Raw genomic sequence first — 144,179 nt, 5'->3', positions numbered from 1 at the left:
ACGGTAGAGAGAGCTGATAGCGTTTTGTCCTACCCTCTGTTTGCCGCAACCCCCCCGAGTGCAGCCCACTGACCCGTCTCCCTTTTTTTTTTTTGCTCCGTCACCTGGAGACCAAGGGGGGGAGGGGCGGGGGGGGGGGCTCTGACGTGACATCACTCAGCCCGAGCCACTGAAATACCACACGTCTTCTCCGGAGGACGAAGGAACATCAACTCAGGCGTAAAAGCACGCGATACATGTTCATTTAGGATTGTGGTCCTTATGAGGCAGAACGTGGTTGTACACTTTGAACGCGCCGTGGCAGGAAAGTGAGTGAATAGAGGGATGTATCAACGATGTGTGTAGACCTTTTCTGCAGTTGGTTTGTTCTAAAGTTCCACTTTCAGAAGGATGGGCAGCAAATAGTAGTTTATGAAAATGGCGGATCCCCTTCGGTGGGCTTTAGTAACCTTATTTCAAGCCACTCGCACAATGGAGGTGTTTGACAGTATTAAAATCAGTTCATTCCCATCAAGTGGTTGTAGTTGTTTGTTCAGTGAGCTATCTTGTCTTCCACTTCAACCTAAAATAGGAAATCTTTAAATATAATTAAAAGAAATAATATTACCCTACACACGTTTTATTTTTTGCTATTTCACATCCAAATATCAGGATATCAGTAATTTACTCAGTAGAGCTTACAAATCAGAAAGTTATACAAATGTTCACCTTTTGTTTGGACATTTTGAAGCCTTCCAAATGGAACCCTTCATGAAAAGGACTTCAGCATTTCATCATTCTTCCTGCCCGCCTCCTCCTTTTCCCCCGTCCCCTCCATCTCCACGGCTATATCCACACCTCCCCACTCCACCGCACCCCACCCACTGCTTCCTCTTTCTTATCTCCCCTCTCGCCTCTCCTGACTACAGTAGCGCCGTGACCCGGCCTGTCATTGGTGTCAGCTGTAGCTCTCAAAAATCTCAAAGTGCTCGTCTAGCTGCACACAGTGACAGGATGATTACCCTTTTCATCATAACTGTGAGGTCTTAACATGAGCTGATTCCTCGCCCCTGAAAGAACTGCATGGAGCCGCAGAGAGTGAGAGGCGGGAGAGAGGCAGCCAGGGAGAGAAAGACCAAAAGAGGCACGATGCCAGGATGCAGACAGACTGTAGACAAAAAGGAGAACAATGGTCTTGACCTAAGTAGTGTTTGACCATGCGTGCGTTGTAATTCATATATAAAATTATATCAACAGCTCTTTTCAGCACATTCCAGTTTGTGTAATGCCGCCAAAGGTCCAAACGTGAAGGATATTTGACGTAGCCACTTCCTCTCACGTGAGGACGGGAGTGTCCTCTCCTTTGTTTCCACTGCCGTGGGGGGATCGGGAGCATCATTAACAGAGACACCATCAGTGTCACCACGTATTGTCGGCCGCCATCTGCTCGGCTCGGTCACAGTTAAGATTAACGGCCAGGAGTGCGGTCCAAACCTAATCTACAGCCTCCTCCCAATCCCGACCCACCCCGCCGCATCCCTACAATCTGATTAGTCTGTTAATGCATATTTGTTTGTAACATTCCAGGAAAACACAAAGTCACGACTCAATTAGGGTAGCGTCGGTTTCCGACACATTGAGCTCAGGATGTGACAAGAATTGGATTTTTCTTCTCGCAAGATAAGCTTGTCAAAGGGAGGAGGAGGAAACAAGGGTCCACATTATTCTTGATTCCACTCACATTTCATCAACCGAGCATTACAGAAATAACCGCTCAAATAATGTGCAAAGAATAGCTTCCAGCTCTGAAAGAACATTTCCGGTCTATAATGAGCAACACACTTTAATGTACATAGGGACGTCTGTTTGGTAAAGTGTAATAAATGTAGTGCATGAAGCAGCTGACACTGAACCCAATAGTGCTTCGTAGCCACACTGATAATTAAAAGACACATTGATCTCTTCTTCCCATTGCATCGGACCCTCCCATCCAAGATCCAGTTTCTATTTCCTGCGAGATTTATTCATCACCCACAAAGCCACTCGGGTGCGATCATTCACGGCGTAAAGAGGGGATGGAACTCTGGAAACAAGTAGATGGAACCGGGGGGGAACGGTGCTCTTTGTGCTCCTGCGTCAGCACACAGACGGATGGCCCATTAGTCGACATGGGAGCATGGTTCAGACCGGGTTATTAACACAGGTGAGAGAGAGAGGGGGAGAGAGAGAGAGCGGCTCTTGAATGCCGGATGAGGTTTAATTTTCCCAAAAACGGGGGGGGAAGAAAATGCTCTGTAATAAAATTGCGCTCTGTGTTTTTAGTATAGGTAATTATTGAGAGAATATCATCAGTAACGTGTGCACAGGTGGAAATTCTTCAGGATAAGCTGGACGGGAATTACCGTCCCTTCTCATAAATGACTTAATGGCTTAGAGCTAGAGCTATTATACTTTTAGAAAATGCTTAATTTCCTTCAGCCAGTGTTATTGGATTAGTCAATTAGCATGTGGAGACATTTCGCTGTCGGATGGGCTTGTGGCGGCTCCCACCAAGGACAGAAGTCAGTGTTGGGTAAACCCTCAATGTCCTCTACAATAATTATAATTGGATTGTGTTGTCTTGTTTTGCGGCGCATTACTCACATGACAGAAATCTTGGCTCATTGCTTTAAGATCCATCAACCGGTCCGTGTTCCGCTCTCACTCAAGCTGCCCAGGGTTGCTGACCGTCATTCCAGAATCGAAGGCGAGTTGGGTGCAAATTATTTTGTTTTCCCAATTGTCCTGGAAGAACAACGGCTCATCATCCCTGGCTGGGACCGATTATTAGTTGTCACAGGCTTAAACAAATACAAACAGCTGCCACAACAAAAAAATTGGTTCATAATAAATATAAAAAGGAAGGTCAATAAAATATATTTGCTGAAATATTCATTTATTTTGTGTTCTGCGAAAACAGCTTGAAATAATGTTGCATTGCCATGGCAACAGGTAAGACTAATTGATTTTGAATTCAATGATTAAAACTAAAAAGAAAAGCTGTTGACTTTCGACCAATAGCAACTATGCACTATAGTACCCTTGGAATAACTCTAATCAGCGTAATAACCTTAATATTACACTAGGATGTTTTCCTTCTACATTTAAATTATGTTTGTACTCATTTGTTTTCTCTTTTGACAGCTTTTACAAATATGTTTAATAAATTACAATATGTATGTCATGGAAACTGTGAACTTCTCATTTGTTTCAAGTTCATTCTTGATTTGTGCTCTGAAACACAATGGTTATTAAGGGCATTTCTCAAAGTGGCCTTGCTGCTAGGTGTAAAAAGGAAAAAACATGCCATGCAAGGGCATTTCTTCTGATTAATGTCTTTTCATCTCCCCTTTTTGCTCAGATGTTGTGAGAACAATGTTCACATTGTGTTAAACTTGCCCTTTGATCGCGTGGAATTGATTTGGTGAAATTTTAACAAACTAAGGTTCATAATATTGTCATTTTTAGACCATTTACAAATCCAATTTTATTCCCTCTATACATTTTTGAGGAAAGGATTTTTCAAAAAAAGAGCAACAGGTCTAAAAATATGCTGAGTTATTCATTAGGGCATTAACTTAGTAGAAGGCTGCTTAACCCTGAATGTAACTTCAGGCTTTATATTAACAAAGTGATGCGTCCACTTAAAATCAGGCAAAAAAAGAGCCTTTTCATTGGGTTCACTCTAAAAAAATAAATAATTCAAGCTCCAAAAACTAGGCCAACACGCACTAAACATCATTTGTAACACTGTTTTTTGTCTTCTGTCACCAACCAGACAAAACATATTTTTTACAAACCATACATTATATCTTATTAAAGCAAACACCATTTTTTGTCTTGTTTTAATATGTTCTGTTACCCTGAATGTTAACTAAAGCATATTTATATTGCAGTATGTATTATTATTATTATTATTATTAAAGCACATTCTTATTTGACAGGGCTCCATAAAGTCTTTTAAGATCAGTGGGTCTTTTAAACGTCACAGGGTGCAGTTGAACAAACATATTATTGAAATGACTCAAATGAAAAAATGTACCTTATTAATTCCATTAACGTTTTCATATTCCCACAACTACTGTGACTAGATTGGAGGTTTGAACAATGCATTTAGTTTAACAGTGAAGAGGCACCTGGACCCTCCAACAATGATTTCTTGCCAATCAAAGCTTAATCCAAACTGCAACGGGCAGTACGACGACAGTTTGGGGAGAACGGCGAGGTGGAATATCCGTGTCACTGAGCAACGGCTTCTGGACATAAACGGTAACAATTACCAAACCGAGAAAGGTGAGTTCACGAACCGAGGGTCCGCCTCACCCTGCAATCAACGCCCAGGATGCTCTCGCCGGATTCCCGGTGTCAGCACGACCGAAAAGGTCATCCGCACAGTTAGGCCCGGTGCCCGTGCCGTACGTGGTGCTTTACTGCCACTTTCAGAGCCCACTCGTCCGCCGACGCGGAAACGGAACCGCGGCGCGAGCCAGATGAAACGCGCGTTATGCAGAGAGAGCTGTTTCTAAATGGCGATTGAATTACCCAGGAGCCCTCGTAGGAGGTTCATTACGGTCAGGGTCTCCGAGGTTTTTCCTGATTCATGGCTCTCATTCTTTTCCTATTGCGTGTGTGTGTGTGTGTGTGTGCGTGTGTGTGTGTGTGCGCCGACTGATGCGGTAAACACTCCTGATGGGCAGCAATGAGTGTAATCAGGTGTAGACACCCTCATGAGCCTTGCTGAATTTAATGTGATTATTTCAGTTTAAAACACATTGCGGTAAGATCTGACTGAAGCGCCGCCCTTCACCAGATATCCACTTGCTGTGAATAATGGCAGACATTTAAAAGATGTGTTACATTCTGCTGTTCTCTCTATTGTAATTGATGGAACTGCGTCCATGTATGATTTCCTTTTCTGCCCTTTTGCTTTAATGTACAGTAACAACAGAGACACCGTGAATAGTAACACTGCGTCTGTTTCCATTCTGAGAGATGTACAAAGGGTGTTCATTTATCTGCAATGTAATGGTTTATTCTTTCATTTTGCTCAATGGATTGGAAGAGGAAGGAAAAAGTTGGATGCTTTGACATTGAATGCATTGTTTTGCTATATTCATCTGTACATAAATATTCAGTATGAGATACTTCAGACTGCAACTCGCATATGTGCATTTCATTGAGGGCCACTTGTCAACCCTTTACCCACTAGAGAAGACAGGCGTAGTGCTTGAGGACTCTGAGTGCCACAGACAGAGCCTGATACGCGTTAATGTAATCCTTTGTCTTCCTAACTTCTGTATTAGCTGTGTCGTTGACTTTCAGAAACCTACATCCAAGGTATTCATTCAAGCTTCATTTTTCACATTGAAGCCAAGCGCCGAGCAGCAATTTCTACCAGCACAAAGACGGACAATTACACCTAATGGCAAATCGGTAAGACACTAGGATACGGGAGGCGAGAGGTGGCTGGTGCAGACTCTCGAAGGTGCCGAGTGCAGCGCGATCGGAGCACTCCTTGACTCAACATCACTACAAACTAGCCTCCTCCAACCGTTCCTGCCATTACCGCTTGCGCTATTGGGGCTATTTATAGGGGTCTAACCTTTTGTTCCTGGGCCCCCATCCAAGCACTCTCTCCGGCTCTGTCACTGAGTGGCTACCAGATCTTGACATTGCTTCTCGTTTGGCATTGGAAATTACAATTATTATGGCTCCCCATCTTCAGAATACACCATTTTTTAACCCTCCAGATGCAGCATCCTCATTTCATTTCAGTGACCAAAGTCAAGCAGGTTTGGCTCACGTTCAAACGGCATGGGGTAACTGGAGGGAATATTAACATTATTCTTATTTTAGGATTATTTATTAGAGTTTTAGCTTTCTACAGATATCTGAAGTCAACAGTCAACACAGGAAATCGCAGCAGCCATTTCTAACGTAGGGATCACAAAACCGTGAGGTAGACATTCACGCTGAAAAGTCCCGGTGATGCAGCAATTTTGCCTTGGCTCGCTCCCAGTCCAGATGCCTTTTGCCTCGTGACAGCTGCACCCGTGGATGATCCATTTAACTAATAGACCAGTATACAAATGCATCTGTTCAGAGGAGGCAGTTGTGTTCCAAACAGGCACATTGTGAACTGCTGACAATTTTTCTGGAAGAGAAAGCAGCTAATGTAAAAATAGCTGCTTGACGTTCATTGAACCACCTCGCCGAGGCAGATGCAAACTCGAGAATGGATGACATTTGTTTCATCCTGATCTTTTATCAGTGAAAATAAAACTTATTTCACCATACTGCAAAAACTGTTGTTGTTGCATGTACATTTATTTTTCATGTCACTGTGTTACGCAGCGATGGAGTGAGAGGTCCCATTCCTCTCCCATCTGTGTCTTAAGGCCGAGGAGTCCTTTTAGAAGTGCAAGGTATTCCGACCTTAGGCCTGTGAGCGCAAGCGAGTACATGCCAATTTCAGGGCCGTCAAATTTCGAGAGCATATTAAAGGGTTCAGTCCGTCCTCATAAGAATCCAATTTCCTTTCATAACGTCCATTTAGCTTGAAGTAATATCATCTCATCCTTGGCCATTGGTTATGATAAAATACCTGATTCCTGACAAAGGTGATTCCTAAAAAATAGGTTCAACATAGCAACAAGCAAGCAGTCAGATGGTGAGAATTTGTCAACCGGACCGTCTGTTGAAAACTCCAGTTTCAGTTTAGAGTTCTGATTGGTTCAACTCTGACCTACTGTACTTAAATTGTGCCTGCACATTTTTTATTTGCAAAGGTGGATTGTGATCACTTCAGCAGCACACAATTGCAAATTGCATGAAAAGCATCCATTATATTTTCCCTCAGCTGTACGCACACCCTAAAAGGAAACCACCTCATGGTTTCTCCACTGGAAAGACGCCCTGAAGGAAACTACATAATGATTTCTCCACTGGATTGGCATCGAGGGTATATATTTTTTCCTCTAGGCAAGAAGGGCAAGCCGAAATGGCACCTCATCACATTTTCTGCACTGGAAGGGGATCAATGTGGGCACTTTATCATGTTTCAGCAACTGCGGCTTCATAAGGGAAGGCCACGCCCATTTCAAACACACTTCTTTCCATTGCTTATTTTGCAAGGAGCAAGAGAATTTACCCCAGTAACACAACATTTGGTGATAATGACATTGTGTTTACAAAATATATATATATATGTATTCACGCCAGACACACATGCATACATGAATTACATGTAACGCCCATACTTACTCAGCATTGGCTAAATTGCATTTACTGTGACTAGATTTTCTCTTTTCCTCAAGTACAACTGCTGTGATGTGTTTATGCTATTTTGGGTAAATTTCCACCCATCATCCACTTCATAACCTCTCAGCCACTTCCAGTGCTGTGTTGTGCCACACTTGTATCCATTTAGGGAGCGGACGAAGCGATGCAGGGAAAGCAAAAACAGTAGCACAGTGAGAGGCGTTGGCCAGCACAACAAATCAGTATTACTTGTCATGCATGGAGCAGCCGGAGCTGTGGTGTCATAAAGTGGCATGTGGAAGCAAGCCAGCAGCGCATTACATTAGTCAAATGCCTTCAATGAAGAGAAAAATCCTGTGGAAGGAAATTGATTAAGATCTTAAAAAGAGGAGCTGCCGAACAATATATTCCAGGCAGAAGCTCCGACCAGCAGAGAAGATCCTATCGCATACGTTGGACTTAATGAGATGACATTCATTTTGACAAATCATTTCCTCCTGTTGTGTGCATATAAAAGTGAGGAATTATTTCAAACCCGCACATGCACATTTGCAGGAGACGATTTAAAGCCAATGTACGATCCCTCACAGCTGTGCGGAGATGAATCCTTTATTTGTACTGCGTTCGGGCTTTGTCATCTTATTCCATTGCATTGGCGAAGAGGTCTGATATGTCATTTGTGCGAGAGGAAATAAGGGATGCACCGGTCGTTGTTGTTGTTGGAGGTTGCCGTTGGACCAAAAACGATGCATCTGGGGTTCGCCTTGCAGTAGAGCAGATGGCTTTGAAGGTCGGCCAGTGCCATGTGTCGCTACACTTTGTCCACTCATCCTTTTTTTTTTTTTTTTAAATGTTCTTCAATGCTACCATCCTAGTCATTTGGCATAATGGCTCAATAGATCAAGAGTCCATCCACTGGTGGCAAAAAAATCTAAGTGATCTCACGCTTTGCATTCCCATCTCTACATAACCAAACACCACTCTAACAAATGATGAGTTATACCCTACCCCGACCCGCCTATGCTCATGCAGATGGCAGCACAGAAGAGTCCGGAAAAAAAAGACTGATCTCACGCATGATGGTTTTGTATGAATAAGGCCATGTGACATATGATAATGTAAAGCAATGGTCCCCAACCTTTCTTACCTCACGGACCGTTTTCATGTCAGACAATATTTCGCGGACCGGTCGAGAAGGTCCGACGGGGGGGGTGGTGTCGTTGCGGGCGGAACGAACAACGGGGGGGGCTGGGGTTATTGGTCGCGCGCTCTGTGTTCGCTGGTCGGCGAAACCGCTGTGCACGGTAAAAGGACAAGAAAAACGCCTGGTGACGCGTGGGGAATATGTCAGAGGGACGAGCGCACATAATTAGGAGAAAATCCGGTTTTCCATTTTCAAAATAAAACATTTTTCAGAAAAAAAAATATATATAAGCTTTCTGTGGTGCGGCCCGGTACCAAACAGCCCACGGACCGGTACCGGTCCGCGGCCCGGTGGTAGGGGACCACTGATGTAAAGGACACAGTCGGGTGTGAAAGTTCACAATAATGTTGTAAATGTGTTATCTCCTATTAATAATCATCACTAGAGCAGCTACCGGCCGTAAATCAGCTAGAAATCATTGAGACATGTGCTTCCTGGAATCTGGCTTTAAGGATACTCATAAATAACTGACTACAGGACGTAATTAGCCCATTAAAATGATCATATTCAGATTTAATGCTGGTGGAATTCCCCTGATTATGCGGAGGCCATGTGTGTGTGGGTGTGTCTGTGTGTGTGTGAGAGAGAGACACAGCCGATGCTTGTTCAGCATGAAATACTAGGCACTTAACTTTGTGTCTAAAGTTAGCATTTTGTCTTTTTTTTTTTACATTTTCTTCATGATATTAATACCTTTACCTATATCTTTATCATTCTACAAGTTGTGGATAAGACAATACAAATATCTGGGTGTGTCCTTGTTTTTGCCCGATAGAGCTATGTTAACACATTGTATGCTGTAATTTAATTAAAAGTGCCTTATAGGCATCCATTGTGCACACAGTACAAAGCAACTTTTTGAGCTATTTCAATATCTGCATGTAATCGTCATGGGAAGGTCCGCTGTTGAGCATTTCATTAATAAATCCACTCTCTGGTCGTAAATGATTTATTTTCTTCATATTCGGTGTATACTAAATGTGATGTATGCTGAAGGAGTTGATTAGAAACATCTGAGGGAGAAAAAAAAAGAACTGCATCAATTTCATAGTTGCTGAAGGCATTTTTCCTGTGCTATCTGTTCAATGAGAAATTAAAGCATCATACACTTAAAATTGTGTTTTTGATTGTTTTGAAAAGCAATTCACTTGTTTCACTCATTTTTAATTATTTTCTGGCATTTTTATTTTTCTTATTTTTTATTGCACACGGAAAATATATACATCTCTTGAGCAGTGGTGAATTATAAAAGTAATGACTTCAGTGCTCGAAGAAAACAATACATCTGTAGGAAGCATTGCAATCAATATAAGCAAGCATTCTCATGAATGACTAACATCAATATTACATATAGTGCACAATGTGATCCGGCTCATCTTACAGCAGCTGATGAAAACCTTTGCTGCTGTTGAATTGTATTTTTTTAATTCTCTGGGCAGTTTTGATCAATGTTTTGTGTGAGCGCTCAATCAATAATTGGCATGAAACGGGTTTATTTTTTGACCCGACTGTTGGAATTAAACAATGAAATTCAATATAATATATTGTCATTAAGAGCTTCCAACTAATGAGTTAAACTAATCTTCTTAACCTGATGCTCCCTGACCCTTCACTGTAAATTTGTGTGGTGTTTGGGAAATATAGCTAATGACGCAATTTGTTTTTCTTCATTTTTGCCTGCTTTGAAAACGCTGGAATAACTGTTGCAGGTCAACAGCAATTAGTTATTACATATCACCCAGCATGTGTGAAAACCTTACAGGTTTGTTTCTAATGAAGCATTTTTACACCATCCCCATGGATTTGAAATTCTTTATTTTACATGAGAATTAAAATTCAAGTTCAAGACTGCACAATTTGAGGATGATGTTTGAAATGTACAGCAACAACAACAACACTGGTGTTGTAGTTGTTCAACAACGTCGCCTCTGGGGTCATTTGGTTCAAGCCCTTTTAAAATGTTTAACTGGTTAACCTGTAAACCGTTTTCGCTCAACAATTGCATTACAAAAACTCATTCTAAAGTGTAACTGTCCCATTCTGGTACTGTACAGCTCTGTTTTGTAGGGTTAGTCCAAATATTCGAAGACATTTTCTTTTGGTTGCTGTAGGCAGAGATTGCTTTGAGAGACCAAACAGTGCAATGCACAAATAAGGCTCAAGACGAAAGGTTTACAACCTTAAATTTGTCTCTAAATAAATGCAAGCTTCACTTGTATGCTGTATTTTGTCCAGCACTTTGTTGACAACTAAATGTTGTATCACAAAGTTGGTGGATTTGCAATGCATTCCATAATGTGTTAATATTCATTGGATTCATGTAATATGGACTTTTTCTTATTTTAGCAAATTTTTGCTCAAAATTGCCTACTCTAAAACTCTAAAAAGCTTTCCCTTTAGTCCCACCTCACTTCGGTGATTGCACAGCTCCGGAAGTACCTGCATATTGTGCAAGCTAAGCAGGCTCCACAAACTGTTGACTCTCCTGAGAAATTAGCGTGAACTCAAGTTAATTCTGATACATGGCTGTCACTTTGTATTTCGGATTTGCGCCCCCATCACCTGGAATGGATTCATTTAATAAACAAGGAAATGCCGTTGCTGAGGCGGACCTTCAGCTCTTGGCCTGGTGGGAGTGCTGGCCTTGCAACTTGTCTGCATTGATTTAGGAACTTGGCAAAGGCTTTGCTGTCAGAAAACTGGATATTATTATTGTACCATAAAAAATGCAATGAATTATGGGGAGGGATCTGGTTTTAAAAATCAAGAGCTTGTGATTCCCCAAGAGATATTTAGCATTAGTTGTGAAATATCTGTATAGTTACTCTTCCTAATGTCATTATGGGAACCACAACTAATGCACTTCCAATGTAAGGCATTGGTTTCAAAGTTAACAGTCCATGACTTTAAAAAACTATTAGTTTGAATGTCCACCTGAAGCTGATGTGAGGCTTCAAGACTGAGTCAAATCACTTGTAAAAAGCACTTTTTACAAACAAATCTCCCCGTTTAGTTTGCATCACTACACTGCGAACCTGAGCCAACGGCTGGTTTGCTCCACAGAGCGCTCTGAGAGGTTGTTATTGGAAACTGTTTGGAAGATGGCAGACACTTTTAAAAAGTACTTGGCAGGTAAATGCTTGAATCCTCCGTCAAGCAAACTCTCACCTGAGCCGTTCGTGAGGAACACAAATATTTTCCGCCTAAAAAAAAAAGCCTTCAGTCTGTGCAAATGTTTCCACATTCTTATGAAACTGATGCCATTGCCTAAACATCGGGTCCAACCTCGCCGCCGCACAAATAACCTTTTCTGTGAAGCCTCGGACATCTAAGCCCCACCCATTACCCACAATGCACCCCTTGAATGCAGATAGCCTTAATGTACATTTGCATAGAACAATATACAAACACATTATTTGAAAAGCATGCATTGACTTGAAATACTCATGTAAAGCCCACGTTTACACACACACACACACACACAGAGGCACACAAACCGGCCGAAACACAATCACTTGCTTACCAGATGAGCAACATTGCAGATGCATTGGATTGGTTGTGCCGTCTGCCCCACCGTTATGGATTTATGCTTCATCACTGCGGCATCTCTTTTAGCTTTGATTATAATTCCCAGAAGGCCTTAATTAAACCGCGTGCGCCGAAGCCCTGTTGTTTTTTTCTCATTATTTATCTCCGAACGAGTGCATGGACCCTCAGATTTACTGACCAAGTCTCCCGGTGCAGGAGAGAGCACAAACAGGCCAAGTACCTCATAAATTGCCCGGGCTCAAACTGAAGTCTCCTTATGAGGCCCAATGTTTTCTGTTTTGTTTTTATTTAATCAGCTCCCCCTGTTTAATCGCTGAGTGAGGGGTGTGTATTCACATGATCGTCGGCTTTGATTGCTTTCTTTGGCCTTTTAGTGAGGCCGAAGCTATGTTTAGCCTTTTCAAGGGGAGATGTGAGATTCCCCTCTGCAGTGTCGCAGCCCGGGTGACATTCAGATGTAATTTGGCTTTTAAAATATTGACGAAGCTCGTTGTTTTAATTACACTTCATTTTGGCGTTCAAATGGTCACATAATAACAAGGCAAATGAGTTGTTGGTAGAAACAATTTTTTTATTTTTTTAAATAACTATAATGACATTAAAGGCCCATATGCAAATCTATTTCATAATTAGGTTTACTTAATGATTAATAATTAAATTAGGAATTCATCAATGTAGCTTGGAGCTTTGGCAAAAATTGCAAATACACAGTTTAGATGTTGAGCTTGTTGAATTTACAGTCACCCGAAATCTTTTTGAAGGTTGATATTCACATAATCGGGTTTCTATTGATTCAGCAAATAATGCGTGGAGTGCTGCTCCACTACGCCGCTGTATGCTCTGACCACACTGTCTTGCTTGCTGGAAGAGTGTGCACTTTTCTTTTTCCAGTATGTATTTAATATTATCCCACAGGTGCACTAATGCGACTGCTAATTTGGTGCCTCGGGTGCATGATCTTAAAGCGAGTCATTTTATGGCAAGCTGTTGCACGTCAGAGATTGGCTGGTTTTCCTTTTCACTCTGAAAGAAGACGTAAAACTGAAAGTTTAATGTGATAAAGCGGAAGCATCAGCCAAAGTGCAGCCGACAGTGAAACTGAATTTAGAATCTTATTCAACTTAAATCAGCCCGGTTCTTATTTATAGCGCTGCCTTAATTGTTTTACTAGCCTGCTAACAGCACTGCATCAGTGCCTGCTAGCCTTTTAGTATTTTACTGATAATGCTTTTAACATTTGATGCATAATGCTGTTTGAGAGCAAGGAGTGTGCCGGAAAAATACTGCCTAACCTTTCCATTAAATTACTTAGGAAGTTTGGAGTGATTGAAACGCATTAACCGCCGACATGCTGCAATAGATCGAAGCAGAGCCACTGGTATGAGCACACGGTGGTCCTCTGTGAAGACTGCATGTACTCCTTTCTATTGCTTATCGATTGGATTTCTCGTAGACGGCTGGGTTTCCGATTTGCAAATGCACAGTTTTCCTTCAGATCTCCTGATCTGCATTTTGATGGCATAGTCAAAAACCAGGCAGCAGCCTCTTGTTGTATTAATGCAGATTGTCTACCACTTTATTTTTTTTTAAACGGAACTTTACAGTCAGTCCCTAGTTTCAAGTCTTTTTTATTAAATACCGCATGACGTTCATTAGGAAAGAAGTGGCTGGATGGCGACTGCCAAAAAACAAGATGGCGTTGGGAAAAAGGTTTTTTTCCCGACGCCATCTTGTCAAATTCATGTTTTTAAAAGCGCAGCCTACAGAATAATGGGTGGTCACAGTGACTATGTCCACTTCTTACAGACAATCAACGTCAAATACACCACGTATTGTTCAAAATTGCACCCAATGGGGGATGACTAAAATTATCTTTAAAAAAAAAAAAATCATTCCGATTGGATCCAACGCTTTGTACATGCACTGGATACATTTCATGAATACTAAATCAACATTAAGTTAAATCCTTGTATTAAGTGCAGCTATATTCAATTAGCAACTGCCCACTGAGTCAACTCAAAAACTACAGCTGCATCAAAAACGACGCTGAACTAGCGTTCTGTTAAAAATGTACCAGTCTACGTAATCAATTGTCACATATTTTAAATACAATTTCCCACCATCTGAACATCACATCTCAGCTGTTGCAGTCAGTTTTGAAAGATTCTTCTCCATCCTTATTTGCCCCACATGCAAAGTGATATAAACCACGACGTGTGAACACACGGATAATTATAACATTTGCAGCTTCTGCAAGACTGAAATGATAGATTACGTTCTTTTTGGTATTGTGCAGTCAACAGAACAAAATCACACAGGTGCAGTATCAGATGGAAGGCTTGTATTATGTTTGAATCAATAGAAAGTGTAATGAGTAATTTAAGCCCTGATCAAATGGCACAAATTTATACTGGCAGTGTAAATGTTTAGGCAACCCATGTGTAAACACAGAAAGTGATTATGGGCATCATCCACAGCAGCAAACAAACACGTTTACGTTAACAGAATCAGAATGCGATCAATCCCAAAGGGGATTCAGCACTAATCCAAAAAGAAGGTCTTTCCTTCTTGAAGGGGGTTTGGCCACCATGTGTTTCCTACTGACGTCATGAGTCTTTATCAAACGCAACACACAGGCTGCAGTCGTGTGTTACATCCATGCGAGATGAATTGTACGAGTGGAGCTGCTTCGTGGCCTTATAGATCATTTTTATACAACCCCCCCCCCCCCAACCATCTTGATGAAAAATGTACAACTGGGCTGTTTCCACGACACGGAGAGCAAGCATTGTATCCGCCACTCATGTCATGTGGCTGCTGAAAATGTTTGCTGCACTGGGAGCCAAAAAACTACAATTTCATTTTATTTGGACTTAAGTGAAAATTGAAATATCCTCTTGGATTCTTCTCTCCAAATGAATAGGCTGCACCCTCGAGGTTCAGTGCTTTCACTCCATTATTTGAAAAGAGCAGATCTCCAGCCTAGTTAGGTTAAGAAAAAAATAGTGCACTATTCCCATTTGTTCATCTTGTACAAAAACAGCAAATAACCTGTCACTTACAATCCACGGAACTTGTTAAACAGACAGATTTAATACATCGGGGGTTATCTTCTGATGGTTCTGAGTGACTCTGCGAGCGATCGGAGTCCCACTGAACGGTGATCGTTCTCTAAAATTGAATAGTCCAAAAGGGAAATGTAATTTGAGATGGAAATCTTCCTCAACTGGGGCAATCTGGAAGGTAATCTGATTGAAAGTGGATGCAGTAACACTCCGCGTAGACACAGGAGGGTGGATGCAGCATTATGAGTTGTGACCACTTTGCGATACTTTTGCTTTTCAGCAAGCATCCAAACCGGTCGACATTTGGATTTGCACACGGAATAATTGCATTCGCGATTTAATACTTGATAAGTGAATAACATTCCTCAACCTCCCTTTGTGTCAAAGCATGCTGATTTGAAAAAGTAAGATGTTGGACATGGCAAAAAAATAACTGCTTAGCATGGCAGCATTGCCCCTGTGTACTTGTTAGCATCAAAGCCTGACGGAGCCAATTCTTGTTTTCAGGGATCGTACAGTGTGAAGATAAAATGTCCAACTTTCCAAAAGGTAGGCACCTGTTATTGGTGAGACTACCAATTGTTTGTAAAGCATCAACAATGACCAGTCTGACGGCCCGTGCCATGTGCACCGTATAAGCACTTTTTCTTGGTTTAAAATGCTGAAAAATATCAGTCCTTACATTGCCGTTTTCTCTTACTCTGAAAAAGTCAATCTGTAAAGGTATGATGTTAGGATCTGCTGTTTTCCCCTGTTATCTATGAAAAAAGTTTGGAGAAAGAAGGTCGTATGGGAAGAGCCATCTTTTTTCATTCACCCCGTCACACTCTTTGCCATTTTGCCATCATTTGTGAAATCAACTGTAGCAGCCGGAGGAGCGTTTTCACAAAATGTACTTCCCGGAGTGTCTATCTCATGCCGAAAGCGAAGGCGGCGGCAGAGGCAGTGGCGGCGGCAGCGGTGGCGGCAGCGGCAGGGGCAGCTGAGCGGAATAAGTGAGAGAGGTAACGGTAATGAATAGAACAGTCGGAAAGCTAGCTAGAGAGATGGCCCCTGAACATTTGTCACTCCAATAGGAGTTGTCTCTGTTGTGAGATTGGATTTCGGTTCATCACCGTTGTTTTGCAAAAGAGCGCCGCCGCCGTGGGCCCCCGTGTGCCGGTGGAGCTACGTGCGGGAAAGAGGCTCTAGTTCTCGCCGTGATTCACAGCTCTTCAATACATTGCGACGGGCCCAAAAACCACAATGGCATTAAATGCTCTTGAAACATAATGTTCCTTCATTTAATTCTGAATGAATATTTTGTTAATGCGTATTAAATAGGGCTACTAGTTCTGTATATCCGTTCAATTCCTATTCCTCCCTTCAGCTCTATTTTAATCACTCTATATTTCTCCCTTTGCCATCGCTATATAACTTCCCCTGTTTCCTCTTGCCCTCCTCTCTCTTGAGAAGCCCCTTGGCTTGAAGCACTCTTGAGAAAATGAAAGGGGCAAATATACATGTGTGATGTTCAGAACTGGATAATGGTGCACTTGTTCAATGTAATTGGGCTGGAAAAGCACTGTAATTTGTGACTGGAGAACCCTGACTTGTCTTGAGAAAAATGTAAATGTGCAGTAGAGGAGCCCCTTGGTTAATCAGTTCTCACAAAGAGAATACTTTAAGTTCATTAGTGGTCCATTTGCATATTCACCCTCATAAAAGCGTTAATCCCAAATGAAATTGCATGTTTCTATGTTTCTAAAAACGGGGATTATTTCACATATCTTCCCCCTGTTGATCCAACTGAAATGCGTTACATGATCATAGTGGTACATGATCTATCCCTATTAACATTCAATCAGCTTACTTTAATGTTATGTATTTTATGCAGCTGTAATATCACTCCAATTGATACAGTTATACATACGTTAATAGGCCGACTATAGGATATTTCACCAAATATCAAGGCTTCCTTCAAATATTTATAAACGTATTTTGAGTTGTTGGCAATGATTCTGCAGCAAAAAAATTAAATGGCAGACAAAGAATCTCCCCAGCGAACAAAAGGCGCTTGTCTGTGAGGATTAACGGTGAACAAAAAAGGCTAATTTGCCAGCTGATTGAGACCATCAACTTGCTAGATTAAAGGTCTTGAAGGCGATGGGCAGAAAAGCTTTGTAAAATGGGGTTGGAAATAATAATAAAGAAAATGTGTTGAGCGATGCACCTGTCCTGCTGGCTGCACATGGGAGGATCAAATGGGACAAATGAATGACTTATTTAATTATGGACTCATCTGATTGGGGAATTTCCAAGTTCCCAAGTCAAAAGTTGGGACACCACTGGGTTAAACAAAGGTTCATGAGCTCATGTGTGCCGGTTTTTAAAGTGAGATTTCTCACTGAGAAAGGAGTGACTTCACAGAGCTGAAGGTAATAGAAAGTTTATAGACCTAAATAATCTCACCTCAGTGTATTGACTCGGTAAAAGGATGAAGATCTCCGATGACTCATACATCCATTCCATAAACCTGCAATAACTGAGTTTATGGCCACTTGGGGCAGCAGAAGCAAACACAAAATTGAAATGTTATTACCGTATAAAGTTTGATTGAACTTGTTATCAAATTGTTATCTTGACTCATCCAGCTGATACATTAGCATTCATTGGAAGTCGTATTGTGGTCGAATCGATGGACATTCTTTGCGCTTCTTTTAAATCCACGTGGGACATTCAGATAGCACTATTCTATCAATCTTTTTCAATGCAAACAGATGGTCGCTTCACCATTCACTTGCTGGCCATGAAGTCAATGCAATAAGCTGAAAGATGTGGACATTGACTGTAATTGTATAACTACACACCTTCATGTTTGAATAGACTGTTTTACAGTTGAATCATTTGGATGAAAACCTTCTTCAAACCATCTTGTATCTCCAGTGACAGCAACATCCACTCAAAGTTTTTCTCCCCTGATTGAAGGCCAGTGTGAGGTTGGTCTCAATTTGGCTGAGCAGCGCTGGCCGTTTCCCAAAACATCTCTTTGGGCCCGTCGGCCCGGGATTCCTGGATGTTACCCACTCTGCAGGAGGAAGCGGAGCGACGGGTGGAGGGAAGGGGTTTGAGACAGTCGAAAACAAAGCCATCAATATGATTGGTTGTCTGGGCCGAGGCCAAAGCGAGGACAGGAGGAGGCAGAGAGAGGTGGAGACAGAGGGAAGCGGGATGTTGTCTTCGAGCCTTTTAAGTGCCCTCTGGTGGGGTCAAGAGGATGCCAAATCTGCCGGCGAGCAGAATCTCCGTTTCCTGCCCGTGCCGATCTGTCCGCTTGTCCTTTGTTTGCACCCGCACTGTACAGGAGTGCATGAATGCCAATACCCTTCTTCATGTCATGTGTGAAATGTGTTATCTACAGTACGTGTGTTTGTTTTAAGGGCATGTCCACCACTCAATCTTTCTAGTTGAAGATTCAATTATGCCATTGAGCGTACATGAAGAGCTCTATCCAATCAGATTTGGAGAGGGCCCGACAAGCCGGTCCGTAAATGACCTTGAGTGCCCCAATTATTATATTTTTTCTAACATTTTACTTTAAATTTAAGTGGACCAATTGACATGCAAGCGGCCATGAAGAAAAAGCATATGATAAACCACTTCCGCGGCTACCAAAACAAGTGGAGACTCAACATTAGGGGAAGGGTTAGTTCCTGCAATCAAATTAAAGAAAATCATTTTATTTTCATTAGTAACGGATGGCACATTGACCTCAAGAGAACACAATTTTCACAAAGCAATTGTAAAATGAATTGTTTCATTTGGTGTCAAATGAGTATGTCACCTTATGTTTCTCTTTCCAACAGAGATTGCTTTTCCCGTAATGGACTTACTTTTGTACAGACTCCATTCGCTAAAATATACTGATATGGAATTAAATGGATGAGGGCAATGATTGTAACATCACATTCACCATGTAATCAAAATATGCTGATATTTGCTTATTGACAAGACCTTGAATAATATATCCCAATAGTAATACATTGCTGAGGGTGTTTTCTAGATATTAGTCATTTTCAGATGAGGAATACCTTTAAATGCATGTAGAGATAAAAAAAATAATACAATTAATGATTTAAAAGTAAATTAGCGCACAAATGGACTTTAAAAGATGCACAAATACATCCAAAGTATCTTGGTCCTCCATTGCTTTTGTCTCATATCACACGTTTACTCATTGACATCAGAACTTGGCTCTCTCTAGCCACCAGCCCATATGTGGTGTTTCACCACAGAGCTCTGACATCTCCTGTCACAAGGTTTGTCACCATAAACCCCTCATGCTACACTCTGCGTGATGCCCTGACAAACAAAAGGGGCGATTCACGGCCCAAAATGGGCTTTCTCACACTACGCGTGTCCTTTCCGCTATTTCCGCCACTCTCGTTCCTTCTGTTTGTCCTTCTGCTAGTCCCCCTCAATTTATTTTATCTAGTCCATTTTAATACAGACTTCCTCTCCATGCTGTTTCTCAGTTCCTACAACTTGATTTTCATTCACCCCGGATACTCCCAGGATGATGTGAACGGTTGAATCCGAATTTCCTTACATCGGACAACAACATCCGTTCAGCCGTCCCCCTTTTTCGTCTTCTGAGAAATGGCTACAATAAGCGCAAAAATGCCAATGCAGTGAATAGGGGCTAGAGATGTCCGTGACGTGGCAATAAGAGTGGTTGGAATAGGGGAGGTAGAAAAAAACCGAAAGAAAGAAAAGAATTGCACAGAGAAACATGAGTGAGACAGATGTGGCCTCCAACTGTTCATAATGAAGGGCATTCACCGGTCTGTTCCGGCTCTCCCACTGTCAACACAATTCTTTCACACTGGGCCTCCTTCCCTCCCCCTTGTGCCCTCGTGTCTACTCGTCCCCCGTTTCTCTCCCTCTCTCACACATTTCTTTCCAGCGTGGGGGCAAAGGGAGGACAGGGTGTGCAGAAGCGAGAGCCAGCGAGTGCAGATCTGCAGGACAGCTTGGAGACCAGCGTGGGGCCGCGCTCGTCGCTTCTGCCTCCACCCGTCCCCTTCCATCGGCGGGGGCTTGCGTGCACGCTAGAGCCGCTGACTGTACCTGCATGGGCATCTATGCGGGGCTCGAGCGGGTGGGTGGGGAGGGAGGGTTGGAGCACCCCAGGCCTCAGCACCTCTTTAGCAGCCAGGCAATCTGCTCAGTCAGCCTGGGTCTGCCTGTTGGACTGCGGAGCGGACACACGGAACGCGCCCGCCCCCACCCGCGGAGGAGCGTGGTCGGATTTGAAGGCAAGATGGTAGATGAGGCATAACAAACACATTTGCTCATTATACTCAGTGATCAGTGATTCCCAACGGGGGTTATTGGAAGGATCGTGGAGTGGCTCAAGTTAAGATGAAAAAATTAGAAATAATAACTTGATAGGAAATTATGTTGTAGAGATGGAGAAAGAATAAATCCCAAATTAGTTCTAGTCATTTTAGTGCTTCGAGCTGCAGTGGGCAACATTCCACCCAGAAACCTGAGGTAGATATTCCACCTTTAGTTACTCTTTTGCTAATAGTAATAGTAATCGAAAAGTAATGGATAGCATTTAAAGTAGTTTATTCAAAACAATGTATACAATTTTAACAACAAACTATTTGAACAAACATCAGGAGCATAGGAAGGGAAAAGTAACTTATAAAATAGTCGATAACGTTCGCTCAAACTAATGCAGAAACATCTGAAATAATTGGTGGAAAGTAAAGGATAAAAAAAACTACCCTTTTAATGAATCATGTTTTTACATTCAACTGACCTTTTTTAAATTTGGAAAATGACGTGTGGTGGTGTTGAATCGGGACGTGAACCAAGCAGACTGGGCTATTAAGGGAACATCAGACAAAAACGCTTGTGAGCCGCTCCAGTTTTTTTCCACATCTTCCAGAAAAAAGACCATCTTGCGCGCTAACAATTCTGTGTTGGAGCAACGTGGGTAGCCTTTTTTTTTTTTTCCCCCGTGACGACAGCTGCTCAGGTCATGGCAATTTGTACGTCAGTCAGAAACCAAACGGCCCAAAATGTGTAGTTAACTAGCTGTTGACATCCTCACATCCCTCGGGGTCACTTCCAATCGAGCCTCCAGAATGTCTTCTCCAGATAGGCAAGAGAAGCCCCAAACCGTATCCCAAATCCCCCCCCCCCACACATCCCTTCCCTCAGTGGAAGTGCTCAGGGCGTCTGGAGTAAGGAGCGAACAGCTGTTTGAATTAAATCTGCAAGAGTGAGTCTAGACGGGGGCCAGGTTTATTGAAGCGATGTCGACTGTCAGATTGATGGAAGACAAGGGGGAAGACGGCCCGTCTTGTTACAGGCGAAGCCAAACCGGGTTCTCTGGCTGTAAGCTCGCTGTAAATCTCGTCTGTTTGATGGGGAGATTAGTTGCAATTCCGGGGACATAAATACAGCGTTAGCGTGGAAGTGAAGCCGGCCAGAAAACGGGAACATAAGGACGGACTGAAGCGAGACGGCCCGCACATACTCCAGCTAGTTGGTTTGCCTAAGCACACGGGGAGATCCACCAATCAAAAATCTGCTAGCCCCGAATGAAGCAAACACACTCAATACAATTCTACAACTTCAAGAGGAACAATACTTCATTTTCATTCCGGCCGTTGTAGCTGTAAACTGGTCCAAAGCCGTCCACTATCTGAAATTTGGACTGTCTATTGACAGAAGTTAGATGTTCGGCAGAGTGCATCAACTCCTTACTGATACTGAATTTTTTGTGATACATTTTCATTTATCACCAGAAAGGAAGTTCAATCAAAGTAGGTAGCCATGTATAAAATGATTTATATTCTTAGGATATTAAAATGTGAGGATTAGTTTTCATAAGTGCTCTCAGTTAATTCGTAATACATTTGTTCAATCAAGTAAAGCATCAGAATTAGATGTGATCTGGTCAATCTAACGGTATGTCCTTGAGGATGCAATACAATTAAATCGTATTAATTCGATTTAGAATACAGAATACAACAACTAGACCTAGATCTACTTCTGATTTCCCGAAAAGTTTCTCAATTGTATTCATAAAACAATTTCTTGGCACGCTCTTACTGGCTTGAAAGACATTTTATGATGTAAAAGAACAAACTAAAACCTGAACAGAGCAAAGTTGCATCTCATCACCACAGCGTACTATTGTCTGTTTGTGTGCTGGTTCCAACCGAATTAGTGAGGTGGAATCTGCAGTGCGCGCGTGCGTGACGAAGGCGTGCGCACACCGGTTGGATCACACCGAAACTCTTTTTGAAAGTGACTCTGACAGTTTGGATAACAGTTTACGCTGCATCCTCTCTGCCCACACACATAAAGACACACGTACACACCGTCGCAGTCACGTCGCCTTCAGATGGCAGAGTGGAAGAGGCCAGCTTATAATTAACACGCCTGCCAAGCGGTATTATATATCATCAAGGGCTCGACATTGGCCTAGAGGAAGTCCAAAAAAGTGCCATTGTTCGCCGCCTAATAAGGTCAACGCGGTGGCTGGTAAATTACTGTTATTTCTAAGCATTCAGACAACAGATGTCGTTAGACGTCAACTCTCGCGGACCTTCCTGGGCCTGAAGGGGGAGGCAAACGGGTCCCTGCTGCTGATCAGAGTCGGCAAGGGTAGATTGCGCGTTTCACGGCAAAAATGCTGTTCAACTGTGATTCCCTCACGGAGGAGACAGAAATACGGGGCGGTAAGAGAGAGGAGGAGAAGTAGTGACTTTCAAGCCGAATGATGGCGATTAATGTTGTTGTTTATCAGCTCGGAGCAAATTTTGTTCTCTTCTTCAATTAACTCAGTGTGAGCGCACTCATGTGGTTTGATGAACGCTTTATCCATCTAAGTGGACATACTTACACATGAACTGCACCGTTCCTGTCTGCCCCAACTTATGTCTAACCCTCCCTGTAGTGTGTCCCAAATCAACACTGCACACTCTTACTATGAAGTGCACTGTAAACTATACTGAACACATGTGACTTGTTGTCAGTTACTATACAAGTTGTAGTTGGCAATTTTGTACAAACACCGAATGACATGAAGACATAAACCGTGAATATGATGACATAATATTGTTTGATGCTAAAAATGTGCAGAAAGTCCGGAGGAAACAATGCATATCGTTGACCCTTTTTCAATTTTGATCACATGGCATGCTGAGATTCCTCTCAGAATCAGGGTGGAGTTTACATTTGTCACTGCACTCACTGCAATTCACTGCAATTCAACTCTAAAGCAAGAGAGCCTTTACATATATTGGTACAGGCAATGCTCTCAGACCATCACTGAAAGGTAGCTGTGGTAGAATGTGTTGCCAGGCAACCAACTGAGACACAAAGAAGTTACAGGAAAAGAAGTCTATTTTCAAACTTTGGATATTGGATTTTGGTTTTACTTTCATCAAAGTTTCAACTAAGAAGAAAAAAGCCATCATTCCAGAAGTTTGAGCTATTTCCTTTATAAAAGGGATTTAGTTAGTCGTGTGTCATTTCCTCATGAATCAAAGACACGGTGTTACGTGGCAAAACGAGGTACTAAGAGGCACTAACCAAGTAAAGTTGGTCAGGAGGAGGCTACAGTTGTCCTCCCTTCTGCCCCCCCCTCCCAGATTAAATTGGGCGTCCCAATAGGGTTGAGGCGATTGATTGATTCCCAGGCCCAGATGGGATGTACCCGAGACGGGCATGTCTGCCTTTTCCAATAAAGTGGTGGGTTTCCCTGCTCTACGCATCATATTACATTTTTAAGTGACTTTCCCCTGTCGAGGATGAAGCTGTTTGTCTTTCAGCAACAAATAAAATGTGAGTTCCCTGCGGCCGCCGACCGTCTGCCTTTTCTGTCCAGGTGATTTCCATATCCCACCTGGAGTCCTAAACTCTTTACATTAAGGATAATTGATATCCAAATTGCATTCGTCCGATATTACCTTTGCCACCCGTAACTACACACCGAGGATCAAACATATAAGTTGGCGGAGCCGTCCAAGTTGAATGTCACCTCCGCAGGAGTCCCTGCCATTAAGTCCACCATTGATATGAAACGTTACGTTATCTGAGGCGGTTGCGTGGCCCCACTGTGTCTTCACCCGCACCTTTTTTGTGACGCACGCCGCTACTTGTGTTGTAAAGATCTTTTTAAATGGGTTGAGAGTTGGAACACAATGAGCACGAGGGGGCATTTCAGAATCTAACCTCGCTGCTACTCAATTAGGGGTATGCACACGCAGTTCCTTCGTCTCAGGCCGTTGTTTTGTCCTCTCGCAGCTTGCCCCCCCCCCGCCCCCACCGCCCATTTCTCTGGTCTAGAATTACAATAAACTAATTCCTGCCGTTTCCAGACTATGAATAATGGGAGTGACAAAAAGGGTCTCGCAGCAGCAATAGTCATACAGGCTCTGAGCACTGTTTTGTTAGGCTTGACTAGCTTTTGTAATTATGTCCCCCCACCCCCCCAACATCCCAACCCCAACGTCCCCTGACCATGTAGAGCCGAAAACTGCAGAATTCAAATTACCGAAGAATAAAAACACATTCCGCTTTGCAATTTAAGCAAAACCGAATCTATTTAAACAATAGGCGACTTTGTTTCATGTGTTGCATCGACCATTTAAGTGAAAATGTTTTTTGTTTTTTTTATCAAGCATGTTTTACTCAATTACAAGGCTGACTTCAAATCCCAATGACTTGCTGAATGTGAACCGATGTGAAAAAAGAAAATGGTAAAGACTAATCACAACGTATGCTATATCATTCTCCAGTCCTGGTTTTAGCCTTGTCCCGCTTGAAAAGACTCCATTTACAAATCCATACATTGTCCAACTATATTGGCATCTCACTCCATGCTATTGAAAGTGGATTTAGCTCAGAGGTCTCTAAGCTAGTTGGGTAACATCTTCTCCCCGTGGGCCTTTGTGCTCTGCACTGCGGGGTAATTACTGTTAACGGGTATCTTCACAAACCACAATGTGAGAAAGATGCCACCAAATCCCAATAAAAGTATGTACCAGGCCCCTAATTATCTCAGCGTAATGACTTACAATCAACCGATCGCGCCAGTTTGCTCCCAGCAGCATCCCGGAACAACGTTCGGTTCAGAGGGTGGAGGTGGTGGAGCTCGGTTCCTTAATGAAACCCAGCGTGGAGCCCCACAAAAAACACAGTGATTACAAGCTTACACAAACGGAGAAAAGGCCGCAAACAATGATTAGTATATCATTGTAATCCTGTTAAGGAGAAGGGGATCGCCATTGCTGAATCAGAAGACGAAGCACACGGAGGGCTACGCAATGGTCACGAAAGTACAAGAAAATGTGTAATACTCATTGATACTCATGTCGGTTGCCGCGGATAATTGCCACATTTTGACTTTAAAGATTACGCTTTGAAATTGACTGACGCTAAACAAATGGAATGTTTTTCTGTTCACAAAGGCTCGGCTAACTGCCGGCTGTTTGCAGACACTTTTCCCTGCCTGAATATCAATGGAGGACATGCTGGAGGACAAATGAAAGCCGGTTTTAAAAAAAGGAAAGCTTTCATCAATTGTTTCATTCAGATTCTCTTTCTCCTTTCTCTCTCCTCTCCTCTTTGTCATCGTTCTGTGGTTCTGGGGTCAACAGACTCTCTCTGCATGTGGTCAATTAGGCTCGGCCACTACTGACGGGGTCAACGGCGGGGTCTCTCGACCTCAGACAGGCCGAGCCGCCCGCAGAGCGGACAGAGAGCATCCGCTCTGTCCGTCGAACTAGGCAGGGCGGTGAGTCGAGTCGGAGGCGATCCGGGGCAGCTTCCTCCCACCCCCCTCCCCCCGTGAAACATCTTAACGACGACAAGGGCTTCCGCCGAGGCTCATTTAGGAATATCATCCCTTAAAAAAGCACATAAAAGCAGCCGAGGCGCCTCCTCGCCGGGATTACGGCCCAATTTAACAAGCGTGAACTAGAGCAGCTCGCGCACTCGCTTCAAGAACTAACGGGCTCCAACGTACGGCGGAACAAAGCCGTGACTTTGGCGTTCCTGTCACGATGACAAGCCCGTTGCCCGCTGACCCCCAAACATGGCCGCTAGCTTCCTCTGTGACCCCCCTCCTCCTCCTCCTCCTGCTCCTTCTGCTCTTGTCGGGCTCAGAAGTTCTCCCTTAATCAGCACAATGCTCTCGGTGGCAGGTGTTAGTGAGCCTTTTTTTTTTTCTTCCTCTGGTCGTCTTGATCACCCCTCGGGGAGCGCAACGGCCTCCGACGCTGGGCGCACAGCGGGAGATGTCATTGGGAGGAGAGCCACCCACGGCGGCGACAGAATCCGGCAAATTGCTCTCTCTCCGCTGCGAGAGGGAAAGGTTAGGGCTGCGAGATTAATCCGAGCGGCGATCCGGCTCCCGGCTGCAGTTGGGGGGAGGGCGCATGTTAGCTCACCGATAGCATCTTGCGTGAATATGAGTGAGCAGGAACCATCGCGGCTCGTAATAAACGTGATGGGGGGGAAATGGGAAAGAAAGTTTACGCTTCAATCGCTCAGTACTCGTCTGTATTTAGACTGAAGAAACTAATGTTCATTGTATTATGGGAATCTGCCCTCATTGGTTGGAATCTTGCCCAACATATTGGCTAATGGCGCATATTCTTTTTTTGGCTGCATGACCATGACCTAACTTATAAATAAATAACAAGTATTCTTGTTAGGAATATTTCTCTCCCTGTTTTAATCATCAACGCTTTTGCTCGGGAAACCAATTGTCAAAACTGGCAGACTGTGTATCATTAGTGAATCTGGGTTACATGCTTGCATTAGTATTCACACTCTATGAATGTCGTCCAATCACGCGCCATGTTTCTTTCCAAATTAACCGTCCTTTTTGCAAACGGTTTTCAATGACACCTTCTTGGATGGTTGAATGTGACAAACAAGGTAAAGGTAAAATCCAGCCTTCAGTACCCCAGTAACTCTACTACAGCCTAATGTCGAATGAATGAATGTCTAAAAATCTTTAACACGCTAAATATAGCGGCAGACACAGTGTGCTTTCTCACCTCATTTCCCGCATCCACATCTGCTTTCATCACTCCCGGTTTTCTTCCCAGTGTTGACGTATGTACACGCACCCCTGCATTCGGCATCACGTTCTGCCTCGACTCGGCTTCGGATGGTGTTGCTAATTGGATGGCTGCTTCATAAATATTGTACGTATCAAGCAGTAAAAGCTTTAAAAGCGTCTTCACCTGAGCAGTTTTCTTAATGACTATTTCCATAAATTAAAGTTGGAAAATTACATTAAGCAAGTGATGTTAATTCACCAAATATAGTCTTGGGTTCTTTTTTTTTTTTGCAGTTAATTTCACAGTGCTGACCACCAGTGATTGTCAAATTACAATGTCCCCAAAGTCAGATGTCACAACCGATCCATTTGCATTACTTTTCAGAATAATCACCCTTTTTTGTCTAACATTGCAACATTGTACTGACTCTAGTACTACATTGTACTACCATGTAAAATCTACTCAACAGAATGCCGACAGTGGTTGCCATGTCTACCATTTGTTGAAGCGATTGAGCCCCGGGAGGGAGTCTCTAATACTTTAGGACTCATGCGCGGCGCTCTCTTCAGCTTACCAGGTAAATTGTTGCGCTTTCAAAACGGGTGGCAGGAGAGATTCGGTTGAGCTGCTCACTTTTCCCTCAGCTCCCCGCTGGAGAGGGCTCGTGTCGCAACTCAGCTACCAAAGCGCCATCGCTCTCTGCTCGCCGTGATGGCTTTTTTGGGGCGAGATTGGTTTCTAATATCCAGCCCTAAAGAACCTCCAGCAAAGGCAACAATGTGTGACTCGTGCGCTCCTCCGCCGCTTTGTAAAAAAAGGGGTCTTTCCGAGCCCCCCCACGGTCAGATCCCCCTCTCGGGGGTTGATGTCAATTAAGGAAGCTTTGCTCTTTGAACGTTTGGAATGTGTGAACTTTTAGCGCGTGACAACCTTTCCTTCAGCCCTGATCCCTCAGGGGGGAGAGAGGGGGGGTGGGGAGGGAGCATCCGTCGTTTATCCTCGGTTTGTTGACATGCTTTGACGTGTTGCTGTGAAAGCTGGTGGCTAAATTACACACGCGCAGCCGCCCGTGGTCTGTAATGTGCTCTGCCACCCCTCAGTTATAGCATGTGACAATAGTTTATGTTGGCAGGGAGGGACCCGGCCCTTGCTGCTCGCGATCAGTCTCAGGAAGTGTGTGTGTGTGTTTGTATGAAAGGTGACATGGTGTCTTTTAACAGGTTTTTCTCTCACCTCCGCCATAGCAGAGGGTTACTGTGTGTGATGAGTGGTAACTGATGCCTAGACGACTTTTTTCTTTTTTTTTTTGTCGCTTCCTCTGAGTTGATGATTACAAAGGCAACATAGAACTGAGTGCATTCACCACCTGATACAGACACATACGAACCCTCGGGCGAAGTTTCTTGGTGTCAAACCTGTCTGGTGACATACCTGGGTCTAGTTTTATTGAGCACTTGACATGTGGGCGTGAGAAACCCATCACTCAGTTATGTCGTGTGCATGAGACAGGAAAGGGTGTTTACCATGACGTGCTGCCAAAGGCCCAAAGACTTCCTTCCCAGGTTAAAGCTTTGGTCTAGTCCAGTGATTGTTATGTATTGTGACTCTAGCTCGGGTTTCTAAGGCGGACGTTCCTCCTGTTAAAGTTTTCCCACTTGTTTCTGAAGACCGACCATTGAATACCAAGGTTTACTGCAACTGGCTGAGCAGGTAGAGTACATAACAAGTGCACGCTGCCATGCTTGTAGCTGCAGGGCGAGTGGTGAAGTATTTCACGCTGTGTGTCAGCATTGCAAACCGCTAACAATGACTATGACACTCGCTCATTGATCAACACCTTTTCTCAAAGGTTTCAGCATCATACCGCTAAATGTCCACGGGGGAGCTTTTGGAGACGAGAGGTCACATCTCTTCCCTGCATTTGGACCGTCGATGAGCAGTAGTCCACTGATGCACACTTTCACGTGTGGGCAGTCTGCTTCTGGATTTCTAAGCGAACTGACCTAGTGGTTTATTGAGTACTCTTTTTAATACAAAAGCAGTTCCCCAAAAATGTGTTTCTGAAAATATTTTTCGAGAGCTATGTTATACCTAAAACCCTTTGGAGACTAGCAGATCCCAATTGGGGGCCCAGTAACGCCAGAACGTCATATATTTCAACAGTAACATATACACTTATCCCCTTTACCCCCCCCCCCACCAAAAATTTTTTTGTACAAATAGACAAAGTAGTTCCAGAGTTAATAACGCTTTTTATCATGGAGGGTGGCATTTTCGGAGCAGCGGCCAAAAAAGAGGCTAGTCAGCAAAAGGTTAAACGAAAAAGCTAGAGTCACCCTTGGCACCCTTTATTTGGGTAGCCGAGACCTCCACCTAATGCGGCGGCCAACACGACACGACTCAAACGGCAGCGGGGCGCTACCAGAATGCATTGCACTGCTGCTTCCGTAGCCAATTATTGGGAGTGCGACTTGCCCGTGGATATGAACCATTACCATTTGCAAATTGGCACTTGACACAATTGAGACGTTAGTGCAATCCAATTCACACCGAATTGTAATTTTAGATCTGATGACATCATCTAAAGTTTAATAAGGAATAAACACATTTTTTGAGAATCCCCAAATGTAAATCTCACGGAGCTGCTTGATGTAGTCAGGTGATTATCGACCCACTAGTCAAATCCAGTCATTTTTAATCATACAGCTAAAATCCTGATTTAGGATTTTTTTCTGAAAAAGGCCCACAATACACAAAGCAAGTTGTGGTCGGTGGTTGTACTCGTCTATCTGTTGTACGCAGCGCCACCGGCATTAATTATTCGACTTTCGGGTTTTGAAAGAGTGGACAGTTTAGAATTGGGGGGGCTGACGGAATCCCTGATCAAAGCGCGAGACATGAGCAGACCCGCGCTCTTTGCTTGCCCGTCTCTCATCTGTTGCCTCGTGGCTCGTGTGAAGCCTTAGAGATGTCTCTGAGTGGATTTTAAGAAAATGTGGGCCGTGCATTACTTGCCAGAAAGAATCTGGAGCTCTAATCTCGGGTCTTCCTGCCTCCTGCCCTTGCTCCTTCCCCTCATCTGCTCTTTCCTTCTAATTAGCCCCTACAGTGCATGCTGACTGGACAGCGGCTTATAATGGAGCCAGATGTTTGAGGCGATTTCACCCCGCGGGGGAATGTTTTGTTTACTACAAGATGAAAACAGCCCACTTGCGCTCACTTTTCCTTTTGGGGTTGTTTATGAGCAAAACCACATTTCCCCTTCCTGCTCTGCTCTGAGTTTCAGAGGCCAACCACCAGTTTCATTTATTTAGTTAGTTGAAAGACCTGTCTGACTAAAGTTCAATTTTATAACTTGAAAGCATCAAAATATTGTCTTTAACGTAAACAACACAGTGCGCAATCCATACCAGGGAAATCCATTTTGGTTGCATCAGCAGAAAGTGCATCCTTCGCCTTCTGAATCCCTCCCGCCATCAAGCATAGCTTGACAACCATTATCCAGCTCAACACTTATCACCACAAAATTGACATGTAACCCATTTATGGGATGATTAATTTAGCTTTGTCGTGTGCTGCCGGAAGATCCGTCTTCATCAGCAGAGAGAGATCGAGAGGGAAAGAGGACAGAGCGGCCTGCGATGCGAATCCGCCACTGCAGAAAAACAAATGAAGACACTTGGAATCAACTCCTGCCGCATCTCCGACTGACTCTCGGAGAAGGATTAGGAGGCCGGGTCGATGCGGAGTGTCAGTGGCGGGTGTTTGATTGGACAGTAATACCCTCACGCTCGTCAGCACCTCCAGATCCATGGAGGTTGTAATTGGGGTGTGCTTGCAAAGACTCACACGACTGATAAGGTTGATTAGTCAAATAGCATTGGACGCGTGGAGGGCTTCACAGGGATCTCGCAGAAATGAGGTGAACTGCAAAAGGGAAACCTGAATTTAGCAAACTGCTGCTACAAAAGTTCAGTTGTGAGTGGGAATGTTAAATAAATGTCACTCCAGGTTTTCTTTTAAGCTGGAAAATCTTGTCCAATGCCTTTGTCCCGCCCGAAAAACTGCAACTGTTGCAGGGATTTTGTTGACAGCACATGGAATTAATTTGTATCAACATAAAAACAACATCTTGCATAGATTTACTTTGAGGAGGAGGAAGTAGGTGAGTCAGCAGTGGAGGGTACATGAAACTGTATTTTTCTTTTTATCTTATCCTCAAAAGCTAAAACTCTTAAACTCTCCTCACCAAATGCCTCCACTTTGTTGCGAACCTCAACCACCTCATTCGGGTCTCCGTGCGTAAAGAGAGAAGAAGCACAATCGCATTAGCATGAAGTCAAATCTGCCTTTTGTGAAATGCCAATCCAATTAGCACGTTGTCGTTTAGCTCTCTCTTCCTGAAGGGAGGCTTTTGCGTCTGGCTGATGTGCAGTAAAAGGCACATTTAGTAAACAGTGTGGCCCTCAGGGTTTCCTTTGGGACAATTCAAGCTAGGTGGCTAATGAAACACATCCATAAAAAACTGTGGGGTGCCAGAGAAAGGGGGGGGGGGGGGGGGGGGGGCGGGCATGTGGAAGGCAAGAGCACAATGGCATGAAACAAAGGACGTTCCCTGTCAATGGGCGTTGGCGTTGCTTTTAAGGCCCCAATAAACAGTATTGATTGTTGATAATTGTGGAGAAACCCCAAGTAAAGAAACGGCTAGTAGATTTACTAAAACAAAGACCCACTCTGCAAAAAAAAGAAAACGGCTCGGTTGCTAACAAGCTAATCGGGTTAGCCGAATGATCTCATGCACTTTATAGTGTGGTAGAGTCCAAAAAGCTGCAATACATGCGCATATTTTTGATTGCACACAAAACGACACTAAACGCGAGACATCAATCCAGGAAGCCGGCCCGTGAATGATGAGAGCTCCTTCAGCCATCTCTTCAAAGTGGTTTGATTAAAACCCGCTGGAACACCCGGTGGTTCGTGTTTCTTGCAGCGTCCCAGCAATTAAAAAGCTCAGCAATTAAAGGGAGACCCCACTGATTTTTTTTTATTGGCCTTCTATAAAGTCAATATGACTTGCGGCAGATTGGTCGAAAATCAAAGCAGTAGAGGTCAGGATACTCCTATTTTTATTTCCCCTTCAAGCTCAAAACACACAATTAAATGATAAAAAGGTTATTTTTCAGACTTGATCAAGCACTGGACACATAAAACCGTTTCCCCCTGAGGTGCACTCCTCCTGGAGAGAGAATAGTGTTTGACACCAGCTTACAGATACAAATGACGACCATCCACGGAAAAGTGTTATCAACCAAATACGTAATTAGTTGGAGCACGATGGAAGAACTGTGGTTAAAGGTGTTATTATTGAGCGCAACCTTACAAAAGGCTGCGTGCCACACGATTGATGCGATCCACTAATGAGTGTACCGTGTCTGACTCTTGCTTAAGGCTCCTGGCCGTTTGTGTTGAACTTTGAGTTTTTTTTACCTCTAAAGTTTCTGGAGTGTATATGGCTTGGAGGAAACCCAGCAGACCTCAAATTATCCTCCTCTTCTTTCAGGGTCTTTTCATCATTTCAGCTCGCTTGCACACCATTCCTTTACTCTTGGACATTTTACCCACAGTTATATCTGTTCTGGCTTGCACATTTTTTTTTTTTTCTTGCTTTCTTCTCCCCCCCTCCTCCTCCCTTCCCTTCCCCCCCCTCCTCGCTCCGGTTCCCGCTCCCGCCAATTTCATGCCAGGCCAGTCCTTGGAGTATCACCAAGGGCATTGGAAACAATCAGGCGACTCTTCCCCCTCTCCCCCCACCCAAAAAAAATCCCCGGACTTCTTCATTATCAACCATTTACTTCCGTCTCTGTCACAATTAAACAGCTAGATGGAAATTATTTTTAGACACGGCTCTCGTTTCCTATCTCGCGTTTCACAGTTCGAGATTATTCATCTAAACGCAGCGCTGTGCGAGTGGGCATCCTGCGGCCCGCGGCTATTTTCCACATGGGCAACCGTGAAGTCATATTGACACTAAACATATGGTCGGCCCTGTTTCGAGATACACTTGCAGACTCCCAACGTTTCACTTGTCTTAATGAATAATACCATGGTGGATTCCGGCGTCTGGAATCAGTGGAATTTTTCAACAGCACCAACAGTGCTTTCATGCATGAATTAACGCTGTGCATTTCCATTTTTACATGGTGCTTGGGAACACAACGGTTTGTAATTTCATTTGCAATCTTATGAGGGAGGAATAAGTGGGCCATTTTATGTTCATTTTCATTTCAGTCCATCCTGACCGGCAGAGTTAAAAGATTGAAGCATTTGAGCAAAATCAATGATATTTTACGGTACTAAACAGCCAATCCTTAGTGGTTTATCCCTTTGTTATTGAAAAGCTTCTCTTTTAGGGGCCTGCTTCGTATCAAGACTGGAGCTATTCCTGTGCGCGCTGAACGAAGGAAACCTAATACTAAGTGACAGGATAGGAAATGAAAATAATGAGATCTCACTAACATAGTTGGGAAGACTAACCGCAAAAATATATATTTCCGTCCACGGACGTATTTTCAGTGATCTCTGAGGTGCGGTGGAAGCAAGAGACCGACGGCAAGTAGATGTGTGCGTTTGTACATGACAGAAAATAGTTTATGGGCATTGTTGTTTATGATTTCTAAGGTCATGGCCGTATCAAGCTGTGGCTCTCAAAAACAGGCCAACAGGAAATATGGTACAGAGATGAGCTAATGGCCAAAGGGCCTTCAACAAATTCGGACTGGGCTGGAAAACAAGACTGCGGCATGTCGGAAGGAAACCTTTATATATATATATATATATATATAATATATATATATATATTTATATATATATATATATATATATTTATATATATATGTATATGTATATGTATATATATATATATATATATTTATATATATATATATATATATGTATATATATATGTATATGTATATGTATATGTATATGTATATGTATATGTATATATATATATATATATATATATATATATATATAAAATGTGTGTATGTATGCAGCTGCCCTTGTGGTGATTTTCAGTGTGCAATGATTGTTAAGGAAAGTTTATTTCCGTCAGCCGCGCCAATGAAATTTGATGATGTCAGTGGATTGTGTGTTTTCCTTGATCTTGACAACTCATAACCCCGAAACTGTATTATGGCTGATTAGAGATTTGTTGAGCGTGTGCTTTTGTGTGCATTTCCGTCACGCGCACATCTCGCCCGCCCCAACACGCATGATGTAGTAAGCTACACGCGCATATTGCACTGCTCTGACTTTGGTAAACTCTGATGTTGTCTGACTTGTAGAAAAGCCAACTGGAGATACTTGGAAAGGAAAACAACTGCGGCAGCTGCTCGTTAGAAATAATGTAATTGCACCTGCTTTTATAAGCTATCACCTCTGCTCATATGCATATACAACAAATTGCCTCTGTTTGTGCTGAATCCAATCACCAAAACCAATTGGTTATAAATACCTCGCTATCCCTATTCCCAGATCATCACAACTGCTAACACGGTGCAAAATCCTGTGCATGCAGCTGCCATGCTGAGTTTAATTCCACTCCTACAAATGACTTGTCCAATGGGACGGAATAAAACGAACACGAGGGACATAGCAGAACAAACTACTAGGCATGACGTAATGCATGGTTTGGTGCATGCATTAATCCAATGCATGATCCCCTCGAGTCACTTTGCCCTCTATAAGCTCCAAGACCCTAGAACGGCATCGGCCTTGCTCGCCATATGCTTCTGAAAGGTTCCCAGTCAGTCGTACCTGCCACAATTACAAGAGTGCCAACAGTAAGTCCATCTTTTAAATCCACCAGTCCCTCTGCTAATTAGGAGAGGACGACAGTGGTACAGTAAAGGCCAGTGGGACAAGGAGCAACCGGGAAGGTGCAGGTTAAGTGACAGGCCAGATGGTCTGTTTCGAACCAAAGTCATTTTCGCTGGTTGGACTCCTTTAACCTTCCTCTCCTTCTAGTGCTCTGCCGTTGCTGAATGGGCACTTTTTAAAGTTAGTTTTGGTCGAACTTGATATGAAAATGACATTTTTTGTTAAGTTAACAGGCAGGGAAAGCCTGTTCTAAGACTTTACTACATCCTTAAGTAAATACCCCATTTCGGCTCAAAGCCCTCCAAGTAAACAACCAGCAGAATCTACATAATGTACTGACCGGATCAGTCAAGCGCTTGGACACACTTTCTCGTTGAATTGAATGAGAAAATGTGTCCAAACTTTAAACTGGTACTGTCATTGTCCAAAAGTAGGTAGACGTTGTTACTGATGTATACGTTTATACTAAAAGCTGGTTGAGGTGTAGCAGCAATCAAGTAAAAATAACTACTTTGTATTCTTAGTGTATTGCAGCATTTGACAAACAAGGAGTCAGGTCCTTTCTAAACGGTCACCGAAATAAGTAGACTGATGATTCCTCTATTTGATTTTTAAGTGAAGTAATGGATAGTTTGATCACGTTGGCGAAAGTAGCAGAAAATGGAAATTACAATCATACCTATACACAGTGAAACGTTTCACTGCAGTAGCTAATAAGACGATACAGGGAATGAGGGTTGAGCAACGCCACATTATTCTGAGCTATTTTCCAGCATGTCTTCTCAATTTGTTGCCATTTATTCAATTGACCGAGATTTAGACGGGAATGTCAGGGTAATAACCAAAGCCTAAACCCCCTGCAGGTTTAGCAGTGAAGACGCTGATTATGAATCATGGTTTCTTAGAACATCACACCTTCCTGTCTTCCAGGAATAATTTACTTCCGATGTATTACCGTTGTTTCTCTCCTCTGACATGTTTTGATTGACGGCTTAGAATGCAAAGTAACAGACAAAAATAATCGCGGTCTCGCAGTGATGGTTACCTAAACTTAAAACATTTCAGTTTTCAAAGGTTCCACGTCGGTACATTGTGTCAAGAAACGAAATACCTCGAAAAACCGAGTAAATAAACACACACCCACGGGCGATAATGCAGGGAGGGACAGTCTAGACAAGCTGCCGGAACCCATAATCATGTTGGGAAGGCGCTTAAGACGCAGTAAATGGGAGGGCCGCGTCTTTAAAGCGAAAACTCACCACCTTTCCAACGAGCTGAGTGCATTTTATTGGCAAAGTTTGCTCTGAAGATGAAATCATTGCGCCGCGTCCCTGTGCCGTACCTCCGTATCTGCCTGATGGGAGCGCCGCACACACATACATACACACTCGCAAGCGTGTAGGCTGCCGCACAGATGGATATTGATGACGGTGCAATACCAATTGGTGTAATTAATGCCCAGGTTATATTGGAAGGACATGGACAGCGATGTGGGCCATTTATCACCAGTGGGCTTGCTTGCTTATTCTCGCCCCAGTGAGCCATCGGAGCAGGCTGGCTGAGCAGAATCTTAATTGCAGGCTTGATTCCCCTCCACCCACCCACCACCCCTGTCCCAAAGCCAGGAGACAGTGGGGACAAGAAGGGAAAGTCAAACAGCCATCCCACAGCCAACCCCCTCCTCCTTTTATCCCCCTTCCACTTGTCATCACTTTGCCTGCACAGCGTGCGGCGAGGGCGGGAGGGAGGAATATACACGTGTGGCGGTGAGAAAAGCGCACATGTACACGCGTCTCGTCTGTCGGATATCTGAGGGGGAAACGGGGGGGGAGTCCATCACACTCGCCGCAGGACTTGGAGTAGATTACAGAACTCCTGAGGAAAAATGTCTTAGGCCTGGAACCGACAGCGGAAGTGGATTGACTACTGTCAACTCCCCGAACCGACATTTACACACCTCCTGCGACTCGCAAGCGTATTTAGAAGAAACAAAATAAAATAAAAGATAAAAATAAAAGAAAATTGTGCCAAAAAAAACATCGACAGGGAGCTTGCGGATGCCAAGAGTCATTGTAGAAGATGCGCCCTTTTTGAAATACTTCTCAGCAGGAGAGAGCCACTGTGTTTTAGGGTCTCTCTTAAGACATTTTGGGAAAAAAATCACCAGCAAAAAATCACCACCACCAGTTTTTTTGTTTAAATTGTTTTTTTGAACGCCCACGGAGAGTTTAAAGTGCCCGTCGGACGAATGCCAAACCGAAAAACGAGGCAGAGGATTCGACTCCTGCAGCATTGTAGATCAGTCGACACATTGGGATTACACAGGAGGGCTTGATATCACTGCAGGGCAAGAGGCAAAACAGAGTTGACAGGTGGACTCAAAGGGACACGGGAAAAAAAAGTCCTTCCTCAGATCCTCCTTTTTTGGCTGAATGCACTCAAGCACAGACCCCGTTGATGTTGGTTTGTGGACTGGCGCTCTGAAGTCACCGTCCTTTTTTGCAACCAAAAGTGGCAGGAAAGGGTGGAGCTAAGTACATCTGAAATCTGAATAGGACATTATTAGTTGAGCAAAATGTTTTTTTGTTTACATTTATTTATTTATTTATTTTTTATTTTTTATTTATTTATTTTTTTGAACAATAAATAAAAGGGAAAACAAAGTTACTATTTGTACACACAAAGAAAAAATAAATGTTTTGTACAACATTTTGTACAACAAAAACAAAACTGTTAGAAGAAAAGGAGTGCAGGAGTTACATTTCATGAACTGAAAACAGTGAGAAAGGGGCTGAAGTCCTGAGACAAAATCCTTGTCCCAGATTGGACAATGTCCCGGAAGACACCTGTCAATCACAAATGAGCCACGCCCTAAGGCAGAACCTGCCCAATCCTCCCTTTTATTTGAAATGGCGCATCATCAGCTAATGTCTCCGGTGACCAGCTGTCTGCACAGCCAGCGCTCGGTGAAAAATGTTAATATTTCAACTGCACTCCATTACGATGTGCACTGCAAACAAGACCCCCCCCCCCCCCTTCATCTTCCCCCGACCCCCGCCCTTTCTGCAAACCACTTGTGTCAATACAGGGGAGGGGAGAGATATAATGTGATATGATAGACTGCTGACCTTTTCTCTGTAATCAGAGGTGTCAATGGGATGAAAAATAAGCTGTTAAGTCAGGCGAGAACGCTGACGGCGAGCAATACAGAAGCCCAAGAGCTGGGTACACATGAACGCACACGTAGAGGAGAAGTTTCCAGAGGGCCACATTCTTGGAATGGTAGTTTGGGAAGTGTCGAGTCAGCACTCTGGTGTCTCCCGCCGACCACTTTAGACGGAACCACCGGAGGAAGGTCAGTTGCTCTGCCGCGACGGTTCGCAATTCAGGCCAGACCGGTCTGGGCCCAAGGGTCTCCGGGTTGTGTCCGTCGCATGAAGGCTAAAAAGGCATCCATTCGAATGGACTTTCACTCACCACGTTGTAGAATACCACCGCTTTGTCGTCCCACTCGGTGTCTGACGCCCGAACACAAGGCCACCTTAAGTGTCACCATGAGCCGGCTTTCTATTAACTCTCAGATCCATCCACGACAACATCGCAGTAGAGATTAGGTTTAAATTCACATGTAATAAACATACCCGTTTGATTCCAAGGAGCTTTTTTACAGAGAAGTAACATAAGCCAGGTCGCTTATGGAGCTTTGGGGGAGCTGATAGGGAAATCTTTCTTCTCACAAGAAATGAGCCATAATACTTCTGATATCAGTATTAAGGCAAAATTACACTAATTCCCTTCTGGGTGTTATGTTCATATCTAATGGGCAGACACGAGTCGTCTCTGTCGTCTTCTGTTTCAAATCTCAAAAGGAAAGTATGTTTTAAAAACGTATTTAACCCCAAAAAACGCAGTATTCCCTTTTTTTAAAAAGTACAGCTCAAAATGTCAAAAATAGTTGCCCTCTATTTAAATTCCATGTTTTTTTTTTTACTTCAAACAAATACAATCTTCTAAAATCTAAAACACTTGCATCTGTTTGATGGGAACTCTGCTCAAGACCATTATATGATAATTCACCATAAGGACCATTATGTTGTGTCTAAATTGCCCTGAAAAAACACTTTATGGCTCATTTCTTGTGCTGGAAGGTGCTGTTGCTTCAGATATTGTTTACCCTTTATAAGGATAAATGTATCATTTACACTCAAGTATAACTATTAATGGCCCACATTAAGAACATCAAATGCATATGAAACGTACTGTACATTACAGCGTGCATGCAACTGCAGACGGCTCTAATGCGAAATGACGGAGTTCTTCTTTTACAGCAGAGTAGATGCGTAGAGATCAGCCTACAATGCAACCTGCTACGTCTCACTACCTTTTACCCCCCCCTCCCCTCCTTCCCTCCCCTCCCTCTGTCTCCTCAACCCTCAGGCCAAACACACTCCGATGTGTTCCTCTTCTTGACTCGCAAGAAAAAGAACCTGTCACGGGAGCTCCGGCCCTGTGCCATCATCTGGCTCCTCCGGGTGGGGAGTGGGGGTGGGGGGGAGCGGCGGCGTGGCTCCGTGCGTGCCTCTGCATGCCGTTTGCACGTGTGTTGTCGGTGGGTAGGTGGGCTGCCATCCCTCTCCGTCGCCGTTGAACTGATTGGCGTGGCAGCAGCGGGGGCAGACACTAATCCCATGTGCCAGGTCGGAGGCACCGCACGCGCCGCCATCACTTCGGCGGCGTAAACAAGTCACCCGCAGCAGGAGTAATGGTGCCCGCAGTAAGCCGGAGGACTGGATACATGACAGCGAGAGGTTCATGCGCACAGGGAGCATGAGGGTGTCCAAAAGGTTCACGAGTTGGGAGCCAAGTGGAGGTGCTCGTGTTTGGCTCCGGCGGGAACGGGACAGCGTCTCTCTGGGAATTACATCCGTAGTGTACTATTCTGCAGGATGAACATTCACAACTCTGTTCCAAACAAAGTTATGCGCATGCATAAGTAAATCTTTTCTGCGAGCAGGTTTTAGAAGAAAAAAAAATATCCTGCTGAATTGTTGACAGATTTATTTCTTTTTCCAAAGCATGAAAGGTCTGCATCCCAAATCATGCGTAGGTGAGAGGCGAGTTTGGGATGAAGCATTTGGTGGAGCCACAAAATATTCAAGGAGAAAAATTGAGGATGAAGGCCAAATAAACAATATATATTTCCCATTAAAACAGACTCCCACAACCAATAAAGAGTGTGAGAGAGGGTTAGGGTTAACTCCTAACCAACCGCAGAGATGACAACAAAGATGTCAACAAAATAATCCCTTCTGTAGGATATGAAAAGATCTTACCAACTCAAAATATAGATCCCAAGAACAATGATCCAACTCATAAACATTGGTCATCTTTTGATGACTTTATCCTTTTAAACATAGAACTAAATGTATCCTTCAATGGACCTAAAATTGTATGAAATCCCCTGATTTGGGGGCACTAACCAAGCGTCAGTATTTAAAATGTTTAACGATTCATGTGTCGGTCCCCGCCCCAATGTTGAATCAAATCTTAGGCGCTTGAGCAATCGGCCTTGGCAACATGCACAGACACACACATACTGGGTCCCCCCCTCTGTGAAGTGAACTCAGAGTGCGCTAGCAGTGTCTAGCATTAAGGGAACCGTACTTTGAACCTCTGGATTTTCTGAGCTGCGAAATTGGCGCGTGAATTGAACATTTTCCCGAGCTACTTTCAGTGTTTGCGCTTCGGCATCACTTGCCACAGTGAAGTCAACGCAGTCTCACTCACCCCAATGACGCATGCCAACCGCAACCCATCCTTCCTCCAGATCCTTTAGAAAGCGCCGCGTTGTTCATTCAGGAAATCGTTGAGTTATTTATTCTTTTCTTCTTTTTGTTTTTCTCCGTCACTGCTGTGTTTCAAATTCATCCAGTGCAATGCACTCACTCAAACTCAAAGACAGGCTTATGCTCCTGGTAATCATGCAGCAGGGGGGTGGGGGGGGTAAACGCTCTTGCCCAAGGACACATTGGCAGCAGTTGTCAATGGAGTAGCAGATCTACCTCCCCCCTGGCTATTTGAGCAGGCATTTGAAATAGATGATGAAACCTGACCGCATGAATTGTGAACGTCCCCAGCGGCGGGGACATAGGTGCTTTCATCACACATGCCCCCGATGGTCCATCGCTAGAAGGATTAAATCAAAACAGAAATTGAAGCCCGCACAGCAGAACCGCCTCGACTTGATGAAGAAGATAGGAGCACGGCTGCTGACATCAGGGTGACGATGTGCACATCGACATCTGTTTTGTTTTGTCAAGACAGACTGCTCCCTCGGGTTGCTGCTGCCTTGGCATCGTCAAATCCATGTGGATATATCGCGTGTACGTGTTTGTGTGTGTGTGTGTGTGCCCTATCACACATGCGAGAATGAATTTGTGACTGACTTTGCGCATATTTGTTTGTGTGTGTGCATGTATGCCACGTTCTAATTAACTGTAGCCCCCCGAACAACGTACATATGTTTTCTCCTTGAGGGCCGGAAGACAGCCGGCAGAGGTTTAAGGGACACATGGCTTCTCGTGGGATGGACGCTCTACTCTTTTCTTGCTTCCCTCATCCCATTGGGTATAGCAGGAGGGTTGAGGCAGGAAGCAAACAAGGTGGCCACGGGGAACACATGGCTCACACTTGGATTGTGTTTGTGAGGAAGACAGGATGCAGAGTCGTGTCTGGAGAGAGGACGGCGCTTGCTGTTTCAAAATCGGACCTCCCGCACCCGGCACTGAATGAGCCCCTGCGCCATGAGAGTTGAGCGTCCGTGTAGCATCAGCATCGGTTATAGTCCTGGGGAGAAATGTAGGGCTCAGCTGTATGTGGAAAATGGGCAAGAGCAGCCTCAGTCTGGCTATGCATTGAAGTTCTGCAAACCCCAATGCATCACTCAAAAAAAGGGCCGACCGGGCTGTGATCGTCACATACGAACATCCTTTGATGTAGCACATGTAAATACCCGATACTCGTCTCATGCTCTTCTCACACAGAGCTTCTAACCCAGATACTTCAACAAGCAAGCCGCCCTTTTCAATGGGCCATCAGCTCTATGCAAATATGTAAATAAAACATGCATGCAAACATGCTTGACTGATTGCCTTCAAAAATACACACACAGAGACAACTTTGCAGTGTCTCTCCACAATGTGGCAAAAACGATGCATGCAGATTGTGCATACAAGGAACCGTATTTACCAGAAAACATGTCCTTGCCTTGTCACAATATCGCATGTGTAAACAACAGTTATTTCATACACAACAGTATGGGGTTTGGTGTTGGTTACGTAGCGGGGGGCACATTCAGCAGCCGGCGAGAGGCGACTCGCCACGGAGAATTCGCCGACAGATCTCAGCCTCTTCCCACGAAACCCTCATCCGGTGAATTGTATTAGCCCTTCGGGGAGAGAACCGTCCATTGATCTCAGCTGAGGCTGAAGTTAGCTAATTAATTAGTGCGGGGAGGGTGGGTGGGGGGCGGCGGTCGAGCAGACAGATTGCATGATCCAAAAGTCTTTGACAAAACAAAGTCCCAATCCCGAAGTCGCTCCCAGGCCCTGGGAGACTAACAGGTTGAGGCTCGGCTTTGTACCTTTATGTAAATACACCTGTGATGAATAATTCATCCGCGTGTGTCGCGGCCAGTGTTGCTTTGGTATGCAAATGAGACGTGTAAACAGACAGCGGCGTGTCGGACCAGCGGTTGGTTTAAGAGATCACGGAGGGATCAATAGTCGAATGGTTTAGCGGGGGAGTGCATGAGTTTATGGGTGTACACATGTTCACGTCGGTCGCCGCAGAGGCGAGCGCGAGTTGAGTGATTTGGACTTGGTGTTGATGAAAATCCGGATTGTTGGGGGGGAAATGAACACAGGTGGAATGGATGTGTAATTAAGAATAATTGGATTCCCTCCTGAGGCCATTACGGAATAATTTCTGCACAACAAAGTTATTGTTCATTGTCCGTTGTTCTGGCGGTGTTCTTTCAGTTGTTGATTTCTAAAGGCTGAATGATGCACAAAGACTCCACGGTTCCTGCTAGCGGAACCACCACAAATTAAAAAATATAAATGGTACCCCTAATCAACTTTCATTTCCAGACTGAAGAAAAATGATATTTGCTGCTTTATTTTTGACTCAACCACAGGTGGGTCCTGGAGTACATAGTATGTGTGTCACTGCGGCAAGCTGAGAAGTAAATTTGCCCGTCACCTGCAGAAATATGGGAACATGACTCTATGTAGTAATAATACCTTGTTGCAAAATCCGATTGTGGATCTTCTACTATTTGATGCATAATATACAATGAAGCTCCTTTTAGACTTCATTTTGCACCAGACAATCGTCCTCAGCAATTTCATTTGCCCATTTGTCATTCTGTGGATTGAAATTTCGAGTTTGTCTCATCGTGTAATGAAATGTCTGCTAATTGGGCCTCGTGGGGAGATGGTTTTTCTCAACTGTGATGCGTTTTGTGTGACTTTGTACATGCGTTGCTGCCAGATATCTCCGTGCACGCTTGGCTGTTTGACTTTGAGTGTCATGGGATCTGATACCGAACATGATTGCAGGTTCACCTCCCCGCCTGCTGCACATTTAGTCTGTTTTGCTGTTTACTTGTTGAGTTGCAGGTGATTAGACAGAGGGCCGATTAGGTCTGTTTTAACTAAGTGCGATCGTAAGTGCTGCTAAAGTGCTACTTCGTCCAGGTATATAGTCGCTGGAGGTTTGTTTTTCAGCTGCATTGGCTCTACGCTGTCCAGATGTCATTGGGTGGCTCATTCCACCATTTAGGAGCCGGGGCAGCAAGCGGTCGGGTCGGGATGGTGTCGAGTGTTTAGGAGCAACAGGCAGATTGGCAGATGCAGGGCGGAGCGCGCTGGCAGGGAGTTAAGAAGGAACCTGTGGAGGCCGGCTCGCTCTCTCCTCTTTCCTCCGGCTCCCGAACCAGGCAGTGCTGCCCTGCCGCAGGGGTCGCCTAAAGGCAGTCTGGGTAGTTGCAGGCTTGAGGAGCCCTTTTGGTTAATTTAGTTGTTTTTTTTCTCCTGCTTTTCTGTTATAGAGGTGGGTAAGCCGCCCGTGTTTGTCTTTTATTTGGTTTGTTTATTGTTTGGAATCCAGACTCACCCTGAAGCTTAGTTTTACCACAACTGTTTATACAAATAAGTATCACGGACTACACGGCTACAGTACTGGTCATGTTCCGCGGCGGGTGGACAGTCGGAGACCCGTTGATATGCTGCACTCAGGTTCCCCCCGAGAGCAACAGCAGACCAAAAAAAATGCTGCGTATTGTGTTGCTTTTGGGGCAAAGCACGGCTCCTGTACGCGCCGACAGTGCGTGCTGATTTCCTTTGGTGCAACAGTAATGAGAAGTGCAGCCGAGTGGCAGAGCCGGCTGCGCCCAGTGGGATGGAAATGGCTCCGGCTGCCAATCAAAGTGTCAAAAAACGGAATATAGCTGTGGCGCACTCTGGCCTTGAGCCACGGGGTGGAGTCAGGGATTCGGCACGCACACACACGCACACGCACACCTACTCTGTTAGGGCAATACAATCACTGGTGAGTCAAACCCCCGAGTTCACGATCTGGCATGCGAGCGTCTTTCGAGAAAAGCAACGGACGGAATGGCAACGAGCTCCTTGAGAGCGAGTTCATTCTTTAGCTGGAGGGCCTCTGAAGGCACACGTGGAGGTGTTTCTTCTCACCACCGCATACAGCTGCGTCGTGCATTATACATCCAGCCGCATGGGAAACGTTGAGGATCGCTGAGATCATTCTCTCAGAAGAAGAAATCCGTTGCGTTTTCATGGCTGTGTTCGCAGCATGAGGCGAAGAGCAAAGCCAACCTCTGAGCGCCTCCCTCTCCTTTTCTTCTCCACGTTTCTCTCTCTTATTTTTTTTTTTTGTCTGCCTGTAGCTTAATGCAACAAATGTCAGCTAGTGTTAAGGAATCAACGATGATCCGATGGACATAGCGTGCGAAAATGGAAGGGGGGGAAAAAAGGAGGAGTTAAATCAACCAGATGTGTGTTTTGACTCGACAGCTGGGTCGGCAGCACTTAAACCAGCGTTTTGGCTATAGGCTTGATGCACAGTAGTCAAATGCAGCTGTTGTTAATGGAAACCTTTTGCATTCGGTACACAATGGCGCGTGGGGCCGCGGATGTGGAAAAGAGCAAACGAGACGAGATATGACTCCCGCTGCCAAAGTGTAAGCAGCGGAACATCACCAACCAGGCCACCGCTCGATGACGTCGGCCTCATGATTCACACGTCAAACAGCATCTTCCTCACCGCGTCCTCCGTAAGCGAGAAATCCCCCGCGCCGTCTGTAAATGACAATACGTGGTTACGCAAACACGGGTCGCCTGCGGAGATTTGCTTTTCCAAAAAAAACAACTTTGAGACAGACTATAATCCTCAAAAGATTATTTTTTTTTGCCACTTTGAACTGATTTAAATTCACATAATTACACTCGAGCATTTGCAAAGTCACAATCTTTTTACATTGTTTTCTGGCTTTATTTGGGTGGTGATTTTTCTTTTTTTTTTAATGATGAATTCTTCTAGTAAATGCATTTCAAAGTTAAAGTTTGGCTGCAAAGAAATAAATGATGTTGTCATGATTGCTTTTGTTTACTTTTTAGAAAAATAGTGTGTATGTGAGCTATCAGGGGGACTGGAAGGGGGTAATGGGAGGTGGGGGGGGGGCACTCAGATAGTCAATCAAGCGGTCACCTTTTTCTCAATCCCTTTCCCGAAGTCTACCTCCATCTATTTGTCATTTCTTTACCTCCTGCAGCTCTGCCTCCCCCCACCCCCCCACCCCCCTTTTTTCTTCTCACCCGCTCACTTTCTCTTATGTAAGTAGTTCTCATTAATCACGGCTCCGGCTCCAAACCACTAAGGCTCGTACAGATTTTGTTCAAATTGCTTCTGCCACATAAACGGAGCACATATGAATTTGGGTGCGTTCGATTCGCCGCTGATGCGTGATTAATGGGAGCGCGTTTTGGCTTCGCCCCCTGAACCAGGCCGCTCTCAGGCCTCGGCTCTGGTCGGAGATCCGGTGAGTCGCTGCGGGTCGTTTCTGGGGAATCCATCATGTGGCAGCAGGGGGTCACGGAGAGTCGTGTGGGTAAAAACTACTGACCCGCACGCGACGGATGGATATCAGTCACCCCCCCCCACACTCTCTCTCTCGGTGAAGCCTTGTCCTTGTTTGCAGGTAGAATCTGTTTGTCATGTACACAAGTGAAGGGGTGAGAGCAGAAACAATGAATGATGGATCTATGAACACATGCTGACATGTGCTTCTGCTGCACTCTCTCTTCCACAGTGCATATATATAATATATATATATATATATATATATATATATATATATAATATATATATATTTAAATCTGCACAAGCCGATCCGTATTTGACGTGCTGTGAAATAGGAAAAGGGCGTCACCTGACTAAAATGAAAAGAGGGGGGTTAAATCCTTGTATTACATAGGCATTGATTTTTAAATCCATGTTGATTCAGAGAAATTTAGTGGGGGGCCTAATAGTATAATAATAGTCTTACTTTGCAGTATTGTGAAGGTTCTATTGCAAACTATTTTTTGTTGTTGTTAAATGGTTGATAATCACCCATAAAATCTGCACACTTTAAAAACATTTTTTTAAACTTGTTCTTCCCCAAACTGCCTTTGCAGGGCAGAATTGTTTAAAAAAAAGGAAAAAGAAAAAGCAATAAAACTCCAGCCAGCAAATTCCAAATCACATCAATATAAAGCTCCTGCACCAAATTCACTCAAATCAATGAACTTTCCATCAGAAAACACTGACTTTGGCGGATCAGGTGTGATCCCAGTAGGTGGAAGTGACTGGATCGTCTGTGTGTGTGTGTGTGTGTGTGTGTGTGTGTGTGTGTGTGTGTGTGTGTGTGTGTGTGTGTGTGTGTGTGTGTGTGTGTGTGTGTGTGTGTGTGTGTGTGTGTGTGTGTGTGTGTCCATCTCCAATGTGAGAGCAATAAAATTAACTGTAAAGACATCTTCCTCTGGGTTGTGATAAACGCTCATGGAATTTATGTGATCACAATTAAATCAAAGTTATTGCAGGAGCTTCCTTATGAACTTGTTTATCTTTTCCATCCCCGATGCATAAAAAAGTGAGCCCTCGATCCCTCGGCGCATCCGTGAAATGAATATGAAACAGAAATCAATTCAACAAAACCGTAACTGCTGCTCCTCGGATACCGTTTCCCTGGGAAAATAAAATCTAAAGACAATAAAAAAAGTCATAAATTGTGGAATATCAAATAGCTTCCTTTAAGGTTTACGGTCATACCCCCCCCCCCCTCAGTCGATGTGGTATGGAGTCGTTATCTCGCACCAGTGAGCACAAACGGGGAATGGAAATTCGCATTGAAAACGGCGTTTGATGTCGGAGAAGTGATCAATGATTCCATTAATTAGCTTTACACATTTGAGCTTTGGAGAGAGGGGGGAGAAAGTAACTTTGATATCACTCTCAGAACCAAGGCTGACCCCCCCCTACCTCCCCCACCACCACTTCTCTTTTACCCCCCCCCCCGTCTGCTCCTCACAGCCTGGTTTGAACACAACAAGAACGCACCTTTTGATTCAGGCGCCATGATGGTCCGCCGGCCTCACCTCCTGCGTCTGATGGGGCTTTGTGTTCCTCCGTCAGAGGGGGGGTCAGCACCATCTCTTGTGCGTGGGTGGATAACAAGGGGGGGTGCCGGTGATGGTTGCCGGGGGCGATGAGCTGGCAGAGGGGGGGGGGGGGGGTTGTCGCTGCCAGTGGAGAAGTACCACCTGCCCATGAAGCTCTGAAGGAGCACTTTGCCGTGATAAAAATCCGCAAAAATAAAAAAGAATTCACAATAACAGCAGCTTTGACCGGCAAATATGGATGGATGGATGTACCTTCAAAGAGGTACTTATTCGCACATCTACTGTATTATTGAATGACGCCTTTGACTTTCCAGCGATATAAATGCATCTTATGCATCTCTTATTCTTTTTACGGCATTCAGTCACTGTTTTATTCATTTTTTTAAAAACGCAACTCATTAGTATGCATGGCCAAACCCTTAATTACACTCAAATTCATTCTATTTTGTCTTAATCCCCCCTCCCCCCCCCTCCTCCTCCTTCACAGAAAAAAAAATGAATACTTCCCGCTGCTTATTCCATGCCAGGCAATTCAAAATGCTTCATGGACGACAGGAAAATGAGCCAGACTATTTGCATATCAACGTGATTCAAACCTCGAATTCCTTGGAACCGGCGTCTTTTGAAGGCAAACACGCAGAAACAGAAACGGTCACACATTTGAGTTCTCAATTGCAATCGTACATAAACAAAAACGTCCCTGCCTCGTCTATCACTCCAGCTGTGTCCAATCCCCCCCCCCCCCCCCCCTCCCCCAACCCTTCCTTCAATAACCTCTAGTTGTTCAGCAAAAAAAAAAAAAACTTGTCCAACTTCCTGAACTTTTGCAGATTGCAGCGCTCTGAAGGTGCTGGACATCCTGCGGCGTTCCGTTAATCAGAGCGTATGCGGGAATGGATCTCTAATCACCGGGGCCCGTAATCGCCTCATGCATCACCCAGACGTGCAGACAGGAAAAGGAAACGCACGCTCCAGAATGATGTGAGTGCACGCGGTGCAGTTTGTATACAGCAACACGCGGCCGCCACGCGGGCCGCAGGTCTTGGCTTGACGTGGCTGTTTAAAACGGAGGTGGACTTTGATGAATTATCTTTATAGCAGTTGGGAGTGAGGACATATTGAGAAAAATGACTCCAAAGGATGTTAATGTTGAAAAGAATATACTTACGTACAATACTTGAGAATGCAGATGTACACAGTAGAGTATAATAATTAGACCTGATGTTAGATTTGGGTAATATCCTGCATGTTGGCTGGATTACATATACACACTTGTTTACATACTGTTATTGCATTGTGGTTATGCTCACCGGGCTCCCGAATAAATATCATCAATTTGAAAGAGAAAACAAACACCAGATAAGCTCGTTTTACCATGTTGTATTTTAATTTCTGCAGAGACAAAACTGACAAGCAATATATTTACACAAACCTGTACAAATGCAAATTAAATTATGTAAAATATCTCATAAATAGAAGTGGACTTGCGTTCAATACACTTTGCCATGTTCAGCTAAGCTGCGTGCATAGTGACTCATATTAAACGATGATAAATTTGTTCCTCAATTTCTATATCAACATCCAAGTCGCAGGACAAATAGTAATGGTTAATATTACAGATCTCATTACACACTGTGAAGGCTATACGAATACAGGAGAGCACGGACGTAACACACACCTCAGCCGGCCAGATACAAACATGCCGGTGGCGGGAAACCTCCTTGTTTTCTGTCAAATGTGAAAAAGGAAAATGAACAGAAAAAAAGTAATCCAGCTTCCTGTAGCACTGAAGTGGATATCAGAGAAGAAAAGAAGCACACGTGTGTGCGCTTTTAGCTTTCATGTCTTCCTCCGTTCTATCAGAGATTCCCACTGTAGAGCCTTTCCTTTCCACCTGATGTAGAGCGGCATGTGGAGTGGTCCCGGGGCTTTCATCACCCACCCATGTGCACCCTGCGGGGGCCGAGGTGTGTGTGTGTCCCGTCAGCTGCTCTCCCCTGCAGCTTTTTTTTTTCTCCGTTTAAAAAAAAAGTTTTTTTCCTCTTCTCCCCCCTCACTTCCACTCCTCGTCGTAAACCGTCACATTAGCATTTTCGTCTCGAGGCTCCTTTATCTCAGAGCGGTCCAAATGCGTCCCCCCTGCCCCCCCCCCCCACACCTTTCCTACCTTTCAATGCTTCTATATTCAGTCCTAGAGCTTGTTACATGCACAAAGAAGTTTACTTGACCTCAGGTGTCGTACATGAGTGGAACACGACGGGAAAAAAACAAACAAAAGAACCCATTATATCATTATTAATACTACCAACACGCAAGTGTTGAATGTACCTGAACTCTTTCGGTCGTGAACTACGCTAGGAAACGGATATTTTAAACAAGTTAATTGAACCCAGCGAATAGTCTTTAGTGTATTACTGACATTTGACTGGCTGTCCTCCGAGTAGCCTTTGACATCACGGGATTTCGTCTAAGATATGCAAATGTATTCAGTCCATTCTTAAATGTCACCCCCATCTATTTTTGTAAGCATCTCAACGTAATTGTTTATGCACCATTCCAAACCAACGTTTAATCATACCGGTCAGTATAAAAGGCACAATTGCATATTTGCATTCACTCTAGTGTTTTTTTTTTTTGTGTTGGTTTTCTTGTTTTTGTTTTTTTCTTCAGAAGCACTCTAAATATACAAAGTGGCACCAGATAAAGAAAAGAAAAAAGTAAAATACTCAGTACATTGTCATGAATATTTTCACGGTCTCGACTTGTAACAGACACATGAATGGGATTAAAAAGTAAAATACAAGAAGATAAAAAAAAAAAAAGCAAATCTCATGATATAAAGTTGAAAGGGTGAAAGATTTGAGTCTGTGTGGTGATACAAGAGACACAGATTTGATTGTGTATGAAAAATAAAACTGGACTGAACTGATATACTAAGTTGTACTACACTTCAGGTACTTCAGGTATAACAAAAGCAAGCAACCAGGTGGAGTTCCGTGTTTACAGGGAAAACATTTCTTTTTGTACATTTTGTTATACAGTTTTTTTTGTCTTCTTCCTTCTCAATAAGTGAAGTAAGTTCCCATTAAACGTGCAGTAAAAAGTAAATATTTATGTATACAGTTGATAAGTATAGGAGCACTTCCTTTCGAACGAGTAGTACTTACAGACTATAGATTGCCGGAATGCGGAAAAAGCCGCGCCGGTCAAACCAAAGGGGGGTTTTTGCCAACAAACAAAGAAAACCCAGTTCCATTGCATCTGATATTCCTTTGCTGTGTTAGAGTCGTGAGATTTTGCACCTCTGCAGCTGCGTAAAACAAACATCACTTCAGAGAGGGAGGCCCAACATCTCGACGTTGTCACGTGTCCGCGTGTCAGCTGTGAAGATGTCGTGGACGGTTCGGTTGGGACATCACATTCGTATCTCAGTGAGAAAATCGGGAATGTAATTTAAAACAAAAGGAAAACGAAAGGATTTTCTTCTGTGTGTAATGAGGGAACGCTTCATCCTGTTTGCGAAGCTTTGGTTTCACTTTGACACTGTGTTGTTGTTGTTGTTGTTTTTTTTCGCTCAGCCTCTAATCCATAAACCTCTTGGTGTCCTCGCGTTTCGATTGTTTTCCCATTGAGCTGATTCTTACATTCTTGCTCAAAGATGCCATTACCTTTTAACATGGAAAGCACAATCTATTAGCGCGAAAAGGGAACTCTTGTACAGCCGCGCGTGGGTCAATGTAACCTTGAGGGCTCGAGTAGACGTGAAACAGAAGTTAATGCTTGTTGGTCGTGTACATTATGATATTTATTGCTCAGTCTATCACACAGCAAGAAAGGACAAAAAAAAGTCTCGCAGCTCTTTTAGGATCAGCCCTAAGCCTGTTATCGGTGTGCATCTACAGTATACACTAAATACAGCCTACAAACGCACACTGTACACTGCATATCGGGCCCGTACACACATACAATTGCACCGTCATAGTTTTGATCTCGGCATGACGCACTGTGCTTAACCAGGACTAATCAGTCCAGCAGTGTCCTTGGCTTCAGTTAAATGAATCTGATTTTCTGCTTGTGTGTGTGTGTGTGTGTCTCTGCATACACCATTGCAAAGAAAAGAAAAAGTACTACAACTTGACGTAGACAACAGCATCCAACCGAGGCGATCTGAGTATCCACGACTACGTGCGCGCATGCTGTTCCAGCCAACGCGACAATTTTGCATTTAGTAAGGGGAGGGCTTTGGTCTCAACCTCGCCAATCGCACACAAAGAATGAGAGACTGAGGAAAAGGTAGCGAGACAAAGGGGACTGAGAGCAGTTAGCGCTGTGGTCCGATGTGTATGTACAAAGAGGGGCTTTTCAGCCCGGCGAGGGTCAGAATTAGTCTTGATTAATTCTTCATAGCAGTCGTGTTGTAGTCTTTAACGGGGCGTTGCAGCAAATTCCATTGGCTCCCGAGTCTGTCCAAGAATGTCTCCATCTCAAGAGGAGACTGACACGAGTCCGGTTTTCTGGGCAGAGTTTTTAAAGCTTCCCGTCCTTTATAAGATTTGAAGGAAGTTTTGGTAGTGGCATTGAGCAACTTATATCACAAGTGGTCTAGGTGACGGAATCCGTAGCCGACTCCGTAGGACGGACCGTTGCGTCCAATATGTCGTTGCAGCCACTGAACATCACGGCGAGAGCAGTGTTCTGGAACTTAAAAAAAGGGTCCACGTGTACAGATTTGTTTCTAGAAAAAAAACAAAAAACTCGAACGGAAAAAAAGAAATAGCGTCTTTTGTACAGTGTCATCTTCAGGTGATGAGACCTTCATTGGGAATGTAGGGTGATGTGATGCATGCATGTACTGTTCATGTAAAATGGATGGATTATTGTACAGATTGACTGTCAAGCAGCAGATGGTTGTCCAGAAGAGCCCGACTCGCCAGTAGCCTCCTCCCAAGTCCATTCAATGCCCATCAAAAGTTCCTCCTCCTCTTCCTCCTCCTTCCTCTCTCCCGGGTCATGGCCGGAAATATTAAAAAATGGTGTTCATGTACCCACTTGGATTTGTCATTTAGGAGCTGTCGTAAAAGTCTTTTTGGAGAATGTTTAGTCCTACCTTGCAGAACAAGGGTGGCTAAAAGCCGCTACAGCTTAAACAACTATGCCTAGTGTTGAATCTTCAATGCCATGTGTTGTGGCGCAGCCCGTGCGTCTCGCGCTCACAGGTACACCTCCCGTCGCGTCAGTGTACCGCAGGATGTAGGCTTGTACTCCCCGGTGGGCGCCAGAGGGATCTCCTCCGTGGGGTGGTGCAGCGTCTCCTCCCCAGTTCCCGGAGAGCCGTAGGAGGGCGAGCCGAAGGCCTCGTAGGAGGAGGAGGAGGAAGCCATCTTCTTGTTGAGCAGGTTGCGGTTGCGGTCGCCCATCACGTGAGCGGCGGTGGGGTCTCCATTGGCCATGGCGGCCATGGCGAGGGTCTCTTGGCTGCCGGGCTCGGCGCTGCCGCTGCTGCTGCTGCCGCTACTGCCGCTGCTGCCGCTGCTGCCGTGGCCGCTTATGAAAGTGGAAAGCTTTGGTTGTTGAGGGGTGGTGGTTGACTTTGATGGCCGTCGCTCTGGCGACGTGCGCACAGGCATCCAGCAGGAGTCCGAGTGGCCGTACTCGTCGCATTCCCGGGTGCACTTGCCAGTCATGGCTACGTCAGGCAAGGGCCGAGAGTCTGAGGGAGGAAGAAAACGCAGTTAAAGATACTGCTTGTTCCATTACAGTGGGAAATGCAATAATGAACTGACATGAACAGATCTCCTAGCACTTAGTGTTTGGTGTGGTATGTGTCACATGGTTTGGCTCTCATGATTTCCTTCATTAGATGCGTGGACATGTATTTTCTCCCTAATGAGGTCATCACAGCATCTAACTGTTAATGGAGAAGGTGCAAAAGAATAAAAACTGTCCACGATGGGTACCAAGCGCCAGCCAATGCAACTCCTGACTTTGAGCGCTCGTGGTGAGACTTTTGCATTTGCTTTCATGCAGAAACCCATACGACATGACAGAAACGGAAAACACCAATGACAAGGAGACTCCACTGGCTACGACAACAGCCTCAAACTAAAAAACTGTGGCGTCGAAATAATGTCATGCTTGTGCAACGTGTTTGTGCTGAGAGGAGGAGGAGGGGCGAGGGCGGCGGGGTCAGATTGTGTTTTTCACTTGCGATGATCTCCAATTTAAGACACAAAACCGGGGGCCAGCTTTGTTTGTGTGTGTGCGTTTGTTTGTGAGATGAGAGCACCGACAAGTCCTTATCTGGTGATTGACAGACGGCAATCACATTCTGATCTAAGTAGCTTAATAGCTTTGTGTGGCTAAAGCGCCGCTATATCCTCTTAAATCCACTAATAGGGTGCTTAACCAATTACCTGCTGCATTATTGGGGAAAGCAAATTATGTGCTTACAATGTTACACCACGAAAACAGGTTTGAGAGTTAACCTGCTTTTCTCTACCACTGTTGGACGGTGCAAGAATCTGTCGCCGTGTGGAAGATAATCATCCCGAATACAGCTCAATAAAGGACCCAAACTGTAAGAAAAGGAGGGAGTCGGCTCTAAAGGTCTAACAGAATGACATTTCAAAGAGTTAAATAGATTGCCAATGTTATAGAGATGCTATGTTAGATCTAGTTTATTCATGACCTGATGCAAAGTATGGAAAACCAAAAATAAAGCAAAAGCAGCAGTGAGTGCAAACCAAGCCAAGCATGCCTTTGCTCACATGAAATAAAAGATAGTTTGGATCATGGCTTACTTTTAATGCTCTTTTTCTCCTGTAAAAGACAAAATAGAACAGAAATCACTCTTTACGTTTTGCACTTGAAATACTTTCAAACTGTATGAGAGGCCCTTAAGCATCATTGGAACTACCGCTAATGCAGAGAAGGAGGATGGCAGAGGACACGATGGGGCGAAGACGAGGACAGCAAAGAAGGGATCGGTGGGAGTATCAGAATGTACTCCAACTGATTGCATTGTTCAATCAAGAAACAAATCACTTTCGCTATAAACGTCTTCTCAGCAAAACATTGCTTTAACAGGGCTGTTCTTAAGCTACAAAAAAAATCCTTTTTCTACGAAACGCTTATTTGAATGTCACAAATTGCCTGTGTAAAACATCAGCTAATGAGTGCCAGTCTGTGTGTAGCCAAAGCCACAGGGAGCAACTGTCTCGACATAAAGTATTAAATAGCTATAATGTGTGAGCCAGTTGTGTTGGAGATGTGATGGAATGTAAAACAAGCTAAATAAAAGAGGGGAAAAAAAGGACCCAAAATCAGAACGATGCACCGATCACAAGTAGCCAGCCGATGGTGGTGCAAATAAAAAAGAGGATCACTGCGCGGGGAGAAGAGGTGTCTTTGCCACACAACACAGCCATCAAACAGACTAGTGGACACTAGGTGCTGATGGGCTTCCTCATTTTCACCTACCATTGAGCCATCGGGCTACCCACAATGCACGGCGGCTCACACACAAGGCCGCCCACGCCTGCTCCTGAATGCTCATCCAGTTACCGCCTCACACCAGTCGCATTCAGAACAAAAAAGGGTGAAAAAGCAACACAAAACAGCAAGGTGGACCTCTCGCTTCCTCCGGCGCTCATTGGTAAGCCGCCAACCTTCGGCATCGAGCTTCCGCCGACGTGCACGGCGAGCTGCTGAGGCTGTTAGCCGGCCCTCTGTGTGGTGTGTGCACTAGAAGGAGACTGATCATTTCCTAGCCATGGTTCATTGAATCGGAAGGATTGGTAAAAAAAAAAGGGCAGTTTCTTTCCACTCTTTCCGTCTTGACGATAGTCTCCTGCCCCCCTGAGGTTAAGTCATAAATATGTAGATAATTTGTTTAAATCCATCTGTCCTTTTACTTTGGACAAATAAATGAATAGAATAGAAATGCCCATTGTTTCTACTTTACTTGAAATCTATAAAATTCTGCAGAATAAAGGCAAATTAATTGGGTTAATTGGGTCAAATGGATGAAAAAATCTATATTGTAATGGATCCGGGTTTTTCTATGATGACACGCACCCTGGCTTCCATGACACAGCCATGCCCTTTCAAGACCCAATCCAGAGACGAGGACGTAGACCACGTCGTCAAAGAAAGGGCCCGAGAGCACGCGGAGCCCTGCAACGGGCTTTTTGATGCCCACAAACACCCCGCAAGCTCCACCTATCACCTATAACAAAACACTGTACGAGCAGGTCCCTCGGCTGAGTTAAAACAGCCTCCTTGAGAGGGGAACGAGGAGGCCCTCCATACCCGGTTACCTTCCCAGGGCTCGGGCCCCGTTGTTTGGGGACCTTGAAAACAAGTGACGCAGCGTGCCCCCCCCCCCCCCCCCCCCCCCCGTTCTCCATCGTCCCGATGCTTGACGCAAGCCATTAGCCCTTATTTTTCTCCCCCATTTCATTTTAACACATCATCTCAAAAGAGGCAGAAGAGCGACGGAGAGGTGGGCGAGGGAAGTGATTGACAGATGAGTAAGTAGGGGGGGGGCTTTTCCACGAGATGTAATTCCACACGGACAAAAGTCCCCCGCCGCTGAAGTGCTGATTGCCCGCAGAGACTCGGGCCCGCCGAGCGGTGCTCTCGAGACGCTGCGCGCCTCACGCTGGGCGTCGATGGCGAACACTTTCTTTCTTCGTCAGGCGCGAGAAAAAGCGGGCTGAACTGAAAGTGGGCCAGTGAGTCGAGCTGCGGCTTTCCCCCCCCCCCCTGCGCCGGCTTTAGTCAGCTGACCGGCTTACACGCCGGCGTGTTTCAAAGAACCCCCCCGGCTGCCGCGGTACAGTAGCGATTCGCCGCGGCTTCTTTGCAGCGCGCCAAGATGTTGCATAGTCGGGGGGGGAGATAAAAGGCGGCAACAACAACAAAGAAACGGAGGGTTACAGTGACATTGCCCGTGGCTCTATCATCACGTCTGTCGCGTGGGCATTTCCGGGCCATTACACACGACACACGTGTGTGTTTGTTTGTGTCATAGCATTGTACACTCGTACGCCCGGTCCTTCTGCGTTTACGGGCACTTCCCCTCCTTGAGAACACTTCTCGCCCCCCTCCCCCTCCGCTCTATATTTCCCCATGAACCGCTGCTGGGCAGAACTGAAGCTACCCGGCAGAATGAGGAGACAAAGCAGAGGGGACGTGTCCCCGCTGCGTCTTTGACGGACACCGCGCTTGGCCGGACTGCGGACAGGGGTCAGAGCGAGAAAGGGGGGAAGGGAGGGGGTGAAGACGTGGGCGACAGGGTGATGCAAAGAGGGAGGGATGGGAAGAAAAGTAACAGAGATAGGGGGGACAAGGAGTGTGTGTGTGTGTGTGTGTGTGTGCGCGCTGAGCATGGCGGGGTCAGGGCCTGGGAGGAGGGGAGCGGCGGATTGAGTGGAGAAGACAGCATGGCGGCCTCTGGGCCGTCGGCCGGCCAAACACGCTGCCAAAGAGAGCAGTGGGGAGGAGAGCAAGGGAGACGGGAGGAGAATTGAGGACATTCGCAAAGACAAGAGGGGAAGCGGCGAGGGGACGGAAGAGGAGGTGATGATGATGATGAAGGGGACTTTGATAACAGAGACGCACTGTGCTGTAGATAAATCCCGGTAACGCGCTCTCACACATGCTCGCATTAACTCATCAACCCGAAGTCCTCCATTTAGCCTTGTTTAACGCTCCAAATTACCTCCCCAACAATACAGTCCGGTGTCTAGGGGCCAAGCGCCGACCACCTTTACCATTAACTCAATCTAACGCACCTCCCGTCACATTCCGGGCATGAATACGGCGAACGCACTTTGACCTCCAGACGTCACTGACAGTGGCTCCAATTCGAAGGCGAAATTGAAACCTCCGCTCGACACAAGACAATGAAAGGAGAAAGCTTTTGAGGGTCGGGGCGGAAAGTACAGTGTGTCTGGCTATGAAACGGGCTTGTGATTGCCTCGCTGCCCTCATCAAAGGCCCGCCTGGTTCGGACAGATCTATTTCACGCAGCGGAGCATTCGGCGTGAAGACGGCGGTGCACAACGCCGGGTGTCATACGGATTACGCTGCGCGGGCGTGAGGGAAGGAGAATGAAATATTTATCCTGAAAAACCAGCTGTTGGAAAATACTCGGGCCTTCGTGACAAAAAATGACCGAGGAGAAAGGACGGAGACGGATGAGAAGCGATACCGGGAGACGGCAGGAGCGAAAAAGAAGAGCCAGACAGGGACCGGAATGAAACTCACGCCCAAAGAAAACAACCCGGAAACACAGCTCTATGCAGTCAGCCTTCTCACTTCCTTTACTCATCTCCCCCACCCCCCTTTAATGGGGTCCCATTTAATTAGGTGGAACTTGCCGACTAATTATGGCGCAAAAGCGAGTCTCGCTGTGTTTGGTTGTCTTGCTTTGCGGGGCCCCTGTGGCCTCGCCTCAAAGCTGAGAGGTCCTCAGCATCAAAGAGAGGCTGACTGCGACTACACACACACACACACACACACACACACAAGCAGCTAAAGGTGGCTTTGGGGGACGTAAATTACGAATATGAAGGGAGAAGAAGAGAGGAGAAATAAGGTGAGGGCCAATAAATTATGAATGCCGCGACGGCGCGTTCCGACAGGAGCGATGGCCGCGGTAAAAGAAAGAAAAGCAATGTTTGTGTTTCTCTTGCAGAGATGTTTGTCTGACAATTAAGGAGGGACAAAAGAGAGAAAGACGCACGCGCACTGGTGCGGGGGAAGATGAGAGCAAATGAAGGGTCCCCGGGGAGCCACGACCTTTTTGGGGAATGCCGCGTCACGGCGCGAACCGCTAGCGACGGCGCGAACCGCTAGCGACGGCGCGAACCGCTAGCGACGGCGTTAATCGAACGCAGTGCTGTCGGCAGGGGAGATTCTCTCAATGGTACGGTGGAAATCCAAGCATGCCATCCCTGATAGCGCAGTTGAGATCAGCCGAATTATATCGAAAGGAGCAGAAGATGGCAAATACTCTCGTTTCTACGGAGGACAAATATTTTCATTTTCATTCGTTTGTCCGGGTACATTTTGGCAAGGCCTCAAATAACGGCTCGATGACTCACCGGAGCCATTCTTAGAATATCTCCATCCTCGACACACAACATGGCGCCTATCACTACATTTACCGCATGTGCCACAAGCCTACAGTTAGGCAGCAGTGGCGTATCGTCCACCTGGCACACGGCGACCAATCCCAGCAGGCCTCCGGCTACGAAGACATCGCCGTCCAGCCTGCCTCCATCTCCTCTCTGGGGCCGTGCTGCGAACTCAACTCATGACGCATACGAGTTTCTTCTACACCAGGCCTAATGTTGACATACAAATAGCAGCCTGCTCATGAGCGCCTCGTATTTGCCTTCCTTTTAGCGTGTTTCCACGTGCGGCTTGAATGCCAGCTGGCGGACTGCTGTTGAACGCCACGTGGCGGCAGGCTGTAGCTATCGTCGGCCCACTGAGCTTGTGGAGTATTTACTACTTGGCAAGGGCAACTATGCCTCGAGAAAACCAAAGGTAGGGAGAGTGAGTGAGTTAGGGGGAAAGATACACAGCCCTCATCCAGTTACCGTGGGGAAAAAAGCACAAGCGCAGCATAAAAAAGGGCCATCAGGTAATATGATGACATCGCCTCCTTTCTGCTCTCCCTCTTTCAGCCGCTGCCGCTGCCTGTTCCCCAGCATCACGATTACTCCAGGCATTATGGGTATGATGTGGCCGCCGCTCTCTTCCAGCAGGGTCAATACTCTTTCTGGAATAATGAATGTACTGCGGCCTGCTCCCGAGGTAATTAATTGAGGAGAGATTAACTAGCATAATTTCATTCTGGTGACGATCTCTCAGCCAATTACCAAATGTGGCTTGCACTCTCCCCGCCCCTGCGCACGCACGCCGACTCCCCGGGTCTCAACCTCTCCCTGCCCATTTGAGAACTCGGCACTCAAGCCGAGGGAGCCTATAAATAAAATGTCACTGCGCGTCAAGCTCCCTCATTCATCTTGGATGCATTTGCAAGGCGATGGTGCAGGTGGTTGTCGTGCACACCTGAAGCATTTTTTGTCTGTTTGTACACACACACACACACACACACACACAATGCAGACACCAGAGGGTGCGTCCTCACATCACTTCTGACCCCATAACCTCATCTGAGAGACTCATCCACTCAGCTAATAAGGGTGGTGAATGCTGGCTTCCGGCTGCACGTACACAGAACCCCTCGACTCAAAAACACCAACAAAATATGCTGTCAAATCCACGCACACCTCCAAACAAAAGCATTCTTATTTTTAAACCAAGCCCATTATGGATACACATTCACCCTCAGAGGCAACAACTCTAAATATGTATGCTCATAAAAATGAGGTATAGGCTAAAGAACCGTGTGCAGTTTTCTGCAGCCCGGCACGCTGAGCTTATGCAGAATACTCTGGACGAGCCGCTTTTTTCTTTCATTAGCCGCTCTGCTATGGTGCACACATGCAACACTGCTAGCAACCGATAAAACAACGTGGCATTCTCTACTGATTTTCACACCAAACAGACACTGCGTAGCTGCAGCAAACATACATTCACTGTGCAGCATCTGTGAAGCCTGTGTGTGTGTGTGTGTGTGTCAGTGTGTCAATGCTGAGCATTCCCAAAGCACTAACAAGACAACAAGTGCACACAGTGTTATTCGATAAGACAAACACAGCAGAGGGATGAAGGGTCGGTGTGTGTGTGTGTAGAAAATGGTAGGGCTTACTGAGCTACTGTGAGTGTGTGTAAGCAACGGGTGGAATCAGTTAAAGAAATGTTATTTTTAATGTTTATTATTCCTCTAGTTTCATTCTCTCACAAGCAATCCCCCCCCCCCCCCCCCCTACACACACACACTGTCTCTCTCTCTCTCTATCTCCAGTCTTAAGAAAAAGAAGTGTCATTGCATCTTCTCCACTGTTACTCTTATCGCACACTCGCAGGCACACTCACACAATGGCCTGTTATATACCATTAAATGGTTATTTGTCAAAATACCATTTTGATTAAATCCTCTAGAAATAAAAAAAATAATAATAGTCTGTGATTTGTGCTTTTCCACCAATCGTACTAATAAGAGCAAACATCTAAATCATGCTCAGGCATACCATATTTCTGTAGGGAGGGAAGGGCAGTGTTTCCGAGATGTCCACGGGTAGTTGAGATAGCAAATGGGGTTTTGGTGGAATATTTATCTTATGCTGTTAAATCATGGCTGACTGCACCAAGCATACTTTATGTTGCGCCCTAAGCAGCATACGAAATATGAAGCTTTAAGATGAAGAATAATACTACATGGCAAAGACACTCAAACTAATTTGCATTACATTTCTTACCTATATATAACAAATAATATTGTATTGATGCATTGTCTGACTTGTATTGAAAAAGGAACAGACTGTCAAAATGAACAAGTTAATCTATGCGATTATTGTGGCTGAGATTAATGTGACAAAATATATTTAACACGGTTAATGCAACTTTGTATACTTCCGGTCTTCCGTGCCAGAAGTAAACAAAGTAGACCCCGGAAACAAAACCGTCGCTAGCTGCAGTCAGTTAGACAGGAGAGAGCGAGACGGCAGCTGACGACGAACAGAGCTTTTTGCATTGGAAGTCAAACAAACAGAATAAGAGGAATTTTATCCTTATGTCGAACAGAAGGGAGATGCAAATGGACCACTTTACACCCCGCTAGGCTAAGCTAGCTGCTAGGCTACTTCCATCTTAACGTCTTCCCTGCAGAGAACCACCTCTTTGTAGTTGAGAGCAAAGTGCACGATGATAGCAAGAAGATTCACTAGTTCAACTTGTTCCACACTCATTACTTGTAAGATTTAGTCTTTAGAAGAAAAACAAACTTTTAATCGCAGTTAATCGCGATTAGGACATTTTAAAAGGTGATTAATTTATTAATTAATTATAATTCATTCATTCAATAATCCATAGACAGCCCTAAAAGACCCTTCCACTTGTGATAAGTAGTTACCAGTGGCGGGCTAGCTAGTTAGCTCGAGAGTCATCCACGCGACACCCACTCTCTGCCATCCTGAGTGTAGCAATTAGCTGTCAGCTGCTAGCACATTGTAGGACCAGAGCAAGCTGGGCATGGTGAGTCACGACCTTAATGGGGAGCTAGTGGTGGAAATGTGGTAGGAGTAATTATGTTGACCTCTAGGGACACGCTCTCAGATCTCATGAACAGGCAGAGGGGGCTCCACTCCCGAGCTGAAAAAGGCAAATTACCCTGGGACCTGTGTTTTCCAGAAGGATTGGTTTTTCTGTGTTTCAGTGGGTTCATCTCGTTGTGCTCCACCTCCAAAGCTTCATGGTAGGTAGGTAGGTTCCTTCGGATGGAGACATGGGTCGTGCGTGTGAGGCTATTTGGATGTGACAACACTCCTGGACACGGCTTTACAGCGTTTTGAGTTCCTGCTGTGAGGGTTAAAAACAAATGGCTGTGCACAGCGCAGGCCGTGATGAAAAGTGCTAGAAGGATGTGCTAGTCAGCAAATAAGTTCTCCAGCAACTCTTTAATATATTCTACCAGGGGCCTCTGTGTAAACAAATAGAAGCAAAGACCTTCGTGACGGCATGAAGGACTCATCCTAAACGTCAGACATCTGGTAAGGGAGTCCTCATCACCCCACCTTTGTCTACATTTGCTTACTAGTTATATGTACAAAAATGTACAGACATACGTGATGCAAGATATCTCGCTTGTTCCTCCTCATCCAGTGGTGTGGCAGCTCGGTTGAGTTCTGTGTGATCTTGGATTTCTCAGACTGCCTTAAAACATCGTCCGGCCACTCTTGCTCAGGCAGAAGCTCCGAGCAATGCGGCCCGATAACGCCAAGGTGTCCTGGATTATAGACTATCTCACAGATGAGCCAGAGTTTGTTCCCTGCCGATGGAGTGTATCGGTTTTCCCTGCTGCAGAGAGGCACTTTGCTGTCACCTTCCTGAATTCACTCTACCTCTAACCCGGGACTTCGCGGTGGGTCACGCCACATCCGAGTTTCCTCTTACGATTCCTTAATTTCGAGGAGCTGTTACGTTCCTCCAAAATAGTAGGTTGGTGTACTTTGAACACAGCAGTGCACGTGTTTCTCGCCCGTATGCATTTTCATGCATGCTTGTGTCAACAACAAACACGCTGCGGACTCTGCACTTCCCACGTCCCCTCCCAATTCCTAAGAGGTTTAGCGTGTTGGTTCAAGTTACTCGCCATGAAAAATCACAAAAGCCCATCTGAGCATTTTCCTAATCCTCTCTGCTTTTCCCTCATGCTTCACGAGCTAAGGGGGGGTGTCAGCGGCAGTGGCAAACCACATCTTAAACATTGATCACTGCACAATTCTGTTTTTCCAGCGAAACAAGTGCCACCGGAGAGACAACAACGCCCGTTCCAGTCATCACCCCAAAGTCGCGTCGAGATTTGAACTCAAGTGGACACTTTGAAAGCGAGATTCGCGTCAACATTTGTCGCAAATCTCCTTAAGTGCGCCCCCCTCTCGACCCTGAACACGCAACGTTTCTAGCAGTCCAGTTGAGCAATGTAGAACTACAGCGGCATGGCTAGAGCATACACAGTGTATTATTTAAAGCACCAGAGGCCCAATTTGTCACTCTGGCAGGCTCATCACAGGCGAACATCCTTTATGAAATGCACTTTCCACGCTGCCTGTCGGGAGGGATCAAAGCGGCGGCAGCCTCGCGCGTTTCTCCCTCTTCAGTCTCCCTGCGCCGCTTCTGACTGACAAAATGAGTCAATTCAAACCAAATACATCCGCCATCAAAATAGCGAGAGTGAGCGAGGGGGATAGACGGGGAGAGGGACATTCATGTCCTCGGTGGGTAAAGTTTGGACAGGTGGGCGGTGACTACGGAGATGGACAATCAGCCATCTCATTTTGACTGTAAAAGGCCGGATATGGGCGATTGCTGTATTATGTGATCGCCCTTTTCGGCGAAATGAAATACTGGGCCAGCGTATACATGTGGCTTAAGTGTATTGGAAAATATATATTTTTGTGTACACTTAACATATTTTCATATGTGTTTGTTTTTACAGAACGCAGGCCTCTCTGGACCAATATTGATGGTTAATATTGTTTGGATAAGAATCTTAAGTTGGCGAAATCTTTGGAAATTTGGAACTTCAAACTATATTTCAGGTACAAAGCTTCACGGCTGAACAATGTTAGCGTAGGTACTCCACCAACATTGAGTTTAAGTAGCCTGCTAACCATGCACGAAGTTAATCGCTGCGTTATAAAAAGGTGCAGTACCAGTCGATGTTTTGTAAAGCAAATGTGATTCCGAAGAAGTGTTTGATATGTCGCTCCAACAACAAACATTAGCGCTTAGCTTATGTGGCTAACATTAGCTACATCATGCGATGCGAAGTGGGGCGCATTCAAAGCTCACATGCAGTGATATGAGACTATGAGTTTCTCCGAAGCTTTACCTCAGCAGCAAAAAAGTTTTAATCCAAGCATTGCCGCGGCATTGATCAGCAGTACAGAAGAACTCCTGCGCATATTTAGTGGAAATATGTGTCTACCAATTGCACCTTAAAGAGTCTCTTGAGGATGTTCATAAATACTTGAAGAGTTCAAACGCCCCACGTTCGCCACATCATTCTGTACATTATTTCTGGCTCGTAGGATACTGAAATTAATTTGACATTAGATGACATGGAGTGCGTAACACAACTTCACTGTTGCCTTTTCCCCTTTGCCTTTGAAGCTGTGGAAACATGCTTCATTATTCACCCAGCTTGACAGGCCTACCCCCCCACATTCCAACACTCTCTACCCCCACCACCACCGTCTTTTTAGCAAAGCTCTCAACCAATTGATTTTTCCTCTTCCCCCTGTCTGCCTGTTCTTGATTCCAATGCTTCTGGGTTGTGGGAAATATTTATTCACATCGATCGACGACGGACCTGACGGGTCTTTCATGAGCGTCAGAACTCAAACTGTTTTTGTCCCACAATCGTCTCCAAATATCAATCGCCAGTGGGAGAAGTGCGGAGCTGACTGCAGATTAGGGCAATCAAGGCCCAAAGGCCAGACTCACTGTCCGACAGAAGGAGAGAAATCTAAATCAGACCGCGGTGGAGCGTTTGCGTATTCCGAAAGGTGTTGCGCCGAGCTGTCAGTGTTCATGGACAATGTTTTAAAAGACAAAATAGAACTTTTTCCGGCGCATTGATTGAAACACCCGATGCAGATCCAGACACGGACGGCGTCGGGCATCGAGGTGCAAAAAGTAGTTTCGGGCGCTGTGCATAATGCAGCACTGGGGGCTAGCGGGAGCGCTCACGCGGTGATTCCCCCCTCGGCGCGGTCTCCATTAAAAATGCAGCGGCGACAGGATATTTTCGGCATCAAATTTTCATGGCATCAGGCAGCCTCGACAACCCCCCCCCCCCGCCCCTTTCTGACGGACACTCGCACGTCACAACGATGAAGTCCTTGAAGCCCGTCTCCTTTTTCTCCTCGAGTGAATGCAGCGACGGGTGGCGGGCGAGGTCCCCGGTTCATAGACAGCGGTATTGCTCAAGGGACTTTGCTACTGTACGCGCGCAATACCCCAGATGGACACCTTTCAGCACCGATGCACGCACATCAACGCACATTGACATTGCTGTTGACTGGCGGGTCTCTCGTCTGCGAGTACACAAAACCGCAAAGGAAGAAGTGTCCCGGTAAAGCTGAATTATCCGTTTTACAATCTCCACGCTAAAAGGGGTCTCAACGCCGGGCTGGTATTGAAGTGACAGGGTGTCATATGCACCGGTGATGGCGGTATGTTTGCTACTCGCGAAATGAGCGACTCGTGCATGCATTTAGCCAGCAGCCCACACATGCAGTACTGTTCAGTCCGTTGACAGACTACACAGTACAGTTGGCAGGCAAACTAGTAAACACATCATGTGTAATCCTCATGAATATCGCGACCCAATCTGACTCAACTGCCTTTTTTGTTATTCATATTCTGCTGACACATCCGAGATAAAAGCACATCATTCCAGCAAAATAAAACTCGTTCAATCAACCGCCCCATGCAAGGTTATATGTAAATAGGGTTCCATTGCAGCGATGGAGACTGAGGCATCGGCGTCATTGTGTCAGCGGCATGAAAAAACTGCAAAAACCGCGTTGGTTAAATACGCCTGGCTTTCTCTTCCGAGGAAATGGAGGGCGGCGAAGATGTTCGCTTAACACATGGCCACATCACCCTCGTTATCACCCTCACACTACATGCTCCTTTGTTCTTGCCTCACGTGTGCAGACCGGAAACTTGCCTTGGGCTCCTTTTGGGCCCCATTAAAAGACCCTCATTGCAAAGAAAGCTTTCAAGTTGTAGTCGTTGTAAGATTTGATGAAACTGAAAGTACTGGATTTATTACTTTCTCCTCACACAGCTTCATAAAGTTAAACCAAAAAAACTTCTTCTGATGAAATTCAACTTAATCCAAGCAAAGCTGACAGAATATTTGCTTTCTATACAGTTAAAAGATTAGCTTTATCTGTGTCCTTTGATGAAACGAATTCCCCAGAAATAGAATAGAGCGATCAAGACCACATTATTGCATCGACAGGGAGTGAGTCATATGACAGTCTGCAGCTAGGCAGACCGCCATATGACTAACCCCCCCCCTCCCCAAAAAAACATATTTATTTACTTCCTTTTGTTTCCTCTCAAGAGCTGAATGGGAGGGGGCTCCTTAAGCTAGAGAGAGAGAGAGAGAGAGAGAGAGAGAGAGAGCGCATAATCAGTGAGTGCCAGAGAGAGAGAGAGAGCGAGAGAGACTGGTAATATGCTTGGGAATTTAATAAGGCTCAGCGCTCCTCAATAATATCACCCGCTTCACAGAGTCCTCTGGGAGACATGAAATGCGCCGATAAAAGATGATGCCTCCCTCTGACAAACAGGGTTTGCTGAAAGCGCTGGAGAGAAAGAAAAAAAGACAACAGCTACGCGCAACCTCGGTAGCTAGCGCACATGCTAATGTGCTCCAGGCTACACTTTCAAGAATTATTCACTTTCTTCTCCTTATGTTGCAATTCTTCAAAACCTCCCCTCTTTAAGGTCACACACGCTGCGCGCTTCTTTAGACTCCAGCTGAATAATGGCAGCTTTATTCACAGAATTGTTAGCGGACATGCACGGGAGTTCATGTTTGTGTGAGTGTGTGTGTGTGTGTGTGTGGTGTGTGTGTTCAGGCCTGTCTGGCCGTGCCGAATATTCAGGAAACTGCTGTACCATATTTCACATTTCCACAACTTTGCTTCTATGAATGATTGATAAAGTTGATGGAAGAAGTACTTTCACAAAAAGTGGCGATTGCTCAAACTGCACTGCAGGGTTACCCCAACCCTGACCTTAACCCTAACCCCTACGTCAGCCTTCGAACCCCCTTCACACCTTTCGTTTGTTAGTTTTAAGTGATTGCTATGTCTATTGGTCAGTCGGCTGGAGTCTCTTCTGGTTGCAAAAAGACTGTACGCCAACATCAAATCTACCATCTTGGTCAACCATTGGGGCCGCCACTTACTTTTGAACGCACGCACGGGTACTTTCAGCCACATTTCATCCTGACAAATTTACTATTTTGAGTTGCTTTCGTGTCTCGTTGGACAAACCCAATGTGTTCGCGATGTCACCAACAAGACCGAGAAACGCCCCCCCCCCGATGACCTGTCATGTCCGCTCAAACGAACGGAGAAAGACAGCCTCTCGCTCTGTTGAGTCCTATAACATTTACATACCACACTGCCTGGTATTGTAGGAATATCCCCTGCGGCTGTACCAGGCCTTGAATTTAGGACATGCACTTTTTGGATCAACACCCCCCCCCCACACCCGCTCCTTCCTCTCTTGTCGCTACCTCACCAGGACCTGCTCACGCTTGACAAAAAGAACCCCAAACATGTATCTTGCTTCACTGCCGCCACAACGGGCTGCTGGCTTTCAGATGGAGGACACAAAGCGTGAAAGCGGGGGAAAAAAAAGAGAAAAAAACCCACATGACCCATTTCTTCCCGTCCTCTCTCTTCTCTGTCTGACCAGACTTTGATGTGCACATTCTTTCTTTCCCGGCAATTCCGTCCATCAAGGCTCACCTGCTCTTTTGTCTCCGTCAATCCGCTCTCCCACACAAACACACACACACACACACACTTCTCTAATCATCTGCCTCCATCTCTGCTGGCCGGCCAACGACTGGCAAATCCACGAGATTGATCATTTCTACGTGGGCGGGTGGGAAAAGGGCCCCCCTCTCTCCTCGCTTCCCAGAAACACGGCCCCTCACCCGGGCGCGCTATGTGGCACGCACCCCCCTGCTGGTAAGACTCTGAAGCCCTATCACTTCACATGCACTGGGCTCAACTCCCTGGGGGGCGGGGGGGCTTTGGGAGAGATGGAGAAGAAAAGCGGAGCAACATCTGAGCGGAATACTGATAAATGATTAAAGACAGGTTGAAGACAGAGGTGTGACAAAATGACCATTTCATTTGATTCGATGCCGTCGCCTGCGCGCCGCCAATTAACGTCCGCGTGCGTACACTTTGGACGGTACATACATGTGGGACTGTGTGTCCTTGCGCGCCCGTGGGCCGACTTTACACAGAACTCTCCACTTAAGATATTCATGTGCCTTAAGGGACGTTGGCCACTCAATTCTTTCTCTCTTTTATTCTTTAACATCTGTGTGCATGCGAGTGTGTGTGTGTGTGTGTGTGTGTGTGTGTGTGTGTTCGTGCCAATATGTCCGTTTGGTCTATGAGCAGATACACGGAGCGAGAGAGAGAGAGGGTGGTGCATTAGCATGATTAGAAGGACAGTAACAAACGACTACTGTCTCAGAGAAGCCGAGTTACTGTCACAACAGGATATAGGCCAAGTATATCAAGGCACTCCCTCCCTCGCGATTTGAAGATTTGAAGTAACCTCTTAATGAGGGTTGCGGGAAAACGGGCGACGTCGAATGAACACGGTGCGTCACATGCTTTGAGGATTTCCTCGATCAAATATGCAGAGTGTAGTATTTTAAAAGGCTGGGAATGAGAGTTTGTGTTCAGATTTATAAAAAAATGAACCGGCACGTGGTCGCCGGCAAAGCCTCATTACCACAATTTCTTTTGGGGGGGGGGGGGGGGGGGGTGAAGATACAGACTAGAGAGTTTCTTTCAATTGCTACAACTGCTGAGTTGCAGGCAAAGCCGGCCTCTAAAAATAGCCTCGAGGTTGCATGCGCCTTAAATCCATCTGTATGCTTTCACCCTGGGTGGAAGAAATTGAAGAGAACATCTTTTTCTTTTACTGGTTACATTCATTGTTATTCAAGCAGTAGATCGACTATTTCTCTTCATTACAGCTTTTAATCATTTAGCTGAGAATTACTGGCAAAGTTCATTGGCTCAACTTTCAATAATAACCCTGTCTGAATCGGACAAAGTCATTAACTCCTGCCTATCACTCGGCTAATGCTCACCCACAATAAACGTCAGCAAAGCCAAGTGCACTCTTTTTTCCAATTCCGCTCCGAATAAAGGAAGTTCTAACCTTCTTCGTGTTAGCATAGTGGAAAAAACATGTTTCTATCTTTGCCCGTGGCAGCATTCAGCCGACATTCATTAATATTAGAGGCACAGGAAGGGAGAGAGTGAGAGAAAAAGATTCCTCGGTACATTAGCGGCCAGATTTATTGACGTCTTTGCGCCGCCGATGTGACAGGCGCTCTTAGGCTACCTGTGAACAAAGGAGCTTCCCCTCAACTCCTGCCTCCGGGACACACACACACACACACACACACACTCTGCATCCTGTCAAGGTTGCTGAAACTTTGTGCATGTTCTCTGTCTTGTCAGGGCACAGTGTGCAGCTTCTCACTGACAGTAGGCACAAAATGATTGAGGGTCTACCAACAATGTGAAAATCACCCGCTGGGCCTGTGGCTGGACCTTGAACACGGCCTCGGACCACTTTCGTCGTATTTTAACGCTTTCAAACAGCTCGGAAAGGCTCGTCCACGAGTTGCCGCAGCGTTTGCGGCGCGTTCAAAACAAGGCCACATCGCCGAGAATTGTGTGGTATGTGGAAAATGTGTCAACTCGAAATATTTCCACGGAAAAGATTTTGAAGTTGATTTACTTGTTTATGAATCAGGGAGCCTTTCTTTGTCCGTTGTTGCACACTACTCATGTGTCTCCTTTCCTTTGACACATTCCTCAACTACAGCCTTCAGGCACTTTACAAGACATCGCTACCATCACACGAATGTCATATATATATAGATGACACGCTGTACAGCGGCCTCGGGCCTTCGTGCACGTGTGCGCCATGCCCTAAAGCCACACTCGTGACCTTTTCACCCCCCCCGGCTCATATGTCTATCCCAACTCGCTGGACGTGAACGGACGTATGGAGCGACGCGTCGGTTCAACACCGTTTTAATTGCATTAGGCCCCAAAGTATGAGATTAGTCTTCAAATCTGTCCACGAGTGACGGGGGACGCTGCGCGAGGGCCCCGGCGGTAGCGTATGAAATTGATGGGAATCCGACACAGTCTAAAAGGAGGAGAGGGGGGGGGGGCTCTGGTCTCTGGAGATAATGACTCGCTCGGTTTGTTTTCCGCGGGTCAGCCCGGCCCTTTCAGAGCAAAGGGAGGTGTACTCGCTGATAAAAACTGTTTAACCCCCCTTCTCCCCCACCACTAAATGATTCCATGCAACTTGATTTCCATCCCTGCAACCTTAAACTTAAAGCAGGCCGAGCTCTGACACACGTTCCCTGGCACGACGCTTGTGAAATAAATGAGAAAAAGGGAAAAGGGGGGAATAAATCACGTTTTCATCGCATTTCGTAGCGAGCCTCGGAAAGAATCAAAGGAATGAGTTCAGGCTATGAAACGCCATCTATTCTTGGATTGTGTTTGTGCTTTATTTTGGGGAGTCACTGTGTTGCTGCTGCATAGCATGAATAAATATGCCATAGTGTGCTTTTTGTCATATGAAAGGCCTCGGTGTCCATGGCGAAACAGAGAGGAGGACAGTAAGCGAGTGCGCACTGTACCAGCTCATTCATCTATCGCTCTTCTTCTCTGTGTTATATGGAGCATAGAGTGTCATCCTCAAAAATTGTCAGAAACAAAGCTTTTTTTTTTCCTCTTTTCTGTTTGTGTGTGTTTGCGTGCGTGGGAGTGCAATGACATAAAGAAAAAAAAAAAATTGCAATGCCAGCCCAATCTTCGACGCACACATGCACAGGTTTTGCAAATTCAAACACAGAAGCATTCCGGGGCCACTAAATCTCCGCCAATCGATTGGAGCTGTGGGTCGCAGCGAAATGCAGGGAAAACCCACAAAAATGTTTAATACACAACAAACGTATCAGCCGCTAGCAGCTGAGTATGGATTAGGCCATCTTCCTTGGAAGGGAGCGCATATTTACCGACACAAACAAGCTATGGGAGCGTATTACCGAGGTACATATTGCTCCCTGCCAACGTATGAATGCTAAATTAGACTATATGGAGGCTCAGAATGTGTGGCTGTCACATTTGTTGCAAGGAAATATTTCAACACTGTCACGCAAAAGGGGCTGGAAGGTCTTTCAGTTGCTCTCCAATACTACAAAGATACGTAATTAGACATAATTAGGAGGGCAGCGTTTGGGTCGATGGATTTCTTGACTAGTTACGTAAATACAATTTAATGGTGGGGTTTTAAATACCCAGATAGGTTAAAGGAGACATACTCCTACCGGTGATAGTTCAATGGCTTAGTTAAAACAAATAAAGGAAATTTGACCCGATCCTGTGCGTTTTAAAGCTTTGTCGTCTGCCTTCCTGAACTCGTTTGAACAGACGCTGAAAGAATGGCCTTTTCTCTTCATCGGCTTCCTCCTCACTGTTTAAAGACGTTGTTGATTGAATAGCACTCGCCATTGGTAAACAAAAACAAATGGGCTCCGAGCTCCCGGATGTAGACGGGAATTTTTTTTTATCGATTTCCATCGGGCGAGGAGCTGGTGACAAGGATTCTCCCCTCATCGATTAGCCGAGGAGGAGCAGCAGGGGGGTTAGAATGCGTCAGGTTGGAGAAGGCAACTGACACCAACGTGTGAAATGCAGTCCATCAGTTCTGGGATGGGAAGGGGGCTCAGTACAGCACTTGGAGGACAGCATACACTAGAGGCAGGTGAGACGGATGTCATTTTGAACCCCCCCCCTCCACGGACCCAAGCACTAGAAGCACCTCGCCACTGGAGGTGTGGTGGGATCAGCAACATTTCACGCTGACAGAAGGGCCGAACAGCAGGCGTCCACACGCACGGAGCCGGGCCTGACTCTTCTTCTCCGCTCTATTTATTTATTTCCATCATTTGTCTGCCCCCCCCACCCCGTTCTCCCCCTCCTCACTCCTGCATATATTTGGGAGTTACCAGATTTGATCAAAAGCACATCAGATGTACTGTCCTGCTCTATCTCAAGCTTGTAGAGGTTCGCTTGCTCATGAAAACGATAGATAAAGCAGCCGTGTGTTTGTGCGTGTGATTAGGAATCTCAAACATGCTTCTTTGTGTTTTCTAATCAGCATCTGAATGCAAATGTGTGTTCGGCTCCAGCTGGAGTGATAGGACTAGAATCAGTATGTGTTGGCGTAACACCAACGTGTTTAAAATGCCTGCCGAGTGCCTCCCTTCCCCTCGCCTCGTCTCTCTTCCCCTCCCGCCCTTTGTTGCTGATGTATATGCAGAAGAGGCCGCATTAGGACTCCGGTTCAGCCGATTGAGCCCGTTTGCGGCCTTGAATCCCCGCGCCTGTCACACAATACCCCAGTCGCACAACGGGCTCGGCTTGTGCCTAACTCGCGTCTCTTAAGGAAAGATGAGCTCGTTTGATTGGAACACTCTGCTTTTAACGCATTTCGTTCCTCGCGCTATTTATTTTTTATTCGGTCCAAAGCTTTTCTTCTCCTTTCGGAGCCATTAATAGTGCATCGTTTGTCGCTGCGAGCGCCTTCAGAAGAAAACAACTCAAAAAGCCTTGGATGTCTAGGTTTTATTCCGGGGGAAGTCTCTTTCCTTTACACGTATAGTTTTCTCCTTGACTCTCACTCTCACCTTCCAACCCAGAAGTGAAATGAGCTGGAGATTTGTAGCATCTGAACATTGTAATTCTTCTTGGAATATGTTTGCTGACAGTGCACTTATTATTTAGTCTTTTGGCTCTCTAAGAGTGCACCTACATTTCCCCTTGACATATAGATAACCGATTGTCATTCAATTGCATCCTTTTAATTTGCTGATTGGATATCTAGGATTTATAGATCAAGTAAAATTGTATTACAAATCAGTTTGATAAAATACACTGGCACTAACGGGTCCCTTTGGAAGGAGATGCTGGATGAAAAAGTAAATAAATAACTGGACTTCAGTTGGTATTAAAACATGATTTTAAAATGTGCCAACATTTCCAATGGTTGCACTCTCATCAAGAGAGGTGACAACTACCATTTGCTTGGATCAATTAAGCTGATTGGCTTGGAGTGTGTCTTGGCCATCGCCGGACGGGAGGGGGTTTAACGGTTACCTTCACGTTGTCCAATTAAGTGAGCAAAAGAACTTGCCAATAACGGCTGAATAATAGGCCTTGAGGGGAGCGCGATCCATCTCCGACGTTTGGCACCAGGGAGGGAGCCACTGACTGTGTAAAAACCATAGATTTCTCCTTTCGGATCGCAGTCGATATGGCCCCCATGGCTTGGACAATGGCCGCCGTGAAGGATTAGGCTATAAAGATGATTATATCCTGGGTTGATGCCAATACTTACTTTCAGACCGGCACCCCCGGCGCGCGGTGTGCAAATGTCAACATCTGCTGTACACAAAGGGTGCACACAGTTAGCCTTGTTGCTCTTTGCTTGTGCAGACACTTGGGATTTAATGTGCTGTATGTATGCACTGTATGGATAAACGGTATGTATGTATCGCCTGTGGCAACACCCAACACTGCCGTGGCATTATGCACGCATATCCCGTCCAAATTGGCTTAAAGTGACTTCAGAGGAAGTCTTCTGCCACTTCCTTATCTGTCTACAATACTAGTGAGTAGTTGAAAGGCTTTAATTTATTCTGACATCACATCCAGCGCCCGTCTCCCCTCCCATCCCTTTCACTCACGTCGATGCGTCTCATGCAGGCGGGTTTGTTAATGTCACATGCAACTAGCTGTAATTGAATGCGTCGGGTGTGGCGTCTGACAGTCGCGTGTTTAATCTCTCCCCGTCGAGCGCTTGTTAGAGCCACCACCTGATCACAGGCCCAGGAGTGGGAGATGCCACCGCACGCACAAAAGGACCATTTGAAAAGAGCGAGATGAGCGTGAGAACGCCTGCCATTCTTTTCTTTTTTTTTTTTATCTCTCTGTTTCCTCTCCTTGTGCGATTATTGAAGATGTAGCTCCGTCATAATAAGGTGAGGAAGAAGAGGTGTGGGGGGGGGCCCTTCGCAGTATCCCTCGTGCCTTTGGGCTTCGGGCTGCTCCTCTCGACGCGCTGCTTTTACATCTGCGTTCCTCCGTGACTTATTCTCCAAAACCATCCCATCTGGTTTTTAGCCCCCGTGTGCATCGCCTGAAAGGTGGAACGAGTAAGAGACCGGAGTGTTTTCCCCTCTGCAGTCACTGCGTCCATCCTGTCTCCGCTCCCTCTTCCCTCCCAGGTGGCTGCCTCCATCCAACCGTGCACGGTGGACATCGGGGTCAACAGCAAAACGGACAACATAAACAGGCGGACACCTGCACATTCCCTCGACCGACACCAAAGCTGTCAATCACGGCGGCCTGGGAAATGTGCACTTCAGTACAGCAACAAACCGGAAATAATACAAATCCTCCGCGCATCTGCAGCCTCCTACCCTCCCTCCTTCGCCACGCCGTCTCCTCCTCTCTCCCACCTTTGTTTTCTCGTGCCCCCTACCTTCTATTCCTCGGCAAAGGATGATCCCTTTTTCACGAGAGGGTGCTTGTTTCTCTATGCGGCTGCTGTAGTGCTCGCCAGCAGATAATTGTATTGAAGACACACTGCTGTTTCCACCGGTGACGTGTGCGGGCTCAATCTCGTAAGATCTATTTGAACCGTGGGGTCTGCATGACATTCTGCTGGCCGTAATGCCATGCAGTCACCAGTGGGGCATTATGGGAGAAAAAGCAATTTGCTGCAGCAGGGCCCAATGGCCCCATGAATCAAGTCAATATGGACAAGGCGAGAACAGTTAGGAGACCAGTGCCTGCTGCCTGGAGATTTCCCTTATTGTTGCTCTGTTACAAAACGCCGGTGTCACACCTCACGCTATACCTCAACCAAGAAGGTTAACGTCCTTTTGTGCTGTCGCGTTATCATCCGCCTTTGTTTTTATTTCATTTAACGCGCGACAACCCGAGACTTCGAAGAATTCCCCAGCATAGGTCAAAGAGCTTGTAAGTGAAAAAAAAGATGGATACAATCGTTATCCGTTTTAAATGAAGGCGATTAGCTTCCCAACAAGCCACCTGTAGGCTTCTGGCGACCAACTAGAGTGCAGAAAAACACCTGTCAAGCCCCACTGTCAACCCCTTCCTGGTAGGTAGCTGTGCCGCTCAAGCTGCTAATGATAATGACGGCAATCAAAACATTGGCACTAATGCTGTTAATGGCGGCGATGCCGCTAATGAGGACACTACCTGAGAGGCTGTTTGCTTAAGCTGTTTTCCCCTGCTTGCCTTCCGGGACCAGAGGGGAAAGAGAGCCTGGCATCCTGTCGCAGCGCCCCCCCCCCCCCCCCCCCCGGTGCTCACCTGGATGTCCTGGCGGTCCCTCGTCTGCACCGGCTAACTGCTAATACACGCGGCTAATTAGAAACGGGGGAAATGAGGTAACAGCGACGGGGGGGCGAGGTCCTCGTGGGGCTCGGCGATGCCCCTTGACTACCATCCGGCTACATCCCCTCATCCCGTTCCACCCTCGGGGGGGGGGGGTTGGCGGTTCAAAGCCCGTCTCTAAACTGTCGTGTTTGAGTTCTCTGGCTGTAACGAGGTGCAGCGTGAAAGTGCACACAGGTGAGCAAGTTGGGAGAAAATAGATGCGTTGTTATTGTGTCTCGCTCACATCCCCTCTGTACGGCAATTAAAAGCGCTCTGCGGAATGTCTGCATTAGTGAGCAATGTGGCAGGGGGGAGAAGCAAATGCAGAACCGAGACGGAAAAGCGCACTAAAGCTCGTCTGTGTCGATGAAAGCTATTTATATACTGTGTGTTCTGTCTCCCAACAAAAGTGGAGGAAAGGGGTAGGGGATTACAATGCGGTGGGATTTACCTTTCTAATGCTAAATCCCATTCTTAATCTGCCAGTATTGATTGGCCATCACAAGCATTCATTTACAAAACAGAGGATTGTGTGTCTTGGGGAAGGGGGGGGGGTTTAGATCCCAAATGGCCGACGCTGGATCAAACCAAAGCCAGCAGCCAGCAGCAGCCGGCCTGCGTTGACTGAAAATAGAAAATCGAGGATAATGCTCTCCTTCTCTCCGTCTACTGTTTCCGCCCGGCACGAGGGAGAGCACAATCGCCAGAGCAAGAAAAAGGAAGAAAAAAAAGAGGCAAAAGGGTAGAAATGAGACCTCCCGCCTCCATTTTGGCTCGGGTAGCTGGCAGTTGCCCTTTAAGAGTGAGAGTCTGCTGGGTCCAATTGGAGACGGAGGCTCAATCCCCTGTTCGGTCATTAAAAGCGGTTTCTAGAATGGTATCCATCTGCTGCTCCCTCATTACTGCTGTGAGCGATGGCGGTAATGTTCCTAAATACGGTGCTGGCGAATTGTCATCGCAACCCTTGACTCGGGGAAGTGGACACGAGCCGGATAATGATGCCAGCGCGCGGACAGAAGTGCGCACTGTGCGTCCCACTTGGACGCGATGCAGGTGGGGCTCGCGCGGTCGCATCATTAAGCGTATATGACTTGTCCCCCCCCCCCCCCCCCCTACACACACACACACACACACACACACACAGCCGGATCCGTTTCTTTACTGCCTTTTGACAGGTGGAAAACTCAAATGTGTGAAATGAGTTATAAAGCGTTGCTAAAGAGCTAAGCGGTGACTCGGCAAAACGGCACATTCACCGAGGATGAAAGCCCTCTTCACGGCAGCCATTTTGATTTCACATCCGCAGCGTCAAAGTTTGGGTTGCCGTTGTTTTTCTTTCTCTCTCTCTCTCTCTCTCTCTCTCTCTCTCTCACTCTCCGCCGACCGAATGTGTCTGCAGTGCTCAGCAAGCCCCCCCCCCCCATCGGAAACGACCCCCTCCTGCCTCGGCTCTCCATCAGTGGCTGCACCGTTCACTCCCATTAATTACCTGCCTACGGAACCTCTGCATTCGACCGAGACTTCACCAGAAATGGAGCGCGAGTGAGAGTCACCCATGTTCACACACACACACACACACCGTCCCCTCCTTGTTGTTTGATTCTGACAAATACACACAGAAACGGAGCTGCTGACAAACAACTTCATATGCAAGCGGCTATGAATCTAAATATGCAAATAGATACAGTAGATTTGGAAAACAACACTGCCGGGTAGTATGTGTGTTACTCATCAGTCTGAGGTAGTGTTGAGTGTATTTACCTCGAAGAGAGATGAACTATACAGCACACAAAGGACTAATGAGCTCTCTGCAGCCCGATCCCCTAAGTATACTGCATACAAATATATTCACACACACATGTACACACAACTAGCTCTGTCACTTCCCTCTTCTCCAACCACTTTAGTATATTTCTTTTCGATTCCTCCTTGTTTCTCTCATCCCCCCCCCCCCCCCCCCCGAGGCCTATCCCAGGGAGGCTGACTGATCCGGCGGCTGTTTGTTTGGAGTGCAGTGGATAGGTCACACGGTGACCCCGGGGCGCGAGGACGGGGATTCAGACGGAGGCGCGCGGGAGGTGAAGGGAGAGGAGGGAATAATGGTCGCGATGCTTCGGCAGTGCGCAAACGGAGGGGGTCGCGCGGAAGAAGTGACGTGTGCTTTGCCCCGCGACGCATTCGCTTTTCACTGAAGGTTTGCGTGACCGAGTGCAGCTGGAACCCTTGAGCGTTGTACCCTGGTGCCGTGCAAAAAAAACAAAAAAAAAGCACCGTCCTCTAAGTCAAGGTGACCTACTGTACATCATTGCATGGAAAATAAAACTTTTCTCAATGCACTAGCAGATGTTGGGCTTGATCTAAATGCTGTAGCAGCAATTAATGTGTAATACTGATATACATTTATTTACCTCCATGTGGAAACAGTTATGTTTAAGATAAACAGTTTTTTGGCTAGTCATGCCATTAAAACACCCGAGTAAAATGGAAAAATGATCGGACTGGAGGGAATGTTTTGAAAACACCTTTCTGTGTGAGAATAAGAAGTGACAAAAAACACGTCCCTAATTGGCCAACAGGTTTTTTTATATAAAAGCTTCTATAAACACTCAAAAGCAGCAAACAACAACAAGTCCATTCGCTGAAAATTCACAATGTTTGTTGGACACTGCGAAAAAAAACGTTTCGCTGCCGAGGAAACCCGAACACACCATTTACACTTCTTCCACATGGCAGGTAACACAGAAAAAATGGACAGTAATCCCATGAAAGGCGTCTTTGTGGGAGATGAAGCTGCTGCTCTGCGGTCCACCTCACTCCGCTGGTAATTATCACTGTCTGCCTGGAGGACAGAGACCGTAATGCTTCATTACAAAGTACAGGCAGGACTAAGGACACTGAGGAGAAGAGAACAGGCCAGGAGGAAAGTAAGGGTATCATTACCGGGCCATTTGTCTCAAAACGCAGGGACGGGAGTTTTGAGGAGGAGAAGGTGCACGAGATGACTGCAAGAGGGAGAGACCCTTCAGAAACTAATCCAGTTCGGTCTCAAAGGGGCCGCTGCCTCTCGGAGAGGACCAATTGGCGAGCCTCGGAAGTCAACCAAACGCCGGGTAAATGTGGCAGCACACTCTCCAATTCAATTTCATTATTCCACCTTTAATTACCCGCCCAATTTGGGGGGCTGTGGCACGCCTTGATTAAAACGGACACTATTTAATAACCCCCGGCCCCCTCAAAAAGGAACGCACCTTGAAGATGGAATAATTAAAGCAGCCCGCGAGATAAGATTCTTATCGCCCCTCTCTGACTCGCTTCCCCGCAAATTGGATGTGCTCGTATAGGGCGGAGGGGGGCGAGCGGGGGGGACGGAATTGACGGTAAAAGTAGCCGCGACGAGAGACGAGCGAGGCGACCCCCCCCCCCGAGGGGAGACGAGCGTGGTTAGAAAAGGCGGTCTGTGAAAAGGTGAAGAGCGAGTGCTGACTCGGCGTCCTTTTGGACCAAATCGGGGGACCTCGAAAAACCCCCAACGTGCCTCACTGGTTTGTGAAGGGCAAGTGTGTTGAGAAAATGGTTGCCTCCTCCGCGTGTGTCTAATGGTGCCCCCCCCCCCCCTCTCTCCGCCCCCCCTCACCCACAGGCAATGGCTATTTAAAGTACGGACAGTTTCTCACTCTGGTCTTACCGAGAAATGAGGAGAGAGAAGTGGGGCAGGACATGTTCAGTGTCCAACGTGCCAACGTTCACACGCGGTCACACACCACATGTGAGAAACACTGTAACAGGACATTGTCTTACCTCATAATCACACTGATGCTGATGATGAAAACAATGACCCGCGTCGGAGTATTTTTCAGGGGAAGCACACCTTCGGATCGTATCTATTTTTCTCTGATGTTGAAGACATGGGGGCAACGTGTTTGTGTGTTGTGTGAGAGAGAGCGTTGCCATCCGTGCGAGAGAGCTTGCCGACCCCCCCCCGGGCGGCCTCACCTCGTGAGGGAGGGAGGCACGGCTCGTTAAGCCGGCGAGGATGATCGGGCCCGATGTGCATCCAACCGCGGCGGCCCGGCGCACAAATGGCCCACTTTGGCCGCCGGCATCGCCTGGAGCCATTTCGCGACTCTCCCGCTCTTTGACTCTACCTTCCATTACACCCCCCCCCCACCACCAACCACCACCCGGTCTCCTTTTCATCCCGTTGGTGCCCCCATCCCGGTCTGAAGCGATTAGTGTCACACCTGGCTATCTGTGATGTTTGGTGCCCTAACAGCTTTCATAAAACAATGCACTGATCTCCCAGAAACCCAGAGGTCCCAGTCCTCCAGAAACAACGATTTGCCTGACGAGGTGTGAGGCTCTTCTCCGCCGATGTGCCGCTGGTTTGCACACATTCGACACCGCACTCGTGCAAACAGGTTCCTTTAAACACGTGCAGACACGTTGCCCACTCTTTACAGTCAGAGCACAGACTCTGTGTTTTGAAGCTAGTTGAATGTGAAAGGTGGCGTTTTTAGTTTGCGCAAATGCCGTAAAGAGAGCGCGTGTTCTTAAACGTGCAACGCTTCGGTTGGCAGCCTAATTATGGAGTCAGACTCTTAAGTAATCCTCCATCAGGTCCGTGTTCTGAATATGTGAAGCCATTACGGTGTTTGCTGGGCGTATAGTGTCCCAATGAATGAAGCAGCGAGAGGCTAATGTGGAAAGATGGCGGGAAGGAGCGCGGGGGGAGGAGGAGGGGGAGGGGGGGAGGAATCACAGCATGCCACCCTGGGCTCAAGCAAGTCAGCGCTGTCTAGGTCAGCACATTTGAAGTTAAAGTCAGTCTTAAATGGGTCCTCAGACGCCCTCAAGTAAAGCCGACAGACAGCGCTGACCTTTACAAACTACTGTCTGCGAGTAAGAGGGTGAGGGAGGGAGGGAGGGGGAGAGGTGAGCGGGAGCGATGCCGCCACTGCTCAAATTCCCCCTAATTGAAACTTTTCAACTCTTTCTTTCGGCAGTCGAGCTCAACTGGGGGAGCGGAAAACGAAAAAGCGGAGGCATCAGACTCACAATCTGTGCGTTTATGTTCACGTGTGCCGTATTATTCACCACCGGCGCGGCGCAATCCAACGTAATGACTCGAGAGCACCGTCGACATTGTTTGCGAGCCATAGAGCGAGACGGCCAAGGATGTCATATTCCCCGAGTGTCGGCCTGTTAATTCACTCTTTCCGGGGATCGTGGATTCCACCTGAGAGGAGGAGGAGGAGGAGGAGGAGGAGGAGAGCGGGAATCACGCGGGGAAAGATTTAAGTTCTGCCGTTGCTGAAGTTTATTGATCGGCCCGAAACCGATGCTTTGGCTCGCCAGGAAAACAATCCTTTTAGCGTGACGGAGTGAGGCCGGACCGGCCCCCATAAATCTCACCCCGGGGGGGGGGAGTTATTTGTTTATGCGTGACATGTCTTGGCTGGGAAATGTGTGTCAAGTGAGCAGGTGGGGCGGCCATCGATGGAAGACAATTAAACACCTCAGAGGCACTCAGCCAAATCTTCCCTCTGTCCCTTGTTGCTCTGTACACCCCCAACACACACCTCCACCCCTCCATCCACCCTACTCTCCGTGCCTCTGACAGATGATAATTCAGTGGGAGTACGGGGTCATGGCCTGACAGGGAAGGGCATCATCAGCTGTGATAACCGTCGCTGGACTCAGACAGTCAACAACAAGCTGGCAGCTGAAAAACAAACAAGTGACGGGAGGGAGAGAACTTTTCAAAGGCGCACACACACACACACACACACACACACACACACACACACACACACACACACACACACACACACACACACACACACGGAGGTTCGGGTTAAGACCTCGCGCACCACTCTTCTAATGCGATCGCATATTAATGCTGAATCGGCCCTTCAGACTGCAGGTGCACTTTGTGCCGCTGCGGCTGCTTACTCATCCGAACTTGACTCCCTTGCGTACGTCGAGACCCGGCGACGCGAAGCCGTATCACCGCTCGGCCCCACTCGAGGTCAAAAGGGCTCTCAGTTTCTCTGGCGTCCTCTCAAACGCTCGCTAATTACAACCAGTTGATGGGTGTTATTGTACTCTCTCTAATTGCTGGAATATTCTAGAAGGACAAGAAAAAAAAAATAGTTCTGTCACTTGATCATCCTCAAAGGAGGGATTATAGTCCCAAACTAGGGTGTGTGTGTGTGTGTGTGGGGGGGGGTGGATCCACTGTCAGCCCAGCTAATTATCCCCGTTGAAAAGAGCAAGCTTCATTTCCCGGACTTACGTCGAGGGGAATCATTTGTGGCGACCTCATCGCCGACTTTATGAAAAGAAAAATTGCATTCATAATATCCCCCCCCCCCCCCCCCCCCCCCCCCGCCGACCCTCCCACCCTCCTCCATTCTTCAGCGCTCTTCAGCTCGGCTCTCATTTTGACGGCTAATTCCGGTGTTTTCATTTCAGAAGGCATGAGCTTAATTCTAATGCATATCAGCGTATTACAAGGGGGGGGGGGGGGGGGGGGGGGGGCGGTCCGCGCGCCATCACACGCTGACACGAGGGATAAAACATGTAAGCTCTCGGTCACAACGGCAGTAAAACTCACGCGAGCGGCCTGGAGAGTGATAGCTCCCCCCCCCCGCCCCCACCGACATATTAGCGCTTCTTTAATGCACTCACGCCGTTAGCCTTGCGCCTCTTAGGGCTCGATAACAGGTGTGGCTGGGCTACCTCGCTCTTAAGTCCAGAGGCCGACGCGACGCGGCCAAAGGGTCAAAGCCGGGGCGCTCCCGTGATCGATGCTAACGTGATTAGCGTCACGCTCCCAACCGGACGCCACGCCGGTTGCTGGTATCGGGCTCTCTTTCCCATCACAGGGGCGCACACAGCAGCCGAAAAACCCGGGAGCAGACGTGTGTGCAGGTTAGCTGCCCACGGACCATAATCCATTTACGACCGTAAACATGGAGGGGAGACGGGGGGGGGGGGGGGGGGGGGGAGGCATTTACTGTCAGACAGCACTTGCCACAGCCGGTGTATCATCCCCCCGTCAGCAATGCACACACTGCCGGCCTCCGCGAGGTCACTCCTGCTTCAGCGGCGAAATTATAGTCGACGTCTACCTTCTAATCCACTGGAATTTCTTCCCCTCGAGTTTATTTAATGCGTCTTTTCACCGGCCATGCCCACATTTTTTTTTAAAGGGCGCAGGGCATTTTCCTTTTTTACGTTTTCTTTGCAGTAATTGGAGACCAATCACAGCAGTTTACAGCTGACCGGATCTTCCCTCCGCTCTGAAAGGTGAATGCTTCCAGCGAAAAAGTAAAGTGCACGCATACGTCTGTGAATCCAAAGTAAAAAAAAAAAAAAGGTTGGTTAATTTTGAAAGCTCATGCTCGTGCGGCCTTTCAATGTAAATTGACAACGAGGGCCGATGCCAAGATGTTAAACATCTGCCGTCATGCCTCTTCCCATAGCTCTGACACTTCTGTGTCCATCCAGTGACCTTGTGCGAGGTGAATACCAAAGGGCACAGTTTGGCAGCAAAAGTCACAGTCTTGTTCAAAGATGGCCGACATCCTCGCGGCATTCACCGAGCGACTTTGCGTCCTGCCGCTCATGTCACGCCATGTGATTTGCGCTGAAAACCTGAGAATCGCAGTGAGAAAAAAAAGGGTGCTTCTTGTCCCTCTCCCCCACCCGTCTCCGTTGTGCGCACCCACATCCGCTCATCTCTGCTCTCAGACCTCAGCGGCTGTTGTTGGAGAAGGCCTGTCCAGCTGCCGCTACTCCTCGCGATTGTCATTTGCGGCTGCTTGCGCTCGCAGGTGCCTCGCCCGGAGAATCCGCCTCCGTCCTCACAGGCGCAATTAACTCGCTCGCAAACATTTAGAGCCGGGAAATCCGTCATTAGCAGCTTCTTTCTCGCTGCAGAATTGGTTCGTCTATATTTAGTCGGGCTGAAGCGACGTCAGGTCGAGCCACGCGCAGCACCAGTATCTGCCCCCCCCAACAGCCCCAGAGGTTGTTTATCAATGCTTATCCGCCTATCGTCCGCGGTGCAACATAAGAAGCCAAACCCCAAAGCCTCTGCGTTCTGCCGGTGTTTCCAAAACCGGAGAGACGAATAAGTGGCCACGGGTGGAGATGGAAAGGGCGGTTCTGCAGCCTGCACGAAAGGTTTGTTTTTCAGTACCGTTTCCCTCCTGGAGCGATGTGACGCGGGACGGAATTTCATCACCAGAAACGGCTTGATCAACAAAATAATAATGAGCGCTGGCTCTGCAGTTTCCGGGTAATAGCGGAGGGACTAAGCCAAGGCAGGCGTCTAAAAGTGTCTGACACGCTGCGTTATTCCTTTATTACCTACTTTTATGTGGCTTGCTCTGCTTCTACATACCAGTGAGTGACGCGCGTCGTCCTGTTCACGCACACGCACACGCGCGCGCGACCAAACGCACGGGGAAAATAATAACCGGTGACTTTGCTACACTGCAGAACACGTCGAAGCAGCGCTGTCGGCAGACATCGTCACAGTTATTAGTCTATTATTAGCTGCAGTAGCGGCTGTCTACCCCCCCCACCCCCCTCCCTCCCACATGCACACAAACACACTTCCTGCCGACGCGGCGACTCCTAATTGGATACAGACGGGGCTGCGTCCATGTTGCACGTGCTGCGGCCAAGTGGTGAGAGTCATATTTTTTAATTTAATAAGCCCAAACAGAGAGAGAAAAAAAAAAAAAGGAACGATTACATGACTCTGGCAGGTGGCGAGCTGATGGATATTCAGATGATCACGGTTTGGCGGGTAGGTGGGGCTAAATGAGGAGCCTCTCTCCTCCCCGTCTCTCCGCGCCTAAAACAGCCGGCACCCTTTTTTTTTATTGCTTTTCATTTCTGCTGCTCACCGCGGGTCAAAACAGGAAGAGACGGTATGCAAAGACACAGAGTGTGAAACGGGTGGAACGTGACAGTGAGGCAGCTGTGGAAACATCGCTTCTCAATATCGGGAGGGGACTTGAGCGGAAATACGGTGCAATTTCTTCACAGCCCTCTGCCTGTCCAGTGGACCTTTACTGCCTCCATATGCATAAACACACACACACACACACACACACACACACACGCACGCGCGCATCACGCTGCAAAATCCAAAGGCCGGGTGTCACTGAGGGTGTTGGGAACATTTGCGTGATTTGAAGCAACTCGTTGTGTATCATTCCTGCTGCAGGGCAACGCGTTCGTGTGTGTGTGTCCTTGTTTTCACCACGAGTCACATCCTGCTCGCCATGGATGGAGCGCTTGTACTTTCTGGCCTGTATTTTTCGGCGCCGGACGATTTCTTTTTCGACGGAATCCGATGTTAATGGGTGTTCTCTGGTGAATTAGTTTCACAAACACGACACATCAGACACACACTTTAGAAATTGATTTCTTTAATACTTTATCTCCGGCGGCTCATGAGAATAAGGCTTTGTTCGGGGTGTGTGTGTGTGGGTGTGCGTGTGTATGGAAATGTGTCAGACGATGCATTTCATCAGGGGAAGTGCTCTCTGGATCTTAACTGTGCATTCTTTGTTTCTCATTATATTTCGCCCTATTCACATCATCGGCACTTCAGATTAAACCGAATCAATCTCGGGCCTGCTTGTGAAGATTCGCGCACGCGCACACAAGAAAAAAGAAATTAATCACGAGAAAAGGGACGAGGTCTGCTCGGCACTGCGTAACACCGTGAACGGAACACAACGCTTTCACCGCCTCACTCATCACCTCGGCCCCCCCAGAGGGATCAACTCTCTGGTTTTGCAGGCGTCTTACCAAAGCTTCTGAAAACCACCAGAATGAGAGGAATCTGTTCATGCTACTGTGTGCTACTTCCACCTGCACCCTACAGCCCCCCCGTCCCTCCCTTTGCCGCCCCCTCTGATGCTTTGGAAACAAATTGCTTTGTCCCAGCGCCGAGTTGAGCCTAAGAACATGGGCGTCGACAGCCAGGGTCTTTTTTAAGAGGACAGGGGGGGATTACCGCATGTGTGTATCGAGGTGGATTAAGACTTTGGCGCTAATGAAAGGTCCTGACAGGAGCCTTTTTGGAACGGGTCAGCGAGTCTTAAGCCCAGATAATGCCTTTAAGACCAAAATGAAATCAGCAAAAGCACTGGTAGTAATAATAATAATAATAATAACACAGAGGAGGGAGGGAGAAAAGAGCAAACAATCACAAAGATGTCCGCTAAGAGCCATTTTCACCCCCAAAACCATCTGTTCCAGCTGTTTATAATCTGCGGTTGCTTTTGATTAAGATTAAACTTCGCTCGAAGCCCCTTGAGCTGCTTGGGAAGTGCCGCCGCTTTTATATTTATAATAAAGATGAGCGATTTGAATGGTGATTTGAGGAGTTTTGTGAAGGGTGCTGGTGTGTGTGTTTATGTGTGTGCGTGTGAGTGGATGCGTGTCCTCGCGCCGTCTGCTCGGGGATTAAAGTGTTTAATGCTGGTCTGACTTTAGATTCACAACGTGAGGGCTTTTCCCCGTCGTTAAACACCAGACTCATGGAGTCAATTCCCTAACCTTCAGATTCCCATCAAAGGTCTCGAGTGTTGGCTTCTTGTTTGCTCTAAAAGGTATTACAATTATTGAGCACGGCACACATTTCCTCCGGGATCCACAATGGATGGTGGGAAATTGATGCAGCAGGAATAAGATTTCAGAGAATTTCCTCTGCTTCAAATGCAGATTTCCTTTATTTAAAGGTACCTCAAAACCCGGCGTCTCTCGATTTGCGGCATTGCCGATGTCTATTCCTTTGGGGAACATTACCGCCAGTTTCATGTCTTCGTCGCGCGCAGAGTTGCGTTTCTCTAAAAAGTTGCTGTGTAGTAGGTCAGATAAAATGTGCGTGTCCACGTGTGATCTGATATGAGACGACCACCAAAAGCGTAGTTTGAGAACGAGTTCATCATGACTGGATAATGACCGTGACTGGTTCCCCAGCACAGCGCGTGAACCCAATCTGTCACTTCCAGGACATTTTAAATACCCGAGTCGTACGTACGTTGTTTGCAGGAGCTGAACGGGCGCTCCGGTGCGGATTTGTAAACTGTCCAAACAGCAAAGCTCTCCCCCCCTCTCCTTTATTTCCCGTGACGTTTTCACTTACACCTACAGCGAGCACAAAAGATTCCTTCTTTTCCGTGTACACGAGCGCTCGGTCTGCCAGAGGTAAGCCTCTTCACCGCCGCGTCCCTCCGACAATTAAACAAACCCATTCACCGGCGGCGAGTTGCGGGCGCTGCGGCGTTTTGCGGAGGTTTTACAAACGCTGATTTCAAAGAGCGATTGTTAAACGGGGGGGGGGGCTTTTACACATGTGTTTCCTGTGCGTGTGCCGGCGGACGGGTGTGCGTTTGTGTTGGCGGGCATTGTCAGCGGTCCCGCAGACACATCACGGGGATTAGGACGCTCCGTCTTGTCAGGCCGTCGGTGGCGGGGAGGGGGGCGCGTGCAGGGGGCGTCTTTTCGTGTCGGCGTCCCACCGCTTGCCATTGCTGCCTCGTGCCCGATGCAAGTTGAAAGGTCGCTTGATGTAGAAACAATGTGCAGAGTGAAAAAAAGGATTTTCAAAGAAGAGAACTTTTCGTTTTGCTCATTGTCCATTGGTTAGTCTTTCCTCTCTTTGAAACTAATCACGTGTGGCCCCCGTGGAGACGCTTCCCGTGACCAATCCCGCGAGCTGTGCTAAAGTGGTTGCCCGGGGGTTACCTTTTGCTACTGACAAGATAAATGCTATTGTTTTAGCCTCGGAGGCAGCCATTAGTCTGCGGGCGGGACGGCAAACAAAAGGGCAGGAAACTGGCAAACACTCGCGCGCTGTGAGACAATTGCACAGAAACAGGTGTGCCCTTGTAGCATTTGTTCAAAGGGTTAATCTTTTTTTTTTTTTGCCTCCGGGGGGAGAAGAAAAACAAAACCAACCTGGCCATCCCTCACCGAAAGCCGACCACATTAGCAGCCATTGTTCGTTTCCGGTGTCGCGTTACATCCCGCTGATTGCGTGTTTTGGCCCCTTTTCTTTCGGAGGAGGCTGTTTTTCGACACGCCACTTTGGCCGTCCCTCGTCCCTCACAGGAAGTTGCGCTTCGGGGGGGGGCGCCGCAGCCGCCGGCATGGACGAGCTGCGGCTTTGTGAGGTGATTGCCGCCCTTTCACGGGCTTGAAAGGGCGGCCGACGCGCTGAGCGGCTCACGAAGGAAGCTGGCGGCACTGACTTTCTGCTCCTCGTTACGTAACATTGAGCGTAGAAGAAGAAAAAAAATTCGCTTTGTTTGTTTGGATGCGCACTTCTTAGCCTTCGCGTCCAGGTGCCTCGAAAATGACAAAAAAAAACACAGGGAGGGAAAGAGACCCGGGGTCATGGGGGGGTTGGCGGCAACGCTTTTCCCGTTGTCATTTCAACGTCAAATCCTTGCAAGACGGGAGAAAGTCCGAAATAGTTAGGAAGCACGTTGGAGCAAAGTATTTATGAATAAGAAATAGATGGCGTGTGGCTCTGTGGGCGATGTATGTGTATCATCTGTTCATATTGTGAGCTTCAAACAGACGGCGAAACCCTACAAACGCAAAGGGCGAGAAGCGCACACACACACACACACACACACACACACCACGAATGCAAATGTTTGTCTTCAACTCTGGGCCTTCATGAAAAATGCACGCGGCTAATGCTGACCATTATGTGCGCATTTTCAACCGGCAGTTTCCAGGGAAACCGGTCCGATGGACTGAAATGACGAGCCTTTGTGAAGAGTCGCTCGCAAGAAGTCGCCGCCTCAGACAAAACGTTCTCTTTGCATTTCAGAGGGAACCAGAAACCGGTTGTTTAGAAAAAAAATTAATAATTTGAGTATTCTTTTCTTCCTTCTCTTTTTTTTTTTCTCTAATGCATATATAACCCCGAGTAATTGTGTCTGTGAGCGCGGTGCCGAGGGAAAAAAAAAAAAAACCCTGCTGAAAGGAAATAAGGACAGACGCAATAATGAAATTCCTGAGCTGGACTCAGGGGGATATTGTCCCTCCAGGTGGATTGTGTGCAAGCATGCATACAGCTGTATAAAGACTTTTTTTTTTTTGTGCCCGTGTGTGTCAAAGCTTTCTTCGTCTGGGGAAAGGTATGTTCTGGGGATCTTATGAAACCCACCTCGGGTGTCAGGGGTCGCCGTGTGTCCCACCTCTTAACGCGGCTCCGCCGGAGGGCGGCTGGTGAGCAACCTTCTGTGGGGCTGTGTTGGCTTTTCATCTTACCCCCCCCCCCCAAACCCTTCCTCCACATGAGACACATTAGTTCTCCAAGAGAGGAATGGGCGAGAGTGAGGATGGCCCCCTTCTTACATTGTTGCATGCTTTCATCTATTTTTAAAAGGCGAGGGAGTAAAGGGGGCACGAGCAGAGGAGGCGACGGAGGGGAGTAAAAATAAGCTGTGGTGGGCCGCCGACCGGGTAGTCTTGTTGCTCCGCTGAGAGTGTGATGCATCTCCGCTTGGAGCCCAACACGCATGTGCATACACACCCGGCAATATTATCCATGCATGCTGGAACACACTCAGTATTGATCCACACCACTTTCTGGGAAGGCGCTTTAACCCTTCACAGGACTAAAAAACACTTAATTCATGTTGTAAAACTCAAAGGTTTTCTACGGAATCCAATTGTTCCCATATGTGCTATATGTAGCACTTGCAACTGAGCGATTACCGGTTTCTTGACCCACATTCTTCACACTACTAAAGAGATCTCAGTATGTCACACTGGGGTGTAAATAATTAATGACACGCAAGTGTTACGGTAACAAATGCTATTACCAGCGTTGCTACACAAGCCAACAGCGTGGACGGCGTCTGTGACCCTGTCGTCTCACGCATCTGCCGCGCAGGAATGTTTCACTGTGTATTCTTAAGCAATCCGGAAACCGCACGGAGCCTCGAGAAAACCCACCCGGAACGGTCCCCTCCCCGCAGAAAAACCGCCATTCGCTCTCCCACTTCCGCCCGCAGCAAGGGAAGCGCGCGTTTGTTCGGCGGCGTTTTGACAGTTCCTCCGCGTTTAGCTGTGTCTTCCGAGTCATCAAAACCACTCTGATTAAAGACAAACACGATGTCAAACTCGGAAAACGATACAACCTAATTGGTATCAATTAGCGGAGGCAGCCGACGCTGCTGGCAGAGAGAAGAGTTCCCTGACAAAATCCCTTCCCAGAAGGAACGCCAGTTCGCAGCCACCCTTGCCGGAGATGTGGCACAGCAAGCTGTTCTCCAAATAGGCTCACGTGGGTGTAACCAGGCGGGGTGGCGGGAAAAAGAAAGCGACAAATACAACAACAAAAAAGTTTGTAGGTGTTTTGCGTTGTTGTTTCACATGTCCAGACGTGTGTTGGGGATAAAGTTGTGGGCGTCAGACGAGGCACAATGCGAGGTATCGGATGGGTTAAGCTGCTGGAGGGCCGTGTGGTAGATAAACGGATGAAGGGCTTGTACGGGTCAGCTCATGCACGGGCAGAAACCAAAACATTTACACAATTTGCATTTGCTACCTTAAAAGGTCAAGTGTCAGCTGCTGGTTGTATTTGAAAACGACACACTACGCAGATACACAACGATATATTTTCCCCGATTTCTGGAAGCAGGTTGCATGCATCTGGTTCCAGTTGGTTTTCTGCAACAACAAAAAAACGCATTCACCTTTTAGTGTTTTTTCTCGTAAAGTCCAGGGACCAAACAAAGGCGCTTTCCCAATCTGTGCGTGCAAAATTAAATTTGCCGGCTATGTTTTTTTCTCCCTTCAGACGGGCGGAAAGAATGTGTCGAGCGGGACGAAAGTGTTCCAGCAGAGTTAATGTGCATGTGTATGCGCCTCAATTGTGCGATACGAGTGGTGAGAGTCTTGCCTTGGCACAAAAAGTATCGTATGTTTGGCAAACGCATGAATGAATGCATGAGCGGCACCGGCTCGGGTGCCGGCCCTGCAGAATGTGTGAACACCTGAACGTGTTTTGCTGAATTCTGTTTTTGTCTGTGCCTTCGCAACACAAATCCCCTTAAGTGCGAAAAAAAAGAAAAAGAAAAAAATGGCCGTCATTCTTTTCTCAGCGTTGGTGCTGGTGTGAAGCCGGTACGCTGTCGCATATGCGCATCCATATGTACACTTCTTCGGAGGCGCGGCACGCGTTCGCTGATCAGAAATTCCTATTAAATAAACGTTAGCGGGCGGCGAGTGAGATCGTGAGGCAGTGCTCGCAACTGTAGCTCCCTCCCTCCCTCCCTCCCGCGCGCTACAGACGTCACGCCGGGACAGACATGGCACCCTCCGTGTCCCGGCGCTGCACGCCGGATGTTCTTTCGGCGCCACCTGCTCACCTCGCTGGCGCATGCCGGTCATGCTCTAAATCCTAACCGGTCGTTTGGACAGAGGGGAGGAAAGTTAGAGAGAGGAAGGCCGGGGTGGGGGGGGGTTTGGGGGGGAGGTGTCGGAAGAGGTGGGAGGCAGAGGGAGGGGCGGGAACAAGCAAGAAGACACAGTGCCTTGGAGGAAAAAAGGGGGCGGCGGGGCAAAAGGGGGCGGGAGGCGCTGGCTGAGTGCCACGGGGGTGTTTAATTGTCTCCATTAACGACCGCCCCACCAAACGTGATGATGTAGAGGTGTGTGGATGCGTGGGGCGGGACAAGGTGGATGGAAAAAAAGGAAAAAGAAAGGTGCATTCAAAGCGCACCGCTGCCGGAGGAAGTGATTTTTATTCCGAACGTAACAAATGCCATTTGGAGAGCAGCCAAATTGCCAGCTCGCCGCCTCGTTGCGCCCCAAAAAAAAGGCACGGCGCGTGCTCGGCGGCGCGCACGACCGTAGGGCCCCTCATTGAAAACACGGTCATGTCTCTGCAGTCTCACAGCAACCCATCCTGCTCTTTGGCCCCTCCCACTCCCAAATATGTTGACTCATCCATCGTGGGTCTGGCTCACAGAATGGCGAGTACTTGACAATACCACCTTTTTAAACGTGCGGCCTGCGTCTGTGTGAGAGGCTCGCGATCCGTACTCACAGTCCATATGTGAGTGGCGGCGCTTTTCCCTCCGTCGATGCCGTTTAGAACGGCTTTCTCTTTAAAAAATCTCCGACGAAGGAGCGGCTTCCTCTTGCGGCATCACACGTTGAATAAAAAGCCTAATATTTGATGTCCGATTCACCAAAAAAAAGAGAGCGTGCATTTGGTCCTGGGTGGTGCGGGAGTGGGCGTGCTCCTGGGTTGGGCTTCGCCGTCCACACGCGCCCACGCGGAGAGACGGAGAGGAAGACGGGACCCCGGATGTGACACTGGGGGGCGGGGAGGGGGGGGGGGGGGGGGATGTGAATACCTTGCCGGCTCTGGCTGAGCTGTGATCAATCATCTCCCCGTCAAGCGCCACTCCCCGCTGGCAACCCCTCCCCCTTTCTGCGTTTCACTCCCCCCAAACCTTGTTTTTGTTTAAAATCACTTCCTCTCTACCTGCTGGTCTCTCTCCAACTCTCCACCGTTCGATCCATCTCTGGGCTCCTGAGCAATGTGTTACTCGTTTACTCAACGATGCCGTGCTCCCCCCCCCCCCCCCGTCTCCCCCGTCTCCCCTCCTCACTGCTTTTCCTCTCACGGCATCTCGCCAGGTCCTCTTGTTCTTTCTATCTCCCGTGCTGTCGGCTTGCCTGAGGATATCGCGGGGGGGGGGGGGGAAGTGAAAGGGGGCGTGGGGTAAAGGGAACAGATGGAAGTGAATGAGAGGCACGCGTCGGAGGACTGCAAGGCAAACAGTCGGTACGAACGCCACCGCCAAGTGCACCTGACTGTAGCTCATTATTATTTCTCTCGTTTCCGCCCCGATTTTAATTTCCTAATTAATGTTGGAGTGTTTTTTTAAGCTGGCGCACACATGCGAGTGCGACCTTGGGGAGGGCATTCGGGTGGGGGGGGGGGGGACATAGCGTGGAGGCCTTCCGCTGGGAGATTTTTTCACTACACCGCGTTGCACAGGGCGCTGACGGGCAGGCGACACACACACACAACACACTAACACACACGCTCGTTCCACCATCCCTCCATCAAGTTTTGGGAAATCAGACCTAAGACCAGTGCTGCTGCAGCTCCGCTCTTCAAATATGAATGGTTTTAATTAAACAAATTTGCTTTGCCATCTGGCCCAACCAGACACACACACACACACACACACACACACACACACACACACACACACACACACACGCACATTATTAACCGAGCTAAGCAGCATTCCAGCAGGCAGATCTTTGGAAATAGACACAAACAACAACAATGGAGTGATCCAGAGAGGTGCTTCAGAGCTGGAAAACGATGCAGTGCTGAATGAGGTGTGTGTGTGTGTGTGCGTGTGTGTGAATTGTGTTGTGCCTGAGCATGTGTTTCCGTCCCTCTGTGTAAAAGTGTGCCTGTCTGTGTGAGCACAGGCTCAGCCGGCGTCGGTACACAGCGGCCTGTAGCTCGCTGACGGGCCGCTGTGATGTCGCCGCTCGGCCGTCCCGCACTCCGGTGGGCCGGCCAGCCGACACTAAATGATGATGTTTGTAATCCGACGGTGGTAGCCCAAGATTTCTCTGCGGGAGAGACAGGATAGAGATAGAGCTGTGTGTGTGTGTGTGTGTGTGTGTGTGCGTGTGTGTGTGTGTGTGTGTGTGTGTGTGTGTGTGTGTGTGTGTGTGTGCTGGTTGTCTGCCAGCCAAAGCACAGAAACGTGGGAGGCATGCTAACGTTAGCAGCCAGTAGGACGTGCTATTACTCTCTCAGAGGCTACAATAAATTTGCCCCATTCATCCGTCTCAGCCGCCGGCGTAAACGAGAACAGGCGGCGGGCCTCTGCGAGATGCGCTCGGCGATGGAGCGGTAGATAAAAAGTTGGGTAAACTGTATGACCTCTTGGTGAGCGTCACGGGACACCAAAAGCCCCTGCGGTATTAATAAAGTTCTGTTGAGGAAAGTTTTCCCTGGGATACTTTGCGTATAGAAATAGCCGCGGGCCAAGCAGCACCTTAAGGTTAAAGCAAAATGTACAAACTAATACGTACATTTATTTATTTTCGATCTCAAAAAGGCTCCACATATTGATTCCTGCGGTGGATGAAACAGTATTCATAGTATCTCCTGAACCCTTTGTAACGTGACCCAATGCAACAAGCGGAGCCGGCCCGTAAAGCCGCGCTGATGTTCTGAACAATTATTACATCTTCAGCGCCCGCAGCTGTGCACATTTGCACAGAGGTTTCATAGGAAAACACTTTGCACACCTCAGACACCTGACTCGGGATGAAAGGGCACCGTGGAAGGGTGCTATTTTGAGCTGAGGTCGAACTAACACGGTAAAAAAAAAAAAAAAAAAAAAAAATCCACCGCCCCGCCCCTGGCGACGTGCAGATCAATAATGGAGCGCGAGTCTTTGACCCAGCGATAACGGCGTGCATCTGGAGGGGCTCTTTCACATGCGCAACGGCCTAATCGGGTGTTTGACTCCAAACACTCAGCGTTTATGAATATCTGATGAGCACCAGCTAATGAATAAGTGAGTGGCCCAGCTGTGCAACAAAAAGATCAAGACTTTCCTGAAAATGCACCAAACGCCACAGCTGGGAGACGCAGGCCGCTCAGGATTCACGCTAAAAGAATGTGTTTTGCTCTTTGTTTCATTCTTTGTGCGCCGTTCGGTTGCAGCTTTTGACTGTCTCCACCCCCCCCCCGTGGAAAGATGTCAACCAATACGAAACACTTTGAGTTCAAAACCTGACCTTGATGAAGGGGAGGAGGAAAAGAAAACACGGCCCCTTCACACATCTGTGCGTGTTGGAAAAAGGAAGTGGGGATGAAGAGCGTGAGGTCAGAGACTGTAAAGACTGTGTGTGTGTGTGTGTGTCTGTCCGGGTTCGTGTTAGAACGGATGCCTGCGGTTGTGCGCTTGTCGCCGTTGGTGTGCGTGCACTCGTGCATTGACGAGCAGCTGCAGCGTTTTGGGCGCCGTTAAAGACGCGGAATCGGAAGAAAGTGGTGGAGACCAAGTACCGAAGCGCAGGGACATCACGCATGATGACGCATGATGACTCATGATGACTCATGGGAACGGAAATCCAAACTCCAAAACCTGCCCTCCTCCCCTCGTCTCTACCTGCTTAATCTGCTCCTCCGCGGGAGAAAAATGGAAGAATAAAAACCGACTCGTCGAGACTTTCCGCTGCATTACGCACATAAATGCCTACGATTACCTGTCGCTAATGACGCTCACACCAACGCTGGGGGGGCACGGCGGAGCCATCTGCTAACTCTTGTTTTCCCTCATTTCCTAAAGGGCTAAAGGTCTCATATAAAGTAGCACTGTTGTTGTCTTGTGTGTGTGTGTGTGTGTGTGTGTGCTTGTCTTCTGGCTACGCTGCGAGGGGGGGGGCGCTAATGACCGTAGTTAGCGTCCCTCAAGAGGGTGAAGCACTTTGCCAAGGTTTGCCCTAACCTTAGATGATTGCATTCACTTTACACTTAGGTATTTAGCTCGATTGCCACAGTGACCTAACTTAAGTGAGGGTCTCAGGGTGGTCCTCGAGGACACTTGAACAGGAAGCATAAAGCTGCCTCTTCCCCGGGTTGAATGACGGGATCAAGACCAATTAGAGTCCCCCCCCCCCCCCCCCCGAAACCAACGAGGCCAACCTGTTTCCCTCCCAGGGCCGGGCTACTGATGCAAACCGGAGGAGCCCATCCGCCGCAAGCGATGCGAGCGGTCACGTTGAGATTGGGAACAACAAGTGGAACAAAACGCGGCCAAATGGACGTTGTGTATTTCCACACACACACACACACTCTCACAAACACACAGTGAAACTGATCCCACTGAAGATAGTTTCACTTGGATGGAGACTGATTCATGAATTGACCTTGATTCTGTTCCTCAAACAAATCTCCGCTAAAGCTCCAGTCTGCCTTGCGATGGAATAATAAGAATTGACAACACACGTGCATTGAGTTGAAGCCAAAAGTGATGGGGATGAAATATGTTCGGTCGATAAGCTGAATGCAAAGAAATCTCACATTGGCTTATATCTTTAAGATACATGGTCTTATTTGGGGTTATCCAATGATCACATTCCTCCACAAATTGAAGCTTATCCCAAGGTGGATTTGATCGACAGGCTGACCGCAGTTCTCATCCAACTCGGATTTGTGCTCTTGGCTCATACCACTCATATTACTTTTAAACGGAGACCAAATTGAAAAGAGTCTTTTTATTGGGTCTAATTTGGCCACTGAATGGACGCCTATTGTCTGAAAAGGGAGATTTTAAGTATCCTCAAGGTAGCCCTATCGGCTCATATTAAAGTGGTTTAAATCCTTTTTAATCTGCACTGAGGCGAAAACTTTAGAAGGGGCCCCATGGGCACCTTGGTAACTGCCCCGTTTGATGTGCATCTGTGCCTTACTTCCTATCTGCTATCTTAGGCGTCACTGCAAACCCATAACTAGACATTTAACCCTCTCTAAAGGTTGTCCCGGCTCTACCCGATGGATACAGTGGAACGCCACATTGACTGAACTGATCTGGGATAAGTTAAGACATCATCTCTAGAATAAATCCATCTAAAAAAGAAGAGAGTGTACGCCATTTGAATATCGTTATCCTAAGCTGCAGTGGGGAAGCCTCTGCACTTAGGCTTAGCGCTCTCAAGACAGCTCCTCCTTGTTAAGCATTGCCCCAGACTCCTACACTATGAATGGGACCATTACCCCCAGCTCTCACTGCACACGCACACACACACACACACACACACACACACACACACACACACATATGTTGGTCTTGGTAGAAAACTAGTTCAGGGTGGCTGTGAGGACGTTATGGAGCACTGTAGTCAGGGACTGACTCTCCTTTATTTTTATTTTTTTCCACTGCTCCCACTCACTCACATTACAATCTCCTGAACATGTGCTCCACCCCCCCCAAAAAAAGAGAGACCTACATAAGGCAGCACCACTCATTGCAAATCAAACGTGTTACGGCTTCAAAACAATTCAAGTGGGGTATTAACCCCCCACGGCTACGCCTCCTTTACTTCGTCTGTAAGCGATCTCGAACCAAATCTATCCCCAGTCGGGGTTGAAATCCAGATGACGGACTACATTCGGCGAGAATTGCAAAGAGAAGGGCTGAAAGGAGTAAGACGGCCTGGAAGGTGTTGATCTAAAGGAGTATGTCTGCTGCATGTATTCCCTCGTGTAGCGCCTTTGATTGAATAAGCCTCCTGTCTTCTGAAACAGAAGCATAGGTTTTATCATAAATCCCGAAAACCCCCGTCTTCACATGATGTAAATTCGTGGAAGGTCTTTTGCTTGGAGGAAAGGTTGCAACGGCTTCTGTGGCACGACATGGCACCTGATCCTCTACGGAACTATCCAGAAATCCCAACACTCAAAACTGAGCGAAATGTTCTAGTTGGTAATAAAGAATAAATGAAAAAAGGCCAGAACCTCACGTGTTTTTGTATGTTTCTGAGACTGTCTACCTCCGGGCGTGCTGCTGTGCGTGGAGGCCCTACGCAGTATGTGTATGTTGTCCTGTATCTTAACGCTTTCTTAATCTCCTTTAGTGTTTGCCCCTACCATTTTCCATGTGCTCTGCCTCACCGACACTGCCATCCGGCGTTGTCCTCTCGTAGCTGTCCTCGGGCAGGGGAAGGGCGCCCAGCCGGGGGCCCGACGAACTCTTGCTGCTGGGCGTCTCCGACTCGTCCAGGCCGCTGTCGTAGCAGCTCTGCAGCGATCCCTGCTGGTGAGGGTCCTGGGGCTGGCTCACCACCGAGAAGGTCACTCGGCGAAACGGCTACAAGAGAGAACCAAACGGCCGGGGGTCACTATAAAAGGGACTGCTTTGCTTTGCTTTGATTTGTTTGAGGACGGCGAGGGAGTTGGATCCAACGTCTTTCTTAAAGAAATTTGGGGTCAGGGTTGTAGAGGAGTAAGTAAGGGGGGAAAAAGGGGGACAAGGGTAAGGGTTATGCTTTAATTGGAGGTGTGTGGAGGAGTCGTGGAAGGGTACTGGCTAAAGACAGGGTGAATCTCCAAGCTTGCTTTGACGTCCTTGCCTGACTCCTAAATATAAGACCAACTGCCGAATCTGCCGGATCACAAAAGCAGACAAAGACTTTTTTTCATGCCTTGCAAACAAACCAGTTCATGCCTTTCTCACACCCTTTAAACTATCAATGGCAAGACATTGTAACAGAGAGGCCGCGGAAGGCTTTACAAAGGAAGCCTTTCAAAAGCCCGCTTGATGCTCAGGGAACCAAAACAACTCAGCGACTCGCTGAACCTCCAAGTTAAATACAGTGAAGGAAGGAACAATGTTTATTTTGCCCGCTAAAAAGATGAAGAAGGCGGACGAGCGTCCAGTCCGGCGGGGGGGGGGGGGGGGTGTCCTACCAGTGCTGGATGAGCTGCGGGTTCCTGCTGGCGATGAGCGTAGCTTGCTCATTATTGAACAGTGGCCCGAGTTCAGCAGCAGCGGAGCACGTCGTTAAAGTGGAAGCCTCTTGCTCACCGTCTCAGGCGGTTTGTTTACCTCCCCCTCTACGCGTCTCAGTCGCTGTAAAGATGTAACGGCGCATAGAGGGGGATGAAAGAGGGAGAGCGGGCACGAGACTGGGAACGACCGACCCGGCCGCGGTCGTTAGCGGAACACGAATGGCGTGACAAATGGCCGACGCCGTTCATTAATTAGTCACAAACACAGTCCGAGCTGATTCTCCTCCTCCAGCCCCTCGCCGGACTTCACCACCCGCCCCTGCCTGCCAACGCCCCCCCCCCCCCCCCCCCCCCGTCTCTCTCTGGTCCATTGCGAGAATATAAAACAGGACAGAGGGCCATTACTCAAACGTCTGCTCTTCCTCCCTCCATCTCCTTCCACTCCCCCCCCCCCCCCCAGATTGTTTCACCTGATGAAATGAAATCCGCCATCAGCGGTTGGCAACGCCGTCTTTATTTTGTACATCTACTTCCCGCTTTTGATCATTCTTATCTTAGCGCCGGATGCCAAAACATCACATCAAGCTCTTGTCGAGCCGGCGGATATTTGAGATGCGCGAACGTATGTCTATCTTTGGAAAATGAGTGACAAATGAAGTGACAGCTTTCACGCGCACGCGGATATAAGGGGCAATCTCTGCGAGCGTATGCGTGTCACTGACGGAGGGCGAGCCTCTTTGTTATTTTGTCATCCAGAGACACTTACTGAAGCACCTCTGAATTTCTGCCAGGCACAAACCGTGAAAGATTGTCTGTTTGATAATGAAATTTGCCACAAGCCGCCGTGAAAAACAAAAGGGCCTCCTTTAGCTCAGTGTGCCTCTGTGAATGTTTGCACGTATTCGTACATTTAGGTTTCTTTATATAAGTATATAGCACAACCGTTCTTGTCTCCGGCTGGCTGGCCAGCCCGGCAATCTTGGCAATAAATCATGTTTCCATGTAATTACAATCAACACTCAACAAATAAATTGACATAAATATTCATGGAAATTTTCCCTTGGATAGTCAAACATTTGTTGTATAATTAAAATCGGGGCCCAGAAGGGGAACCGCTCTCTATAAGCGTAATAACACTTGAAAATATGCTAAGATATCAAAGCATGTTTTATCATTTTTGCTTGTGTTTGTTTGTTTTCACCCAAACAAACAAACAACACATTTTCTCCCAAACACTTGTTTGTTGTGAAGGTGTGCGTTAGCAGATATAACAGCTTGTGTGTGGTCGGGGGGGGGGGGGGGGGGGGGTTCTTTGTCTGGATCAGATTTAGTGGAGTGCCACACTCCTTAGGAAACACGGTTTTCTAATGATTCAAATTAAACAACTGTTGCCTAATGAATTGCTGCCAGGGCCGTCGCGACAAAAAGAAACACTTGAGCAGGCGCGCCCCGAGAGAAAATTGAGTTTGGAATAGAGAAAAGAAGCAAGGGGGGGGGGGGGCAGAAAAAAAGTTAAATGAACAAATAGATTTTATTCACCTGAATTTCCCTTATTTTCACTGGAGGGAGAGTAAGATAGACGAGAGAGGGGGGGAAAAAAAAGCTAATTTGTTTGCAGACCAAAAATGGAGTTCACGCAGAGATCGCCGGAGGCTTTGGATTAGAATCTTCAGCAACCACCGTCTGCACAGCGACCTTCGCTCTCTTCATTCTGTGTCTTTTAAATAAATGAATAAAAATAAAAAAGTAATTCTTTCTTCGTCAGTTCATCCACCTATATTGGAGCGCGCATGTCTAGGCGGGGGAAGTAGCCGAGGGAAGAAAAACAAATTGGCCAACGTGTCGTGTGAAATCGCATGCGGCTTTTCTCGTTGGCAAATCCAATGCACCCCCCCCCTTTCAAGTATTCGTAGGTAACTATACGGAGAGACGTCACACTGTGAAATCATAGGGGAAAAGTTACCGACTTATCGGCCATGCACGCACGCCGAATCTCCGTTGATGGCGGGGGTTTTGCTGACCTGAAGAAACTTTAGTGCGTGAGCAAAGACACAATTATGTCTGACGTAAATGAGATATCGCCTTGTGCTTTCATGTCTAAAGTAGCCGAGCCCCACGATGTGCCCCTGCCACACAGATTCAATTACGAGTCAGCACTATTTTGCTTCATTTTTTTACAGATGCCAGGACCTCTTTTCGGCCCCTTTGTGGTTCGCCTGTGATTGAAGGCCAGCTGTGACAGCCACGGGTGATTGAGCAAATCCGTCATCCCAAAAAATGAACAATGCAAACAAGCCACAGGTCCGCTGGGAGCTCCCGCCGCATGCCTGGCTCGGGGTTTGTTTCCTGGACACTAAAGGGAAAACACATGGCCGGCCTGACTCTAGCAAAGCTGCAGCCAATACAAATAGGACTTTGCCACTCGTGTCAGTGATGTGTGACCTCCTGGATTTGATTTTCATTTCCTCCCCCCACCGACCCTCGTACCTAAAAGTTGAGCTGCGTCGTCAGCAGTCTGTCGTTCTTCTTTCATCTCCGGGCAAACCTTGACTGGTTAGCGGATTGTTTAGTCGAGCCTTTCGGGCCTTTTGCGGAAAACTTCAAGAGTCGTTGCAGCGGGTCGAATGTCAGATATTTTGAGTTAAGAGTTCTCATTATCATACTTCCAACCCAATCATCCATTGTCCCACATTCATGCTGATATGATAAAGTACATGCACGTACAAGTACGTGCTCTGCTGCCAGTCGTCCTCCACAGAGGAAGCCAATCAAAGCCAATCTCCATGGATGTCTGGCTTTACCATTTAGCCCACCTTCACCGGAGCCTCTGGGTGGAGCGTAGGATAATAGAACGATGTAGGTGGGTCTGCTTGGAAAACACAGGGTGTGTAATTTCAGCTGTAAATACCTTTTGGCGGGTGGCAGTGACCCACTACCGTGAACCACAGGAAGTAATTGTGGCTTGGCTGGACTTCGGGCAAGGGGAGCAAACATAAACTGCAGGGCTAGTGTCTTATTGCAGTCGACCGAGAGAGATGGAGTGATACAGAGAGGAGAGCAGCGAGATGGCAAGACTGATGAAGTGGCCAGTAAAGAGGGGGGGTGAGGAGGATGTGAGGGGGTGAGGGGGGATTTTGGCTCGGATATAGCGAGATAAGGGAGTGACACATGAGCACGGCCATGATTGCCAAGAGTGCCACTATGTAATTAAGAAGCCGTGTTTCATTTTTAATGGGCAAGCAGACAGCGACCCGCAATACGCCACCTGAGATCCGCGGGAAGTGCCAAGTAGCCACAGCACACCAGACAACATACTTGCTAGAATGTTAAATTGCCTCGATTCCATCGCGGCTGATTGCTTTGCGAAGCTATAATGCGGGTGAGGGCTGGCTAGCTGTAATTCCAGTACTAAGGAATTTAACCGATCCAGAGATGAAGCTATAGGAGAAATGCCCTTAAGGTGAATGTGGGACTGGAAATCAGGCTGGATTCAGGTTCTGTGTGGGTGCTGCGCTGTTGCATGCTAAGCACGGAACACGGCGGCCCGGCATCCGCAGTCAAAAAAGGAAAACAAGGAGGCCGAGAGCGGATGGTCTCTCAGGTGGGTTTGTGACAAAGGGAATTTCCAAAAGGGGTTTCTGTCAGGGCCGAGTAAGTTGTGGGAATTTAGGCTGGAGTCGCTGAGGCTTTGTTAGTGCAACCGCCTGCATAGTCTCAGGTATCGCGTTCCAGCCTGGCTGAACCCTGTCAAGCTCCAGTGCTCCTCTTCACTTCTTCACTTCCCCTCCATTTTCGTCAAGCTTCGCCCCCCCCCTCCCTGCTCGCATTCCTCCCAGGTCAGTCACGATGAAGGGGAGAAACCTGGGGTGACATTTCCAAAGAACACCCAAGACTTAGGGAGAAACACAGTGCAAAATGAAAAAAGAGGCCCTCGCAAGTTCAGCGTCTGATTTTTCCAACATTATCTTCTGAGACAACAAAGATGGAAAGTTATTCTTTCTTCTATTGTAGTCCGGATGGAAAGAGGTCCTTTTTATAACACCACTCTCACAAGGACATCCAGGTGCGAAGCTCCTCACACAAAGGATCGTACGATTGTAGGAAATTACAATGAGTTTGAGGGCCAATGCTTCATTTTTTCATACAGCTTTAGAAGTACTTTAAAAACAGGAGGTGCAGACATATGGGCTCTACGGCACACAGCCTCGTTAGGCGTTGATGATGCTATTAGGACTCTGTTGTCGATCTCTGAGAGCGTGAGTGTTTTTTAACCTCGGTGTTTTATGATCTGATCTGTCCAATCTGAATGTCCCCTAGCGCTTGTCAACTGGCGTTCTCTTTACTGACCCTTTATTGCACTCTTTGGGGGAATTAATAGCTGTATAACTATACGAGACCTAGTAAGAAAAAGACTATTCAATAAATACAAATAGACTGCAGGGAACCCAAAACATGAACTCCCTGATGCTTCCCACTATCGTATGTTTGGGGTTGAGCCATGAAAAGTTGTTGCTAGGCATAAAAAGTCCTCTGAAAGAACCCTGGAAGGATAAAGTCTTCGTTACAAAGCTTGTGCCCTGGGAACCACTTTGGTTTGAGAAAAAAGGAAGTGGGAATTGTTGGTAACTCGAAGAAGGCGAACAGAAATATAGGATAAGGAAATCGGGGGATCGTTCCATCTCAAGCTTACTTTTCATCCACATTCTTTTCCCAGTGTGTCTGAAAAGCCCTTGGAAGACTGCCACAGCTAGCACTGCTATTAGCATGCGCGTCACGCGTACAGCCGGGGAGACGGACCAGCAGAAAGAAAAAGAAAACACATGGTTACTTTCTTAAAGTCTGGGCTAAACTTTTAATTGCTCTTAAGTCGAAGATTAGGCCATCGGTGTAACAGAGATACTATTCAGGGGGGGGATGCGTTTGAAGATCTTCAAAAGCTTAGCCCAACCCCTGACCTGCTCTGAATGGCAAAGGAAATTGTGTTTTTCTTCCTTTTTTTTTTTCTGGACTGACGGGGTGGGGTCTGAAGATGGGTTGGCGGGGGAGGGGGGGGGGGGGGGGGGTGCTGAGTGGCAGTGCATTAGCTTCAAGCTGACTAATAACACCCTTTGTTTGCTTCGGCTTTCTTTCCGGTGGCCTGCAGGAAACGAGATCCCGCCGTGTCAGGCAGCTGATGGTATATTGTAAAAAAAAAAACTCAAAAAATGTTACAACAAACCTTCATAATTCACAAAGGCCTATCGACCAAATGGCTGATGTATTTGGATGTATGTGGGTCTTTTTTTTTCATGTTACATCTTCTCATTACAAATGGATGGGACCTTCTCCTGTGTGACGAAGACGCTGGGAAAGTGTCAACCTGAGCGTGGTGCTGCTTACATGGAGTCTGCCTGCCTAGTCATTTCAGCTACACCTCAATAGTAAAAGGAAATTCAAGCATGCAAGTGCCTCTGGTCTACCTGAGGGAAAGTAGTTGTGTGTGTGTGTGTGTGTGTGTCAGGTCTTTGGCATTGTCATGTCATTTCACATGTCAACCTGCCATCCGCTTAAGCTCACAATTTTGGCATGGGAGGTTGGGGGGTGGAGGGGGGGGGGGTCTAGGTGGAGCATGTGGGGATCCATCACAGCTGTGGCAGCGCTGCATCTGACCAACGGCCTACTACTGTCAGCTTGTGACGGGCCCAGGGCCGGCGCTAACGCTAGCTTGTTGTGACACGGGTCCGGGTGTCAGCAGAAAACATGACACGGCATCAACGGAGCCGACGCGGCCAAATGCCAGAGCTGAGCACTCGCTGCCACTGATATGAGAAACGGGGGCGCGCTTGTTTTGCCAACCTGTCCAACGCAAGCAGAGTTGGGAGATTTAGTAGCCTTCAAATGCTATATCTAAAGAAATGGAATGTCAGCGCAGAAAAGGGAGGGAAAAAGCGGGGGAGTGATAGCATCTCCGGGCTTCGACAGATTTGTGGCGAGAAGTATGAAGAAAGGAAAAAGACCGAGATAAGGGAGGGAAAAGTAAACCGAGAAAGATACGTTATTCTTTATTTACCATCCTGAGTGTCTGATGACAGATAACCGGCATTTAGGAGTTCAGGGCCTCCAACCACACGGGCCAACGGAAGGAAGAGATAGAATGAGGGAGGTTGGAGACCATAATGAGGCGTTCTCTTTGGGCACGCATCGAGCGGCCGTGACGCAAATAAAACCACCAGGTGGCGCGTCATTGCCAACGCGGCCGGATCGCATCTCCGACACGCGCACTCCCCTAAAAGGTCCTATCCGCCACCTGTTCCCGAGGACAGAAGCATAAGACAATTACCATCCGCACGATTATGAAAAACAATTATTGCAAACGAGTAATTAAGCCCAAACGTCGGGGTAAATAAACTGCCGGTGAGGAGGAGGAGGTTGACTGAGGGTGTGAGAAAGCCCCAGGCGAGCCAGTCGTGGGCGGAATGAGTAAAGAGCAGCGGGAGGGAAAAAGGTACCCGAATGAGATATGTGGTCAATCCTCCGCTGCAACATGAGGGTTGTTAGAAATGGAACCCCCCCCCCCCATCCCTGCCACCGCCATGTTCCCCCGTCCCTCAATCCTCGTACATCATCCAAACTCGGGGGCCCCTTATCTCCCCCCGCCTCTCCCCCCCTCTATCTCCAGCCTGTGTCACTCTCGCCGGCTCCCTCCCCGCCTCGCTATCTCTGCCGAGATCACGCAAGGTCAAATCTCGCCGGCGTTTGATGGATGAAAATGGAATTAAGACGAAAGCACACTTTCAGATAATGAAGATATGCGGCCGGAGATTAGGAAGCTGGGGACGCTGCTGAGGTGCCGACCACATTAATATTGAAATTTATGTTGCGTTTGTGCCGAGGCCCAGACGATCCCCCATGTGTTATTTTCACCAGGGGGCCTGTGGAAAACATAACAAAGATTTTCACAGCCTTTGAGAAGCGGGACACGGTAAAGGCAATGCTGCTTTTTTTTTGCATTTTGCCTACGCAGGAATTTAAAACGAGGTAACTGAAGTGCAGGTCACAGCCAGCAGAGGAGGGATCGGGTTGGGAGCATTAAACATGCACACCTGTGTGTGATGCTTCAAGGGAGCCTGCTCACTTTGGGCCCGTTCAGATATCTGCAGAGACCTCCTTGTGATATGCCGTACAAAAACGGACACAAGCAGGCACACGCGTCCTACAATCCAATCTTCCACATCTCGGCAGTCTGGAAGGAGCCGTGCATGCGTGTTCCAGGAGATAGGCGAAAGGGATAAGGCCCTCGGAAGGCATCAAAGACACTCTATCTGCACTCCATATTGCTGTCTGATGACGGCGATACGAGCACTAATCCGCATTTAAAATAGTCCTCTCCTCCTCCGAGTGCACTTAGCTAACAATGTCGCTCCTCTCCGATGCTCACCGTGTTCTCCCTTTCCTCAAAAACAAACCCCAAAAAACAAGCGCATAGAAGATCCGCTACGCACTCTTAAGGTGTCGTTCAGCTACAACCCTGTTAGATCTCGTTACTCCGTTGTTGGGTGTGAGCGGCCATTTTTCGGGGCGACTAATGGGAAATTTGATAATGCCGTCGGGTTGTTTTGGTACCCGGTGTCACGAGCTCTCCAGCGCGTTTGTTCCCTCTGGCATTTATGCACAATGAGTCAAAATAATGCAGAAAAAACAGAGTACAAAGGAAACTTGTGCGAGGTTTGTGTTTGGCCTGGTTTTTGTCCTTTCTAAGCTGCACGCTGTTGTAGCATCGGAGGCGGGGGGGGCGAGGGGGTGGGGGGTGGGGCGCATGTTCAGGTTACACGAAAGGTTGCCAACAATGAAGCTCTTTGTTAAGGAAACAGGCAGAATGCAGAAAATGTTCTTTTTTTTTTTTTCTTTCCCCCTCACGTTAATCAAAGGTTACGGAGGTCAAACAGGCATGATTACTGGACACCTGCGCCGGCTCTCCGGTGAGATCCGCACCCCGGAGTACCAATGTCCCTGCGCCATCCATCGCCAGCTAAAAATGTGCGCGTGTGCGCTTTCACCTATCACCTTACCAGCAGCTGGTATCCCGAGAATAAAGGAGTCGTCAGAGGGGACGGCCAGCGGAGGAAGGAGATGAACGGGGAGACCGGGTGGGATAATGGGCGGCGGTGTGCGGGGTTCGCAGATGGAACGGATCATGTGTCTCCCTCGCCCCCCCCCCCCCCCCCCCCCCCCCACCCCCCCCTCCTTCTCCGTGGTGCAGGTGTAAGAGCACCTCAGTGTAGGACAACGACTCCGCCTCCGGACCAGTTCTGCTCTCCGACTCCATAAAGGAGCCGCTGCTGTGTGTGATTCTGAGGCGCCATGAAGGTTGCATGAAGCCGGATCAATGCGGAGGCACGAGAGCCGTGCGTGCGTGCGTGCGTGCGTGCGTGCGTGTGTGTGTGTGTGTGTTTGCGATCGCTTTGAATAGGCTTCCCTGCAACCTTGTTGATTTTTCAGGGTGAACATAAGAGGCGATGCGGTAAAAAAGAAAACTGACATCAAAACTGAAGGCCAGAATGGAGGCTGTCACATAAAAAGGCCAAATATGAGCTCGTGTTACATTGCTCCCCCCCCCCCCTCTTTGATCTGAGAACAATGCCCGGCATTTCCCCTCGAAAACGGGCCGCCTTTCAAAAACCATACCTAGTTTCTGCCGAACAGGTTCTCTCCCCATTCACCGCTTCATAAAGCGAAAGCAAAGCAGCACAGCACCCCATCGCACTGCTGATGGCTCTCCTCTGGCTAACTGCTAATTCACCCCCCTCCCCTCCCTCCCTCCCTCCCTCCCTCCCCCCACCCCTCCTGGTGTAAAAGGTCATGAAGCAGCTCCGGCTTGAAACAATAATCTCTAAAAGCAGCGAGAGGAAAAAGAAAAACAGCCTCTTGGCCCATATTTCTATATGCTAACAAGAAAATTGGGTGTGTTTTATTTATCCACATTATTATGAATTTGGGGCAGTGGAGGAGAAGTTATTTATTAGTGCTGCACTCTCTGTTATCCCTCATGTATTTACTTTGCCTCCCCTGCTCTTTAACCCAGACCCCCCCTCCCCCCCCCCACTGCACTGCGCCGCGGGTCCTGTTATTTGGCCAAAATGAAAAGCAGGTCAGGCGTAGACTACGACTCAATAATCTGAGCATAATACACCCGAAAAAACGCGAGTCGTTACCACGAAACACGGCGCCGCTGTGAGGCGAAATCCGTCTGTGGGTATTATTTCAGGTGGTACACGTCCACCTTTGCGTTAACTCTAACCGCTGAGATGCAGTCCCACGGGGAGCGGGGATTGGAGAGCGCCATTTTCCCAAGATGCATCGTATGCTCCAGTGGTCGTATAATCACGCTGTGACGTCTGGAGGCGGTTCACAAAAACACCAACGCGGTGCACCTTTTACAGCGGATGCCGTGTATTTCTTCTTTTAGTAAACGGTCTTGCGTAACAATGCTGAATGTGTTTTTGCAGAAGTAAAGCTGAGTCATTGCATTTTTTAAATTTTTATTTTTTTTTCCCCCACGTCCGACATGTGCCAGGTACCAGCGCGCTCCAGATGTGATCATCGGCATCAGCGTTTGTTGTTCCAGCGCCGACAACTTTTTCACTCCTCGTCCATCCGTCACGAATATTACCCACCGAGTCATCCGGCGCCCCCGAATCCACTCCCTGATTCTCACGTGCCGCCTTTCAGCGCGTCCCGGCAGCGCTAACAGGGTAAAGAAAGACGAATTGCCCGTTGGGTTGTAAATCGGCAGATAAGGCGGGCGGCGTGTTTTCGCGTTACGGAGGAACTTCTCCTCGTGCGCTACATGCCAGAGCACAAAAACGGGAGTGAAGGTCCCTGTCATCCTTCTCTCTCTCTCTCTCTCCCCCGCTAATGAGTTCCATTTCATTCCCACATTCCTTTACACGACCCCATCAACCTCAGTTGTGTTGAGTTGCAGTGCCACAAGCTCTCTGCTCCTTTCAGTGCCTCCCCGTCTTTATCTCTCCATCCCAGTGCGGCTGATCCCCGTCGGGTCCCGCAATCTAGTTAATATTTCATCAAGTGGGGAATTTCACATCTGTAGGTCACGTACTGGGCCTCGGCAATTAGAAACTCAAACAGCGACCTGGCTGGCTTCTTTTAATTCTCCTTCTCCTCCCTCTTCTTCTTCTTCTTCTTCTTCTTCTTCTTCTCGCCCTCCCGCGCAGCCTTTTTTCAAAGGGAATTAACAAGTTGGAATTAAATTGAGCCAGCGCTGAAGTCCTCATAGCACAATCGCCGTGAGTGGCCGAGAGGGCAAAAGCAGAAGCCGAGGAGACGGGAGGGAAGGAGCGATGGGTGGTGGTGGTGGATGTGAGGGATGGAAAGGCAGAGATAGTGCGGAGACCGCCCGAATCCAACATGAATAAAATAGCATTGGGGGTTTTAAAGTGTTGCGCAGCTAAACGAAGAGCAGCCACAGTCATTTGCCGCGTACGGATTCTCTTTGGTGTCGCACAAATCCCTCCATCGCGATATTGCCACGGCTTCTGTGGACACAATGAACTGGAAATTGTACAGTAGCTTTCTATTGTTATTCTATCTCATGTGATCAGAGGAATTAAACGCTGACTTTTTTTTTTAATGTTTATAATGAACCAGTGAGTTTTTTTGATTTTATTTCTTATTGCCTGCAATTACATATGCGCTCACTAAAGAACATCTGCGCGGGCGGATTAAGTGTGTGTTTTGTGGGTCTTTAGTGCACGCTGGAATCTGTGGGTTTATCCTAGATGCCGTATCTGAACCAGATTAGCAGCGGCTCCCTCATTGCGAGGTCTTTGATTAACCCCTCACAGCGCCAGGAGGCCTTAGCACCGCTGTCGGAACCCTGGAACGTTACCGTGTCAGCGGTGGGATCCTCAACGCTGAATTGTGGTTGTTATTCGAATGTAGGGCGTGATAAGAGATGTGATCAATGAGCCATTCCCTGTTTGTTTGTTTGTTGTCGTTTTTTTCACCGGGAAGTCAACATAGTTTCTGTGGAACGGATTTAACGAGATCACTGATCCTTTATCGGCTTTAAGATGCTGAGTGGAGTTTACGCAAACACGGGGACGGGCTCATCGTGGTTTTATAGACCAAATCGGCGGAAAACAATGTTCTCACCCAAGCGCCTGTTTGGTGATTCTGATCTGGGACCAGCGATTATTTGCAACGACCGCCCAGAGCCCCGGACCCACAATGCACGACCTTGTGACTTTCCTGTTTGCTGGCCTGCCCAGCCTCAAATACACATCGATCTGTTGTTGGGGAGGGCAGCGTGAAAGATACATGAACAGAATTGATGTTAAAATTCAACCCGTCTCACATAAAACCACCCTGGCAAGTCGAGGTCCCTGCTGGTCTAATTTAAGCAGGCAAACAAAAGAGGCAGCCGAGCAATCTGGCAAAATAGAAACCGCCGCTCCGCCGAGGCCGTCACGCAGAGAGAGACGGCAGAAATCCACCGAATCTTTCTCCGGGTTCCGATCTCACCGAAAAGCGACTCACGCAAAGTCGATACTTTCGACGTGCGGGGGGGGGGGCTGCGCGATCGGGCGCGCGCCATGGCGAGACCCAGATCTGTCCGTCAGCCACGTGCTGCAGACCGTCCTGGAAGAGAAGAACTGCCCCGATCAACACACAAGCCGGGGCTTGTCAGTCACACATTAGCAGCCGAGGCACCACAAGGCAGAGGAGGAGATGAGGCTGAATGGTTATTAGAGGCTGTGAAATCTCTCGCCCAAAAGCTTCTCTCGCATTCACGGGCTTCAGTCAGTGAGTGCTTTTCTTTAGGAGGATTTTGCACAAAACGATACTGAGAAGGTTCGAGGCAGAGGAGCTGCACTAGTGCGTCCGAAAAACATGGACGTCCGCCACTGACCGTGTGTTCCTGTGAGCGTCAGAATACGAGTTTGCGAAGGAAATATGTTCCCGTAGACCAGGAGCCGTCCCCGTGCGGCTGCTTTACACCTCGCTGAGGGGGAACAGGCGAAAAACGAAGGAATTCATGCGATTTTCAACAACGATGCAGCTGTCGGTCACATCCACACTCGCGTCCACTCAATAGCTGTCGTGGGTCCGAGCTGAAGCAATTACCGCTACTAATATCAGGCAGAAAAGTACTATCAAGTCATACGTGATGATCTGACGGAGGCGTCTCAGAATGCTCACATTCGTATTCGTCTCCTCGCGGCAAACTCGGGGCTGGCGGAGAGAAACCAAAACGTATTTTTAGATTTGTTTCGCGGTCGCGGCATATGTGCTTTGGATTGGATTCCACCAGAAGCAAAGAGGCACGAAGCCCCGCGAGCGCGTTGCGCCACTTCTTCCCCGCCTCTCGGCGTGTATCAACCCGAGGATTGACCATCAGTCGCACACCGTCCCCGCTCAATCTGCTCGCTGTTTGATCTCAGCGAGGCAGAGCCAGCGAATAAACAACTCTATCACAGAAGGGTTTTGCATACAAGAGGAAGGCAAAGAGATACAAAGAAAAACAAATAAATGTGCCAGCCCGTATGAGGAATTCTGGGCCGCGTAATTAGGCAACATTCATAATACATGACCGGAGGGAGGGAAGGAGGGGAGGGTGGGGAGGGGAGCAGGGAGAGAAGAAAGGTGGAGGGAAGCGTCTCACTGTGAAGGCATGAGTGGCAACGCGCGATCCGCCGCCATCGATCAGATGCGCGCGAATGCATTCAGTGTGAGCGGCGGCGCCGTCGGCGACTCGTCTCTGCACCTGCGCGTCTGTTTGTGTGCGCGATGTGATGGAGGCAGAGGCCCCCGTGGCAGGTAGAAAATGGCCCGGGCCTTTTCATTTGACACCGCCGCGCCTTCAAACAAACTACCTGGGGCCCCCGCGCACACCCATAATCCATTCAAGGTAGCAAGCAATTTTCATTATTGACTGGCGAGAAACACAAGGCAGGGAAAGAGAGACAGACGGAGAAAAAGGAGTGTGAGGCGCGGTGGGGGAGGGAGGGGGGGGAGTAAGCGAAACGAGATGGGAAAACAAAAAAAAAAAAAGAAAAGAGCGGGGGGATTGAAAGCAGTAAAGGAGGGAGAAAGCCAGGGAGATAGCGAGGTGTGTTGGAGAGAAAATAGATTACAAATAAAGCAGGGGGGCTCAGGAACGGGGGGGGGGGGGGGGGGGGGGGGGTTCGGATGCGACGGAGGGAGGGAGGGAGGGAGGGCGGTTGGAGGTGAGATGGAGAGGATACGGGACTAATATATGGGTAGAAATATGTACAGGAAGTTCATGTTTGCCAATGCGGGGGGGAAGTGATGAGCTTCACATGATTCTTTATCGTTCTTTCTTTCTTTTAATGCGACCGGCGTTGAAAACGAGAGGGGGGGGCGCATTGGACGCTTAGAGGACCGGGGGGGTTGGGGATTTTGCTAACATTGAGAAGCAGCTCTGCAAACTACTGAAGAAGAAGAAGAAGAAGAAGAAGAAGAAGAAGCGGCGACTAGAGAAAGGCTGCAGTTGTTGATGCCTGAATGAAAATCCCTCTATAGATTGTTTAAGCCCCCCCCCCCCCCCCCCCCCCCCCCCCGCCCCTTCCCTCCTCCCGCCACCAACCACCAATAACTTTAAAAGCAGGCTACCCGTCCAAAACATATTGCAAAATATATTTGGTGGCGGGGGCTTGAGCCGTACATTATTCACCCCAAGCCTGGTGGGCCCAAACATCCGTTGACAGGGAGCATCCTCTGCTTTTATTAGACCGGGGAAAATGTGAGAAAAGGCGAAGAAGGGCGTATAAAAATGTGAGGGAAGATTGATATTCCGCTCGCCGCGTTGCCGTATCTCTCTCCGTCTTTTTAACAACCCGAGCCGGCAGCCGGGAAATGAGCCTGTTTTGTTTTATTGGAAGTTTGTTATGTCGTTTTTTTTTTTTTTTTTTTTTTTTAATATTCTAAATAAAAAATGACAGTAGATTTGTCACCCTCTCTTCAGTGCGAGCGAGCCGGTGGACGGGCGTCCCTGTGTGCTACTCCTTTCGCTAAAAAGGTGAAACCTGTGAGAGACTATTCGCAGCGGCCGAGTGAAGGGGTCCGCAGCCCCTGTACCCCCTCCCCCCTCCCCCCCGGTGCATTGCTGTGGCCTCCATCACGCATCAACAAGTCATGACGGGACCCCTCATCTTGCATTCGTAGCCGCGCTTCTTGCTTCCAAATCCGTAAAGCTAACGTCCCAGTTATCTTACCCCTTATCGTCGTCTCATCTTTCCAGCCCCCCTCCCTTCTCTTCCTTCACATTGTCTCTGACACACACACACACTACACTCGGAGGGAGTGTATTTAAGATTATAAGTCTCTCTTTTCTTATATATATTTTCTTCTTTACGACCGGGGCCCGGTCCAGAAGTTGCCTCTGTCAGCACAATAAGGCCCCTAAAATGGATGGTAATCATTCAGCGAGCATGGCAGCTACGGCCAGCCGGCAAAAAAAAAAAAAAGAAAATTGAGTGATTGAGAGAAAGAGAGAGAGAGGGAGAGAGCAAGCGAGGGGAGAGCGAGTCGCCTGGCTCCTTCGCTGCTAATCTCCGCTAATGGCTTCTGCAGTGCCAAGATGGAGCTATACGCACTTATAATGCAGCGGGGGGAAGAAAGCGGAGGGATTGGGCATGCGGGGGGGAGAGGTTGGTGGCTAGGGGGGGTCAACTGAGTGTTCAGTGTAAAGGGAGAGAGGCGGGGGGAGAGTAAAGGGAGTAAATTGTTAAAACCTGTTGTTGTTAATACAGTTTAAAACAGCCTTCTTTTTATTTGTGGTAGCTGGATGTTGCTAAGCTACACGCCGATCCATGTTTCCAGCTAACTGGATGTTGCCTAATATTTAACTGAGCCCTGTGGGAGGGGTGTTGGTTTAGTTAGCTAAAAACGTTATTAGCTTAGCGACACTGCTGTGATCAAATCTGGGATTATTTGTAATACTTCGTATCAGGATTTACAGTAGATTCATAATTGCTTCAAACCTGTACTATGACCTTATTTTCCGAACATACATAACAGCGGATGATGTTATTTTTTTTCTTTCTCAAAGTGAAGATTCCATAAATAACCCATTTGAATTCAGAAAAAAAGAAATTGAAATATTTCAAAAAAAGGGCTGTAAACAATCGTGATTTGACAATGCGTTGCGTTTGATAGTGTTACAACAACCAACATGCTTTGAGGGATTGGACATTTGTTTAAAGGGATTAGCTGTGGGGGATAAGCGAAATCTTTCCCATATCTCTTTATCCTAACTGAGACGAGAGACAGAAAATACTACTGGTTTGTGCCTGGGCTCATTTTCCATTTCCAAATGTATATCCATCCATTTCTACATCATCCGCTACGGTTATGCAAGCATGTGGGCACACACACACACACACACACACACACACACACACACACCGTACTACGAGGTCAAACGTCAATGATACCAAATCACTGTTGTCCATAGCGCACGCACATGCAAAAGGACTGAAGGCTGGGGATTGGAAGAGCAACCGGCAGCCCCCCCCCCCTAGTTCATTACGCCAACAGACACAGATGGCCGTGGTCAGAGCAGGGGATCAAATCCGCTGGACAGCACCCAATGGGCGAGCCATGAGCCTTCCCGTGGTCACAGACTACACTAATTGGGAGAAAGAAGCTTGAGGGAATTAGCAAGAGCAAAGTGTAGGGCGTCGAGTGTCTGTGGTGGCAAAATTCTGAAAGTTAAATTTAATTCTGAAACACGGCTGTGTCGTGGATTAACAGCGGAAATTGCCGACTTGCGCTTTAGAAATGGCCGAAAAATGTGTCCTTATCACCGCGGCCACGTGGGAAGTCTCGCACGAGGATTCTATACAATTTGCTTTGACTGGCCTCAACAAAAGTGAAAAGGAAAAAAAATCAGTCTGTCTTTTAGAAAAACTAGGTCATTTTTTGCATCCGGCACAGGGACAAAACAGACGCCGTCTGTACCGCGTCGATGTGATACCTGCTACACGCATTAAAAGGCTGGTTTAAAGAGAATCACTTCCGGTTCTCCTCCGTCTCTCTACTGAATGCCGCCGTTAGGTCAGCGTTTTATCTGCACAAGTACGCGTCAGCCTCTGTCCTTTGTCTTCACACGTAGTTAGCAAGTGGGAGCTAAACCGGTCGCTGTTTACACCAGCTGAGCGCACGTTAGCATGCAGATGTTAGCATTCGTGTGCTTCAGCTTCACGGGGCTGTTATCAGGGCTTACTCTTGTTTCCCCTATACGCCGCAGTGCTAATCAATCTACATACAATGTGTGTCGCATAGATTATAACAAACCTACCCTAACATCTCCCCCACTCTCCCCCCCCCTCCCTCTCTCTCTCTCTCCTTTCTTCCTCCCACTCATTCCACTCTGTGGAGACCGACGCAGGCCTGCTTAAGAGATGGAAAAAGAACATTAATCAACAAAGAGATGGCGTGTCATTGCACTTGTGTGTGCGCGTGTGTGTGTGATTGACTATAAGAGGCCTTCCGTGTGTGAGTGTGATTGTGTGGCGTTTGCGTCTGGCTGTAAACGCACCTCGTTGAACCTGCTTCCACCTGCCGCGACTGACTGCAGGCAGTGTGCTCAATGCTCTCCGCCGCTTTCTTCTTCTTGACATTCAAGCGGCGTAGTAGGGTTTGTTTGCCGGTTGAAGCGCCAGAAGTGAAATCCATCTGGCGTTACAAAGGAATGTGTTGACAAAAAGAGTGCACTTCTTAGTTGAGAGTGCGTGTTGGACTAAAACCCCAAAAGGAGCCACGAATCATCAGACCTGTCATCTATCACCTTGTGTTGTGTGTGTGTGTGTGTGTGCGCGCAGGTTTGGCGCTCCACTCATTTGACCAGAGAATGAGCGAATGTTATCATTTTCCCGCCCTTGACCCGTTCTCGCACCGGGGAAAAAAAAAAAAAGTAGATTGAGAAAAGATCGAATGAAGGGACGCGGGAGAAAACTAAATAAACGAAAGAGAAGGAGACAGAGGGAGTGAGAGAAATCCACCGCTTCAGGCATCAAAAGTACCAGACACCTACAGGGAAAGAAATTAGAAATAGTTTTGTGTTATTGTCTACGGAGGCTTTTTTTTTTTCTTCTTCTTCTTCTACAGTGGTATAAAATCTCATTTTCAATATCACATCAGGTTGTAAGTATTAGATCTCCTCCAAAACCCAGAACGACCCCGTACCCATCACACAGTGTCATAGAAAAAGAGTTATCCTCAGCGGATGGATTAGTTCCAGTCTTCCTCAAGCAGTCTTTGACCTTTAGGTTGTAAATTGCAGATGGTTATCTAGAGCCGGCCAGACACAGAATGACAAGCTAAAACTTTGGCTCCGTCAGAGAAGTTTGAGCCCTAAAAAGTTTGTTAAAACTTGTCCGTGTCGAAGGGTTTTATCTATTTTTCCGTCAGTTTTTTTTGACATTATCAGGTGTTCTAATAGAATTCTGGCTGATACGCACAGATGTGTGTGTGTGTGTGTGTGTGTGTGTGCGCGTGTCCGCCGGCACGCACTTCACACGGCGTTTGATCCGGCTCGCGCCGAGGTGACATCCCGCTTGCCAGTAACGAGGGCCGCTCTCGAGGAAGGAGAACCGGAGGTCAGAGGGGCGACTACGATTCCACAGGCTTTCATTTAGCGCTCGACTCAACCGCCGCCACCTTTCTTTGAGCCCCGAGATTAAAGACCTTCAAAAATAGACAGATTGAAATAATACATTTTTTTTTTTTTTTTTTAAAGTTCAATGACAAAAAAAAAAAAAAAACCCTCAGCTGTCAAAACTCAATGTCTTTGTATCACAAAAGGGAATTGGTAATTGGGCGTGAGAGTGGGGGAGAAGAAGGGGCCGGGGGGGGGGGGGGGGGGCGAGGGTTCTTCAGCCGCGCAACGCTGTGGATGGAGGTGTGCCGCCCCCCCCCCGGGCAGGAGGGGGGCCGGCCCACATGAAGAGGAGCTGCCTCTCAACCGCCTACTTCTAAACGGTATTGATGTCAAAAAGAGGAATAAAAACTGAACGGCACTTCCTATTGTTGTTCGGTCTATAAAAGACAAAGCGGCAGCCCCCCCCCCCCCCCAACACCCTCCCGCAGTGCGACGACATTTGGGTGAGTCATAAAAATAATCACCCAGAGCCGCTCAATGGTTAACCCAATCAATTGCTGAGCGAGGGTTGGGGGGTTGGTGTTTAATGAATAGAGACGGAAATATTCCAAGATAATTCTGCGGGTCAGAAAGCAGAATGTGCCGGGAGAAGGAGCCACTTACTCTCCGGCGTTACAACGGTGCTTTGTTTCATGGGCGAGGACACCTCTTTGGGGAAATCAGTGCAGCACCTGCTCAGAAACCCCTCAAGGAGCACTCAGGCCGCCCCTTTTGGAGGAGCAACGGCGGGGCGATGGCCTCTATTTACCCGGGGTTATTCAGCCATGCTCTTTATTCCCCCGCCTTGGGTGTAGTGAGCAGCGTCGGAATGCTGCGAGTCAACAGTTGACAGTGGTCTGATTTGGAGAAAAAAAAAAAACGGAAGCGAAAGGTTTTATTTGTTCGATCAAATGCAAAAGTTCTCCCTCAAACGCCGCGGTGACCGCAGAGACGGAGCTTCGCGTTCGCCGCTGCCCCCCTCCCCCCCCCGATTTAACTATTGAAATGTACGTGTAAAAGATGGTGTCTCACTGGGCAAAAACAAAGCAGCTCCTCAAATGCGACGGCGCTTGATTAATATTTCAGCGCTAAACGCAGGCGGGTTGGCAGCCACATTGCTGCGGTCCCTTTACTCCTTTGCTCTCCGAGCGGCAGATTGCTTGGGTTAAGCCCTTTGCCCGTCTGACCTTACACATAATGCTCCGTTGGTAGATTTACTTTTTTTTTTTGCCATTTGGATATATTACTAAATCCTCCAAGGTTCATCCAGATGGTCGCCATCCAGTATGTCACAGACCACAAAAATGCAATAAAAGGCAAAGAGAGGATTCACCCAGATATCGTTGCGGCACTCTGCCTTTAATATTTCAAGGTTGTGTGCATATTACTTGCACGCTTTGGGACAGAGGAATTCTCTTCAAAGGAAGGGTGTGTTTAACCTAGAAAATATAGCAATTCAGTGAAATGAATGCGTTCAAAGTGTGTGTGTGTGTGTGTGTATCTGATGCTTTGTGCACAGCCCAGGCTTCGGCTACGTACCCAAAGTCAACTCCGGATCATTAGAGGAGACCGGGTCAGCACTTGCTGATGCCACCTACATAGGATGGTGAGGGTAGATTTTTCTTTGCATGCGTTTAAAAGCACACGTGTGTGTGTGTGTGCGCCAGAACAAAGACGCCGACACATAAGCTGCAGCGTTTTCGGCAAAGATGCAGAAATGATGCAGCCTGTGTGTGTGTGTGTGTGTGTGTTCCCATTCTCTCGGGCCCTGCATCCACAGCCTTATCCTTTGTGCTTTTGACACGCTCGTACGTTCCGGGTTCTTTTCTTGCACGGCGCTGTGTCATGATCAATTTACCGCTCGGGACATGACGGCCCCTAGCGCCTCGGAGGATTTTAAGGACTTTGTGTGCAATCTTAGACTGCCTCGCTTTCTCTCCCACATAAAAAAAACAAAAAAAACGGGTATTTGTATTCTCATCCCGCTTTGGCCGCCGAGCGAGAATGCGTCCCAGCTTTCGCCTCTGTGATTTCCAGGTTATTGTTTAGAGGAGAAATAGCACCGCGCAGATGCCGGCCTGCGGCTTTTTTTTCGAGGCAATTCGCGTTCATTTTATGCTATTTTATTCCCACTCTGTTTCAAACTATTTGAAGTTGGGGGGGCGGGGTCAATCTGTAGGGCTGCATGCATTTCTGGATATGTACATCTGAGTGTGTGTGTGTGTGTGTGTGTGTGTGTGTGTGTGTGTGTGCACAGAAGCGGCGAAGCGTTTCGAAAAACATCACGCTCAATCAGTGGCAGTTTCTTCAGGGACCCACGGCGAGTGGGACGGATCCATTGACGAGTGGCGTTTTTACGCAGGTGCAGCATGTTGGTGCACCTGCCTCCTTTTTAATCTGCCGGGGCGTTAAAACACAAACAACCAAGCGATGTTCAGGATTTCAGTGTCTCTCGTCGTTCAATCTCAGGCAACAAAAAAGGAAGACAAAGAGTTATTTTGCTTTTCACTACCAGTAATCGAGTGCAGCGCAAATAACTGGATTAATATTTGAGGGCCGAGGGTTTGCCAGCCAAACTCCAGCCAAAATATGATAGTCATTCCGCTTTCGAATGCAGGTCGGCGCTGTTGCCATTGGCAAGGCTGCGATTGCCTGTGTGTGTGTGTGTGTGTGTGTGTGTGTGTGTGTGTGTGTGTGTGTAGGTGGGCGCACATCATTGAGCTGGCCGGGTCTGAACGTATTCACGCAATCTACATTGTGCATTGCGTCGCTCGTTCATTCTTCCCCTCCTTCCTCCGTCATCCTCTGCTTTCTCCTCCTCCTCTCCGGTCCTGCAGCCACCTGGCGAGTGTCCCGCGATGGAGACTTTTACAGCGGACCTTCTTTTGCTCCCTCCATCTAATTGAATAGTGCACTGTAGTATAAAATCCCCCTCATTAACGGGGCCTTCCATGGATTAAAATGCTGAGGCAAACACATTTTCCGCATGCGGAGGTACGTTAATGCGTTCGGTTACCTCCGGTAATGGAGTGAAAACGGGAGTTGACCGATGGGCTGCTGTTTGTGCGTTTGCCGGAGACGGGTGGCGTCGGGCAACGCTCGGGAGGGAATAGTACGCGGTGACTGATGCAGTTTTATTCAAACGGTTCCTGTGCGCGTTCTGCTGAAGAAAAAAAAAAAAACCTTTCTAAATGCAGCATTCGTCTTGTGACCTTCCAGATGCACCTCCAAGCCGAATCTACATGCAAGCGCAACGTGAATATTCGTCAATAAATCGCTGGCCGCGGTTCTCGATATCCCGAAGGCAATCGTTCCACGATATATATCCACGCGTGATGTATGGCGGCCTCCTGCACATCAATAGCGCAGCTCTTTACCGGAGAGAATTAACACCACAGTAAATGTTCTGCTACTGTTGCGGCAATTATGTTCTATTAATGATTACAACTGAACATATTTTACTCCTCCAGTTTATTCAGATGCAAGAAGACGTTGTGTATTTACTCAATGGCCGGTAATTGAGTCTCATCTCAAGTTTTAAATTCACACTGCGCCCCTCCGATGGTACCACTCGGGCAGAAAACAGGCCAAAACGAGAGCTGCCTATACCGAGAAGGTCCTCGTATTGGCTGACTTGAGACAGGCTGCAACACAGTGGCAGCTGCGTCCTTCCTCTGAGACTCAACGCAAGACGGAGAAAAAGACTGAGGCCACATCCTTCAGCCTGGTTTAGCACACACACACACACACACACACACAAGCTCCCTGTCTCCCCAACCAAGCTTAATATCATTTATTTACCAAGCCAATAAGGGCGAGCCGAGAGCTAAGGATGTCAACCACGTGAATTCCGTTGCTAAAGTTTATTTTTGCCCTCCTGTATGAAAAAACATACACAGGAGACGGTGAAAAGACCCTCGGTATTTATATTCTCAAGCGAAACCAGCGCATTTTCTCCCCATCCCAGACGAATGAAACGGGCCACAAACGGCGGCCGGGCCCCTGGAAAATGACAGAATATATCAAGGTCAATGTTTAATTTGTGATAGCTGGATAATGAATTCCGTTTGCAGCCCCTTGTTTGGTTGTGTTTCAACAGAGCGCGCTGATTTACAAAAATGAGGAGCTGCAAAAGAGCGGGAACAGGGAGCGGGGTAAAAAAAAAGAAGAAACGTTATTTGTGCAGAAAACACCTTATTTGGTCTTTTTTTTTCTCTCTCCAGCCGATCCGACCCGCAAACTCTGCCAGAACGATATGTCGGAGCAGAGTGTAAGACAAGAAACAGTTTACAAGAGGAGCGCCTTGCCAGAGGCATTTTAATGATCCGCAGGGTCTAGAAACGTGAGCGGCAGACGGGGCTCCTCGCAGACGCAGACTGAATTATTACTGTGTACAGAAGCCAAGCGTCTCCTCCCGGCATCGCATCAATCCCAGGGAGGTAGCCAAGTGTCGCCGTGGCCTCAAAAGATGTAAGGAAATGAGCCGAACGAAAGAAGGCAGGATTCATTTGCTGCGGAGGGGTTCAGCCAGAGGTCACTGGAGCCATTTCCAGCTTCTCTGGAGTCGGTGTGAACAAGCATTGATCGGGGGAAGTGCTTTAAGTTATGCAGTTGCAAGGCCACCATTACTCTAAAGCACGGCACTTCAAATGAAGATTATCGCGGCGTCTCATTGCAGTATTTACATGGCAAATGAAATGATTTTCATAAGGAGCCGATTCCTTGTGTTGATGATCTCATTTCGCGACACGAATCGCTTCATTTTGGACCGTTTTGTCTTTTTTCGCTTAAAATGTGCCGCAGCAACATTTACAGGTGACTCATACTTCTTCCCTGACTGTACTTTTTTTTTTTAGCAGCAACCTTTACAAAGGCTGAGGAAATGTCTGGATTTAAAGTCACACCGTGGTTTCTGAGCGTCCTGGCTTGTCCCCATCTCGGCGGCTTTCAACTCCTCGCCGATTTCCAGGGTGCCGGAAATACCGGCGCTCTGAAGTCGGGTAACTTTGACACGGCGGCTGGGACTTCGTCGCGCTCATGAAGGGGAGCGGATCAGAGCCCAACGCCGCCAGCCACGAACCCACCCCCTCCGCTCGAGGCCGAGGGAGCGGTTTGAAGGAGGCGCCGAGATGTACAGTGCACGCGACCAAAGGGCCACAAAACAACAACAACAAAGGAGCCACGTTGCAGGCGGGGAATGCGGTTTTCCCGCCCCCTTTTTTTTTTTACCCGCCAATTCCCAAACCTGCTCGCCCGTCCGCCGGAGACTCGATCACTGTGCTGATATTAATTCCGGCGATGATAGACGCGGGAAAGACAAAAGGCAGAAGGTTTAGAGTCGTCCTCTTTCGTTCCAGGCGAGCGAGGAATGCCGGGGCGCGGGTTTCCGGGGGGGGGTGTAACTGCCGGTTTGCGGCGGCAGGAAAGACGCCGATGGGCTCGGCCCGAACGTCGACACGAAAGCATCTCGAGACCACACCGTCTCCAAGCGACTCGCTTCACTTTGCCGTCGTGGAGTACTTGAAAAGGCCGGCGCGTATGACTGTTTTACCAGTGTTTGTTTAATAAAATAAGATTCATTCGCACACACACACACACACACACACACACACACACACACACACACACACAGTCTCTGGGGGATGAGAGGAGTGTTGTTTGTTCCAACTCATCACAATAAATGTAATTACACCGGGTATTTAATGATCTTTTTGGTTTTTTTCTTGTGTACTTTTTCAGCAAGAGCGTTGTCATTTTGTAATTAGCGATCAATAAGAAAAAAAAAACAAGACAAACTTGTTTTTGTGGAGCTGCTGCCCCCCCCCCCTCCCGCTCCGCCTCCCCCCGAGGGGGAAGATGCCTCACACGCAATTTTGATTCACAGCCGAATCCAAAAACTCGCTTGACGTCAGACAATGTTAAACTCCTGGAGACGCACGCTCACATGTTCGCACCCTGTGAGATTCGCCGCTGATGGAAGACGACGTGTCCATAGAAAGGATGAGACGTTAAATCCTGTGGGGGTCTTTTATTTTCCGACTGCTTCTTTTATTTATTTTTTTTTTTTACCCTGTGCAGTTTCCATGAGTGTTAAAAAAAAAAAAAAAAAAAGGCCTTTGTCTCTGTGCTTTGATACGTATTACTCTGTACTGAGGTGACATCTACAGAGGGGAGGGGGGGGGGATGCTTTGAAAAAAGAAGCTGTGCTTCAGGGCTACAACTACATTCTTTTCTTTCGTACAGTATTATATAATTAAAATGTGATAATATACCTACTATAAAGCTGTGTGTCTCTGCTGTTCGTCCCCGCGGGCTAAACTGCTGCAGCTCTGACAGCCCGTCCTCCCCCCCTCTCCCCCGGGGGGAGATGTTTCTGGCCACAGCTACTGTTTACCAAATCCAGATCCTCATTTAGAAACATACTGAAAACAGACTTTTTTTTCCCTGCGTTACTCTAAAAGGTCAGGAATGTTTTACTATACACATAAACTGAGGTAAAAAACCAACAAGTGGTCCACCCGGTTTTCCTGTGAGCTTCTCAGCTTTTAGAGAGCAGAGAAAGCAGCTGGAAGAACTTATATTTCCAGTTTTTCTTCCTGTCCTGTCTGACGCGAGGGGTTTGTACAGGCGAGGCTGACGGGCCCGGGCCGTCTAGACAGGGCGCTGAGATGGGGGGGAGGGGGGGCAGGTGCTGTGTGTAAACACTCCCATTGGAGACTTGAACTGGCACTTGTTTGAGTAACTTTCAAACGTGAAGGAGGTCTGGTGTTGATTCGCCATTGAACCCCCCCCCTGTCTATTACACCTCGTCTTACCATTACAGGAAATCTATACCTAATACCCTTCTTATTATGAATGCTCATTTTAATACTCTGATAGCAGAGGAGCGGCGGAGTGGGCGGTTATCATCGCTCCTTCAGGGCCGGGTGAGCGCGCGACTATATGCAGGTTTCGCCGTGCGGTTTATACGTTTTCATTCTCCCATCTTCATATGAGACCAGCTTTGAGTTATGCAAATTGAAAGTTGCAGCTTCATTGATATGTGCAAAGAAGCCAACAGATCTCCGAGTGGCTGCAGGGGGGGGGTTGTAGCTACAGCGCTAAAGCGGAGCAAAAACACCATCGGCGAGAGGCGGAGCAGGAGGCTTTAAAATGCAAATGCACGTTAGAGATGTAAAGATAGGCTCATGGGGTCAAAGCGGGCCGTGATGAAACAATGGACCCGGGAGCTGCCAAATTTAGAGGCAACCCGTGTCTCCCAGGAAGCATCTCCATTTGGGTTGGAATGGCAAGTGTGACCCTCATCTCGCTGCTCCTCACCTCCCTCTAATTGAATCAGGCTTCAGCCCAGGATAATTCTGTGTGTGTGTGTGTCGGAGGGACTGTGGAGGTGCGTGTTTGCAAGGAGTCTGTTAAACCAGGTCTAAAATCGTTAAAATTTGACTTTCTGAGATGACCCCCCCGCCCCCTCGCTTCGGATAACCATCCAATATGTTTCTGACGTGAAGAGAATATTGTGTGCACTGGCGAGCCGCCGGGCCGGATGCCCGTTCCTACCGGGACCCTGGGGGAGGGGGGGGGGGTGACTCCGCGCAGCTATGTCGCGAAAATCTCTATTAAATTCCCTCGTGGACATTCCCTGGGAAATTATGCATTATAAATGCCCCCCCAAACCCACCCCTGATACCGGGGCGTTTTATTATATTCAGATTCAGATGGATTTAATTAAGAATCAGCGGAATAAACATTAAAAATGTATGATTGGGAACTGCCGCAAGTTCTAGATTCCTTTTTTTTTTTAATCCCGCCTTCCGTCGAAGAGACGAAAACAATGTTCAAACCCTGTTCGGAGCCATCCAGAGCATTAATTAAAGTTTGCTTTTCCCCCCCCCTATTTTCTATCGCCGTGTGTCTCTGGTGGGGACTTGGCACCATCGAGGCCCGTTCGCGGACACAAAACTTGGGGGGCGCTCGGGGGTGGGTGGGGGACGCCGGCGCCTCTCGTCAGCTTGCGAGATTTCAAAGGGCTTCGAGGAGCTTGTGCCTTATAATTAGTCTGCTTTAAGAATGTTGAGGTAAACAGGGTTTAATTAGGCCGGGTCGAGCGATCGGGGGACAGATGTTGTGTGGCGGGCGGGAATCACACTGTGACGGTTTTTGGTTCGTGTCACAGTAGAAAACAAAAAACAAAAAAAACATTCTTGCTGTTCCAGAAAGACGAAAAGCAACTAATTGTTTCAGTCTACTTCCTGCACGCACACACGCACATGTGTGGAGTTGCATGCATGGTCTTGTTGTATTCTCAGGGAGCTTATTCTGCAAAACTGCACCCGCGAAAACGCCAGGACGAAAGGAAAATATCACAACCGCTGTAAATCCGAGCAGCGCCGCAGGGCGGTTCCCTGACAGTTTCCCTTCAGGGCTGAAGGGAATCCAGGGGCCGCGTTTCTCCAGAATGTCTGCCGGACTTCCTCCCTCCCCCTAAGTGGCAGCTGCACCACTTAAAACCTGCTGATGGGATCGCCGAGCTCCACCTGGGCTTAAGTCACTACTAAAGCGCATGAAGCTGTCCTCTGACAGGGATCAACGGCTAACAATGTGGCCCTCAATGCACCATTTTGGGAGAGCAACAAAGGCAAACACACCTCAAGGCGGGTTTTATGGATTCTAAGCCTCAAATAACCACGTCCGCTAAGCTGGAAGGGGCGAGGGGGGGGGGGTGGCGGTGTGAGAATGAGCAAGTGTGTGTGAGAGAGTAAACACGGAGGAGGGACCGTGGGTGAGAAGAATGGGAGTGTTAAAGCAGAGACGATGGGACGCGGAGACAAGGGAGAAAGAAAAAGCTTTTGAGGGGCAGATGATGAGGATGACAGCAAGCGGGGGGGGGGGGGGTAGAAAATGAAATCGTGCGTTCTTGACGGAGGCAACATGGCGGGGATCACACAGCTATTCTTCATTCACACACCTCTGCATCTCGCACACGATTCCAAAAAGGTACCCGAGCCCCCCCAGGAAGCCCCCCAGCGAGCACCGCTGGCCAATTTCTCAAACCTGTCACGGGCTTTATATTTTTGCTTTCTTTTTTTCGGCGGCACAAAGAGGCCTCCTCGGCGCCGTTGTCGCCGGTTCGAGGTAAACGCGCGAGGCACTGTCGTCCATAACACCCCCCCCTCCCCCCAACCCGCTTTGTGGCAGCACGCGGGGCATCCGTGGAGTACGTTTCAGTCGGTGCCGAGAAATCACACGAGCCGGCGGGGGAGCTCGGCTCGTGTGATTACGGGCCGACGGGAGCCGGGTGGGATTTTTTTTCTGAAGCGGTCGCTTGGGGATCCACAAAACATTTCTTTTGCTTCTGTGCCTCGTCTTCCTCCGTCTCAACCCTTTTTCGCGCCTTTTGGCGGTTTATTAAAAAAAAAAAAAAGAAAGGCGCTAAGCCGCCAAAGACGGACCGGGCCACTGCAGGCGAGCGGGTTCGGTGGAACACATGACAACTTCACACACACACACACACACACACGCTGCCGGCAGAAGGTCTGCACAGATGCAGAGGCTGGTAATCAAACCTAATCTCTTCTGTGGGGGTGGATCTGTATTGCAGGTGAATATTCACACCGACTCTATTTTGTTTTTAACAATAGCCTATTTAAACCGTCTAGTATTACCGTGAAAATTGGCATTTGTGAAGGCTGATAAAACCCCGTGCGTGAGAAAACAAATGCAACCTGTTCATACCCGATGAAGGCGTGGGCTAATTACTAAACACACGCTTCAGAAAAGCGCGAGTGTTTATCATTAAGCTGTACAAATACGCCGAGAAGACAAGTCGAAACACCCGAGGCGAGCCCCCGGGGCGACGCCGCCGCTGCGACTTCCAACCCCGGGTACATTCCTCGTCGTCATAGAACCACCTCATTAGGAGACGTGCGTGCCAAAATCCACCAGGGCCAGATTTTGCGTGCAAACACACACACATTTCAACCGGCGCGTTCCCTTCATTCTAATAACACGCAGAGTTACCTGCGTGCGTTTTTGAATATCCACGCACACTTTGTTACGCAGGGCGTGCGTTTGACATTTCTCCTTTCTAATCCTTGACACGGGTTGCTTTAATCTGTCTGAATGAATTCCTTGCTGTTCAGCCGTCCCCGCTCTTCAAACATGGAGTAAAATATAGAGCGCTTGTTTCATCCGTTCTTTAAGATTCATGGCCTTTTTTTTTTTTTTTTTCTTCATACTCTGCGATGTTTGAAAACACCCGGATCCTGCACGGCGCGTCTACATCAGTAATGGACTTGACCTTCTCAGGCACGTCTTCTCTCCAACGGGGGGGGGTTGATACGTGTGACTCAGATCTTAATAAATGCTTTGTTTACCCCAATTAAGCCACCTTTTTCTTGGTTTCGGGCAACACGGCTCCAAAAGAACAGGTACGACTCGTTTGCTGACATTTCCCACGCGCGGACCGTTAACCGGCGACCGCGCTCGGCGGCGGTGTCCCGTAATACCAGGCCTCGGGTTTAAAGAGCAACAAGTATTGTGGAGCCACCGGTGTGCTCCTCGCTGTCTAATTTGATCCCGTGAATCAAGAACTGAAAGTGGGGGGAGGGCAGTAAATCACGGGTCCCCGGGGAGCCGTGACCGAGGGAAGAGATGAGCCCATTGTGCCGACGCAACGGCTGCCAATTTAGTGCTCAGGGACCTTCATCTCTGAAATGCTCCCCCGCTTGCCCAGGTGTCTTTTATCAAAAGGGTTGAGTGGAACACCAAGTTCCCACGCCTCGTACACCTCCTGGCCGACGCCGTTAGACTACTGTGGCTTTTTTTTTTTTTTTTTTTTCCTCCAGGAGGACGTTGCCCCCCCGAGCTCTGCTTTTGGCAGGGATGTGTCTGAATTACCAGGTACAAGCAAGATGAGAGGGCAATAAAAAGTCCAGGCGTATGGCCATGGGGAGAAGTTGCAAGTAAAGTGGGGGGGGGGGGGGGGGGGGCAGTGCTGCTGGGATACTGTATATTGCCATAGTAACATTGGATAACCCACCAAGGATTCTCGGGCAAACAACGGGCGTGCGGTTTAAACGGAGACCGAGTGGAGCCCCCCCCCCTCGCCAGTGCGGCCTCCTTGTTCAAACAGAATCACGCCGGCCTTTCAAACAGGCATTACAGGATCTTCGATTGTCATGTCATGATTCAGAGGGGACACGGGGAGAGAAGAGCAGACAAACAGACGCAACCCCCCCCCCCCGCCGGCGTGCATCTCTTCAGAACGTGCACAGGAAGGAAAACGGAGGCGAGGGCCTTCTTTTTTGCACGTCGAAGGACTCTTTCCCCCCCCCCCCCCATAGTCCGAACTGGCGGCTCATAAGAGCTCCTCGCCTTGCGACAGGCTTAAGTTTTGCACTCGTGTTCCCAAGTAGTTCGCCTCATTATTAATATATCAACATGGGCGGGTTAAACGTGATGAATGTGACGGCGAGCGGCGCCGGTGAAGCTCAGGGCGGGAAAGGAGTAAAACACGGCTTTGTTTACTATTATTCTAATCATTTTACCGCCCCCGGACGTGTCAGTTTGATTGATGTCCCGGCCTTTCCCCACAATCCCAGACCTCATCAACCTGGATGGAAGTAGCAACGGATGAAACAACACTCCAGGTGGACCGGTTCCCCCTCGAGGCGACCAACCCCCCCCCCCCCCTCCCCCTCGCCACCGAGTCCGCTCTGCAATTTGCAAACGGCGGACCAACTCCGAGTAAATGAGCCGTACCAAATAGCAACATTTCTTCTCTTGTCCCACCTCCCCCGCCGCCCGGACTGGGCCAAAGCCCCGGGGCTCAGGACACGCCATAACGCCGGCACCTGAGGGAAACGCGCTCACTCACAAACCAGAGTGGCCGCCGCTATCGTCCAGAGACTGGTTTGATTGACTGCTGGAAGTTGTTACCGAGAACATTGTTGCTGGGGAGGAGAGGAGGGGGGGGGGAGGAGGAGGAGGAGGAGGAGGAGGAGGAGGAGGAGGAGGAGGAGGAGGAGGAGGAGGAGGAGGAGGAGGAGGAGGAGGAGGAGGAGGAGGACTCCATCTCCTGAGATACTGCAAAGAAAAGGAATAAAAGGTGAAACCAAAGCTAGATAATAAACAGGCTATAGGGCAAGGTGCCGCGAATCAATACTTGAAACCATATTAAATGTCTGGAGCTCCTCAATCCACAGTAGAATTTGTCTGACTAAGGGCGGCATTACAGCCGTCTCCACTTTATATTTCTGTTTATAACAGGGAAGGCCTTTGGGGGAACATGCAGCATATCAGGTGTGCAAGACTTATATAGTATACATGGAGGATAGACAGAGTTCTGCTGTTGTACAAAACTTATTTTTTTAGTCTTTATCTATTTTTTATCTGCCAAAACGGCAATGGACTTATTGGAAAACCTTATTGTTGGGATATCCCGTAACAACAGGGGTGCAACTAATGGCTGTTTGCGTTATCATTTATTTATTATTAAGTGAAAAGTAGTGAAGTGTGTCTAGTAAAAAGATTTTTGTTCAGCATCAATGCAATAAAGATATTCAGTGTACTCTCACACGTGGCAGAGATAAGCAAGTCTTCACATTTAAAAGATTTATTGAAGATTAAAGATTAATTTCCTGCGTTTTTGCTCAAAAATTTGTTCAAATTTACTGCGCGATTGATCCTACAAGCAGAGCAAAAATGGCTTCTCCTCCTCTTACCGGTTTTATCCACCTTGTCCTTTTGAGGATTTCTACACACTGACCTCCCTTTGACATTCAATCATCATTAAAAGCAGATGTGAAGTCAGAAAAGAACATCGTATTTTTCACGTAAATCAAATATATCAACGTCACCCTCATCTGCCTCATGGTGACGACATAAAAGGAAATGCATTTAGAAAAATCAGCTTGTTGGACATTTCATTCGATTTGATAACACCAGCTGACCCCGTGACCTTCACTCCCCGGCCTCATCGACACACGGGCCCATTGTGCTGATGACCCCCCCCCCCGCTTTATTTATTTATGGGGCACAGGCCACGATGCGCGTGGTTTAAATACACGTTAACAGTCACACCCACCGTCCAATGAACAGCCTAGTAGGCCAGAAGGATTCCCGTTGTCTTGCTCAAGGGCCGCCGCGGTTACTGCGAGTGACATCATCCACTCGTTCTTGTTGAGGGGTTTTTAACGGGTGGAGATAAAGTATTGCTCCATCCTTCAGAATCTGCCCGCATGTGTGTGGAGAGTGTAATAACTGGACCCCCCCACACACACACACACACACACACAAATATAATGAACTGCATTCCTTGGGTAAACACAGCAGCTAACGCACGTACGCAAGCGCACACAGACAAACACACACACACACACACGCGGAGGATATTGAAACCCTCTGAGGCGTGTTGTGTGTGCCCGCCGTGCGGGATGATGGAGAGGCTGAACTGTGGAGGCCCCCCCGCAAACGCACATGCACACACTCACGCTGTATACCCACACGCTTTATCACTCCCTCACACACACACACACACACACACACACACACATGCACCAGCTGAGTACACATGCACAAACTTTGGCGAAGGTCCCCCCCCCAGGCTTTGATGGATGGTCGGCGAGCCCTCCACCTCCTGTTTCATACGCGTATAATCTCGTTTGGGACCGGCGTGGTGGGAGCCGCCCCAAAAGCCGGGCTAATGGAGGTAGTCAAGCTGTCCTATCCTTCCCCGGCCCGAGTCAAGTAGAACTCATTACACAACGTGTGCGACGGGGAGCCTGTTATTACATCGACGTATCCCTTTTGTACGAGAATAGAGCTTCCGGATGCATTATTTAAAGCCAACAATTCCTAATCTGTTTCGGGGCGACCGGAGATCCCGGCGTAGATTAATATTTCAGTTCTTTCTCAACAAAAACAGAAATGTAGGGGTCATACACGAGGCGGAGCAGGTCCATCGCCTGAAGTTGAAAGGTTCGGCCTTCTGGGCGCTGCATTAACAGTCAAAGTCTCTTTTTCTTCACCTGTCGGCTGCACTCAGAGAGAGAGAGAGAGAAAAAAACAACAACTTGACTTTGCGCTACGGAGCTTTGCAGTTGCCGGAGCCAAAGGTGGCCCTCGGTGGGTAAATCATGGCTCCATGCCTCTGGCTTTCACGGCTCTTCATTCCCGTGTTCACAAAGGCCTCGCGTCAGGAACGCGGCGGCGGGGGGGCGATTGAATCGCCAGGCGGGCTGACGAGATGGGCCACGGACCCCGCTGTCAGTTCCCTTGACACCTCGGACCCTTGCGAGCAACGCTGACGGGCAGCGATCCATCTGGTTCACTGATGTTTCACCCGCGCGCGAGAAGGTGGACAGACGGTTAAATGGAAACTCTGGTATGCTGGTAAAAAAAACAACCAAAAAACACCTGTTCCAATCAACTGGGAGGGGAACTAACAAAGAAAATCCCACCGTTGCGGGTTTTGCAATTTCGATGAGGCGGCGTGTCACCGTAAACAAAGCGCTATTGTTTCACCTATTAGTCTCACAAACAGGAGTCCGATCCGTGTTGTGATCCAGCCCCCCGGAGGCCGCACAGCGATGTTCCCGTCCGGCCGGTTGTAGCGCCGGCGGCCCACGCAAGGGGACAGCTGGCGATAACAACAAGGCCGGCCCACCAGAGCCGTCGGGAGGCTTGTAAAAAGTCAATTTTACTGTACGAAAAAAATGCCGTGAAAAACAGGCCTGCGGTGTGATGAGCGCGGGATGATTGGTAGTGCCACAGGAAAGGCAAATCTGCACCAAAGAAAAAAAAAAAAAAATGAATGCGCTTTATCCAGGCGAGCGCTATCTAATGCGATCGCTGCCTGTGAATGAAATGAAATTTCATTTTCGATGACATCAAATTGAAAGAAGGGGCGAGAAGAAGGTGGCATCCCCGACACTGACACTTACAATCAGCCGCGTGGAGAGCAATCAAGGTGGCATGCGGCTTAAATTTCATGTCTGTCTCACCCCTTGTCCCCCCCCCCCCCCCCCCCCCCCCCATCCCTGTTCTCTGCATCTTATCATGACAAATGTTGGAGAATGAGTTAAATCTCCTTCAATCACGAGTATTTATTTCCGTGCGAATAAAACTGTGCTCCCTTGCTCATCTCTCGCATGGAGAGAAGAGAGGAAATGGAAACGAAGCAATATTCTTCATGGTTTCCCTTATAGCTGCAGTGAGTGAAAACCTCAGTATTTACACATTAAGCAGGGTAATAGCAGGAACCAGCTGTACCAATTTCCCTCTGACTTGACGATCAGGTAAGTCTAATCCTGAGATTAGTAACTGCCTTAGAGCCAATGCATTCAAATCCCCAAACCAAATTATATCAAAAAATGCTGCCCGCCGCAATTTCACGAGTATTACCGCGCAGTCTCACTCCTTCCATTTTCCTTTTCATAACATGAACAACAAAAGCCAGAGCAGCCGTAGATTGAATTAGGCGCTAATAGATCCAAATCAATTTCGATCAAATTAGCAACAGTCGGCAGTATCCATCACCACAAAAAGGCATAAGATAATTAATCTGGCAATAAACTAACTAGCTCATTGCACATTATTCCATTTCTTACAAAATACAAGATTTCCAGTTGTGCGTGTGTGTGTGTGTGTGTGTTTTTCACCTTTTAGCACCTTGATCTGACATGCAAAGTCAGACTTGCTGATGGTTCAGAAAAGTGACCAAAGAGACCCTTTGTCTGCTTCCTCCTGTATTAGCCGGCGTGGAGGCCGTTTGGATATTTTGTGGGTCCTCTTCAAGAGAGCAATTGCACCGCTTTAACCATCGAGGAGGAGCTGAACGTTGCGGTTGAAGTGGCTCGGACAATGTCGCCGTGCACGGGTGTTCCTGTCAAACTCAAGAGGTTCTGCGGCAGCTCAAATTAGGCCATTTGTGGCTTTTCATAGGTGTCGTAGGCAGCTACATTTGCTGGTTAAAACAAACAAGGTCAAAGGGAAAGTGCCACATTTCCATATGGGTTTCCTGCTCTGCCCGGACCCTGACTTGCTTCCTATGTTTTGGCTACAAACACCCTTCCAGGTGACCCCCCTATTTGCATGGTGGTGTCGTTTGGCCTGGCGAGGATTTGCCCAGATTCAAATCAGATGCTTCTCAGCTGTATTAAGGCCCACGGCGGAGCGGTTGCAGCTACGATAACGCAGAGGTGAACCAGCCGGCTGCTGTGTCCAGGGACCAGCAGCGTCCAGTTATTCTTGCCGCTTCAGCCCCGAGGCGGAATAAACCTCCTGTGAGGAGTGTGGACCGGGGGCTTTGCCTGCCCTGAGGGGGGGCGCGCCTGCGAAAGCGCGAGGCACAAGCTGCTGGGGCTCGCCGCTGATTAAAAGTGATCCACCTGGGCAACGAGTGGCGCTTTTGAAGCGCCGCGATAAAACGAAAGCTGACGGCTCGCGCTAATTCAAGGGCTAAGTGATTTTATTCCTCGCCGCATTACGGCCGGCCAGCATTATTTGCTGGCACTGGCTGCAACAGAGGCCACTGCCAAAAGTAATACAGTTAAGTGTTCTGTTAAGTGCGCGCACTGCTCATCAGCTCGCAGATGTAAGGAGAGGACATACGTACGTAAGAAGCGGCCGGGCCGACGAGTGCAATCGAGGCGCTCGGCGGGAATATAGAAAAGGAATTATGAATAAGTCCCAATCAATGAGGTTCAAGGAAGAGATGAAATGTCAAGTCAATTGCACCTCCCGAACAAGCCTCAGCAGATGCCGGGTGACACGCTAGCTTCTACCTCACCGGTATATCAGCTTAATGACTGTTTAAATGTCTGACGGGCTAAAAAGAAAGGCTCGCCTCACCGATTAACTCCCTCAGTTGCTTGGTTACCTGCCCGAGCAAGTTGCCTGTGCAGTTACTGCGAGATTAGGTAGGCGAGGACAAAGGAAGGCGGAACGCGATACCTTCGCAGTCAACGGTCGCCGCTATTCTCTCCCGTTCTCCCCGTCTTTCTCTCCGCCCGACCCCTGGGTCCCCTGGTGAAACAGAAGGGGCCATTCTCTGCGCCGCTAACAGGGCCGCCTTTCTTGTGCCCGGCCTCTATCTCTTCCCACAGATGGACAAAAAGAGAGGGAGAGGTAAAAGAGAGGGGGGTCTGTCGGCGAGGGAGTATACGCACACAAATGAATCTCGACCATACGCAGCAGAGGCTCAAGCTCGTTTGTAGATGAAAAGGTCAAATATTAACTATAACGTCGGCACTATGAATAAATCACAAGAAGGCATAGCACATGGTTCGGGCGAGATGTAATGGCCGTATAACGTCAGTGGTTTTTGTTGAGAGTGTCCCTTTCTAGCTAATCTGGATCTGGATCAAATTGTTCCCTTAACTGCGGGAAAGGCGAGAGTCGTGGAGTGTTTTATTATGTCTTCGGGCTGTAGTGGCACTTATGTGACTCTAAAATATTGCCAGGCGTCCCTAAAATTGAGAGTGTGACCGCTTCGCCACTTAATCTAATACAGAGGTGGCTGTTTAATGCCATAATTGTTTCACGCGAACGCACACTTTCTCTTCAATTAGCTCTCTTGTGCAGCTATTAAATTACACCTTATTCACCCCAACAGAATTCATCATCAACAGTGAGTATTTACCGGGCCCGCGGGATATAAAAGGCGATTTTATATTAAATATATAACAGGCTACCCAATCAAATAAACCTGGTTAATATTGCCCACTGGGCCACTAAACACTTTCTTTACTTTTACAATATCCAAACTAAATGCCCGAGAGTCACAGGAAAATTCTCGTTGTGCATTAGTTTTTTTTTTTTTTTTTTCTCCATGACACTGTCTTGTAACAAACGCAGTCCATAAAAGTTACCGCAGCATTAATGTAGAGAGTAAATAAATAATTATATAAGTGGAGCACGGTGACACACAATACATGCCGCAGCAGCAAGTAGAGTGCCCTTTTAATTATGCAGGAGACATCGGAAAGCAACATCACTCCTCACACTCTGGGAAGCAGCTCAGTGAATACTCAATATTAGAGGCCGTTAAAGACAGAGGCGAGGAAGAGAAGGTAGAGAAGTAATAAGGGAAGTGAAATTATTGGAGGGGTAAGAGAAAGAGAGCGAGGAGATGGATACACGGGGATGAGATTGGGGATTTTAAAAAAAGGAACCACTGCAAGAAAAAGGTAGAGAGAGCACCATTGCAAACGGTACAATGTGGCGGAGAGTGAAAAAAAACTACACAAAGCAAAAGGAATACTGCGAGACTGGAGGCCTCAAGGGTGGATGCGAGGATGCACTGCGTCAAGTCAAAGGAGAGTTTGAGGGGGGCCGTGGGCATAGAATATAAAAATATTAACATAAGAGAAAACACCACTCCACATTTCTAAAGAGCTGTGCTGAGATCATGTAAAAGAAAGATCAATAATTAATTAATCTGCCATAGAAAACACACAAAACAATAGTGTTTCTGAAAACGCAAATCAACTGACTTCCTTATGTATTAACTATTTTTCTGGCTGTTGCCGCATATCAGAGCGGAAAGACTGATCAAAAATAGCTATAAAAAAATAAAAAAGCTCACATTTGAACATCACATCATGCCACATACACCTTTTTTTTTTCCAGCACTGCAAATGGAAGAAAAGAGTCACTGTGAAGAAAATAAAGTACAAGAAGGGAGGTGAGACTTGCCGGAGGGTGGAGGAGAGTAGAGGAAAAAAAGGTAGACGATGGCAGACATTTATATCAGAGGAAACGGATAAAGGGAGTATCAGAAGCCGAGGCACAATACAGGGAGGTGATATGAAAACGTCTAATTTCACTGCTGACCCAGAAGTGCGCAAGAATGCCGATCCGACTTCCCGGCCAGATGTTCGTACTGTAAAACGTGACGCACAAAGCCGTGTTTGTGCTGCATTCACCCAACATCTACCTTTCTCCCTTTTTTCCTCTTTTGTTTCGACTCTCTTTTCACAAGAGGAACAGGCAGAGGGGCAGGGCCGGGCCTGACTTGGCTCTAGGGGAGTGTGGTCAGCCCCTGGCACTCTTCCCTCCACGGTAAAATAACTGCAAGCCAAGCCCTTATGTGAGCCGTCTACAACACTTCCACACGCAGTTGCTAAGTTTAGTAGATGTGACGACGCATACGGAAACGGCAGTCTTAACACGCGCCGTGACGAAAGGGGGGAAAGTCGGATGAGTTTAGTCCCCTGTGGTCGATATCCCCTTAGTATGATGAGCTGAACTTTTTCTCTCCCCCCTTTTTTAATGTTACATGCGAATGGCATTCCAAAAAAACAGAACGGATCAATGCCGCTAACTTCACACACATTAGCGCCATAAAGGCAACACGACTACTGAGACAAGCCCTGTCAGAAAGCATTACGGTGGAGTGAACGCTAAGAGGAAGAAACAGAACACATTTAAGAGTGGTGGAGAGAGGGATGGGGAGGGGGGGGGGGGGGCATTAAGATTCGCCTCCTTACCTGTTTGTTGTACTTGTTGATGGTTTGACTGCTGTACTCGGAGCAGTGGTCAGATCCAAGGGAAATGTTATCTCCGGTGCCAACAAAGGTGTTGGCGGGTGGCAGGTCCTGAACCGCCTGGTGCTTTTTTCCAGCGGTCGGCGACTGCGGGTGAAGCTGGACGGTGGGGAGCGGTGAACTGGACTTGTAGTGCCGGGCCAGATCCGGGCTCCCCGGCCCTCCGTTGACCGAGCGGTAGCGACCCATGCAGGGACTGTCCGACAGCTTCTCGTTGACGCCGTCGTAGCGTTGCCCGTTGGGTTTGGAGGCCTCTACGGTGACGATGCTGCTATAGAGGGGCTGTTTAGACTTCTGCTTCTTCCTGTCTTTCTTGGGCTTCTTGGACTTGTCATGCTGCTGTGGCGTGAAAAAGTCTTCGTGGTCCTTCTTACCGGCCTCGTAGCCATTCTTATTCTTGGGGCGGCAGTAACGGGCCATGACTACGACCAGAATGATGAGGATGACCGTCATGATGCCCGAAACTACTCCGATTACAATGCTTAGCCGCTGTTTGCTTAGGTCATAGTTGGGGTCACCGGCAATGTTGGTGTTGAGGGAGGTGCTGAGGCTCTTGGCCACCTGGGCGTCCACAACTGTGGAATTGGAGAGTGTCTCGTTAACATACACGTGAACAAGCGTGGTGGTGCTCTGAGAAGGCTGGCCCATGTCGTTCACCTGGACCACCAGCCTGTGAAGGCCGTAGTGCTTCTGCTCCAGCTTTGCCACTAGCGAAATGACCCCGGTGCCCCCGTCAATCTCAAACAGCCTGAAGGGGTTCCCCCCAACGATGCTGTAGTTCAGGTCTGCGTGGACGCCAGTGTCTGAGTCGGTGGCTATGACAGTTCTGACCACTGTTCTGATGTTACTGGAGGGGGGAAGAAGGGTGTAGGAGCTGTTTATTGGGAAAGTGACGGTTGGCGCGTTGTCATTTTCGTCCATGATTAGGAGCGAAACCGTGGCGGTGGCAGAGCGCGGAGGATCACCGCCGTCCACAGCCTTTACACGGAATGTGTACGTTGTTTTCTGCTCTCTGTCAAAGGACAGGGTGGAGAAAATAGTACCGGTCTCATTCTCGATGGAAAAGATCTCCTCCTCTTCCTCAATGAAAAGACTCATCTCTGCGTTTTGGCCTTTATCTGCATCGATGACGGTGACCATGCCGACTGGACTGTTTGGTTCAAGATTCTCTTTAACGTAGAAGGTGAACACATCCTGCATGAACTTTGGTTCGTTGTCATTCCTGTCTGCCACGAGGACAACCACTGTCGCAGAGCCCTGTAGAGTGTTTATGCCTTTATCTTTGGCTATCACTTTGAATTCGTAGCGCTCTGTTTGCTCTCTATCCAGAATGATGTTTACTCGGATGTCTCCACTGTCTGCATCGATAGAGAAAATCCCATTTACTGATGAGTCTAGGGAATAGGCTATTTCAGCATTCTTCCCACTATCTGCGTCAATGGCTTTCACTGTTGTCACCCTCTCGCCAGGGGCATTGTTTTCTGGAAACGACACCTCCACTACATTCTGGCTGAAGATAGGAGGGTTGTCGTTAGTGTCGCCCACTTTGACAATCAGAGAGTTATTACTTGCCAGACTGGGGCTTCCAGAGTCGACAGCCACTATGACCACATTGTATTCCTGTGTGGCCTCGTAGTCCAGCGTTGCGGACGTGTGGAGGAAATATTTCTTTTTATTCTGCTCACCTTCCATCTCGCTGGCTGGTTTGAGCTGAAAGGGAACATCCCCTACCACCGTGCATGTCACAATGCCGTTTTCCCCCTGGTCACGGTCTGACACCTGAACTAAGGCAATGGGTGTGTCCACCACCACGTCCTCAGCCACGTTGGCGATGCCATCTTTTAGGAAAATGCGTCCGATTTTTCGTATCTCTATGGCAGGAACGTTGTCGTTCTCGTCCTTCACGTTCAACACCACAGTGGCCTTGTCCATCTTGGGGGGCTGGCCTCTGTCACGGGCCATTACCGTGAACCTCAGTTGGCTCACTTCTTCACGGTCAATGCGGTGCAACACACTTAGCCACCCCGTGCTCTCATCCAGCCTCAGCAGCCGCCTCACCGACTCCGTGGCTGCCCCAAACACGTACTCGATTTGACCGTTTACCCCCACGTCTGCGTCGGCCGCTTTGAGCTGCAGTATGGGGGCACCAGGGGAGCTGTTCTCTGGCAGGTCCGCTTCATACACACTCTTCTCAAACCGAGGGCTGTTGTCATTCACATCGGTGATCATCACCCTGAGGATGGCTTGGGAGGAGCGAGGGGGATCTCCTCCGTCTCTAACGCGCAGGGTGAGCTCATAGGAGTCTCTCTGTTCCCTGTCGAGGGCCCCTTTAATGATGAGTTGAGGCTGCTTCTCTCCGTCGGTAGTGTCAGCAACTTGCAGTTCAAAGACGCTGCTCCTGCTTGCGCCTTCGTCAAATCTCCTCTTCCCCGAGAACGAATCCCCCGAAGAGCCCAAGCGCCTCGAGTTCTCCCCATTGTCCTGGATAAGCTCGTATCGCTCTATTCCGTTTCTGCCAAAATCTCTGTCTGTGGCTGTGGGCAGCAGATAAAGGGTTCCAATGGGTCTGTTTTCCTCCACAGATAGTGTTAGGACAGGGGAAGGGAACGACGGGGTGTTATCATTTATATCTAGTATAATGACTTTTCCCTCGAAGAGGTCGACCCAGCTTTGAGCTGGTCCAATCACAGACACTTCGAAATCTATAAAGCACTCATTTTCATCAAATATCATTTGGCACTGCTGTAATTTTTCACGGTCTATGCGCCTCTCGTTGGTGGTGAGCTCACCGGTTATGTTGTCTATTTTGAAAAAATCTGAGCCGGATTCTAGCGTGAACGTCACCTCGCCGGACCCGGCTACGATGCCCAGGTCGCCGGCTACGTTCCCCACTCTCACGTCGGCGGGTCCCTCCTCAGCCAAGCGGTACCGGAGCACTTGCTTGGCAGCGGGCTGATGCACAAGCTGCAGGATCAGAAGGCAATAGTACAAATAGTCCACTGCACCAGTAGTCCTCATGGTTCTCATCTGACAAAAAATGTCCATTTAGATTTGAAGGGGGGGAAAAGATTTTTATTTTTTTTTAGGAAATTAGTCACTGTCAGAGACTCCGAATGCGGAGGAAAAATAAATTGTTTCATACAAAGCGACGCTCTCTGCAGCGGGATGCGTTGGTCTTCATCCTCCGGACGACTACCTACCTCGCTCCTGCTGCAGTGCAAAGCGGCAAGTGCACGGGCTTTCGTCTGCGCTCTGCTTTTCCTCTTCCAGTTTTGGGTGTGAGTCGCTCTTTCCTCGTTTTCTTGCAAAAAAAAAAGAAAGAAATAAAATGAAAATGCCGGTGATATCAAAAAGTCACCGTAGAGCCTTCGTGCGCCTCCACGAATGCGCGCAATAAGCCAAAATGTTATAGTCCGAGAATCATGTCACCAGAAAGTGAATTAATTCCATATGCCGCCGTTTCTCTCAGGCTGAGGTTCGAATCTCCTTTTAGTTAATATCTTTTTTTGTTTGGAGGGGGGGCGACGCTATAATATTCCTCTGTCCGAGGATATGTCCACCTATGTCAGAGGAGCATTTAAACGCAGTTCCCCAACTCAGCAGAGCGCGCGGGTTTGCCTGCGCGCAGCCTTCCAACTCTCCGGTTTTGAGGATGTGAATGTGGAGCACATTACCTGTCCGGTGTCACACTCTGCTCTCTCCCTCCAAGTCACTTGCGGCGGGGGCGCAGTAGGCTTCAGTTCTCTCCTTCCCCCCGTATGCCACCGCACAATGCCGCGGACGTTTTAAGAAGGAAAAAATATCACACGAGGACAAAAAAAAATGTATATCCTAGGCAGTTTTAAGGAAACGTTGGTGGAGTTTTTATCCAGCAACACTCAGCCGGTTCCCTCACCTGCAGACGCGCCGCATGTGTTGGCAGCCCCTATCTGCAGCACTGTGAGAGGGATTCACAAATGATATTGCAGTCTCTCTCCCTCTCCCTCCCTCGCTCTCCCTCTCTCCACCCCCTCCGGTGTCATCTGCCCCAGCAGCGCGCCCGTAAACACGGTCGGGTCTTGGTCTTGATCGCCCCGGTCCGAACACCAACGGACAATATTGACGGAGAAGAGGACAGAGGTGTGAGACGCTTTAATAATTGTCCCTTTTGGTGTTTTTTTTTTTTGGCGTGGTCCGGATTTTCTTTTTGTGAGCACAGTTCCAATGCTTCATATACATGCACTCCAGTACGGCACAGCGCGCTATCCGACAGCCACATACAAAGTATGCAATGTGTTTTACGTTACAACAAGCACATGTCGTGATCTATGCGGTGTCATGTTGACTGGAGAGAAAAAAACAAATGACAAATCATAACTTTTAAGCACTGCTTGGTTGTAGTTTTTATTTTGTCGCGTTCCAAATATCTGTCCGTCAGCGGACAACACAGGCGGGATAGAACGGGCTACGTCTGGCTGTCTGTGCGCGCAATGGTGTGGTTTCTCCGCGGTTACACATTTGCGCGCGTGTGGTCGTCGGTGGCTGCGCGTGTTCCCCGGGGGCTCGGCGGCATCGGCGTCTTTTCGCCCTCGTGCCTTTTCAGTCCACTACGGCGCTCGGGGAACCTCATGCAGTGCCTCCGAATTAATTTGCGCGAAGAGGGAGAGAACATAAATTCACTCCTGCGTGGCGCTGCGAGACGACCGGGCCGCTGCGCAAACCCTAACTCCGCGCGTAACAACCGGCGTGCGCCGTGTGTGTCCAGCCGCGGCTGCAATCCGAGTGCTTGTGAGGGGCGCAGTGTTCGGTGAACCTCCGCGTAATGCCGGCGGTCACTTACATGCTTGTAACAAAAAAATCCAATTCGTATAAGGTGGTTAAATGAGCGCACGGATTTATACATGTACACCAACTGCAGCTCATTTAAACCGCTGCGTTGAGAGCAACAACTACAACAACAACAACAACAAAAAGGATAAACTTGTGTTGTGGTGCACGCCCGCCAGGAACACATATACTTGAAACTGGAATCCGCGCATACTCTGGTGTTTCTATTCAAGGGGTAGTTTGGCGCTGCGTGTGATTATACAGCGAACGAGCGAGTGAAGGACTGAGGGGCACAGCACGCGAGGGGGAGGAGGGGGGAGAGGAGAGGAGATGGGGAGGTGGGGAGGAAAAGAGCCAGCAGCAGCTTCATCGTCCTTCGACGGGCTGTCTGAAATCCAGCAGTGGCTTTATCCTTGCTTACTAGCGCCCTCCATCGTCCAATTGAAATCCAACCCTTTCCACGTTTCTGCCGTGGAGGTGCAGCCAACACAAGACGAATGCACCGTGCACGTATTGAGATAGTAAGACATGGCGGACTATTCTTGGGGAAAACACTTTTGGGCTGTTGGCTTTTGGAGGAGGTCGTATGCGTAGGCTTGATGTGAATGCTCTCAGGCTGTGTTAATTATCACGAATCCAAATAAAATGTTTCCATCATGGCTACAACTTCCCTCACAATCATGAGCAGGATTATGTTTTCTTTGTTTTGTTTTCAGCCAACGTTGTGTAATTTATTCAACATTATGATTCATGAGGAACGAACGTTGAAATGGACGCACTGAAAGCCTCGAGCTGAGATCATTGTGGGGTTATGTACTCTAAAATGCCGTGTGAGGATCCTATTTCAGACACAACGAGCTGACGTGTAACATATATGTCGTGTTGTTGTTTGAAAGAGTGGCATATTTTACAGCCGGTTGGGTTCAATTAAATAAATCATGCTTGTTCACCTTAGTACATGTCCAAAAGTATATGACACACAGCCACAGAGATTTAAATCAACCCTTTAGGCAAAAAATGGAAAAATAAAGAGTCACACTCAGCGCATGGTTCTGACTCCACAGTCTGGAGCATCAAACAAGGCTCACAAGAAATAACATTACCCACTCCGTGTCCCAAGGCCTTTGGAATAAGTCCATGTGGAATACAGCTTCGTAGGCGATGCTGAGACGGTGTTCACCATCAGAACCGTGAAGATCAAGGCTCCAAAATCATCACTGAGAGTCATCATCATTGCTGTGTGTGGCATCGATCTGTCTCTCGAGTAGATGATGGTCTAAAACGAGGTTAGGGAGAGCACTCCACGCTGCTACAAAGACCTCAAAAAACAACGAGAAAAAAAAAAAAAACAAGGTGTTATGGGAATGAGATGTACCAAGAAAAAAGTACGTGACTCTCCCACGCAATGACTGGTTGCACACAATTATAACAAGTCACGATAAGAGATGATACATTATTCACACTTTCCTGCCCCAAAAAGTAATTCTCTAACCCAATCGTTTGCATTTTAAAGGCGTACGTTAACACACACACACGTTGGGGAATATCAGTATTTTAAAACAGTTAAAGCATCAGAAAACCCATTTGAAAATATTTCTGTCCCATGGAAATGCGTGTGACTAAAGCCACTTCAGATGTTAACACCAGCGGGGTGTTATCAGCGGTTCATCATCCTCAAAGATGCCGTTTAGAATGTTCCTGCCTTACATCTAGCGGGTTTGGAATGACGCTGCCATCTCCCCACGTGATTGATGACCATCCCAAATACAAAAAAGATGACTCCGACCTCTTCCACCTCTGTAAATATGTTATGAGCAAAAGAGGGAGTCAGCCGACGTGGCATGAGGAGCAACCAAACCCACTGGGGCGGCTGGTCAAGGGTGATGGATGGCTCAAGCATACACAGGACTGCTGTGACCAAAAAGTCACTGTTTAACTTATTTAACTGTACTTTTGTGCCTTATAACTAAAAGTAGAACCACCTCAAACATACATTTACTTTAACATCAGGCCAGAGCACTCTACCACCTCCAATCCGTGGAATCTTGATGCTGGCGATGATGGAAGAGCTGCTGGTTGGATGCTGGCGTGAGGAGCTGGAAGCTGCTCACTGCAGGTGCGGCTAAATGGATTGATGAAGAGGGTGGTGATTAAGGGGTTGGCTTTTTGGTGGGGGAAATATTAGCTTAACTTGATTGGATTATGTGATCCTGGATGTAGTTCCCTCTTAAGGAAAGGAGGGCACGGCTTACAGAGACAACTGCCCGTTCAAAACGTGCCGGTTGGGGAAACTCTCTTTACTCTCGGTAGGGTGTTGCAACTCATACAAAATACTACTCTGGGCTTCCTTCTACCACTTCACTACAACATGTGGTGAGTAGCATTATATTCGACAAAAGCCGACCCTTCGGCCCCCTTCCAGTTCAATGATCTGATTAACAGTCCTCGAGAAATGCAAAGTAAAGACAGAGATTCTTTGGTGAAATGTTGCTTTTGGGATTTGAATGCAGGTGATTTGGCCACTATGGAGCTCTTTCATGTGTCTCGTAAACTCAAACTGCGTGATTGCAAAGTCCTCGCCTGTGCTAGAAAAAAAATCCCTTTTTACTGTGATTCGGCTTTGATGGGGTGACAACGTTGATCGCATTTTTTCGGCAAAGCCGTCCTGTTTTTTTGTCAATTTTTTTCTAAAGAGATTTCGGATAGCACAACCAAAATTGATTACGTCTTTGAAATGAGAACAGGTCTTTATCTCCCTTTGCATATTGTACTCAAACAAACTAAATATTGTGGATGGAACCGCATGAACACACGTTTTTATTGGTACAATATCAGTCACGTGATCCAATATTTTGCAAATCAGCTGGACTGCATAACAAAATGACCCTTTCTTACTATTTGCACGAATTTGGAACATTTTCTTTTCATCCCATCACAGAAGCTGGATTACTATTTTCTTCAAACAATTACTAACAAAGAAATTCAGCCCTCTGTTCCCTACGTTGGTAGAGCTGCTTGGACTGTTAATAACAGTAAGTAGACTCTGTCGCTTTGAAGTGCCCGACGGACCACATTGGTGGGGTTTTCTTGGCTGCTGCTGAGCCACCGACTTTGAGGCCAAATGTACTAAATTAATTACAACCTCGCACTCTGTGGCAGGACCGGGGCTATGTTCAAAAAAGCCCAAGAAACCGACACGTTTGTGTATTTTCACAACTTCGCCGGCGCTGTTTTAATTCCGACACGTGCTGTTCTTACTCGGCTGCGATTAACACTTCACCCTTGTAGCCAAAGGTGCAAAGGTGCCATTACCGTCTCTGTTACTGTCTGCAGTGTGTGTGTGTGTACGTGAACACGGAGCAGAGGTAGAAACAAGTGGTCGACACGACTGGGACAAGGTGTCTCCATGACCTGCGGTGCCCCCCTATCCAAGCCGCGGTAGCACACTAACCGCACACAGTCTCATCAACATTCCGCCAACAACCTCCCAATGTCCCAGGAATGAACCACACCCTCAACACAGACGCATCTACGCATGCGTCCTTATCTCCCTTCCTGCCCGTATCTCCATGCACCTCTGCTAGCATTGATCCGAAAGCCTACGTGTAGGTTCTCCACCCTGTGCGAGCCCGTCGCTGTGTATCCTCTGACTGTGCGCCGCCCCTTCGGGAAAGACACACAACCATTCATCAACAATGTGTAAAAAGTCAGCCTGGAAGGCGGGCGGGCGGGCGGGCGGGCAGCCAGCCAGCCGGCTGGCCCGGGGGCCGCTTCTTCTTAGGCGAGGTCTTTGTTGTGCTGCCCTCGCCGTAATATG

General features: G+C 47.7%; 1 protein-coding gene across 6 annotated transcripts; it reads right to left on the bottom strand.

The window, feature by feature from the left end:
- Nucleotides 1–49,165: 49,165 nt before the first annotated feature.
- pcdh7b (protocadherin 7b) lies at nucleotides 49,166–141,474 on the bottom strand. 6 transcript variants are annotated; one of them, XM_040181302.2, is made up of 4 exons: nucleotides 135,500–141,474; nucleotides 97,487–97,706; nucleotides 54,601–54,619; nucleotides 49,166–53,510 (listed from the first exon to the last, which is right to left on the bottom strand). In XM_040181302.2, exons 1-3 carry the CDS (start codon nucleotides 138,599–138,601, stop codon nucleotides 54,603–54,605), a joined length of 3,339 nt encoding a protein of 1,112 aa, XP_040037236.2. In that variant the 5' UTR covers nucleotides 138,602–141,474; the 3' UTR covers nucleotides 49,166–53,510; nucleotides 54,601–54,602. The 6 variants fall into 6 exon arrangements, with proteins under 6 accessions (XP_040037236.2, XP_040037237.2, XP_040037233.2 ...); XM_040181303.2 differs by having other exon boundaries at nucleotides 97,511–97,706; XM_040181299.2 differs by lacking the exon at nucleotides 54,601–54,619 and having other exon boundaries at nucleotides 135,500–138,857; nucleotides 139,231–141,474.
- Nucleotides 141,475–144,179: the final 2,705 nt, after the last annotated feature.

The sequence above is a fragment of the Gasterosteus aculeatus genome, chromosome 7 (genome assembly GCF_964276395.1).
Source record: "Gasterosteus aculeatus chromosome 7, fGasAcu3.hap1.1, whole genome shotgun sequence".
Taxonomy (NCBI): Eukaryota; Metazoa; Chordata; class Actinopteri; order Perciformes; family Gasterosteidae; genus Gasterosteus; species Gasterosteus aculeatus.
Note: the sequence above shows the minus strand (reverse complement) of the source record. Positions and strands in the feature narration are given on the sequence as shown.

Excerpts from the sequence above, each read along its gene's own strand:
- pcdh7b (XM_040181299.2), bottom strand. The coding sequence starts at position 138,601 with ATGGACATTTTTTGTCAGATGAGAACCATGAGGACTACTGGTGCAGTG. Across the intron at positions 97,707-135,499 it reads TCAACAAGTACAACAAACAG|CCGTTTCGCCGAGTGACCTT; the intron begins GTAAGGAGGCGA and ends TCTCTCTTGTAG. Across the intron at positions 53,511-97,486 it reads GGCAGAGCACATGGAAAATG|ACTCTCGGCCCTTGCCTGAC; the intron begins GTAGGGGCAAAC and ends TTCCTCCCTCAG.